General features: G+C 40.2%; 7 protein-coding genes across 9 annotated transcripts; 3 read left to right on the top strand and 4 right to left on the bottom strand.

The window, feature by feature from the left end:
• The first annotated feature begins 2,911 nt into the window (after positions 1–2,911).
• Positions 2,912–46,774, top strand: slc45a2 (solute carrier family 45 member 2). Of its 3 annotated transcripts, none has more exons than XM_085167021.1 (7): positions 2,912–3,634; positions 6,288–6,464; positions 23,800–24,161; positions 25,435–25,578; positions 28,661–28,784; positions 29,280–29,485; positions 44,581–46,774. In XM_085167021.1, the coding sequence occupies exons 1-7, from the start codon at positions 3,163–3,165 to the stop codon at positions 44,800–44,802; spliced, it is 1,707 nt and encodes a 568-aa protein (XP_085023147.1). In that variant the 5' UTR covers positions 2,912–3,162; the 3' UTR covers positions 44,803–46,774. The 3 variants fall into 3 exon arrangements, with proteins under 3 accessions (XP_085023147.1, XP_085023149.1, XP_085023148.1); XM_085167023.1 differs by lacking the exon at positions 44,581–46,774 and adding an exon at positions 28,888–28,943 and having other exon boundaries at positions 29,280–29,452; XM_085167022.1 differs by lacking the exon at positions 44,581–46,774 and having other exon boundaries at positions 28,888–29,396.
• Positions 46,775–53,310: 6,536 nt separating this feature from the next.
• Positions 53,311–56,521, bottom strand: rxfp3 (relaxin family peptide receptor 3). Its single transcript, XM_085167024.1, has one exon. It carries the CDS (start codon positions 55,595–55,597, stop codon positions 54,359–54,361), a length of 1,239 nt encoding a protein of 412 aa, XP_085023150.1. The 5' UTR covers positions 55,598–56,521; the 3' UTR covers positions 53,311–54,358.
• Positions 56,522–57,981: 1,460 nt separating this feature from the next.
• LOC146514124 (uncharacterized) lies at positions 57,982–62,037 on the bottom strand. Its single transcript, XM_085168706.1, has 8 exons — positions 61,549–62,037; positions 61,232–61,454; positions 60,882–61,047; positions 60,678–60,760; positions 60,403–60,579; positions 59,382–59,453; positions 58,992–59,288; positions 57,982–58,056 (listed from the first exon to the last, which is right to left on the bottom strand). Exons 1-8 carry the CDS (start codon positions 61,584–61,586, stop codon positions 57,982–57,984), a joined length of 1,131 nt encoding a protein of 376 aa, XP_085024832.1. The 5' UTR covers positions 61,587–62,037.
• Positions 62,038–70,468: 8,431 nt separating this feature from the next.
• Positions 70,469–80,725, bottom strand: btc (betacellulin, epidermal growth factor family member). The gene is made up of 5 exons (XM_085168362.1): positions 80,027–80,725; positions 79,294–79,401; positions 74,325–74,445; positions 73,882–74,028; positions 70,469–73,740 (listed from the first exon to the last, which is right to left on the bottom strand). The coding sequence occupies exons 1-5, from the start codon at positions 80,064–80,066 to the stop codon at positions 73,596–73,598; spliced, it is 561 nt and encodes a 186-aa protein (XP_085024488.1). The 5' UTR covers positions 80,067–80,725; the 3' UTR covers positions 70,469–73,595.
• Positions 80,726–83,347: 2,622 nt separating this feature from the next.
• gng10 (guanine nucleotide binding protein (G protein), gamma 10) lies at positions 83,348–84,985 on the bottom strand. Its single transcript, XM_085168364.1, has 3 exons — positions 84,553–84,985; positions 83,611–83,738; positions 83,348–83,513 (listed from the first exon to the last, which is right to left on the bottom strand). The coding sequence occupies exons 1-2, from the start codon at positions 84,631–84,633 to the stop codon at positions 83,613–83,615; spliced, it is 207 nt and encodes a 68-aa protein (XP_085024490.1). The 5' UTR covers positions 84,634–84,985; the 3' UTR covers positions 83,348–83,513; positions 83,611–83,612.
• A 726-nt stretch (positions 84,986–85,711) lies between these two features.
• nxnl2 (nucleoredoxin like 2) lies at positions 85,712–88,981 on the top strand. Its single transcript, XM_085168363.1, has 2 exons — positions 85,712–86,198; positions 88,005–88,981. Exons 1-2 carry the CDS (start codon positions 85,897–85,899, stop codon positions 88,171–88,173), a joined length of 471 nt encoding a protein of 156 aa, XP_085024489.1. The 5' UTR covers positions 85,712–85,896; the 3' UTR covers positions 88,174–88,981.
• A 15,843-nt stretch (positions 88,982–104,824) lies between these two features.
• On the top strand, positions 104,825–132,647 carry csgalnact1a (chondroitin sulfate N-acetylgalactosaminyltransferase 1a). The gene is made up of 7 exons (XM_085168342.1): positions 104,825–105,635; positions 110,326–110,542; positions 112,488–112,589; positions 125,626–125,804; positions 126,059–126,153; positions 126,375–126,456; positions 128,792–132,647. Exons 1-7 carry the CDS (start codon positions 104,825–104,827, stop codon positions 129,085–129,087), a joined length of 1,782 nt encoding a protein of 593 aa, XP_085024468.1. The 3' UTR covers positions 129,088–132,647.
• The last annotated feature ends 379 nt before the right edge of the window (positions 132,648–133,026 follow it).

Here is a 133,026-nt window from a genome sequence, read left to right as displayed (position 1 = left end):
GCCTGTGTCATCACTCATCTGCTGACCAAAATGAAACACAGACTTAGCCCTAATCAAGTTTAGGCAGTTTTTTTTTTCACTTCCTGTACTGTTGTTCGGGTAAATGTTTAGATCCAAAAGCATGAAAGAAGACCATGGCATCAGCTGCTAGTTTCTGAAGTCCTGGTTTAAAGCCTTTCAACCCTTCTTCTTTTTTCAGTTGCTCCCTCTTGGTTGCAAAAAAAAACCTGGATGTGATGAGAAAGGATTGGTCTGTCTTTGAAACTGCATACTTATTGGCTAATGACTTGTGATCGATAACTCATTAGTCAAAGAGCGTGCAGTCCCTAAAAGATGGACTGAGACCAAAAACCCAACAGGAAAGTGTTTGTGGAGGTCATGACAGAAAGCTGTTTTCCCATATACTTCCATAGGACTGGAAGTCTTTTTGCACTGGGTTAATTGTTCCAACCTCAACAATTAAACCATGTTTTATTATGTCTAGAGGGTAAATTAGAGAAAAAACAAAGTTCTCTTAACATGGCATCCTTGGGTAAACATAAATGTCAGCATGTTAGCTTATTTTACGCGTATTTTAACTGGCACTTGTCCTTTATATGAATCTTTTAAAGACTACCAATATGAGTTCAGTGCTTCCAAACTGCCTTTTTTTATTTGTGTGTTTTTAGGTTAAAAGAGTTGTGACTATTAAAGAAACAGGCGGTCAAAGTAAATTCTCCTGAGCCTGTTTTGATGTCATGGAGATTTGATTAAGACCACATGAAAGACTTTTTCCTGGAAATGCTAATAATTCACAGAAATCTGAATCAAGCGGTTTAGTTAATAAAATGCTTTGCTGTTGTTTTTTGTTTTTTTAATCACTCAAGATGTTTGGAAACCACTTAATCTTGATGATATAATATGTTGCAAGAGAAGTTCAGCTATGAGATAAGAGGCATGAAATACTATTTCAAATGAATTTAAACTCATAAAAAAGAAACAAGTACAAATAGCTCAGGATTTTCTAACTTCATTTAATGTAATTGTTAGCATTTTATTCTGGACTGGACCTCTGGGAAGTGGTACATCACTCCAGGGTGTCCTGTCACGCTGCTTAGCACTGATTTGTCCTAAAAGATTAATCCTGTGGCTTTATTATAGAGATGGGGACTTATACATACTGGGGACAACTGCTGGAAAATATACTTTCAGGATGAGGTCTGAATGGTTGAAGTACGAACAAAGGATGGTTTGTGTGTTACTTGCATGCAGACTGCGTGTCTCCTGGTTCATATCCTCTGATGATACACACAAGATGCTAATTTTGAGAAAGACACTTAAATTTGAGACTGCCCTTTCGAGGTAGCAGCCTTAGGTAACTGTAACTGCCAAGTATTTAGAGGTCACAGCATTCTAAGACACTCTACTGCTATATCTAATGTCGTCATCCACACTTGAAGAGCTTGACAATCAGCCTTTTTTCTTCTTTACTACAACACCAATAAAAACTTGGCTCCAATAAGCACATGATGAGATGGTGACAGTAAGAGAGACAGTGGATCCACACAACAAAGTAAAATTCCCAATTGTTATTTATAATGTTTACACAAGAAGTGATTTATATAACCTTAAATTAAAGCAGGGATGGAACTGAAACTAAATGGTAAAGAAAAAGGGAGATGTTCCTTAAAATAGTAGATATGAAAGCAACAGGGGTGATGAAAAATGTAACAATATCGTAACAAAATAAACTAACAAAAAAGAGAATTAACTTATTCTGACCTAACTATGATTAAACTGAGATTAAAACAAAATCAAGAGGTTTGGGGAGGGGGTCAAAATAATACAAATGCACCTGAGCCTTGAGGCGACATTTGTTGTGATTTGGCGCTATATAAATAAAATTGAATTGAATTGAAATTGAACTGAGCTGCCATTAGTGCTAAATTAATATTGATAATTATGGATTGCAGTTATAGGGATTTTTTTTATGGTATAGTAGTGAGGACAGTGTTTAATGATTGTAATGGTTATACAAAAAACCCTAATTGAAGATTTAAGAAATCAAATCTATTTATCACGGCTGCTATGTCTTAAGTAAAACAGCACATGATATCATAATAGGCCTTTTTCTCCAAGTGTTTCAAAACCACCCCCACGACTTGACATTTATTGATGTCAAGTCATACATTTTGTGTATATTTATTCTAAATTGATCTGTAGCTCAAAATTTGGCATACACATGAGGCAATAATACTGTGGAGGCATGAAATATAACCAAAATGCAAGAGTTAACTGGTAATGTTACAAAGGCAGGCTGCTTAAATGTACAATTACCACCCCTCTCCTTACCCTGCCTCCAACCAAAAACTGAATACCTGCACAAAATGACATTTATTCAGTTTTGAGTTGCATAAAAAAATCAGTCAACTAAACTAACCCCCTAAATTAGATTTGCAACAATTAGGTTTACATCATAGCTGCCATAAATTAACAGTATTTAATTTTTTAACAGTATTTCGAATGACCAAAATCATTCTGTAATCATTCATTCATCAGTATGCACAAGCTGTTTATTCAAATCTATTATTTTTAATGCCAAAATATAATTATTGTTGTTATCCACAAATGTTCAAATTAATTGCTTTACAAATATGCTGATAAAAAACAGTAAAGCACACTTTTGGATTAAGATCACACATTACAAATATTTACTTGCACTCCTAAACAGATAAATATTGTTTTAGCTGTTGTTTCAGTTGTACAGCACACTAGTGTGCCGGCTCACGTTTAGATAGAAAAACATGAATTTAGCTTTGTGAATTCAGTAATCTTTACTTGTTTTAAAGTAAACACTACTGGCCAGTCATTAGTGGCCAGTAGTGCCACCCATTGACAAATCACACTCAACCCCGTGAGCTGCCCGAGGCCTTTACTAGACAGAGTCTTGCTCAGACCTTCACATGCAAAATAAAGCTGCGTGGCGCTTGAACTCTTTACTCAGCTATGCAGTAGTGAAGAGGATTAACTCAAGCCAAGCGCCAGTTTTGGCATTTCATCCATCCCTGACGGAGAGAGACTACCCAAAGCAACTTCTTTGCCTCTCTTCATCTAAATCTCCTCTTTGCTCCCTTCCTGTTCTCTTTTTCTCCTTCTGTCCTTTACCCCCCCTCATTTTCAATTATGACTCTGTTATCAGAAGATCAGTCTGTGAGACCCCAACCCTGTCGGATCTCTGAGCCTGGCAAACACATCAGCACTTCTCTGCACCAGTACTCAACAGACTGCAATGGCAGCAATGTGGACTACGTAGACAGTGTGGAAGACTCTGTCTTTGGAGCTGTGGAGCCTCACAGGCGCTCTCGGGGGCGCCTTATTCTCCACGGCCTGGTCATGTTTGGAAGGGAATTCTGCTATGCCGTGGAGGCAGCTTTTGTCACGCCGGTGCTCCTGAGTGTGGGCCTGCCCCAGAGTCTGTACAGCTTGGTGTGGTTGATCAGCCCCATCCTGGGCTTCCTGCTCCAGCCCATCATCGGTTCAGCCAGCGACTATTGCCACTCGCCGTGGGGCCGGCGGAGGCCTTACATCCTGGCACTGGGCATCCTCATGCTTGTGGGAATCACCCTGTTCCTTAATGGAGACGCTGTCATCTCAGGTGAGGGATCAGTGAAGAAAACTTGAGGGTGAGGAATTCAGACAGAACAAGAGTGGAGGTAGTGTGCTATCTGTAATCTTGTTATGTCAGAAAATGCTTTGAGGCCATGCAAGCTTTGATTTAAAAGTATTCCAAAGATTTACTATCAGGCTCCACTCCTGTGGCTCCCAGTTTGGATTCGGGAAACAGGCACCCTCTCTACTTTGAAGAATAGGCTTAAAGCTTTCCTTTTTGATAAAGCTAGGGCTGAATCAGGTGACCCTAAGCACTCTCTTAGTTACACTGCAATAAGCTTAGACTGGTGGGAGGGGCTTCCTGTGATGCACTTAGCATTTTTTTCTTCATTCACCTTGTTTCACTCTCTGTGTTTATACACCACTCGGCATCTAATCATTAGCCATTATTAACCTATGGCTCTCTTCCACAATAAATGAATGTCTCTTTCCCCTCAAGCCCAACCAGCCAGGGCAGATGGTTGCCCCTCACTGAGCCTGGTGTGAGCCTCCTGTTAAAAGGGAGTTTTTCTTTCCCATTGTCACCAAATGCTCCTGTGATCATTGGGGTTTCTTTCGAATATTGTAGATTCTTTACCTTACATACCTTATATAAAACACATTGAGGTGATTGTTGTAGGAATTGGTTTGATATAAATAAATATGAACTGAACTGATTTAGGTTTTGCTGTCTTCTTTTACCTGCAGGACAAGGTTAAGGGCAAGTTTCAACCTCTTTGCAAGACTTTTAAAGACTCTGAATCCAAATTTCTACTTGTGCACAGATTTTGGGGGATAAAATGATACATTCATCATGAAAGGAAAAAGTAGGGCCCAGAGATGCTCCATTTGAATCCATTAGACTCCAAACAGCATTCCAAGAGCGTCTGCACACAAAAGAATCTGTTACCATAAAAAGCAATATTAGGATGGGTAAAAAGCCTTCTCTTAAAAAACAGAAACACTAACTGATTCACTGCTGGCAGTGACAGCGTGTGTGTGATAGTGTGGGTGGCTGTAGCTCAGGTGGCAGAGCGGATCAGCCACTAACCAGAAGGTCGGTGGTTCAATCCCAGGCTGCTCCAGTCTGCATGCCAAATATCCTTGGGCAAGATACTAACCCCATGTTGCTCTCCGATGCATCCATCGGAGTGTGAATGTGTATGAATGTTAGATACTTACTACTAGCACTTAAGCTTAGAAGTGAATGGGTGTGATTGGGTGAATGAATTAGCTGTATAAAGCGCTTTGAGTGCTCGGACAGAGTAGAAAAGCGCTATATAAGAACCAGTCCATTCAGCATCCTGTGGAATCATTCGGAGATTAAATACATATTTGGCCATAATTTAAGTCACTCTGATTTGAATCACATCATCCACTTAACCCAAATCATTGTTTTGATTGAAAAATCATGAAAGCAACACTCTGCAAAAATGTGACAAACTCAGATTCAGAGGTTTGCTTTGTGAGGAATAATGTGTGTATGGGCAGTTTTATTTGCAATTTGTAAGCTGTACACTTAAAATGCAGCAATCAGCTCAACAGTAACATTCATTAAGTGTCTTAATTGTGTGTAGTTTGAACCTTTTTCACTCTCGTGCTTCCTTTGCCTGGATATCAGCTGTCAAAACACAATTAAACTAGATGCAGTACTGTTGTGGTTAATTTCCTTTTCAATCAAACTTCAGCAGATGTTGAGAGTTTTTATACTGTGCTGAACATCACAATCACAAGTCACTGCTATGAGTTTGTTGGGTTTTTTACCTCTTCATTTATAATTTTGATGGTGCAAAAATACAAAAACCACTCTGTTCTGATATACACACAAAGAGAATTATTTTTCTTCAATATCATCCAAAGTGTTCAAGGTGGTTCAGTTTAGCCTGAAGCTGTTAGAGGATTTTTTGTGCGTGTTTTCAGGCAAAAATTACAAAAATAGACAAATAAACAACCAAGAAATTAAAGATAAATGCTCCTGGCTTTCTTATAGCACTCTTATGAACTATAAAGTATGTCTCCTGACGTAGGCTGGATAAGCTGATTATCTCTCCATATTCCCCGGGGCCGTAGTAAATGCCAAAGCGGTCATGTGACATAATGTTTTCTATCGTCGTGGCTGCCCTCTTCTTAAAGATGAAAAACCTAACGCTGGCCTGCACCTCCCAGAGTTGCTCTTTTGGTGTGTTAAATTGTTTTTTTACCACTTCAGACTTTTTTTTAAAGAAGTGACAAGTTAAAAATCCTTCCTTCACCTGTAGTTTTAATATAATGATAAACCTGTCTTTCAGCATTCACTTGTATCTCTTAATGAAATCGTAAAATTGTCTTTAATAACTTCTAATTACACGTTCTCTTGTGGTGTGATTTGACATCTTTCATATCTCTAAAAGAGCAGCTTAGTGTTCAAGCATTCAGGTTTTAAAATATAATTGCTATGGCGTCAGTTATAATAGGTTTTCTTTTTTTAATTATTGTATTGTTATTTTAAGTGCCTTCTGACGTGCTTGTCCTCTGAGGTTCTTGTGATGTGTATCAAACCTAATTAAACTTGTGAATGTGACAGATAAGGCTCCTTAGTGTACTGATGTAGTCAGTGTATTACTATTTTAATCTTTCTCTGTGGTACGTGCTGAGTGCTGATGTGTACTGTTGTTTTCCAGCACTCGTCAGAGATAGGTCGCTGAAGAGCATATGGGCCATCGTGGTGGTGATGTTTGGAGTCGTGCTGTTTGACTTTGCTGCAGACTTCATCGATGGACCCATTAAGGCCTACCTGTTTGATGTATGTTCACATAAAGACAAGGAAAGAGGCTTACACTACCATGCTCTCCTCACAGGTATGTAACACAAACACTGTTTGGTTCTTGCTTCAATACTCATAGCTTTTGTGTTTTGTTTAGACTTCTTTATGCCGGTTACGCTGGTGATTGTTTCCTTTTGATGGATTTGGACTTTAGTTAGGCAATAATTTTATGTTCATTCTGCATCTGAGCAACTCACAGTAACGCTTTATGGAAGTAAGCCTCCAAAACTTCTCCTGCTGTGACTGAGTGGGCGGAGTTGCACATATAGAGGGAGTGTGAAAGTTTCAGTGAACTGTGTCTGTTTGTCGGCGTGTTAAACTGTGGGTGGAAGCTATGTCTTTTTTATTTTATTTGTGAGTGCAAACAAGAGTTCACTTGGGAAATGTTCGATAATTTGAGATATATACATATATGCTTTTCTTAGTAAGTTTGTCTGTAACAATAAAAGTTAGGTCAGGCTAGGATGAAGCACGAATATAAGAGCACAACTGATATAACAGCTGGCTGATGATATTAGCCAATATAATGGTATAGATAAATAATTTTCATTTATCAACTAATGAATGAAAATTTTAAAAAGTAAAGAAGAGATGGGTATAAATGTCCTTCAACCATGTTATGAGTTTGGGCCTTTTTCCACTCTTTATGACACAGAAAGTAATTTTTTTTAGGTTATTTAATAGAAAACAAGAATGTTGTACTCATAAATATACATTGATTTGTGTGTAATTTTGTCTTTCAATTAAGTAATGCATACTCTGGAATTAATTCACTAAAAATACATGCGGTTTGCCATCATATTGCGCTGTCATCTTTAATTCCATCACTGTATGCTTCATGTATATTGCTAGAAACCAACCACATAAACAATACATCCATAAGTGACTTTCAATTTTAAAATCCTCTTTCTTCTTACCTCAAGCCTCATCTCCTGAACTGAAGTCAGGGCTGTGACAAACAGAACCATGCATGCACATGCTATTTTTTTTTTACTGATAATGTCATAATTGCTAGCAGATTAGATTTACCCTCCCATCTCCGGACAGCTGACAGCGAGCTGCTAAATAACAATAGTAACAGCTCGTTATAAGCTAACATTATGCGCACTGGTGTACAGTCATGTTGGAAGAGGAACAAAGCTGGGAGCATGAAATTGTCCAAAATGTATTGACATGGCGTTAGCAGTTCCTTTCACTGAAACTAAAGGGCCGAGCCGAACTTTTAAAAAACAGCCCAACACCGAAATCCCTGTTCTTTTACCTAGCCTACCTCTCTGTGGCTGATTTGCTGTTGTTCCAATTCACATGGGTGGAATGACTGTGGAATATGTAGCAAGGAAATTTCACGACTGGACTTCACTTAGCTCCTGAGAGCCATCCATTCTTTCATAACTGTTTCTAGAAGCAGTCTGCATGCATAACTGCTTGATCACCTGTAACCACGGTGACTGAAACACCTGAAATTCAATGATTTAAATGGGTGAATGAATACTTTTGGCAATATAATGCATCTAAAAGTAACAAAATAAAAAACCTGTAAAAGTCTCCAGCACATCTTGCTTTATTGTTTATATTCATTTGACGATATTTCCTTTTCAAATGAATGGCTTCTACAGGTATAGTGACTTATGTTAAGCATAACATCTGTGTTTAGTAGAGAGGATAATGCCCTTCACAGTTTAAATGCTCTGGTCAATTTAAAAATTGCAAACACGCCAATATAAACTGTTCATTACTACTATAAGAAAAGTGTAAGCATTAACAAAGGATGGTGATTGTGTGTATGCATATGGGATTGCTCAAATACTGTGAAAACTGTAGGGTTTTAGTGTTTTTGAGCTCAATTCTACAGTATGGTTTTACAGTTAAAAAGTCGAACACCAAACCAAAATGCAGGACAGGTGAATGAAAAATTGAGCACAACCTATCATTCAAAAGCCTGTAAAACCACTTTTAGGAGCAATAAATTGAGATGATCATTATTAGTCTCTCACATTATTATGGAGGGTTTTTGGCCCAGTCTTCTTTTTATAGTTGTTTCTGTTTATTGAGGTTTGCAGACCTTCATTTACACACATCTCTATTAAAGGTCCACTACATCATTTCTAATCAAATTGAGGTCTGGGCTGTTCAGCTATTTTGTTGTAGATTTGCTGTTGTGCTTGAAAACATTGCAGTGTCTCATGACCTAATTTTGATTAATCTTTCGCTGTTGGGCAGATGGCTTGACATTTGACGCTGGAATACTTTGGTATACAAAGGAGTTCACTATCAATTCAATGACGGAAAGGCCCTGTGGCTACAAAACAAGCCCAAATCATCAGCCTTCCACGACTTCTGCATGTTGCGATGTACACTATGACCAAACATCTTCACTTTGGACTGCTCTGTTCCAAAGGTCTTGTAGTTCACTCAGGTGCAACGTTGTAACCTGTGAGGTGCTCAGCGCAGGTTGTGGGATTTGTGAGTTTTGGCGCATAACCCTCTTGTCCAAGGCCAGAGCATGGAACTGCAGAGGAGCTTTTGTGTGAGTGCTTTCGTGCCTTTCATAACTTTGCTCACTCCATTAGCTTTTACTCAGCACTTCATGTTATGGCCAAATGGTTGAACTGATGAATAGATTTTCCCTTTTGCTGAGCAGGTTTGCACTACAAAAAGTTCTCAGGCACATATTGGATGTAACATGACATCAACCAGTACATCAGTTTCTCCTATCAGTTTTCATTTACGTCTGATCTTTACTTCTGATTAAATAATATGTCTAGGCACACAAAGCTGCTGCTGTGCTTTTGACAAGACTCTTTGGCAGGAGGGAGAGTTAAACGCTTTTCAGTGTGGTAAATTCATTTGCACTTCTTTGTCATCCAGTGGACCGTTTATCAAAGAAAAGGGGGAAAAGATTAATATTATCACTTTTTTATGTTACTGGAGGTATAAATTCAAATATCCTTTAAAAAGTTAGTATGTATACTAGCCTGCTTGAAGATTAAAGTTAAATATAAAGTTGAATATAGTTTGATGTGCAGACTTTAAGATCCCCCTGCTTCCCATAATTTCCATTTCCAACATTTCTGGAAGGCAGTGTAATTCTTTTTAATCATTTGAACTGAATATAATTTGAATATAATTTTCATGTCGATACCCATAATACTTTCACATTGGATGAGTTCACAATGAACAGATAAACCTGCAGCATACTGTAGTGCAGTAAATGTGATATTTTTGTATATTTTTGTTATTTCCGATGCACTAATGAAGCATTATAAACTTAAAGAATATTTCCCAAAGTAGCTCACAAAGAAAGACAGACAGGATCAAGCAAAGTTTCTTTCATGGACATGATGATGATGTTTTCGGTGTGAGCGTAGTGGTGTGCTCAGCTCAAATGTCAGCAGGCACTGGGTGGTGTGAGCATTTGAGTGAGGCAGTAATCCAGCCGTGAGCTAGTCATGTGTTACACAGTCATGGGTCTTAGCTGAGAGAGACCGGAGCCAGGCACATGACTGCCATGTCTGGTATGTGAAGTTTTAGTACTGTACTGAATACTTTTACATCTGAAAGTCATGTTTTTAAACCATGTTAATCAGTATAACATGCATATTATTACTGTACAACAGGATTTCTTAAATAAATAATTCCATCGATAGCAGGGTTGAGCTAAGTCAGAGATGGTCATATGAATCCAGTTTATCAGCAACATACTAATAACTGTTTGACGAGTCATTAGTCAAGCTGAAGGCTAAGATCTCTATGTGCATGTTAAGTATTAATCTATAAAGATTTGTTTTCTAATGTTTTCTGTGCCCTGAATCACCAGAACAGCGTGTTCTCTGTGGGTGTAGACCTCCTGATTTCCAAATGAACCTCTGGGTTTTCCTCTCCTACTTAACAAAACATAGACACAGTGGAGCTGTGACTCCCTCCATCGGAGACAGGGGAGGGTTAGGCAAGGACAAATTTGCATGTTAAGATATAATTTAGTGCAAATATATGAGTTTTAGGGTTGTAATTAATGTCAGGAGATGAACTTTATCTGTGGACTTTTGTTTGCAGCAGTGCTTTTTAAAGGTTGCTGTTTTGATCAGATGATGTTGTTGGTACCCCCAGGGGTACTTTGGAGAATTGGAAAAGGTGTGAAACTTGTTTTTATTTCTTATTTATAACAATGTTAGACCTGCATTATTCCTAAACTAATTAGGATTATTTTTTAAATGTAGATTTGATAAACTGCATTTGATATTCAGCATTCCTGTTTTCATTGCTATGGCAATGTGTGAGTAGGAACCCTTGTTTCCAATATTTAATGAAGGATTAAATGTTACAACAGTATTCAGAGTATAGTGAAAGAACGCAATTGTATGAGGCCTTTTTTGTGCAATGACAAAAGAAAGCAAAGACATAAAAGAGACTAAGAAAAAGAGCTAAGAAAGCATGTGATCATTGCAGAGAATGACAAAGACTTTTTAAACCCTGTTTTTTAGATTTGGTTCAATACAACCAAGATCTTCCAATTCTTTGTCTTAAATAAGGAGATGTTTGAACTATTGTATCTAAGTGATTTTTATAACAGGCTTGTTGTTTAAAGAAGCTCAATGGCTCAATCCTTTATTGTACTTTTTGTGTTGGCAAGGGGGTATTTGTCCTAATAAAATACTTCACGCTGGGATGCAGTATTTATGATGAAAGTTTGATAACCACGGTTTTAGATTTTTACAATAAATCTATGCGCTGTTTGCAGCACCATCACAACTGAAAACAATCACCCTTGAGTCTAACCACTTCAGCCTTTTTTTTTTTTACTTTTTACTTGAGTGAAACTGTTGGTGCAGACAATAAAAATCTCAACTATTACAGTGGTAGAAAAGACCAGAAAGAAAAGAAAGGCACTCTCTTGAAGCAGGAATTGATTCTGCATCAATCTTCAAGTCATGCAGACATAAGTGAAGCGTGACTCCTGAAGTGGTTATTACTGTACCTGTCAATGACTAAAATGTAGAAAAATAGCCTCTATTGAGGTGAGCAACTATAGAGGGCTGCAAAGGCAAGAGTTAATGGACAAAGTTAGTGATTCAACAAAAACAATCAAGTAGTTTTATAACCCCAATTCATAAAAAGTTTGGATGCTGTGTAAAAACAAAATGAAACAGTCTGCAAGTCTAATAAAGTTTATTCACAATAGAGCACAAAGAACATTTTTAACATTTTACTATAAGATATGAGCTCATTTTGAACACATCTCAAAATTTTCAAAGTAAGAGGTGCTAAGAAGAAAGAGCTGAATGAACATTTTACAATGAATTAGGTTATTTAGAACCATGTCAGTAATACAATTGGGTACAAAAAAAAGTGTCTGGAGAAATCTCTGTGGGCACAGGACAAGGCTGAAAATCAATACGTCTGGACCTCAGACTGCACTACACAAAAAACAGGCATGATGCGGTCATTGAAATCACTGCATGGGCTCAGAAACGCATAAAAAAGTCATATATGAACATGATCGAAGCTCATTTCAAACGGGCAAAGTAAAAATTAGAAAATCATGGGATTTTCTAATGTAGGATGGCCCCTACATCTTTATTTGTCCTCATTCTAAACATTTTACAAGTTTTCTGTGTGCTATTGTGAATAAAATAAAATTGATGAAATTTGTAAATCATTGAAATCTATTTTTTGATTGACATGTTACACAGTGATTGCCTGCATTTTTTTTTTTTTTGAATTGCTGTGTAATTCTGTCTTTTTAATTATGTTATTTGGTTATTTTGCTTATGGGATGTGGTCAGTTAAACACGTAATCACGTTAAAAAAGAAAACTCAGTCTCATCCTGCTATTTTAGAAATAGGCGCTTTATAAGAATAACGTCATCACATTATAAAAACTTTTAGTGGTGTATTTTTATGTGTTGCAAAAGCCACCAAGTTATAGAGAGGCAGTGATTCACTGAGGGTGCACTGAAGGTTCACTGAGCTATCTATCCATAGCTCAGCAAAATTATGACGCTGACATAAAGAGACAGCTGTCTCCACTAAGCAAAATGCTCGATAATGACGCGGTCCATCTCGAGTGTGGAGGCTGTGTCGTTAATCAAAGACTGGTGTGATATGTCTCTCCAGCGTTGTGTGCAGGTGATAATTCACTTCATAATAGTACGCTGCGACGGTGACATACAGGCTAAATCCAGATTCCTGATGAGACACATCCATTGCCTGGATGTTGATCTTAGCTTATGTCATCTAACCTTAACACTGACATTAAAGTGCAGACAATCTACATTTGAGCTTAAGCACAAACACTTGTGTTAGAAATACTCTGGTAAAAATGGAAGTATTGATTCAGGTTCTTCATGCAAATAAAAGGGAAACACTAAAAAGTAACTCTTTTCAACTCCACAAACAGCTTTTGTGCAAACCTCATTGAACCTCCACCTGCCAATTTCATTTAACAAGCAACACTGCAAGAGTGCAAACCTTCACCATGGCAGTTCACTCTCTGGGCAGTATTTGTATTTAAGAAAACAGTGTTGTATTTTTTATGAATTCATTTTGTTTTCATTGGGTTTTTGTAAACACACTTTCAGACATTTGTAGTGCAGTGAAAAAATTGCAAAGTTCAGGCTTTTGTTGTTCGTTTTGTTGAAACCTATTTTGATATACTTTTTGAATATTATTATTTTTATTATTATTATTTTTTTAAATTTTATTGTTATCGATATAGTACATGTGTAGAATTCATTTAGTATTTTTTTTTAATATGCCATAATAAATGCCAAGTGAAAGTTTTTGCTCACCAACTTATTTGGTTTTCTGAAAAAACAATACAATAAAATTAATTAAGAATGTATTCAGGAGCATTGTACTGTATTCTGTATAATGTATTTAAACAGTTAAAACCTGTAGTACACACCGCACTTGCAAGAATCATAGTTTCTAAGTTGTAAAGCTTTTTTGTCAATTTTTGACCAACAAATCATTAAGTTGACCTTGAAGACCTTTTATTTGTTAGCCTGACACCACTCTACACCTCTACACAGTTTTACCAGAAATCATTCAAAGCTTTTCAAGCTGTTGTGAAAAGCTATTGTGTTTACAGACAGCATGACTCATGCTACCAAAAACATAAACACTTTGGCAGAGGTAATAAAAAATATTAATTCGTGGGAATATTTTTTCAGTCTTGACTCTAATGAATGTACTCTGCTTAAAGAACGCAAGCAGAGGAAAACAAAGGAATTAAAAAAATAACTATATTTGCTGTTACCTACATTATAGATGGGCCACTTTGCCTAAACAGAAAAAGTTAGGAGTGGATTCAGAAGTTGTGGGAACACTAAGATCAATTTTCAGTTCAATTCAATTTTATTTATACAGCACCAAATCACAACAACAGTCACCTCAATGCACTTTATATTGTAAGGCAGACCCTACAATAATACATACAGAGAATAACCCAACAATTATATGACCTATGAGCAAGCACCTTGGCGACAGTGGGAAGGAAAAATTCCCTTTTAACAGGAAGAAACCTCCGGCAGAACCAGGCTCAGGGAGAGGCGGCAACCGGTTGGGGTGAGAGAAGAAAGACAGGATAAAAGACATGCTGGGAAGAGAGACAGAGATGAATAACAAGTATGATTCAATGCAGAGAGGTCAATTAACAAATAGAGGAAGAAACACTCGATGCATCATGGGAATCCCCCAGCAGCATACGGCTATTGCAGCATAACTAAGGGAGGATTCAGGGTCGCCTGATCCAGCCCTAACTATATGCTTTAGCAAAAATGAAAGTTTTAAGCTAATCTTAAAAGATCAATGTTAGTGGTACAGCCTGGAATAAAAACAAAACACTAGAAGTCACATTCATTTCTTTTGTGAGTCCCAGTGGAGTTTGTGTGCATGACGTGATCAGTTGAGCTGCGCTGCCTCAGGTCTGATTTAGCCCACCGAATTTAACAAGATATAACCACATGATCCACATGAGCCACAGTGGCTGATTTCCAGTCCCTAGACAGCATAAACCTTGTATAAAGGTGGGATTCAGTGCACTGTAAAACCTAATAAGTTCACAGAACTCAAAGGTTGTTGTGTAACAGATTACACATTTTTTTGTGATGTTTTTAAAAGTTTTAAGTTGAACTAAAATAGAAATTACATTTGCAGTTGCCTGAAATTATCTCAATGTTAACTTATAAATGTTGACATTCCTCAACTTATAATTAGGGAGTAATAAACTCAAAATGTTCAATATTTTTCAACTTAATTGAGGTGGGAAATACACTCAAAAATGTTTACATATTGCAACTCATACACTGTGGGAAATAAACTCAAACTTTTTGATATTTTTTAACCTATAATGTGGGAAATAACACTTAAAATGTATTAAAATTACAATCAGCTAAAATTTTAAAAATAAAAAACTTTTTTTATTCAACACAATGTGCTTTTAAAAAGGCACAAATAACGGAGCCCACTCATAACGAAGTGCTTCATAAATAAAACAAAAGAAAAAGACTCTAAGGGTCTCCATCTCAATTCAATAACATTTTCAGTATTAACAGCAATTACAGCTATTAGAACATTAATCAATCAATCAATCAATCTTTATTTATAAAGCACTTTTCATACAAAGATGTAGCACAAAGTGCTTTACATGGTTAAAAGCAGCCCACCCCACCCTCCAACTCACTCCCCACACTCTCATTAACATAAACGATCATGGATATATGCACCCCCCCAAACACACACACACACACACACACACACACACACACACACACACACACACACACACACACACACACACACACACACACACACTTAAAGAGTAAAATTGGGCTGGAAGGAGGCAGGAGGGAGGCAAAGAAGCGCCCCCAGCCAGGCTGAGAAGACCGACAGAGCCCCAGCAGCCACGGTCGATCACAGCCCCGGTGCAGAGCCCCCTCCAAGGAAACACTGGAGATATGACCCAATAAGAATATATACAGGATAAAAAGATAAAATAAATAAGAATGGGATACAATATAAATATAAATAGCGTAAGAAGTAAAAAAAAACGAATAAGAATAAAATCAATAAATATTAGGTAAAACCTAAATTAATAATGTAAATAGAATAACAGGATATAATAAATAAGCATAAAATAAATAAACGTTAGGTAAAAGCTAAATTAAAAAGGTGGGTCTTGAGCCAGTCCTTAAAAACATGTACGTTCTCTGCGGCCCTGAGCTCCTCCGGTAGGCTGTTCCACAGACGAGGACCATACCACTGAAAAGCTGCCTCTCCGTGAGTATGTGTCCTGACTTTAGGAACAATCAAAAGGCCAGTACCAGAGGACCTCAGGGTCTGCGACGGTTCATATGGTAAAAGCAAATCTGAGAGATAAGAAGGCCCAAGAGCATTAAGACATTTAAAAACCAATAAAAGAACTTTAAAATCGATCCTGAAACACACAGGGAGCCAGTGCAGCGATTCTAAAACCGGTGTAATATGAGCCCGCCCTCTGGTCTTTGTCAGCACACGGGCTGCAGAGTTTTGTAAAAGTCGTAAAGGTGAAATATTACTTTTGGAGAGACCAGAGAGCAGGGCATTACAGTAATTAATGCGACTGGTAATAAAAGCATGCATCAGCATCTCCGTGTTGGCCCGAGAGAGAATAGGGTGGACTCTGGCTATATTTTTTAGATGATAAAATCCAATTTTGGTTACATGTTTAATATGTGGGGTAAAACCAAGCTCAGAGTCAAAAATAACACCCAGGTTTTTCACTTGTAGCGAAGGACATAGTGAAAATGCCTGTAATTTAGACAAGAGTTTCTCTCTGAGCCTCAGGACCGACGATTAAAACTTCAGTTTTGTCCTGGTTAAGCTGTAAAAAGTTTTCTGCCATCCAAGATCTTATATCTAAAATACAGTTGAAAAGGGCATCCATTGGTCTGGTGTCATTGGGAGACACGGAGATGTACAGCTGAGTGTCATCAGCGTAACTGTGGAAGTTCACTCCATGCCTCCCGATGACACCGCCGAGAGGGAGCATATACAAATTAAAAAGTACAGGGCCTAAAACCGACCCTTGGGGCACACCACATGTCATTTTATGGATCTTAGAGGAGCATGTATCCATACTCACCATAAAAGTTCTGTCTGAGAGATAGGAAGTGAACGAGTTGTGTACAGCACCAGAGAGGCCCACCATGTGTTTCAGTCTGTTTAAAAGAATAGCGTGGTCTACTGTATCAAAGGCTGTGCTTAGATCCAGTAGCACCAGGACTGAGAGCTTTTGGGAGCCCCAGTTACATCTAAGATCATTTAAAACCTTTAGGAGAGCAGTCTCTGTGCTGTGGTTCACCCTAAATCCAGACTGGAATATCTCCAGGATCTGTCTATCATTCAAAAAGTCATTAATCTGAGTAAAAACAAGTTTTTAATAAAATAAAATATCACATCTGATGGCGCTGATTTTTCCCCTGAAGTGGTCTGCAAACTGCTCACAGAGTGAGTTTGTGGGGGTTCTTTGGGAGCTGTTAAAATCAGGGTTAAATAAATGATCTATGGTGGAAAAGAGGACCTGGGGATTATTTTTGTTATTACTGATTATTTTGGCGAAGTATGAATTTCTTGAATTTCTTAGTGTATTATTGTACATTTTAAGTTGCTCGCAAAGTATTTGATGGTTGATTGCATTTTTCTTTTCCCTCCATCTCCTTTTTGCTGCCCTGCAATTTCTTTTGAGTTTTTTGACTTCTTCGTTTCTCCACAGTGTTGCATGTTTTATGTTACTCTTTTTGGTGGTGAGTGGAGCAACGGAGTCAAGGCTTTTCTTCAGTTTGCTGTTAAAATGATTAAAAATAAAATCACAGGGTGCAGGTAGGCATTTAACACTTAGTGTACCTTGACAACTGCAGCTCACTTTCTTGTTTTAAATACATTAAAAAAAAGTACTGGTTTCCACTGCCATACTTCATAGGGAACAAACATCAAGGCAGTGCATCAGGGTATTAGGCAACAGAATATTAAACATGAATAGTGCATGAACTGAATAGTCATTCATCTTAAATGTGAGGTAAAAGAGGCAAATGGTAAAAATGGTTTAAAAAAAACAAAACAAACAAAAACAAACCCTTCAATACTCAGCTTAACGAGTTGTCCATTCCGAGTGATTTACTTGAACAAATTCTTCTGCATCAGTAAGCGACCTAACAGTGGTTTGTTGTATTCAAGGCACATCACAAACTTCTGGATACATGTGAATAAATGCTCGAGAGTCTTTGCGTATTGTAGGTCTAGTGCACAGAACTACCCAAAAAGCAGGAGAAATGAGGATCCAGAGTTGTACTGGTTTATACAGCTGTACATAACTGGGAACAAACATCAGGTAGTGCATTAAGGTGTCAGGCAACAGAACATTAAACATGAATAGTCCACGAAATGAGCAGTCATTCACCTTAAATTTGAAGTAGAAGAGCCAAAATGATTAGGGAAAAAAACAAAAACAACAACAACCCACACACACACAAAACAACTTCCTCAATACTCAGCTCAACAAGTAGTCCATCCTGAGTGATTCACTCATTAAACAAATCTTTTTTCAGCGTCAGTAGACTCTCTTTCAGTGGTTTGTTGTCCACAAGGCACATCACAACCTTCTGGATAAATGTGAATGTAAGCTCAATTTCCTTTGGGTATTGTAGGTCTAGTGCACAGATGTACCCAAAGAGCAGGAGAAATGAGTCAGCCAGATTTGTGGGACCATTCCAAAGTATTTCATCCTCAACGACAATGCAGATGCTTTCGGGACTGAAGAGGGCCGAATCAGTAGTGTCATCCGTGACAACTGTCAGCAGAGCCACAGGAGTGTCAGTGAGGTCTGGACCATCTGCTGACTGCAAAACACAAATAATACAAGAATGAGTTCAGCCCCTCAAGGACACAAATCATGCTATTGATTAGAGGTGTGAATCTTCAGGAGTCGCACATTTTTTTTAGGATTATAATGTTAACGATTTAATTTGATATTGCGATACATCATGACGCATTACAATATTCTTAATTTGGGTTTGGTCTCAATACATATGTTTATATAAATGTTTTCAATAATAAATATATGTCAAGATATTTGTTTTTGTTATTTACTAAACATTTGTCTGACCACAACATGGCACCAAAAAAAAACAAAAAACAAAAAAAAAAGAACACTTGAATTTTAAAAGGCAGTTTTTATCTGCAGATTTGTTTTTGTAAATAATTGTTTTCATGTTTTCTGGTTTATGCGTAACAATCTTCTTGCAATCTTATTCAACAATAGTTGATAGATGGGAGAAAACAAGTCAGATGAGGACTATGTTGAACCTCCTTCTTGATATACACCCTGGTTCTCCTTGAGTTCTGAGTGATGTCAAAAGATCAATCTTGGGAAGTGCACTGCAGTCGTGAGTTCTCAGAACCTGCTCTTTGAGCAAAAAGAATGACAACATCACGGAACGTAAGTTTGGATAACATCATAGAAAGCTCACGGCTCTCCAACGGGAGATTGAGAGACCAGTGTTGGACTGTTAGAACAGCTTTGAAATTCATATGAGTTGTTCGCACTAAAGTAAAAGCCATCATCCCTTCATGCGGAGACCCCTTCGGCGCCAGCTGCGGCCTCAAGGCTGGAGCTGAACAAAACACCCTGATAACGACTGTGTTTCGACTGTTCCCCCCATTCCATGCAAGGCCACCTGGGTTGGCTGGAAGACTGTTTACTTAGCCTGGCGGGGCGAAGGACACTGTCTCAGCTGAACTCTGGACACACACACACACACACACACACACACACACACACACACACACACACACACACACTGATATGCACACACTCATCCCCCTCCCTTTCCAAACGCCTTCGATGCTTGTGCCCTACCGGGGAAGATGGCAGCCGACTGGACCAGCGCAGACATGCTGCAGGACCGGATGCGCTGTCTACACCGGCTCTCTCTTACCCTTTACCTGCCCCTGTTGCTTGTCTTGTGTTTCTATGGTGTATTGATAGTCATGTGCTTTTTGTGCTGAGGTGTTTTTTCTGTTATCAAACTGTTCTCCCACTAGGAGCTCAGTCTGAGTGGAGTTTTTTTCTCTCCTCCTCTTACCTCATGTTATGTATTTTTGTTGTTTTTTTCCTATCAGCCTACCTTTCTGACATGTCTCCCCAATGTGATGTTTGTGTAAAGTTGGTCAGAAGGTTCCTTTGTAAGTGCGCATGCGCCACTAGCGTGCTGCCTGCTGTAACCCTAATTTCCTTCGGGATTAATAAAGTATTCTGATTCTGATTCTGATTATGTCATATATTCGACTGAACAGCTAGGCAAAGGGGTTGATGCAGAGGCCAGTACACTTACATCAAGTGTACTACAAGTCCTGAAGAACTTGGAGGCATCTTTACGCAGGTACACAGGAAGTGCACGAAGGACAAGGGCCCGTCTTATATTTACATCACGCTGTTCCTAGATGAACATACAATATCTATTAGAATAGTAGTTACACAAATGCAGAGTAAAAACAAAGTGTTGGATAGCCATATTCTGATTGTCATTGTTATAGATCACGGGTGTCCAAACTTTTTGTGTAACGGGCTAAATTTGTCAATCTAGAAGGGTAACCCTACCCTAGCCATAGATGGTAAATTCAGTATTTTGGATAACCATATTTTTAGTAATACACATTTTAAATTAATAAGTTTCCATTGTAAATACTTCAATAACTCACAAAGGAAACATTTCCAAATGTAAAACAATTTTTACAAAAACAGTATATATTAGGGGTGCAACGATACACATTGTTTGGTTCGATACTTTTGTGTCACGGTTCTAAATGACTCCGGTAAAGTTTGTAGCATGTGTGCTTGTTGTTTTTGTCTGCTTCCACTTGTCTTTGCACTAGGATGATGTCGGAGTACATGTGCAGTCATATTCATTGTGTTCCCACTGGTGCTGTCAGCGTTAATCTGAAATGACGTTAACGCCACAACACGGCAAATCTCCGTTAACGAGCTACCGCGGATCGCCCGTGCGTGGGGCTGGACAGCGTCAACACGTTAACGAGCAAACTGCGCTAACACACTAGTTCCCACCCATGTAATTGAGCATTGCGTGGCACATCCGACATACTGTTTTACTTTTGTCCATGACGCGCTTACCTTCAGGGTCATACTTCACATGAAGTCCAAAGCAGTTCCAAAGGCCAGATCTGAATGAGGGTGTCACTTTGTGGAATACCACTCTAAACTGTTAAAAGGATTTCGAGATTATCTCACAACCACATATTTGAGACTACAAAAAAATACAAACATGTGCCTACACATGTTTGTATTTTTTCATGTTGTTTAGCGTTGTTCGTTTCATGCTAGCACACATACACATAGCTCAACAGCGTGAACTACTGACTGTGTAACACGGACACTTATTGAAATAAGTATACAGCAGGGATAACAAGTTTTTGGCTTTTGGCAGAAAGTTCAAATGCATGGAGTTAGAACTGACACCGTCAACTTCCCGGGCAAGAATGTAATGCGTTATGGGAAATGTTGTCCCCCACGGAAAACCGCCAAAACATTACACCATTGTAATTTGAAGTAACATTAGGTATTTGTCACATTCGATAACTTCTAAAGTTACAATTACTTGGATTCGAATTTATTTATAACAAACATTCACTATGCACAAAGTACGAATATATTTCCAGTTAAAAATAAAAAAAGACTATTTATCGAAATAAATTTAAACAAAACCAAAAAAAAAAAACGTTAGACTTACCAAATTCAGGGCTGCTGATGAAAAAATTAAGGTGGTGGTTGTGGTGGTTTGAAGTTGGGGACCCTTAATTCACATGGGCTGGCCAAATCTTCCCCGCATCAAGGTAAATTCAAGATGGCTGACTCAGCATTCCTGAGGGAGCGACAAGACTCCACCCACCAGAACGTCACTAATACGTGCTTCTTAAACTTTTTGAGCGTTCTGAACAGCTGAAAAATATTGAGCCCTATTCAATTAAAGTTGCATAAAGGCCAACAGAGCTCAATACTTTATAGTTTGCTCAACTACAAAACGACATTTAAGTGTTATGAGCTTATTAGTTATGAGCTAAAACAACTGTTAGGGATTACAGTGTGAGTAAATCTAATAAGCATTATCATCTTAAATTTATATTGATGCCTGCTACCCTTGGTATAACCAAACTCTCTGCACCAGTCCAACAGTGCATCACTGTAAACTTCACCACAGCAATGAAAAGTAACCAGTGTACCTTGCACTAAATTGCCCAGTATTTTCATGTTATCTTTGAATGATATACTTAAAGTTGTTTTGCAGGATATTTCACAGTATGAAAATAAAAACTAATTTCATCAACACATCAGGTATAAAGCTGATATCGAAAGCTTATGAAATTGAGGACATTACCTTTAAGCTTTAAATTCTGAGTCTATCAAATGTCACTGAGCAGCACCTGCATTTAAAAACAATCTCTCCTCCTCCTCTCCTCTTTCCTCATCGTTGAGTAAACTTCGCTCTCATTCTTTTCTCACCCTGGGAAATACAGCAGCGATCATTCACACTGTCTGACAAACTGCACAGACTGTTGTGTTTGCTGACATTTGTTGAGCTCTTTAAAAGATGCATTTAAAATGACTTGCCACTTAAAAAATATTACTCCCTTTGTGCTCGCTCCTCTTCTGCAGCACTATTTCATCTCGTCATGTGTCATAAGAACCGATGTGGGATACACCAATAGGATTCTCTTTTATATGTTACTGTTTCTCCATTTACAGTGAAATCAGTTTTATGTCTGGAAGGTGAGTGAGGTCAAATAGCTCCCGTTTGAATAAACCTAAAGTAACAAGTGTTTAAATACTCAAATAAAGCACAGGTATCCAAAAACTCTATGTAAGTACAGTAACAATTACTTTTCCCACATCTGAAAATATTCAATATATTTCTGTTCTGTTATGAGTTTTGAAAGGTGCTTGTCCAGCGGTGTGTGCCAGTAAAAGTAATAAAATTACTTTTCTCTTCATTTATGGAACATACTGTATGTACAGTTACATTTGGTTCTTTTAAAGAGTGTCAACAGATAAATGCGGTTTGCTTGAATAATATCTCAGATAAAATTCACTTTTCAATCAGTTATTTGATCCAACTAATTTAATAATTTAATTTTCTTTTATGGAAAAGGTACGTTTATTCTTGGCACCAGAAGCTGTTTGCAAAAACTAGCTTTTGTAGCATGTTTGTTTTGACTATTTTTCAATGCATAATTCCCAGGGTTTCAGGGTTTTTTGGAGGGGACTGTCTTTCATGTGCTGCCTGTTTCAAATCCATCACCTTACACTTTCCTGCAGATGGCCTCTAATCATCTTCTTCTCTCCACTCTTTGATATGATGCAAAATTCATAGTCGTCTCAGGGATCGCAAACACACCAGCCCCTCAGGCACTGAAGCAAAAACAAACCAGAACATTTCTACCATTATAAAAAGATGTCAAGGCACTGAGTCACATAATTGTATGTTCAAAGACATGTTCACCAAATGTTTTCTTTTTCTTTGCACTCTTTCCATAGAGGTCAAATTTAACCAGTCTATTCCTGATGACATACAGATTTAAGAATTACCTGATGGATGATTTTGGGATGCTCAGAATCTTCTTATGGATGCTCTTGATTTGAATTTGAATAAACTGCTTTAATAATAAGCAGAAGCCCACTTTTTTTCTTAAGTTTTTAGCCTGGTTAAAAGATCAGATAGAGATTTTTAGATCTTGGTATGATGACATCACCAGAACAGTAGGCCCTGGATGTCAGAGGTTAAAAAAGATGGGCTCCACTGCCTACATAACAAAAGGCACTAGATAATAATGTGAAATAGGTTTATCAGAGGAGAAATTCAGAGTTACAGCTAGTTGAGTTAAGCTAGTTGGTTTACACCTTAACTGCTTTGGTTACTGTCAAAGGTTTCATGGAGTCATTTATCCACATTATGACAGCTTTAAGCAACTACAGAAAGCCCAATATAGACTAAAAACAGAGCTTAGATGCAAAAAGATGTTTGATTTGCATTCTCTAGTTGGTCTTAACACAACACACAATAAATGTCAGTGCAAATAACTGTTTTCTAGCTACTTCGCCATATCAGTTCAAAAGGAGGTTTCCCAACTCTTGATGCTGTCCCCAAGTCGTTGAAAATAGTAGTTATTTCATCAGTCGCCACTCTAGTCACCAAGTATATAACTAATAGAGAACAAGTGCATTTGGTTCCTCCCCTTTACCTTTCACTGCTCTCAGCCATGCTTCTAGAACAATTCTTGGATCTATGCATTGTTTTAATCTTTCATTCTGTGTGCACCAGGCCTGGGCGGAGCATGTGGTTACCTGGTGGGAGCTATGGACTGGGGTCACTCTGCGTTGGGCCGTCTCCTTGGATCCGAGTACCAGGTCATCTATTTCTTCTCAGCGCTCACCTGGGGCATCTTCCTCACTGTGCACCTCTTCAGTATTCCAGAGCAACCTCTGGGCAAGGCACCATCTCCGTCTGATTCACCATCCAGCCCTCTTCGCCTACTGAGCTCTCATAGCAATAGTTATGGAGCACTTAAGGAGCCTGTCTCTCCTGTAGTCTCCGCATCTGTCACAGATCTCAGGCCCAGATCTTTTTCAGCCCTGGGAGAAGCCAATTCAGTGACCTCAAGTGTCAAACAGCCAAACAAAGAGGTATGTAACATGCATAAAAAGTCTTTCAGGGAGTTTAGTGCATTACCATAAGTGAATTACACAATACAGAGAGCCAATAAAACTAGTCAAACCTTGAAGTTGCCACAGACTATATTGAGATTCACATGGTTAGTCAGGGTACGCTTGGCAGAGGAAACTATGGAAATAACACACTGAGTCTTATAGGAGTTTGAATACTTTCTCTACAGTAGTAAATGCTGATGTGAGATGCAGTATTCAGGGAGTTTCAAGACTATTGATACACCTGCCAGTTCATCTTACTATTCCTGCTTTGCTGAATGCTTTGCAGAATATCTTAGTATTTGATCTGTTCCCCCCCCCCCCCCCCCCCCCCCCTTTTACTTTTTTTTTTTGCTTTATTGACACCAGTCATGCAGCTGGCATGAACTCTCCAAGTTTGTATAAATCCTGAATATCCCAAAGGCCGCTGAGATGCAGGAATGCCTTGATATCAGAATCTTTCAAGAACCCCTATAAGTATAGAGTGAGGCTGGGGTCAGCGAGTGTTCAGGAAAGACCAATAGAACACATCTACCCGAGTGTCAGCTCAACGACTGCTTCATTGCAGACAATACTACTTCCAACTTTATAACTTCCTGCATTAAAAGTATATACAAACTTTCCAAAGATTTTCTAGACTTATATATTTGACTGATGTGATCTCAGTCTTTTACATTTCAGAGGGATTGATGTGATCACCTTCCTCAAAATCACCTTTACAGTTTTCATTTAAGTGTGTTTGATGAATTATCTCTACGATGTCAACCTTTTGCCTGAATATTCCTCCTCCTTCTTTTGTAGATTCAGCTTTCTATTGATGCTTCACATTTGTTTATTTTTTGCCTGTTATGTTAGAAAGGTTTAAGAAAAAAATATGCTAAAAGAATTGCTCTGTATATATCTGCTACACTAGAAAATTAATAAGGGATGATTGTTCCAAAGAGCGTATTTGTTTTTTTCTTTTTCAAGTCTTCCCTTTGCTTTAATCATCTCCTATCATTAATCCTAAAGCCAACTTCTTAGTAGTAGACCTTTATGTTGAATCCCTTCATTCAATCTAATTACAGCCTTTTATGGGGCATGCATGTTTTTTTAATTGTAGAGTCTTTTGAAGTGTTGTCACTCATAGGCTAAAAACACCAATAGCCGTGAAATACCAGCAGACTAATGAGCACTTTGAGAGGTTTTTTTTCCTCCTGTCAGTTTTTTAGCTGCTGGCACTGATGCCTGTGATGTTTTTGTGTATTTGCAGGACCAGAAGAAGATGACGTTCAGGCTGCTGATAAAAGCTATTGTCAATATGCCAAGTCACTACCGCTACCTGTGTGTCAGCCACCTGCTGGGATGGACAGCGTTCCTCTGCAATATGCTTTTCTTTACCGATTTCATGGGACAGGTATTGATTTGCATGTGTCTCCAGTGAGCTTTTTAGAATTTCAAATAGTAACCAATCAATAATCTTATTTAGAAAGCTGGGCCATTTGCGACCTCATAAAGGTTACAATTCTACTTGATATTTATCATCGCTGCGTCCTTTCTTTCACATGTTGCTGTCAGATTGTGTTTCTCGCCAAGGCCTCTGTCTGGTGGAATAGATGAGAAAAAAGTGTTTATTTTTGTAAAGCCTTGAGTTTAGAATTACAGCCAACTCACCACAATGTTTTTGACTGAGATTGTGGGCTGCTAAAATGCCAGCTGTTGCTAGACAGCTGCAACTATAAACTGTACCAATAAAACTTCAGAGCAGATGTCTTCAGCTAGATATTAGTCCAATTAACCACACTGCAAGTGTTATATTTGCACTAAAAATGCTACAAAAGGCACTAACAAAAACTTGAATGGATCCAGTTCAATTTCTCAAATTAACTGAGCTGATTTCTAAGGTCTACCAATCAACTAATTCTCAAAGCACTTAATGATGCATTACTTTAAGCAATTTACATACCAACAAGCAATTTAAGCAAGTTAAGAAAAACATTTTTTTAAAAAGGTCACGAATAGAGCCCAGGCAACATGCAATATTTGATGAATTAAAAATAAAATATTTTGATATATTGCTGTTTTTCTTCTTTTAGATACAGGAAACCTAAAAAAGATTCCCCTTACATTAATACTTATTTATTTACGATATTACACACCATTTGTTGTTTGTGGTGTTCTGAACACGTCTTCCCGACAGGAAATTGCAGAGTACCCGTTGGTGGATAAACTCAGCATCTATAATCATAATTAGGTTGTAGAGCATTTTGCTTTTTCACTTTTTCATCTATTAGCATTATAAAAGCCAATACCAGTAGATCAGCCTCCCAGTAAATCGACTGGGCTCTAGTGATGAGTTTAGGGATGGGTATCGAAAACCGGTTCTTGTTGAGAACCGGTTCCCAGTGTTTCAATTCCTTGGAATTGTTTGCCATTTTTGCAAACGATTCCCTTATCGATTCCAGTCGCCCCGAATGACGTCACCACGTTGCGGAGCGTCATTTACCTGGCAGGAAACACGGCGCCTAAGCGGCTCAAACGCTCAAAAGTTTGGTTTTGCTTTACGAGAATGGATGACAACAGGGCAACTTGCAATACTTGCAAAGTAGATATTTCATTTAAGGGAGGAAACACTACAAATATACAAAAGCATTTGCTCACAAAACACACGATGACCTTAAATGAATGTCGTGTTTTTAATTCCGCTCCGGACTCGTGAATCTCAACCCAGCAGCAGCGGTAACGTTTGCACGTCCTCTCCCGTTAATGCGGCAGGTAAATAATCAACTAACAGTGCATATTATGTTAGCGCGATCTGCCTTATTACAAAACCTGCCATTACTGTGCATTTAGATGACCATGATGAGAGAGACAGACAGAGGCTGGCTCAGATGCTGGCAGTTCTCACTGCAGTCTACTGTTAGCGTCTCCTTTCAGGCCAGGATAGACGAATGTCACCGAGCAGTGACTCAGTTTGTGGTCAAAGGTTTGCACCCATTTGCCACAGCAGATGATTTTCGGTAAGTGAATGTGTTTAATTGTAGGCAGGGACATTACTGGATATTCTTGTGTAATTGCTACAGAATAATTGATGTTATACTTTGTTATTGCTACAGAAGAATATTTATTTTATTATTTTACATTTACAATTTTTTTTTTCCTGGGGACCCTGTGACACTCCATTGAAGAGCCGTAGGCTGTGGATCTCTTAAGATCTCACTGTTGGGTTTGTAAGGCCATGTTACTCCTAAATTTCTATCTTGTTCAAAGAGAAGATATAAAACAAAGTTCTAAGCTATTAGACCTTAGTGTTCCCTTTTTTTAAAAAGAATCGATAAGAGAATCGATAAAGAATCGAATCGTTAAACAGAATCGAAAATGGAATCGGAATCGTGAAAATCTTATCAATACCCATCCCTAGATGAGTTAACTAGGTGTAGACATCATTGGTCATGAGGATTGTGTGTGTGTGTGTGTGTGTGTGTGTGTGTGTGTGTGTGTGTGTGTGTGTGCTGTGATCTAAATGTGTCAAGTAAAATATAAAGGTGCTGCTTTTATTCCAGTCTGTTACAGCTAGTGGTCCGTCTATAGGTGACCATTGCTTTTGGAAGACTCCTTCCTTCACACTCATTGGCTAACAACGTAGTCATTAGCAATGATTTTTGTGATGTCAGCCTGTGAGCAGCATTATTGCTTGTGAGCTTCTGATTGGCCATCAGATCTAAGAGTCAGGGTTTAATCACCACCTGTTCATTGGCCTTGGCGTGTTCTTGACGCTGATTTTTTTGAATTTTCATATGAACAGCGATAATTTTTTCAAATAAAAACAGAAAATCCTTGTACATGTGGAAACTGTCTCAATAATCCAAGCAAACAAAACAAAAACAATTAACATATAATTATCTAATTTACTCAGTTAGTTTGGTTTTCTTTGTTTGAATATGGCAATTTAGTCTTTGGCAGAAACAATTAACAAAAATCATATCAGACTTATCTGATATCCCTTAAAATGACTTACGTTCAAATGAGGTAAGGTTCAAAGCAATTCAAAGCAATAACATTAGAGAGGAAAAGCAACACACACAACACACAACATGTATCTGCGTTCAAGCTCAATTAAGCTGCCTGCTTGTGTGGGGGCAGATGGAGGGTGAAGGGAGGTGCAGCGTGTTGTTATTGTTGTGTGCAATCTTCTGTTGACATGTGCCATTATGATGAATGCTTTACAGTGTCACAGTGTGAATGCTGATCAAAGGATGCTCTTCACACCATGACTCTGCCCCGCTTCATTAAGCACAGATGCACCAACTTATCTAAAATTGCAGGCTTATTTCTTATCAGCAATGAGAAATGCATAGTCAGGCTCCCTGTTCTGCAACAGGGCTACAGATGTTTTGTTCATAAGGAAAATAAAAAATAAAAGCCTGATTTTAAAAAGAAGTTGGCCAGTATCTGATATACAAATCCTTCCTTTTTAAATGACCCTCCTCTCTTTTCAGATTGTGTATAAGGGGAATCCGTACGCCGATCACAACTCTACCGCCTATGCCACATATGAGAGGGGAGTAGAAGTTGGCTGCTGGGGATTGTGCATTAATGCAGTGTCCTCTGCTCTCTACTCATGTAAGTGGCAATAATGTGTGAGGGGAAGCTATGTGAGAGAGTAGGAGTGGCAGGTGGAAATGAATAACAAAGGGAAATTACTGCTTTTGCTTTGGGATTGCAGGGAACTCCCTTAGCATGCTTTTGCCAAGGCATCCTGACCTGCGTTATTCTGAACACGTAAGTCCACATGTATGCTTCAAACATCCCCTGTTAAACAGCACATGTGAACCTGAGAGAACTGTTGTGCTACATACAGGGTAAAGCTCAGCCAAATAATGAAGGCTTGGCATGAAATCAGCTTTTTTTAGTCTTTTGCTGTTGAGAAGGAGTCTTGGCTTCTAGGAAATGAAAAACAGCCTGTCTAATTATATGTACAGACGGTTTTGGTACATGTAATGTACGCTAATCTAATGTTCACATAATTATCTACCCTGACTCCACACGCCTCATGCGGGTTTGTTGATCCACCAGTAATTTTAACTTTCCGTGACGTACATGTCTGTGTGTTTTCAGATGTGCAGCGCTTCCTCCTCTCATACATCGGGCTGAAGGGATTATATTTTATGGGCTACCTTGTGTTTGGATTGGGCACCAGCCTGATTGGCCTTTTTCCCAACATCATAGCAACGCTCGTCCTCTGCAGTGTGTTTGGTGTTATGTCGAGCACACTCTACACCATCCCATTCAACCTGATAGCAGAGTATCAACGTGAAGAGGAGGTAATAAACTGGCAGTAGAAACACTCACTAGCTAAGGAATTGTTCAGGTTTCCTCAGTTTAAAAGGATCACATGGTTCTTAAATGAGCACATTTGTATATTGTACACGATACTGCATAACTATAGTATTGATTTTCCGTTTTTTCCACAGTGTAAAACATGTTTTGTTGTCAGTTTGCAGGTAAATAATAACCCCATACTCCAAAATAATTATCTTTTTCCTAGTATAACTTTTGGTTTTGGGAATGAATCTGATGTAGCCCTAATGTGTCTTTATGTGAAACTGTAACAGGCACAAATTGATTGACAAGCAATCAATCAAGAAAATAATATGCAGATTACAGTAAAAACATAAAAAGAAATCATTATTTCTGGTGTTTTTGTTTTGTTTTTTTAAAAAAAGCATACTTTAAGAATTAAGATGATCGAACATTTCTGAATGATGTGAATGAAAGCTTCGATTTAAAAGGGTATATAACGACTGGAACATTTAGCGTAGCTACTTCCTTTAATCATGATTTCCGATCAAAATTTGAGACTAAGATAAAGCATTGCAGTAATGTGCAAAATCTTAAGCCACACCTCAATCTTTATATTTTCGTTGAAAAATGTGCAAAAAAAATGTCAATATACATGGGAACACGGTATGTAAGGCAAAAACAGAGTGTGTCTGATTCTAATTAGTTTGAAAGTCAATGTTTGGTACGACCACTTTTGTGCTTCAATAGGGCCTGAGCTCTCTCAGGCGGCTTTCTTGTCATTTCTTTAAGTAGTCTTCAGGAAAGTTCTCCAGGCACCTTGAAGGACATTCAAAGCCCTTATTTGGATGTTGGCTGCCCTTTATTCCATGGTCTGTTGAGATGATCCCACACTGCTTCATTTATGTTGAGGTCTTGGCTTTAGGTGGGTCCTTGGTGGCTGATTTTATTTTGTGTTTTTCTCAAGGGCGTAGATTTGGCATGGACGGAAGGGACATGTCCCCACCAATATCCAGCGATTATTGAATTGTCCCCACCAATAATTTGATCTCTTCGAGTAAAGAAAAACTAACCCGATAGAAAGAAAAAAAAAGATCTGTCAGCGTCTCATTCACCCAGCGGTGCAGAAAGAGTTGAATTACGTTCTCTACTGGAGTCCTACGTCATGTGACAAATATGGCCAATGTGATTGGCTGTGCCTTTCAGGGAGCTCTGTTTAGTTTTAGCAGCGGCAAACCTGCGCTGCCAGGAGGAGAGGAGGATGGCAGCAAAAAGGAAGAACCTGGATATAAGAAAGTAATTTTCAAAGAAACCTGTAAGTCACTTAAAGCCAAGTTCACTCATAAAATGTGTCCGTCATAATAACGTTACAGGCTATGCTAGTGTTACAGGCATGACCCTTTAAGGGTGAAGCCTGATGGGAAATGTATTTTGGAATGTGTGTAGCGGGACTGCCGTGTGTGGGTGTGTGGAGAGAGAGAGCGGAGAAGAAGAAAAGTAACGGTTAGCTACAGAAGAGACGGATAGGAAATAAATAAAAGGAATATAATAACTCCCTTGACAGCCAGAGTTGTGTCGGCGATGCTCGCTGTGAGTAGACTGTTTCAGCCCACTGTACGCGGTGTTCGTGCCTTGGAGAAGAAATAATGTTCGGTGAAGCAGTTTCCTACGCCTCCTTCGATCTTTTTGCTAGCGGAGTTGACCTGTATAGTAAGCTGTTGCCGGCTACGAGTCAGTTACGGAACTTTCAAGTAACTGCCAGAGGTTTCCTTACTACGGTTCGGGACCGCGGATCTGGCGCGGTAACACTGGGGGCTCGTCCGGGATTAAACTCCGCAAAGTGCCGAGAGAGAGGGAGCGAACTTTTTTTTCTCTTTTCCCTCGGACGACAGAGAAAATGGCGGCGCCGGGAGATGCTGAAGGGGGTGACATGGTAATGTACTTCAGTAAGAGCAGCAACCCATTTTTGTCAGAATCCCCAGAGAGTGGCACAGCTAATGTGGACCGTGCCACTTATGTAAACAATAGAATCCATAGCAGCAACCCCTTCATCACAGACATAGAGTTAACGCCAGCGGCGAGCATAGCAGCAGCCAATATGACAGAGTTTGAGGCTGCATGGCATCTCACCCCGCCACCTTCAGCTCACACCAACCCTTTCTTAACACCAACAGCAAAGCAGAATGCAGTGTGCAGTGAGTTTAAGCAGTTTCAGTGCTCAGACTGCGAAGGCCCTGGTAATACTACATCTACACCGCTTACAGTGGGACGGCATGGCACACATGATCACCTATCTCGGATTGTTACATCTCTGCCATGCAGCCAGCCATTCACCGCCATCAGCTGTACCTGCAATGTCCCTACAAAAACACAGTTTACTGAGCCAGCGAAGCTACACATTATGCCAGGTACACCCCAACCTGCGCAATACAGCTATGAAATGCCAGCTCAGGGCTATTTTTCCCCAACACCTCGCATGGTAATACCAGCACCAGATGGGGGGTGTGGACTTTGTAAGCATGGCCAGGGTCACAGTTCAAAACAAGCCACGCCAGGGCCACGCGGCTGTTTTCCTTGTGCAGTGCAAGATGGTGGCTTTGCAGATTGTAGTGCTGATGAACAGACGAGGGGCAAGGAGAAAATTCCCACATTACAACCAGACCATTTCGATGGGTCAGGGTCGTGGAAAGACTTTCTCTATCAGTTCGAGACCTGTGCAAAGGCCAACTGCTGGACAGAGAAGACCATGGCTGTCCAACTCAGATTAAGCCTGAGGGGCGCAGCTGGAGCCATAATCCACAAAAACCCTAAATCTGCTCGCTGGAGTTACCAGAGGATTGTGGAGGAGGTGGAGGCTGCCTATGGGCCGTGTTCAGAGCATGCAGCAGCCATTGGCATTGAGCTACAGCAGAGAGTCAGAAAACCAGGTGAGGCCCTGCACACCCTCAGAGATGATATATATGAGAAGGTTTCCATTGTGTATGCCAACCGCTCCGAGCTGGAACAGGACTGTATTGCTGTAGAGATCTTCACTAATGCTTTGGCAGATGCTGAAATGGTCCAGAAATTATTGGAAGAACAACCACGCACCCTGGCAAGAGCCTATGAAATCGCCCACAGGTTCGAGACAACGAAAAGGGCCGCCAGGGCAGTCACGCAGCTTATGCAGCCAGGGGCACGAACAGCTGCATTACGGGAGAATGTTCATATGCTAAGTTATGAACCACCGGAGAGAGCTCAAAGACCTATCCAGCGTGGGCGCCAAAGCTGGAGCACATTTAACAAGTCAAGCAGGAGGGAGGCCGTTTGCCATAACTGCTCCGGCATTGGACATCTACAGAGGAACTGCCCCTCTCCTCACTCACCTGCCCAAAAGCCTGTAAAAGCTGCTAGAGGCCCAGCCCCTGACCCAGGCACAGTGCTCCACAACGGAGGCCAAGATGTGATGTGTGTCCAGATAGTAATACAGGGACGGGAAATACGGGCCTTACTGGATTCTGGTGCACGGCGGAATGTGCTGCCCCTCCACTATTTTAACACCATCCCCGCAGAGTCAAGACCCCAGGTGCAGGCATCCATTGCTCAGACTCTACAAGGCATTGGTCCAGAGGGATTGGCCGTCCTGGGTGAGGTCATCCTGCCTGTACATGTGGGGAGCGGTGTTCAAAATGTTGACTTTCTTTTGGCCGACATGGCTGAGGGCACTGAAGTTATCCTGGGGCACCCCTTCCTGCAACAATCGTGCGCTTGCTTAGACTACGGCCGCCAAGAGATAACCCTGTTTGATGAAAAGATACCATGCTTTGGCTTGTGCCCTCAACCCCAGGTGCTTGTTGTTAGGGTGGCACGCACTACGGTTTTGGAACCAGGCTGCGAGTATGTGGTCCCCGGGTTTTCCAGCTTCCATTGTGCCGCTCATAAAGACATGATGCTAAGCCCCACAAAGGGCTTTGTGGAGAAGCACCAAGTGCTGGTGGCTCACGCAGTTGTGCAACCTCGTAAACCCTTTAGCATCCCAATCAGAGTCTTTAACCCTGGGGCTGCAGCTGTTACCTTAAAGCGGGGTGCCGTGGCAGGGGTTCTTCAGCCGGTGCAGGTCCTGGAGGGGTTGGGGAGTCACCCACCAAGGGTCTTGGCAGCCCTCGAGCTTAATGGTACTCCCCCTGCTTCTGTGCCAAGCCATTTGCAGGCCCTTTATGCTGAGAGCAGCCCCGGTTTGACTCACGTTGCCCGCTGCGAACTGGCAGGCCTGCTGAGGTCCTATGGTGATGTCTTCTCCACTGGCCCAAATGACCTTGGTCGCACTGGTGTTGTCCAGCATGACATCCTGGCCACGCCAGGGCCACCAGTTAAGCACCCGCCGCGCAGGATGGCAGGGGACAAACAAATAGCGGCCGACCAGCAAGTACAGCAGAGCCTGGAGGCTGGGCTAGCTCAACCTAGCAATAGTGGCTGGGCTGCTCCAATTGTGATGGTAAAGAAGAAAGACCAGAGTCCCAGACTATGTATGGACTATAGACCACTAAATGAGCGAACCCTTAAAGACGCTTATCCCCTGCCATGCATCCAGGACACCCTTGACACGCTTTCCACTGCCAAGTTCTTCAGTACACTAGACCTGACATCAAGGTACTGGCAGGTAGAAATGACCCCCAGAGCCCGAAAAGCAGCTGCATTTTGTACCCGTAAGGGATTGTTCGAGTGGAATGTGATGCCGTTTGGACTGTGCAATGCACCGGCCACATTCCAAAGGCTTATGGACAGAGTCCTGGCTGGGCTGCAGTGGGAGACGTGCTTAGTGTACCTAGATGACATCATTGTCCTCGGTCAGGATAGCACCCAGATGTTGGAGCGGCTCGAGCAAGTGTTCATCAGATTGCGTGGAGCCAACCTAAAACTGAAGCCATCTAAATGCTGCCTGTTTCGGGAGCAGGTGGCCTATCTGGGCCATATCATCTCTGCTGGAGGTATTTCCACAGACCCCCAGAAAGTTCAGCAGGTGACAGACTGGCCTACACCGCGGACCGTCACAGAAGTGCGCCAGTTTGTTGGCTTAGCCTCATACTACCGCTGGTTCGTGGAGGACTTTGCCACAATAGCCAAACCCCTCCATGAACTCACTAAGAAGTATGCCTGTTTTAACTGGACTGTTGAGTGCCAGGAAGCATTCCAGGAATTAAAAAAACGGCTTACAGCAGCCCCTGTCCTGGGTTACCCACTGGACCAGGGTGACTTGTTCCTTGACACTGATGCCAGCGATTGTGGGATCGGAGCAACTCTCTCCCAAGTGCAAGGGGGCGAGGAGCGGGTCTTGGCTTATGGGAGCAGGCGGCTGTCAGCTACCGAACAAAACTATTGTACGACCAGGCGAGAGCTTCTGGCGGTTGTGGCGTTCACTTCCCACTTCAGACAGTACCTGCTGGGTAGGCCATTCACTGTCCGGACTGACCATAGCAACCTCCGCTGGCTGACCAGGCTAAGGGAGCCCGAGGGCCAGCTGGCCCGCTGGTTGGAGAAGCTGGCAGAATATAACTTCCAGGTGCTGCACCGACCTGGGAAAAACCACCAGAATGCGGATGCGCTTTCCAGGAGACCCTGCCATGCTTCATGCCCGTGCACACTTCCCGAGCCCACCACCAACAGCGGCCGGTTCGAGAATAAAGGTGTGCAGTGTAACTTAGAGGACTGTTGCACCAGCATAACCCCCCCAGGACAGCCCCCAGTGGGGGTAGTGGGGCCTGACGGTACCAGTGGGAAAAGCCGGGTAGCAGGACCAGAGTGTACACCCGTAGCAGCAGTGGACTGTTGTTCCGATAGTAGCCACGACACCCGCCCAAATATCCACCGGGTGGATGAGTCACATCACACTAGCTTGTTCAGTGGCTGGACCCCAGAACAGCTCGTGGCTAGCCAGAAGAACGACGTGGATATAGGCCCAGTTTGGGAATGGAAGGAAAAAGGGGGAGGTCGGCCAGTCTGGGCCGATGTAGCAGCATGCAGCCCCGCAACCAAAGCCTACTGGGCGCAGTGGAAAAGACTGTATCTAAAAGATGGAGTACTGGTGAGGAAATTCCACTGTACAGAAAGTAATGTGTTTTTCCCCCAAATCCTTCTGCCTCAAGCCTATCGTTACTCCGTAATGCAGCAGATGCACGATGGCCCAGTGGGCGGCCACTTTGGGGCAGAAAGGACCCTGGCACGCCTGAAGAACAGGTACTACTGGTACAACATGAAAGATGATGTGACCCTGTGGTGCCGCACTTGCACCAGTTGTGCTGAAAGGGCGCGGCCCCTAAAAACCCCCCAGGCAGCGATGGGCACGGTACGTGTTGGCGCCCCCATGGAGAGGATTGCAGTCGATCTGATGGGACCGTTGAACGAAACAGAGAGGCATAACCGGTTCATATTGGTGGTACAAGACTATTTCAGCAAGTGGGTGGAGGCTTATCCAGTCCCCGATGGACAAGCACCCACGGTGGCAGAAAAGGTTGCGGAGTGGGTGGCAGAAAAGGTTGTTGCGGAGTGGGTGTGTAGATATGGAGCCCCACAGTCTCTGCATAGTGACCAGGGCACCAACTTTGAGTCAGCTGTGTTCCAGGGGATGTGCGAACTGTTCGGAATCAAAAAGACGCGCACCACGCCGTTTCATCCACAGTCCGATGGCCAGGTAGAGCGTTTTAATGCTACCCTTCAGAAGGCCTTAGCCACCACCGCGGAGCGCTGCCACTGGGACTGGGATATAATGATCCCATATGATGCCATGGCTTATCGGGCAACTAAACACAGCTCCACAGGACTGACCCCAAACATGATGCTTCTGGGGCGAGAGATAACCGAGCCTATTGACCTGGTCGCGGGTCTGCCAGCCGACGACACCCCCAACTGCACTGCACCACAGTATGTGGTGTAACTCAGGGAAAGGCTGGAGCTCTCCCACCAACTGGCACGGGAGGCTCTTGGGAAATCTGTTGAGCGTGCTAAGAAACAGTACGATAAGAATGTCTGCCAAGTTCAGTATCAAGTCGGCGCTGCAGTGTGGCATCTGATCAAAGGGACCAAGAGAGTGCGGCATAAGGTTCGCAAGTTTTTGCCTTCCTATGAGGGCCCCTACTTCGTAGTGGGCCTGCTGGATGATTTGGTCTACTGCATTAAAAAGGGGCCCGAGCAAAGGCTAAAGTGGTTCATCACGACAGACTCAAGCCTTATCATTCAAGAACGCCGCTGGACAACAGCTGGGTCTTCCAAGACTCTGACCAGGCACCACCTATCGAGGTGCCTCCTCCAGCGCTCGACGAAAGCGATTCTGACATGGATTTCGGTCCCCTCGACTTGTGGGAGGCCCCATCTGGGGCAGATCAACCAGATACTGGTGCTTCCCTGAGAACTGGCTCTCCGCCACCCGCTCTAGGAGACGGTAGCGGGTTGCCAGCCAGCCCTGCTCAGCCTTACGTGGATGAGGCTGAAGGACCAGGACATCGCCCTTCCTTCAGGTCCACACCCTGTTCCAGACCACAGCGTGTGCGGCGGGCGCCGGACATGTTTGGTGACTGGGTCAGTCACTAGGCTAGTATGTCCAAACTGAGTCGGGGTGTAGGCGGATCGCTGCCCTGCTCAGTCGTTTGAGAAAAAAAAAAAGTAAAAAAAAAAAAAAATTTGTTCATGTTGCATATGCTAAGTGATATGACTGTTGTAGATTGAGTTGTTACAGGGGGCTATTCTTACGTGTACTGTTGGGCTTGTTTGTCTTGCTGTTTGCTGGTAATATGGTTGTCGACGGGCTGCAAGTTATTGTTTGAACTGTTTATACTAATGAAGCAAAGCTGGATATAGGGGCAAATGGTGTAAGACAGGGGCAAACATTCAGCTGTAGTGCCTTAATGTCGTAGCGCATCTTGAATAATATGGGCATCACCTCTGAACGCTCATGGGATTGATGTAAATGCTGTTGTGTGTTTTTTTTTTTTTTTTTTTTTTCTTTTTTTGTGAATACTGTTTATGTGAAGGACGGGATATGGACATTGACTTGCACCCTCCTCAAAGTGAACCTTGTACATTCTATGTTTTTTTTTTTGTGTGTGTGTGCAAGATATGGACAGTTGTCTACTTCAAGATTGTTCCCTCCTAAGGTTCGCCATTTATGGACTGGGGGCATGACTGCTGTCCCGCATAGAATGCTGTATGTTTCCTTGTTAATGGGGGGTTCATGTGCTGGAATGATGTTAAGGGTTTAATTATCATCCAGAGTGGGGGTAGTGTTACAGGCATGGCCCTTTAAGGGTGAAGCCTGATGGGAAATGTATTTTGGAATGTGTGTAGCGGGACTGCCGTGTGTGGGTGTGTGGAGAGAGAGAGCGGAGAAGAAGAAAAGTAACGGTTAGCTACAGAAGAGACGGATAGGAAATAAATAAAAGGAATATAATAACTCCCTTGACAGCCAGAGTTGTGTCAGCGATGCTCGCTGTGAGTAGACTGTTTCAGCCCACTGTATGCAGTGTTCGTGCCTTGGAGAAGAAATAAAGTTCGGTGAAGCAGTTTCCTACGCCTCCTTCGATCTTTTTGCTAGCGGAGTTGACCTGTATAGTAAGCTGTTGCCGGCTACGAGTCAGTTACGGAACTTTCAAGTAACTGCCAGAGGTTTCCTTACTACGGTTCGGGACCGCGGATCTGGCGCGGTAACACTAGGCTTTGGCCCACATCAGTCTAAAATTGTATGTACCCATTAATAACGTGTTTTGGAAACGAACTGCACAACATGCAGCACTATTAGTTATCTCAGTCTCCCACAGTAGCATTTCTAATTTGGTTGAAACTGTCAGAGAAAACGGCAGCCTCGAGTAAGCCTGGATATTAGTTTACAGAGGCTGTTAAAATTATATGTCTAACGTTAAATGTTGGTGACACAATAATTTCATCCTAATGGTACTGACATACTCATAGGGTTAATTTTTGAGACAAAATATCATGAGGTAGTCATGATTTTGCAAATATTCCAACCAACAATGGTGATACAAGATCACAGGTGAAATTTGATGATGACTTGATGGTTCATTACTGTATTTGAAGCACATGTGTGACTGCATGTATTTGGAATGTCTCACTGTTATTCATCAGGTGACAGAGGCAGCTCTGCCATGTTGTAGTTCAGACAGAGGTGAAGAGGTGAGGTCACAGGTGACTGACTGATAATTTGGTGCTATAGATTAACTAGTATTTATTATTCAATTCAATTCAATTTTATTTATATAGCGCCAAATCACAACAAATGTCGCCTCAAGGCGCTTCATAGATACAGAGAAAAGCCCAACAATCATATGACCCCCTATGAGCAAGCACTTTGGCGACAGTGGGAAGGAAAAACTCCCTTTTAACAGGAAGAAACCTCCGGCAGAACCAGGCTCAGGGAGGGGCGGCCATCTGCTGCGACCGGTTGGGGTGAGAGAAGGAAGACAGGATAAAGACATGCTGTGGAAGAGAGACAGAGATTAATAACAGATACGATTCAATACAGAGAGGTCTGTTAATACATAGTGAGTGAGAAAGGTGACTGGAAAGGAAAAACTCAATGCATCATGGGAATCCCCCGGCAGCCTACATCTATTGCAGCATAACTAAGGGAGGATTCAGGGTCACCTGGTCCAGCCCTAACTATATGCTTTAGCAAAAAGGAAAGTTTTAAGCCTAATCTTAAAAGTAGAGATAGTGTCTGTCTCCCGAATCCAAACTGGAAGCTGGTTCCACAGAAGAGGGGCCTGAAAACTGAAGGCTCTCCCTCCCATTCTACTTTTAAATACTCTACGAACAACAAGTAGGCCTGCAGAGCGAGAGCGAAGTGCTCTAATAGGGTGATATGGTACTACAAGGTCATTAAGATAAGATGGGGCCTGATTATTTAAGACCTTGTATGTGAGGAGCAGGATTTTGAATTCAATTCTGGATTTAACAGGAAGCCAATGAAGGGAAGCCAAAACAGGAGAAATATGCTCTCTCTTTCTAGTCCTGTCAGCACTCTTGCTGCAGCATTTTGGATTAACTGAAGGCTTTTCAGTGAGTTTTTTGGACATCCTGATAATAATGAATTGCAGTAGTCCAGCCTGGAAGTAATAAATGCATGAACTAGTTTTTCAGCGTCACTCTGAGACAGGATATTTCTAATTTTAGAGATGTTGCGCAAATGGATGAACGCAGTCTTACATATTTGTTTAATATGTGCGTGGAAGGACATATCCTGGTCAAAAATGACTCCAAGGTTCCTCACAGTGTTACTGGAGGCCAAGGTAATGCCATCCAGAGTAAGAATCTGGTTAGATACCAAATTTCTAAGCTTTTCAGCGCCGAGTACAATGACCTCAGTTTTATCTGAGTTGAGAAGCAGAAAGTTAGTGGCCATCCAAGTCTTTATGTCTTTAAGACATTCCTGCAGTTTAACTAATTGGTGTGTGTTATCTGGCTTCATGGACAGATAGAGCTGGGTGTCATCTGCATAGCAGTGAAAATGTATGCTATGTCTTCTAATGATGCTGCCTAGGGGAAGCATGTATAATGTAAACAGAATTGGTCCTAGCACTGAACCCTGTGGAACTCCATAATTAACCTCAGTGTGTGAAGAGGACTCTCCATTTACATGCACAAATTGGAGTCTATTAGATAGATATGATACAAACCACTGCAGTGCAATACCTGTAATACCTACAGCATGTTCTAATCGCTCTAATAGAATATTATGGTCAACAGTATCGAATGCTGCACTAAGGTCAAGAAGGACAAGCACAGAGATGAGTCCACTGTCAGAGGCCATAAGAAGATCATTTGTAACCTTCACTAAAGCTGTTTCTGTGCTGTGATGAGCTCTGAAACCTGACTGAAACTCTTCAAATAAACCATTCCTCTGCAGATGATCTGTTAGCTGTTTGACAACTACTCTTTCAAGGATTTTTGATATGAAAGGAAGGTTGGAGATTGGCCTATAATTAGCTAAGACTGCTGGGTCTAGAGATGGCTTTTTGAGTAAAGGTTTAACTGCAGCCACCTTGAAGGCCTGTGGTACATAGCCGATTATTAGAGATAGGTTGATCATATATAAGATCGAAGAATTAATCAATGGCAGAACTTCTTTGAGCAGTTTTGTAGGAATGGGGTCTAAAAGACACGTTGATGGTTTGGAGGAAGTAATTATTGACGTTAACTCAGAAAGATCGATTGGAAAAAAAGAGTCTAACTTAACATCAATGGAACTACAAGTAGCTGTAGATAATATTACATCTGTGGGATGATTATTGGTAATTTTTTCTCTAATGATAAAAATTTTATTTGTGAAGAAGTTCATGAAGTCATCACTAGTTAACGTTAAAGGGATGGTTGGCTCAAAAGAGCTCTGGCTTTTTGTCAGCCTGGCTACAGTGCTGAAGAGAAACCTGGGGTTGTTCTTATTTTCTTCAATCAGTGACGAATAGTAAGCTGTTCTGGCTTTGCGGAGGGCTTTCTTATAAAGCAACAAACTATTTCTCCAGGCTAAATGATGATCCTCTAAATTTGTGACACGCCATTTCCTCTCCAGATTACGAGTCGTCTGCTTGAGGGTACGTGTTTGAGAATTATACCACGGGGTCATGTACTTCTGATTAGAGACCTTAGTTTTCACTGGAGCTACAGTATCCAGAGTCGTACGTAGTGAGGAGGTGAAATTATTAACAAGATAATCGACCTCTGTTGGGGTAGCGTTCAGATAGCTGCTCTGCTCTGTGTTGGTACAGGGCATTGACGATGATAACAGTGGCTGGATTATATTCTTAAACTTAGTTACAGCGCTTTCAGAAAGACATCTACTTTGATAAAGTCCACTCTCCACTGCTGCGTAATCAATTATTGTAAATGTAAATGTTATCAGGAAATGATCAGACAGGAGAGGGTTTTCAGGAAACACTGTTAAATGTTCAGTTTCTATGCCATATGTTAAAACCAGATCTAGAGTGTGATTAAAGTGGTGGGTGGGTTCTTTTACATTTTGAGAGAAACCAATTGAGTCTAACAACAGATTAAATGCCATGTTGAGGCTGTCATTTTTAGCATCTACATGGATGTTAAAATCACCCACAATAATTATTTTATCTGAGCTCAGAACTAAATCAGATATAAAGTCTGAGAAATCAGACAGAAACTCTGTGTAAGGCCCAGGTGGACGATAGATGATAACAATTAAGACTGGTTTCTGAGTTACACAGCTGGGGTGGATAATGTTAAGCATCAGGCTTTCAAATGAATTAAAAGTCTGTCTTGGTCTTTCATTAATTAATAGACTGGTGTGAAAAATTGCTGCCACACCGCCCCCTCGACCTGTGCTTCGAGATTTCTGGTAGTTAGAATGACTCGGGGGTGTTGATTCATTTAAGCTAACATAATCATCCTGCTGCAACCAGGTTTCTGTAAGGCAGAGTAAATCAATTTGTTGATCATTTATTAAGTCATGTACTAACAGAGACTTGGAAGAGAGAGACCTAATATTTAATAATCCACATTTCACTGTTTTACTCTTTGGTTCAGATGTGGATACTGTATTGTTCTTTCTTTGTAAATGTTTAAGTTGTTTGTTGCTGGTTTTTAGTTTGTTTTTTGTCTTTTTGGAAGCAGACACAGTCTCTATGGAGATGGGTTTTTGGGGGGGTAGCAGGAGGAGAGAAGCTGCAGAGAGGCGTGTAAGACTGCAACTCTGCTTCCTGGTCCCAACTCTGGATAGTCATGTTTTGAGGGGTTTAATAAATTTGTCCATATTTCTAGAAATGAGAGCTGCTCCATCCAAAGTGGGATGGATGCCATCTCTCCTAACAAGACCAGGTTTCCTCCAGAAGGTTTGCCAATTATCTATTATCATGACAATTGTTAGGCTGCTGATGTAAATTGATTCATTAGTGTATATTTGACAAAGAATCTGAATTGACACGTCTCACTTTTTATATGGCACGAATCAATGTGTTATTTTATCAGATGGCAATATGTCCTAGTGCAGTCAGAGGGGAAGAGCCAGGGCCAAAGGTAAGGCACATCAAGCACAGAATAATAATAATTGTAATCTGAGGATAAAACACATGTACTGAGGCTAAAAGAAGCTTCACTGCTCTCAGAAGACTAAAAAGATGGGTAAGGTTAACAGTGACTCGAATGAGATTAAACAATGCTGCTGTATGCCATGTCCACCAGGAGAGACTGGACAGTATAGATGTAACCAATATGCCAGCAGTTTATCTCAGTTAACGAGAGGAGAAGGCATGTGTTTGGCTCCTTCACATAGTGGACATTGAGTTGGTGTGTGGGACACCAGTAGTCCATGTCTGTTGCTGTAACAATAGTTCATGTTTAGAATAAAAAATCCCAGCTCACTGATTTGATCGGGGCAATAGTGCCTAAACTGTTGCATAATTTTGCTGAGAGATCTTTTACTTTGTAGTAATCTTAGATGAGTAGTTTTATGGACAAAACCCACCAGGTCATTCAGTGTTCCATTAGTGCCGAAATATAACAGATGTTGGTGCACTATAACTGAAGTAATGTTGTTAAGTCCTTAAAGTCATATTCTTTTATTGTCATGACTGCATTTGAAGCTATTTTTATGTTTGTATGATACCTGATTTATATGAAATATGGCTGAAGTAAACTAAACTCTAAAATACTTAGTCAGTCATTTGTTTAATAGTAATGTAACATTATATAATTCAAATGTAAAACTATGAATTGTAATTTTAAATGGTTTAAAAGCATGTAGAATAGCATATGTAGGCAAGTATATTTCTCCCTTTTTATCAAGAAGCAAAGACAAAAAGGGGAGAAAAAGAAACAGGGCAGGGTTCGGTGGTTGAATCATCCGTCCCCACCAATGCCAAAACCAAATCTGGTTCTTTTTTAACTTGTCTGATATGTGTAGACACGACGCTGGTTCATCTCTTGAGTTAGGTCTCTTTGTATTCTTAAACAAGGTCAGTCAATCTTCTAAAAATGTGGACTGAGTGAAAAGGTAGCCAGCGTGCACAGACAAACTCTGAAAGATCTTCAGAAAGTCTAAAGAACTATTGCAGGAAAATCTGGCTCCTTGGAAGCAATAAAGAAGTGAGGTGTGGCTTAAGACTTGTGCACAGTCCCATATTTTACTTCCTTAAAGTTCAAGTATTTACAAAAGACAGATCAAGAATGAGACACTTTAAAGCCCCCGAAAAAACTATCCTAACTATTAATCCCATAATACAACTGACTCTACTCCTTCTGGCGGTTTTCTGTAGAAGTATTTAAAGTCCAAATGGAAAGCAGAGATATTCACGAGGCTCTCCAAAACCATAAAGCCAGATATGTCATTATTTATTCATCAATACCGTCCCAAGTAGAACGAAAGACTGAACTGACGTTTTTGTGTTAAATTGTTATAATGCTCCCTTTTATACCTGTTAAATGGGGAATTAATTGGTTTAAATATGTCAAACAGTAGAAATCATCTGTCAGTCAAGTACACAGGCATTCATATTTTATTGTGAATTTGAAATTGCATCATTCAGTGTTACATCATTGTTAGAGGCTGTTCTTCAGAACAAGATTTTTGGCAAGATTTTGCCACTTATTTAAGTTACATTTATGCATTTAAATACCAAAAAAAAAAAATAAAAGATCAGATTTTCATTTTAAAGGTTTGGAATAACACTAAACTTTTTTTCCCTTTTTTTAAGTGTCCACATAAATGTTTTAATACCGCTTATAGTATTGCTGCAACATTCTCAAACAAGTTTATATAGTTCATCTATAAAACATAAACTGCAATGTCATTCATAAGTGGTTGCCTCAAAAATCAATTGTTTATTTTTTTCTGTCACGGTCAATCAATACCTGATTAAACGAAATCAAGTGAGAGTTTGATGGAATTCAACTTGCAACAACTGAAGCGAGGCTGAAAAGAATCTTATCTTTTTAAGAAGTGGTTTCTTCATATTCTCAGAGCTGTCTGTTTATCCAGCTGTTTGTTTGTGTTTTTTGCCACAGCCTCTCTGATTAAACTGAAATTGATGTTTCCATATATTGCTCTCTTGTTTTCCCCTCCCCGCCATCCTCCTCTTCTCTAATAACCTACAACCTCCTGTGCTTCCAGCAACAACTGAAGCTGCACGGAAGCAATAAAAGTCCTCGAGGTTCGGGAATGGACTGTGCCGCCCTCACTTGCATGGTCCAGTTGGCTCAGATCATCGTGGGTGTGGGGCTCGGTGCTCTGGTCAACGCGGCAGGAAGTGTGATCGTGGTGGTCCTCTCGGCTTCGACCATGTCTCTGCTCGGCTGCATCTTCATTGTCCTCTTCATCAGATATGTGGAATGAATGATTCTGCTCAAATACAAATTTTAATGATATTGTTTTAAATAAACAATCATTGCTCATTATATCATCATAACGTCTGCAATTTTTAATCTTACCTCAGTGGCCAATTAACTGCCAATTATGACAATTTGTTTTAGGTTTATCTGGTCTGATAGATCCTAAAAATCGTCTTTTTTGGCTAAAACAGCAACTGATATCTTCTTCAGCTCTTGTCTCGTGGTGCTGCTGGACCAATAGTGGACAGGAACAGATCAATAAGATCAAAAAGATCAACAGCACAGCAGGAGAAGTACAGACAGTGGTTGCAGTGGATGACTTCATTACTTTTAAAACTCTGTTTCACTTAAGCTCTTTGTATTCTATAACTTCACTCATCTCTGCTCTGCCACGTCTGAGCCATAATATCATTCATTTCATTTCATTCAGTATTACGAAAAAGCCAGAGTAGCCTTGCAGGTCAAATTTTATCAGTCACACCTGTTAAAGCAGCTCCCCTCCCCTAGATCGTGGCACTTGTTAGTGTCGGTTGGTTTTACAGGCTTGTACAATAGGCCCCAATGGAAGATATTACTTGGAAAGGTTAGAACAACCAATTAGAGCTTTTTGGACAAAGGGTAAGACACCTGGACGTCAAGTCAGGCTCACCCACATCAGCTCCAGAACTCTGTATTATCTACAAGGTAAGACTCATAGATTAAGACTTTTTTTTTCTATCGGAGAGCCAAAATCAACATCCTGTATAGGAGTTTTGTGGGTGTACTGATCGACAGTATAAAGCATTGCCAATAAGAGCAGAGGATCCTGCAAACTGATGCACGACATGGTTGTAAATACTATCACTAGGATTTTTTACAGCAATAACGGATCTTGGAACTTCTCTCCTGGAAGTTAGCATACACTATCTATGTTAGCATACGCTAGCAAAGACATGGCAGCAAAGGTTAAGACCTTAGCAAGCAAGGCTTTATATTATCAGCACACATAAATTACAATAATTTGTGCCTGAAAACATGTTAGTTGATCAATCGCCAATGACGTACAATAGATCTGGGACTTACAGATGAATTGCAGTTAGCAATACTAAACAATACTACCCAGTAAAACTATCCAATAACATCTATTTAATTTTAATCTACCTACAAATACCTGTAATTCACCATAGTTGATTTTAATTAGAGATCCTGTCTTTATCCCTTTTTTCTAGTATTCATGTTCAGCTAAGCCGAACAACTTTAGCCCTTTTAGTGTTGTACGATTGAGAAAGAGAGTGTTAACAAGTTTCATGACAAACTATTCATTTACAGACTGCTGTTTTTTTCTTCTATTCAGGTTGCAAGGAGTGTTAAATTTGCAGCTGCATCATTAGAAATCGTGTAAAATTTTGACATATTTTCGATTTATTGTCCAAAGCTATGTCCCACTTTGGTAATTAAAATATTTCTCAAAGGCTCTCAGGTTAAGTTTTTGAATCTAACAGACATTTTTTTTTTGACTCAAGGATGAACTGATTGCAGTTAGTTAGTTATCAAGGTGACTCCCACACAAAACACAGTGAAAATTTTTAACAACAAATATGGACATTAGGAAAAAATATCACACCACTGTCTAAAATGATCAAATAAAGAAGTAACAGCATTTTGAATCAAACCAACTCGTGTTTATGTTATTGTTTTTATTATTTATTTAGTGCACACCCAACAAGGGTAGACACAAATGCCCTGTTATATTGTGGTTCACCAATTACATGAGAAATAAAACAGAAAATCTAAACTCAAGAGAATGCAATTTGACCAGCGTAAATTTGCCCATTTACAGTAAACATATTTCTAAAGGTGCTGCTGAGAATAAATTTTCACCAGATGTCGGTAACAACTCGATCAAAGCATGCAAAGAAATCAAACTATAAATGTCACTAAAATTGAACTCGTTAGATGCCATAATACACCATGTTTGGAGGTCAAGAGGAAAAATGAATCAAAGCACCCCAAAGATTTCTTACTTTTTTTTTTTTTTTTTTTTTTTACAATATTTGCTGTTTGTGGGACACACTACTAAAAATATAAAAAACATACAGTACTTAATTGAGATGGAACGTTTTAACAACAAAAGTATAGATAACCCCTCCCAAAATGGTTTGTTCCAGCTCTCCTCTCCCCTGCTCTGGCTCTAGCGCCGTTGCTGCCGGAGCGATGGTGGCTGAGATGCAGCAGAGCGGAGGTGTGGGCGCCTGGCTTAAAACAGGACATATTAGCTGCATTTAACCTTCAGTTACTCTTTATATAGTTAGATAGGAGTCAGACCATGTTTCTTTTTAGCTGAAAAACATTACCCCAGGTAACCTGCTGTGCTGAAAACGTGTTTCCCGACTATGTTTGCTACCCTACAATCCGTCCTGCTCTGTAGTAAAATCAGCGATATTTGACCGTCCTGTTGCTCCCATTGAAATGTATATAGCCTATTTAAAATCTAAAACAACATTGTCTGTAGCCTACTGTTGTTACCACTGTCCTGTTTGAAATCTAATGAGAGAAACTGGTTATTATGTTCATATGTGCATGTGCCGATATTAAACCCAAGGTACTAACTAGCTAACTGACTGGATGCCCATTAACCTTATAACTCTTGTTGTGTGTGTGTACAGAGAGACAACCAGGTTCATAATGCATATGAGGAGGTTTTTTCAAAAACAAAGGAGCCACATTCAGTTAGTGTAAAATCAAATGATCCATCAATAAAGGATAATGTTGGATCAGTGTTTCAATATTTATATCTTTTATTAGATGTGCATGTGGTTTGGTTATTTGCCTTTTGGTTGAAACTACACTGAGAGAGGACTTTTTTATTAGTGATCTTAGTAGTTTTTTTTTTTTTTTAATCTAATTAAATACAATCTATTTGTGTATGATTGTCAGTCCAAAGAGAGAGAGAGGAAAGAGGGGAACATGAGGAGAAAGTACAAGGTCAGGAAGAACCACGTAAGAAAACAGGCAGGGAATACTAACAGGCAAAACAGAAACCGTTAAACTGGCAAAGAAAATAAACAAAACGAATTTTACTCGTACAATCTGGAAGTTGTGTTCTCCCTATATTAAAGCTGCTATACAAAATCTGCAAAACAAACTGGGTTGTCAGCCCTGGCACTGCATTACCATATTGAGCTTCAGTCAGAGGAAGTCACGGTTGCCAAAAACTTTTTGAAGCTCAAGAGTGAGGCTGGTGCCATTCCAGATATGTTAACATTGTACAATCTTCTGGATAATCAGATCTTCCCCACACTGAAAACTGTTATTCGGGTTGCCCTAACAAACCCAGTTAGCAGCTGTAGCTGTGAAAGGTCTTTTAGTGTCTTGAGTCAGCTCCATACCTGGCTGAGAAGGACCATGGGTCAAAGCAGACTCCAGCACCTGGCTGTGATGTCAGTTGAGAAAGAGATGCTTGAGAGACTTGACCATCAAAATGTGATAGACAGATTTGCCAACCTCAAGGTGAGGCGACATAGGATAAAAGAAAAGAAAAAATCTGCAGAGCCATAGTAGCATCTGGAGTAAACATCTTTTCATACATTGTATACATTGTACCATAGGCCAAGGTGTCTCCATTTTTCAAAATTTTTAATAGTATTTTGTACATTTCTACATTTCAAGGACTCTTCTATTTTTGGATTGTATTTTTATGTATCTGTATTGCATTATACATACACTTTAAAAGTGAATCTCTGTCCAAAAAATGCACTCAGTTTACTTTTTACTCACTATGAGCATCATTCATTATTCTCCCCCAGTAATTATATGTATTTTTTTTCAAATTCCAATCCATTCTTCTTTAGCAGCATTTATATAACCTTTATCAGATTTGATGGTTTTGTTACAGACTTTTCAAAAAAAGTGTTTTGCTTTTCTTTCACAAATGTGGGGATTAAATTGTGTTAAAATGCACAAAACAATGATGTCATGTTTTGTGACGAGGACCCAGGCACAGAGAGACTTGATTATATAAATAAATCATAAGATTTAAGAATCTTATGATTTAATAAAGAAATTTTCAGACTTGCACAGAGATGGTAAAATTATGATGACTGATAATGGAGATGAAGACAACAGACGATGAGGACAGGGAGGAACAGGGGTTTAAATGTACCAAGGAGACAGTCACAGGGAACTCAGGACAACTGGAGACATTTAAGGATGCAGGGACTGACAGAGACGGGGAAGAAGTCTCATCGTGACGAGTAAAGTTTATCTTGCCTGGATGGGCAGCTCTCTGGGTGCTCAGCACCCCCAAAGCTCGGATTCTAGAATCGCCCCTGCCAACAGTGTAGTTTGGAGGTGGGAACATCACGGTGTGGGGCTGTTTTTCAGCATACGGCAAGCTGGACGAATGAACGGAAAACGCACTGAGACGTTCTTGATAAAAATCTGCTGCCATCTAGCAGGATGATGAAGATGAGGGTGGACGTCTCCCATTTCAAGACAATAATCCCAAAAACACAGCCAAGGAAACTCTCAAATGGTTTCCGAGAAAGAAAACTAAGTTGTCATCTAGAAAGTATTAAATACATTTCATCAAGCTTGCTCAGTACTTTTTCTCTGTGTCATTTCTCATTATCAAACATAATTTATCGACATCTATGGTTTAATTTCATTGCATGTGTGGATAGGATCGGTTGTCACCGACATCTGGGGAGAATCTTTAGAAATATATTTACTTGGCAAATTGGTGACATATTAAATACTTATTTTACCCACTTCCTATATGTATTTGGAGATTATGTATAGGAATTTCAGGAGCGGGGCCACGCCTCCAAACCCGCGCCTTCTGGTTGTCATGTATATAGGTTCCCCCCTTCGGGGCCTTCCCCAAACCGCAGCTCAATTCATGTCCAAGCGTTCACCTTTACCTACTAAAACGCGGTCAAACCTAAAATGAGGACGTGAGCCCAGCTAGTGAAATATAATAACTGGAAAGTTGCTACATCTGAAACCTACACAAACACAGTATTTCACAGATTTGAGGTAATTCCAAAAAAGTTGGGATGAATGTAAATAAAAAAGGATCTGCAAATCTCATAAATCCAGATTTTATTCACAATAGAACATAGAAAACATGTCAAGTGTTTGAACTGAGAAAACAGTCAAGCGAAACATTAGTTCATCTTGGGATTTGATGACAACAGCATGTCTCAAAAAAGCTGGGCAATAAAAATAAAACGCTTGAAAAACATTTGGTGCTAAAAAGAAACGGTTGGAGAAACATAATAAACTAACTAGGTTCATTTGCAACAGGTCTGTAGCCTGAGTGGGTATAAAATGAGCGTCTTGGGAAAAGTTCCACGTGGACAAAAACTGCAATTCGGGCCTCTAGACATCTTTTAAAAAACTGCTGTGCTGACATACTGGTGAAATTGCAGTTCTTTTTCTTATACTAAAATTTACTGGTTTCACTGGTCTGGCCGTATGTGGCCTTGGATGCAAAATGAGTTTGATGTTCCTGGTCTATAAAATCATCAAAAAGATTCATAAAATCAGAAAAGTTGATTTGAATTAGACTGAGGCAAAGTGGGAAAACTGTTCAGTGCTCGCATCAGTGCTCATTTAAAAAGTCTGCATCTCTGATGGAATTGAGATGACCTATAAAATTGGCGGATCTGAAAAGACACCATCATTGATGAAAGCTTTTAGAGCAGCACTTCCATCCACGTGACATCTTTTTCAGCGAGGTTCTCATGTATTTCAGCGAGACAGTGTAAAACCACATACTGCATGTATTACAACCAGTGTTGGGACTAACGCGTTATTAAGTAACGCGTTACAGTAACTACGTTATTATTATGGTAACGAGCACGGTAACTAGTTATTATGCCAAAATCAGGAACGCGTTAGTCGTTACTGGGATTTAGACAGGGTCGTTACTCGTTACTTCGTGTGGTGGCTATCGCGGAGCTTCCACAGATTCAATAACATTAGCAAGTAGTGGAGGCAGCAGGTGGAAGAGAAGGAAAAGAGACCCGAGGCGGCCGCCGGTCCAAGTGTGAACTGAACTAAAGGTAAGAAGTTATGACCTGCAGTCTATCTGGGTCAGATATAAACCAAGTTTAGGTGGAGTTTATTTTCGTTATTCTGACTTTTTCCGTACTGCGTACTAGCTAGCATGACGGAGTTTTAGCTGGGTGGGTGCTATGATGTTAAACTTTATTTTGTTCATAAGTTATTAGAGTTGCCAACCGTCCCGTCTGGTATTCAGAGAAAATATTACGCGTTTCTTATTGAGGTGAAAAGGAACAGTTTGTCCCGTAATTCGGCTACATTGAAAAAGACACAAAGCTGGAGTTATTCTGTGTCTTTGCTGCACAGCTGCCTCTTCTTCTCTCATTCTCCCCCCTCCCTCTCCCGTTTCTACTTCAATCATGAAACTGATCAATGATCAGCTGATCGGCTCTCTTGTTTGTTTATCGCCCACTTTGCGCCAGAAAGAGGAAACCAGCCGATGTCGCGTTAAACAACAGCAGCACGTTTAAGCTTGATCAGCTGTTGTTAGGATTTATTTAATATTAATTCCTAGTATCAGCTGATGTTTGCTGGAGCCACAGCTGCAAAAAAGCTGCTGGTCATGATGTCGGTTTGTTTATCTGGTGAGAGGGAAACATGAAGATGAAACCAGGAGATGTCCTTACTGAATCATCAGAGCTGAACAGGTGATGGAGAAACAGGTTTACCTTTTAGGTCACATGAATGAGTTGAAGGGAAGTTATGAACTGTTTCTGAGAGACAAATAACCCCAGGATCCTTTTTAGGTAGCTGACAGCTGGTAACTGTGCAGGAGCGGATCTAGCAAAGTTTTGCCAGGGGCGCCAGGTTGGGCATTAACAGGGAGAGGTGGGCACAAAGAAATACTTTTCTTTCTTATTCTCATTTAAAATGTCTAGCTTTTAAAAAATAATTATCTGAATCTTACAACAAACGATTGATGCATATATACCATCAAAACAGTGAACATCACTGTCACAACAGCGTTTGTTTTCATTCAAAGGCTTTATGATTTTTCCTATAATGGCCGGTCTCTAGTCAAAATGCCCGGGCCGATTTTTTGTCCCAGTCCAGCCCTGTATGCAGCTCATCTGCAGTCTGGTGTTACCTACATCTTCCTATTGAGAAGACAGAATTTCCGAGTTCTGAATACAATCAAAGCACCACGACTGCAGTTTTTTGTGTTGGATGTAAAAGGCACACATGACGCTGTGACGTAGGCTAGAATCATGGCAGCAGTCAATGATGGTCCAGGCGTGGGATTTCTCTCGTGGAAATATGCAGATTATCTTTTCCTTTCTATTGGTAGGTGGCACAGTGCACTTGTGGCAAGTAAGCAAGCTAGAAGACTGGCAAAGTAATGGAAGCAACACATTAACAAGAGAATTCTGAGTAAAACCAAAGTTACTTTCCCTAGTAACTAGTTACTTTGAAAGTAACGAGTAACTTGAAGTAACTGAGTTACTTTTGATAGAAGTAACTAGTAATGTAACTAAGTTACTATTTTAAAGTAACTTACCCAACACTGATTACAACAGAATTGATCACAGTAGAGTCCAGACACTGGACTGACCTGTCTGCAGTGAGACCTTTCACCGATTGAGAACATTTAATGCAACATGAAATGGAAAATATGACAAAGAAGAGCCAGGAGTGTTGAGCAGGATATATCAAGCAGGAATGGAGCAACATCCCTCTCCCAACTACTCTCCTCAGTTCCCAGCTGTTTATAGGCTGATGTGAAAAGAAGAGAGGATGCCACATAGTGGCAACTTTTTAGACATGTGTGGCAAGTTTTCCTCAGTTTATTATGTCTTCTGCGTTCTACTGCAAATAAAATATGGCTCTACAAATTACTGCATTCTGCTGTTATTTACATTTTGCACATTTATAGCCAATTGAGTGAATAAGATAACTAGAGTTCACAACAAAAAAGCCTTTGCAGATTATCTAATCATATTTGCATCAATGTCCTTTACATCCAGACCCATGTGAGGAGGAGATATTAGGTCGCCTTCTGAGCAATGAATATTACATTTAAATTTCTAATCATGATTTTAATTCAAGTCATTTTTTATTACTTCCATCAAAGGGGATTTTACTTACTTTCCACAGGTCCCATGATATGTGTGCGTGCACTGTGGGTTTCAGATTGAACACCCACATGAATCATTTCTCTGGTGTACTAATTTAAAACAAGGTCCTGGAGCTGTTTGGCATTCACTTGTAATTAGATTAGCCTGTTGCCATGTGTATATATATTCTCTTCATCCCATAATGTTGGTTATTTTTGTGGGTTTGCAAGACACCTGTTAGTATTTAGGTGTTTTTGTTTCTTTTTCCGTCACTGTTTTATGTCATGGGCTCACAGCTTGAACAGACGATGGACTGAAGGCTCTGCAGGCATATTAACCAAATGAGAGTCTTTAAATGGTCTTAAGCACTTAATTGACTGTATTATTATTTATTTTATTTTATTTTCTTTTGGGGGGGGGGGGGGTTCAATGTGGACACATGAATAGTTTTTCAGGGAGGATTTTATTCTGCTCACACTGCATCATTAACAGGAGAGAAAGGGAGGAGAGGGAGGAGACTGAAGCTGTCAGTGAAATGCCATTTTTGACTGCTTTTAAATTCGATTTATATTTACTGAGAACTTTGCTCTCTGTTTATTAAAAGTCATCGCTGCCCTCTCAGCGAATGGATGTGAGTAAATGAGATCTGATTATGTGCTCCCATCTAGCAGTCACGAGTGGTGGGGTTGAGTGGGGTGGTGTTTTTAAAGGAATTATTACTCATTCTGTGATTGGTTGTGGTCACTCTCATTTTGGCATGTAAAGGTATACGTTTGTATTTTGATTTCTAAATAATGGAGCTTGAAATGAAAACACTTTTAAAAGCACGTTTTTCTAAATTCATCAAATTGCAAAAAAGCAAAACATAAAACAGCTAAATAAAAACGAATCTCCCATTTAATTTATTTTTAAAATTCAGTAAATTCTCCAGTAGCAACAAATGTATGCAGTGTCCGTCATACTTAATTATAACACCTCTTCTCCATATGCGTCAATCAAACTTTTCCTCCCACAGTTCAAAACATCAGTCTATGCAGCCCTCCGTGGACCCCCCTCCCACCCAACACACACACAATCAGCACAGGTCTGTGAAACATTCTCTGTAACATTATAGTGGCATTTAACAACTAAATGTCATTCAAGATAAGGACGGGGCGAAGATGAGCAAATGTCTCACATTTTGTTGATGCACCTTACCTGCACATTTAATATATGTTTTGACACCTTATTAAAATATAATATTTTCTTATAGGTAAGAACGCCAGTAAGTTGGCTTTTTAAAATCTCAACCAGGGTGAAGCCAAAGTAGCATTTCTGTGGACAAACATGAGTCATAAGCGCTTCTGTTTGACATTTTTCCTCCTCCAACTTGGACAGCTGTGAGGAAAACAAAACTGACCTGATTGATGTAAATGTGTATGAATACAACATCACAGAGGATTTAAAACGTGCCTTAGATTAAGCGCTGTTCTGGGGTAGGTCTCGCCTGTCATTGTAAATCACTTCCCCTGGAGGATAAAACACCACTGCGGGCTCCTCGGGTGCGCACACGGGGACCAGGACCTGCCCTTGCTCGTCCGCCTCCGGCTTTGTGGTGGCTGTGATCGGTCTTAAGGTGGTCAGAGTCGGCGATGTCATCCGCCAGAAGAGTTTTTTCAGCGCTTTTCTGAACTCCCGCCTCATAAGACAGTACAGGATGGGATTCAGGCAGCTGTTGGAGTGCGCAAGGCACACGGACACGGGGAACACGTACACTTGCATGCTGTAGTACTCATAACTGAAGTGAACCACGTTGAGTTTCACGAGGATGCCCCAGGCTGTGAGAGCCTGGTTGGGCAGCCAGCAAAGAAAGAAGGACAAGACCACTATGGTGACGGACTTTGTGACTTTGGCGCGTCGCTTGGCGCTCGAGGTGTTGATGTTTTTGGAGGTGATGAAGCGCAAAAGGAGCAGGTAGCAGGCTGAGATGATGCCCAGAGGCACCACGAAGCCAAGCAACACTTTTTGAGAGTGATAGAGCGCGAGCCAAAACTGCGCCGATCCGTTGGTTTCCGGGAATTTGACGAGGCACAGGTCCTCGTTGGAAACTGTCACCGTCGTGGAGAAGACCGCGTGCGGCAGAGCGGCGGAGACGGCGGAAACCCAGATGATAACGGTGATGGACCGCGCGGAACAGCAGTGAGCCCGCCTCCGCCTGCCTTTCAGGGCAGACGCGAGTGACCAGTACCTCGCCACGCTCATGGCGGTCAGGAAAAAAACGCTGGCGTACATGTTCATTGCCGTCACATAGGACACTATCTTGCACATCGCTTTGCCGAAAAGCCAAGTGAAGTCCAAAGCGTTTTCCACAGCCCAGAAGGGCAGAGTCAGGACGAACTGGAAGTCAGTCACCGCCAAACTAGTCACGAAAAGGTTGATGGAGGATTTTTTCCACACATGTTTAGACTTCATTAAGTACAAGACCAACAAGTTTCCAACCAGACCCAGCGCGCAAACCAGAGAGTAAATGATCGAGATGATAATCCTTACAACAGCGGCTCCATCTCCCAAAGAGTCAGCTTTCTCAGAGTCTGACAGGTGGAGGTAGTCCTCGTACGAGCTGTTGGTCGTGTTGAAAACATAGCTCAAGTTAAAGGAAGCAGCAAAGACAATCCCTGGCGAGCCTTCATAAGCAGTGTCGCTAAATTCTCCAGACATTTTTTAAATTAACTTTTATCCACGAGAGTGTTTAAGTCATGATCAGATCCAAATGACTCGCACCATTGAAATAATCTTTGTATTTGGCTCTATGTGCGAGATTTCTGCGAAACAAAAACAAATAAAAATGTTTCTGTGCGCACAGGTGACACAGTTCTTCACGAGCTTGTTGTGTTGCTCTGAGATTTTGTGCGCCTCATCTCTCCAAGACGCTTCCTGACGCAGCTCACGTATAAACGTGGCGCTGTCTTTGGTTCTGGTCCTTGGTGCAGATACCACGAAGAGGGTGGGGGTGGAGGGGTGTTCCACGGACAAGAAAATTCAGAGCATGGAAATTAATTGTTAAAAAATGGAAGTGTCTTTATTTTAAGCATGAATGTATTTATTTCTTCAGATCGTCTGGAACATTTTCTTCCTCACATCGCTCTCTCTTATACTGATTCCACTTCAGAACAACCTTGTGCACAAGCATGTGACACGACAATGTCGTTCATCATACAGTCGCACAACCTTCAAAGACACACTGTGGAGTTTCGAGGACACGCGCTTGGCAACATAAACTTTAAATATCACTGGAACCTGCTATTATTGCTGCACTACATTAAGAGCCGCAAGAGTGGTCCTCACAGCTGTTCAACATGCAGCTGAACGAGAAAAAGAGTAGTTACGATATAATTGCCAGTTTTTTGGATCAACTTGTGTATCAAATGCACCTCTTCTTTTCCCGTTCATCAAAAAGTAGCCACTGAGGGGATAAACAACCAATTCTGTACCCGTTTCTACAAAATAGATTACTCAAAATGTGAGCTATTACTCCAAAAGACAAATGGGAAAAAAGGATCTTCTGTGAGTTCACCTTGCAGTCTCAACTATGTCTCATTTTTTGCAACATTTTTGAAGTTCCCACATCAGCTCATCTAAGCTTCAAAGCAGTAGCGGTTTTAGATACGGGCGACACGGACTGCGGTCAAGTGAGCCCTCACTTACGAAGTCACAGTCAAGCTAGCCGCACCGAAAATGTTGTTGCACTACTCTTACGCATATTACGGTATCGGTGCCGACTGGCTTAGAAACGCAGTCTTTTGTGTCCTGACACTATTTTGTTTCACAATCCACTCCCAGTTTTGGTTCATCTCCACTTTTCCCCCTGTGATCCACAGCCCAAATTACTGTATGATTCAGAGAAAATTAACAATAAAATTTACACAATTTACTCTACTGTACTTTTAATGTCCTCATCTTTGACCTCAGATTACACAAAAACTATAAGAGGTGACGCAGATATCTCACTGGATTCTGACTCTGGGTGACCCCCACTCTTCACCCTGTGATCCACAGCAAAAATTACTGTACGGTTTTCCTGAAAATTGATAGTAAACTTTGCACAATTTACTGTACTGGACTCTATATATTCTCATCTTTAACCTCAGATTACAGGAAAACTGTAAGAGGTGACGCAGATATTTCACTGGATTATGACTCTGGGTGACCCCCACTCTGCACCCTGTGATCCACAGCAAAAATTACTGTACGGTTTTCCAGAAAATTGATAGTAAAATCTTCCCATTTCGCTTTACTGTACTCTACATATTGACATCTTTGACCTCAGATTACAGGAAAACTGTAAGAGGTGACGCAGATATCTCACTGGATTCTGACTCTGGGTGACCCCCACTCTGCACCCTGTGATCCACAGCAAAAATTACTGTACGGTTTTCCTGAAAATTGATAGTAAACTTTGCACAATTTACCGTACTGTACTCTATATATTCTCATCTTTGACCTCAGATTACAGGAAAACTATAAGAGGTGACGCAGATATCTCACTGGATTCTGAATCTTGGCCATCTCCACTCTGCACCTTGTGATCCACAGCCAAAATTACTGTACGGTTTTCCTGAAAATTGATAGTAAACTTTGCACAATTTACTGTACTGTACTTTTAATATCCTCATCTTTGACCTCAGATTACAGGAAAACTATAAGAGGTGACGCAGATATTTCACTGGATTATGACTCTGGGTGACCCCCACTCTTCACCCTGTGATCCACAGCCAAAATTACTGTACGGTTTTCCTGAAAATTGATAGTAAACTTTGCACAATTTACTCTACTGTACTTTTAATATCCTCATCTTTGACCTCAGATTACAGGAAAACTGTAAGAGGATATTTTCACTGGATTCTGAATCTAGGCCATCTCCACTCTGCACCCTGTGATACTTCTTGCAGGCCTTTCAGACTGATCTGGTAAGAGCATTTGGTAATCGGGCCTACAACAGGCCTGTCATGTTCATGTGTGATGGATCCCTGGTACTCCTCCAATCCATTTCCATGACATTCTGCAGAACAAGTCTAGAGAATCTGCTGCATAAGTACTATGTCTTACTGAGTGGCCAGCAATTCAACATTCCCATTCTTCATCGATGTTTGAGCCATGTCATGAAAAATGCCAAGGACCTTTGTAAAAAAACATTTATATCAATAATTAAAAAAGAATACAAGATTTGTAATGTAAAGGTCCTACTAACAGTGATTTCATTCATTCATTTTCCCAGCATTCCAGAGAACTACAGGCTTGGAATGCATGTGTTTGGGCTCCTTGCATGCTGTGATAACTTAAAAGACATGGATGATGTTGTCCATAGTGCAGCAATAGTGTTTTGCAGTCCTTGTAGTGGAAGGAACGTAACAAAACACTACAACAACTTGAAAATCCTTATGCAAAAACGGGGGACCCTGGATTTGGATGAAAAGACTGTGATTGCTGAAGATTACAAGGTTAGCTAAGATTTATTTTTTAAGTAACCATATTAATAACTTTTTTACTTGTGTCTGTCGCAAATGAATTAATGAATTCACATTATTTTAAAAATATATATTTTAAACCATAATAACATTTTACATAATTAATTTTTCTTTGGTTTGATAACTTGCTGAATACAGATATATATCTGTTTTACAGACTGATGTTCAGAATGCCCCCTTGAAGACCTTACATTAAAATAAGTAAGCATTAAAAGTATGTACGTGTGGGTCCCAATCAGCCAGGGTTTGGGTTTTCTGATTGGGACCCACACCCAGTTTCACACCTTGGCTCAGGCGATTAGAGGATCATCAGGGGGTCCTTTTGTCCCTCTGTGGGGGGATACTCCCACTAGGTTTATATCTGGGACTCTCCACCATTTGACCTTAGAACTCAAGAAGCTTCTCGGATGAGAGGTGAAACGTCTTCAAGCAACTTAAAGAAGTCCAGACGCTTTTCTTTGCAAGCTCCTTTGACTACAATGACCTGGATGACTGAGAACCTTCACAGACAAAATACCTTTAGTTAAAATTTACTTTGCATGGGATATCATGTGCACTGTGGGGTTATTCTGCAGACACGGGCCTACCAAATGAATCAGCTTCATGCAAGGTAGTTTGCCTGCTGTGGTAACTGCAACTTGTCCAGCCTTTAATTTGCCATTTTTGGCAATGAAGAGATCACTCTCTGCTTGGATAGTATGTCCTCCACTAGCAGACAGTGCCTTTGCAAGTCCACCCATGTGAGAGAGACTTTCATTAGCTGCATTAACAATTGCATCCACTTTGAAGGCACATAAATCACTTTTCCATACTGTGACCGATGCCTTATTAGCCATGTATGTTGCTATTTTTGGGCAAACGGCTATTTGTTCCTGGCTCTCATCCTACAAATATAGACAATTGTCAATTTTCAGAGTCATTTATGACAATAACACAAAAAACATAAATGTAGACATTAAAAACATTTCTAAAAATACCTGGTTTTGACGAGCATCATATTGTTTGTGCTGTTCCTGTTTAAAGGTTTGAACAGTGGTCTTCCCTTTTATCTGTTAACAGATAACATTTTTGAATGACTTTATATAATAGAATATAATATACAAAAGAATATGGTCATGAATGAGACAAACATGTTCTGATTTGAGATGTATGTAACGAGTGAGCATCTGTCCTGCTGTTGGTGTACCATACAGGAACTGATATGACTGTGTATGAGTGCCTAGTCCCCTTAAAGGACTCTGTCCAACATTACGTCCCAAGTAAACAGAGGAACTATGAGATAAAAACATGGGCAGTATGTGATGCCCGGTCCAGCCGTACAGAGAACATGCTAGTGTATGATTGCAAACTTGCTTGCCTGCAGTCAGGGCACGCGAGCTGTGCTTAATACAGTAGGTCTCCAAAAGACAATAATCAGCCTTGAAAGCTTGTTTAATTCATATGCCCTTGGCCTACAACTGCTGAAAACAAAGCTGTACATGGTGTGACCAGCAAAAAGCAAAAAACCTGAGCTTCCTCCTCCACTTATGTCACCTATGGACATGCATTTTTTGGCATTAAAGTGGGGGTTCACTAAGGCCCATGGCTAGGTGTAATACAATGTCAAAACACATAAAGATTTCAAGTAATCAGTTGGAATACAGTTTGATAAAACATTGAAACATGGAGACGGATGATAATTTTTTTATAGTTTACCCCAGAGGACAAAAGGAGTATGGCAATCAGGAGGACATCACAAGGTTTAATTATTGAAAATAATGGGAACATGATGACTTACCTCAGTTTTCTTTTTCTTCAGTGGCAGTTCTGTCACTAACGGTGACATGTACACACCTTTTCATTTATTGCGTTCGTCTTTCCATTTCTCCATTTCCACGCAAAAAGACTTTTAAGATCATCTCTTAATTCTATAGTCATAGCCAAATGTTTTCACTTTTTCTTAGTTTCTTGTTCTTGTTGTATAAAACACAATTTTCATTATTAGGAAGTTATTCATACCTTTTGTCTTGATTTTTTCATGTCTGCATATTCAAGCAGGAGGGCATCGTGCATTTTTTGATAAATTTCCACAAAGTCATCAAGCCTTGTCAGTCTCCTTCTCTGGATACGGATTTTTTTCAAATCCCACTGGCTTTTCTCCATGATTCCTTGGGTTCTGTTGTCTTGTGTAAAATTCTTAAATGCAATAGTACATTGTTTAAGTCAGTATCTATGTATTGTACATTTATGTACAATTTATGTTTCTTTTTCACTTATTCTTCTCGCTATGATACCTGGTTCTTGGATTGCTGAATGTCACCATAGAGTTTACTGAGCTGCTGGTAAGCAGGACCAGTACCATGACGTCCAAGATCCCCTAATGAGAATACAAGCAATTCAAAAACATAATTAAAATAGATAATTCAACATTTAGCACATTTACATTAATGAATAACTGACAATTTAAGATAGTAATACAACAAATAAAAAAAACGTACCGAGCATCATTGATGACCACAAAGTTGCATGTGGTAGAAGGTGATTTACCAGACCGGCAATAAATTTGGGTGCATGAAAGATGTTTCTTTCGCCCTCACAGTCCAGTGTTGCATTGTCAACAATTGCCTGGAAATGGGTCTTCAAGGGGGCATTCTGAACATCAGTCTGTAAAACAGATATATATCTGTATTCAGCAAGTTATCAAACCAAAGAAAAATTAATTATGTAAAATGTTATTGTGGTTTAAAATATATATTTTTAAAATAATGTGAATTCATTAATTCATTTGCGACAGACACAAGTAAAAAATTTATTAATATGGTTACTTAAAAAATAAATCTTAGCTAACCTTGTAATCTTCAGCAATCACAGTCTTTTCATCCAAATCCAGGGTCCCCCGTTTTTGCATAAGGATTTTCAAGTTGTTGTAGTGTTTTGTTACGTTCCTTCCACTACAAGGACTGCAAAACACTATTGCTGCACTATGGACAACATCATCCATGTCTTTTAAGTTATCACAGCATGCAAGGAGCCCAAACACATGCATTCCAAGCCTGTAGTTCTCTGGAATGCTGGGAAAATGAATGAATGAAATCACTGTTAGTAGGACCTTTACATTACAAATCTTGTATTCTTTTTTAATTATTGATATAAATGTTTTTTTACAAAGGTCCTTGGCATTTTTCATGACATGGCTCAAACATCGATGAAGAATGGGAATGTTGAATTGCTGGCCACTCAGTAAGACATAGTACTTATGCAGCAGATTCTCTAGACTTGTTCTGCAGAATGTCATGGAAATGGATTGGAGGAGTACCAGGGATCCATCACACATGAACATGACAGGCCTGTTGTAGGCCCGATTACCAAATGCTCTTACCAGATCAGTCTGAAAGGCCTGCAAGAAGTATCACAGGGTGCAGAGTGGAGATGGCCTAGATTCAGAATCCAGTGAAAATATCCTCTTACAGTTTTCCTGTAATCTGAGGTCAAAGATGAGGATATTAAAAGTACAGTAGAGTAAATTGTGCAAAGTTTACTATCAATTTTCAGGAAAACCGTACAGTAATTTTGGCTGTGGATCACAGGGTGAAGAGTGGGGGTCACCCAGAGTCATAATCCAGTGAGATATCTGCGTCACCTCTTACAGTTTTCCTGTAATCTGAGGTCAAAGATGAGGATATTTAGAGTACAGTACAGTAAATTGTGTTAAGTTTACTATCAATTTTCAGGAAAACCGTACAGTAACTTTTGCTGTGGATCACAGGGTGCAGAGTGGGGGTCACTCAGAGTCATAATCCAGTAAAATATCTGCATCACCTCTTATAGTTTTCCTGTAATCTGAGGTCAAAGATGTCAATATGTAGAGTACAGTAAAGCAAAATGGGAAGATTTTACTATCAATATTGTAAAATATTGTCAGGACACAAAAGACTGCGTTTCTAAACCGGGCTTCACCCATACCGTAATATGCGTAAGAGTAGTGCAACCACATTTTCGGTGCGGCTGGCGGTGCGGCTAGCTTGACTGTGACTTCGTAAGTGAGGGCTCACTTGACCGCAGTCGACACGGGCGGTTGCCCGGGGCGGCATCGTGGTGGGGTGCGACATCACGGGCATCGGCAAAAAAAAAAAAAAAAATTGCTCGTACTCATGCTGCCCCGACGTCAGCCAGCGCATATTGGGAATGGCACAGGCACCGATCGGTTTTCTATCGCCCATTTGCTGGGAGTAAGGGCGCCCTCCGTTTGCGAGGTGCACCTGCTGCTTGCTGCGCAGAGAGGAGAGGGCGGAGCGGCGGGGGATTCTCTGACCGGCTGGAGCAGCATCTAATAACCACCTCGCAATAAAACAAAATAAAAACAAACCAACAAACACGAAAACACCAGACATTATAATACAGACTTATAATTTGCGCCGATGTTTTTTCGAAATTCTATAACCAAAAAGTGAGCGCGAGAGCCCTCGGTGCACCTGCTCGCTGCTGAAGTCAAAGTAAACTTTATTGTCATCTCCGCTACATACAGTCCAGTATATAGAGAGACGAGACGACGAGGCTCCAGTTACAGCAGTGCAAGTAAACAAACAAACAATAAATATATATAAGAAGAGTAGGAATATAAATATACACTTTAGGACTCAGGGTAAATGGATCAATAACAGTTTAAAATTTACAGTTTGATGATTTAAAGTCTCACACACAACCCGTCGAAAGGCGAGGAGGGCGGCTGCTTCCAAATAGAGCACATTTCATTTATAATGTTGTAAATCCAAGCCCATCATGTATTCATGATTTGAATCCTGGGTTGTGTGGAAGTGGAGTGTTCGCCCAGGGCACCAAACAGGCTAGGACCGCCACTGCTTCAAAGAAAACAAAAATTAACCTTCAGAAAGTTGCACAAAAATCTTTCAAAATGATTTTTTTCTATGAATGAAAAAGACAGTGTCACTTGCATACCACGTTCCCTCCGTTGTGTAATCCACAGTGGTAAAGGATCTTTAGATCTTTTGTCAGAACGCAGCAGACTCTTTCTTACTGCTGACAGTCTCGTCCTACGTGTTTTCACTAACAGTGAATTCCTGCTGTATCTCACTATTGTGTTTCAGAGTGGAAGTGACTGCTATTGTGCATCGGAGTGAGTACTCTTCAGATTTACTATTTATTTATTTATTTATTTATACATTCTAGTTTGCAAAGAAAAAGAGCTTGGATGTGAGGTGAAAATAGTTTTATTTCATCTCACCACAGATGAAAATAAATAAATAAATAAATAAATAAATTACATAGCACTGGACACAATCCAGGCACAGCAGAAAGAGCATTAATAAATGCCTAAGTATCCAAATGTTTAGTATATTATTTGGCGAACTTCATCAAACAAAGCAGCTGAGAAAAAATCTATATATACTTGAGAAGTTTCTACCAGCAAGTTTGCGTTTCAATACCAAGACTGTATATAAAAGATGGGCGTAGCTTCAGCGTCTCAAAAGAGAAGCTAAGCGAGTGTGAAAAGAAACCAAACAAAAAAAGTACAAGTTTACAAACTCATCAGATAATTCAGACTACAGTAAAACACCTGCAGGTTGCTAATCTGGTTTAGGGTTTATTTAACTTTTGTTTCATAAAGGTAAGATTTGAATTAACCAAACTAAGATCATTCCATGAATCAAATTCACTGCCAGCATTTTCCATTATGTTGGACACATTCCCATTTAGCTTGATGGGCACCACCTGATAAAATTGGTTTTAATGTGATCTAACAGCAACTTACCCGCTGCTAATGCAGAAAACCCAATGCAACCCAAGTTTAATTTCTTATTCCAAGAAAACAAAATCTGAAGCCAGATCAGCTTTTAGTTCTTAACTTCATGTGGAGTTTAGGAGCACCAGGACTGCTTGACATTAGTGCTCACACAACAATCTGTCGGCTCAAGGGAAGAAAAAAAAAAAATTTAATACATGGAAACTACATCACATTGTTACACAGTGTTTACTTTACATGGTGCCCTTTAGCCAACACTAATGTGGATATATAAATCAATACAGCTGTATCAAATGATAGCAAGAGGAAAAACAAAGACCATTATACAGACTTTCTGTTATACAGATTCTATTGGCCTGTTTTTGAGAACAATACATGCTCAAGGGGAGGTTGTAAACTCTCAAGAGCCTCAGGAGAAAGAAGGCAAGAGAAACTTTGATCAAGAGCGTCTCTGTAATGGTGTAGAAAATCTCAAAAGAGACAGACAGTCGGTGCATCAGGAATGTGGAGAATATGTGAGCGTCATGCCGTAAGCACTTAATAAAACAATGAAGTTTTCTGAGATTTGGTTCAAAAACATTTTGCTATTATTTTTTTTTGTGTGCTTTAATGTTATTGCCAGTGAGTAACTGACTACTTGAGGCACGTAGGCCAAGTCACAGTGTTCTGGCATCAAGTTCTTGATGCCAGAACATCAAGAACTCTCTTGAAAATGAAATTTAATATTTTTTTACCTGGATAAACTGAGGATAAAGTACAAATAAAAGCTGTGTGAGAGGGAAAATCTTTGCTGTTTCAATCACAACTGCCTGCCTTCTCACTAGATTTCAACTTGTTTTAGAAAATATCTTCACACAACAGCTAGAAAAAGTAACTTAGAGAATGACACCTGTACCAGTCTATGCCTAAATCAGGTGTTTCAAACACAAGGTCAACAGGCCAGAATCAGCCAGGCAAAGACCCCACAACCCAGGCCACTGGATGGCTTTGAAAAGTGGGAAGGAGGGCATAAATTTTGGACTTTCAACTGTATTTTGATAAGTTTCAATGTTTTTCTATTGATGAAGACCCCTCCCAAAGCCATGCGCAACACCAAAGTAAGTAACAGATATAAAATTAAATTATAATTATTATATATAATGTATAATTATATATGTGTATGTGTTGAATATGGAGCTACCAGGTAGGAGGAAAAAATAATAACTTAGAGAAGAATTATGGATGTGGCGAAGGATGACATTTGGAGGGTTGGTGTGACAGAGGAGGAGGCTAGGTACACAGTGAGATGAAAGCAGATGAGCTGCTGTAGCGACCACTAAAGGGAACAGCTGAAAGAAGAAGAAGAATTTAAAAGAATTCAAAGTTCTGATTTACCTACTGGCTCTACGTTAAGTATCACTGGTGAAAAACAAAAAGTAAAATATTTTCTTATATTTTCAGCGTTAAACTGGAATAAAGTTAAGGACATACAGGCCTAGTACTGTAAAAATCATGTATTTAATGTAAAGATTTAGAACTGCCTTCCAGATCACATACTTTTCTACTGCAGCCCTTGCAAAGTATGTATGCACACATTTAAAATAGTCACATCATTGCACCTTCAATTTTGAGTCTCTTGCTGAGTATGCAGAGGTTTCAGAGCATAATGATGACTTACTGAATTATGTTTATTAATTTAAATGTGGTTGTGCTCTGCTGACCTCCAGTGGCATTATTAGGACCTACAGCAGCTGAACACAAACTGGTTGGAAAAGAGGGAGGATCCAAAGCCCAGCAACTCTTCCTGGACAACTCCCCAAGCTTGCTTCCAATGCTGATTTAAGTGCCATCCAGTGTTTGGGAGTCACAGCACAGCTGTTGGAGCCCCTATAGCTGGCAGAAATACCAGAGAACAGATGGAGCTGATAGCAGTCACGGTGGAGAGTGAATCGAGATAGGCTTGTAGTTACATTTCATCAAAGGTCTAATGTCCACCGGAAATAAACAGGCGCAGTCATTTAAGGTGTTGTTTATGAAAGAGGTTTTTACTGCCTCTCTAACAAATTAAACATCTACAACAGTTTGGCAGGTTTCTGTCTCTCTTATCACATTCATTTCTAAGTACAGCAGACACACCCCTCATATAGAAACTCCAGCATACCCTGGCTCTCGCACTTTTGAAGTCAGCTGCGTGCTCTGGCCCAGTGAAATTAGGTCAAAGATCCTAAACTTTCACTGTCAACAAAGTCTAGCAGAGATTTACACAGACATTTTTTTTCACAGTGTGATTGGTGTTCAGAGTATTTTTAGTGCTTATTAATCAGTTGGTTTCATTTATGCGGATAAAAATGTGAGAATTAGCCCACTTTTGAGACATCCTAGGCAAAGCATTTCACTGTAGCAGAAGCCAAGAACAAGTCAGTCTCGTCTCCACCTGCAACCAAGACCATTTTTCACATGATCAAATTCAAACTGACTGTGACCAAAACAAATCACTGAAAACAGAGATTCAAGGGGCTTAATCATGGCATTGCATGAAGTCCAGCAAACTACAGCTGCTGAGAAGATTACACAACCAATCACACCTATACACCAACCAGTCACCTGAGGCTGGCTCCACAAAAGTGAGTCAGTCAATAAAAAGTCCCGTGTTAGCTTTACTTTTTACTGCACTAAAAAGTATGTTTACAGCCTGGTACGAAAAAACAAAAAACAAAGAATGTCTATGGAGAGCTGGAATGGGGTGGGCTTTTGGGTAATGGAGTTTGGTTCATGGCTGCTTTGATTGACAGGTGTCTAGACACAGCAGCTGAAGTCAATAAATGTCTCTAGGCTTCAGCTTTGCTACTTTGAGCCATTAAACTGTACCATATCATCGTTTGTTGGTACCTTGGAAAGTTATCAGGCTTTATTTCATTTTCTAAGTCAGACAGATGTTTTTGATAGGATTTAAGGGTTGTTTTCTTTCTTTCATTCCTTCTTTTAGATGATGTAGCAGTTTTACACATTTGCTTAACACGTGAAAGATCCCTGTTTTAAGCCTTGGAGTAGACAGAAATCCCTTGGGGCTAGTATAAAAATGTGCCAAATCTAATATGTGGAGCTACCTGATGCTTCAACTCCTTGTGAAAATGGCAGCAGCTTTTTTTGTTTTTGTTTTTTGAGCAACATTCTGGTCCACACTGCATTCTAACTGGTGGTACTAACGTACCATGAGGCACATCAGGGGACCGCACTGGGGTAGGGCAGCCCACTCCTCTAATGTAGGTATACTGTGGACATGCTGCACATTTATAATGGGTCCCTGTCTGCTTAGTGTGAGCAACCCACATTCAGCCCATGCCATGAGCTCCCCCACTGGGGCCAATCTGGACCTAGGCTCTACATTACACCGTGGGTTACCCACTGTGTAGTGTAGGCCTGTTCACAGTAGCTCCACATGGGCCCCAAGAGGACATCTTTGCTGGGATGGCTGCGTGCAATGTCTATGTAATACAGTGTATTACTGCAGTCTACCCTGACTTCACAGTCCAAATCGATACCATGCTATGAGTAGTATGTAAAACATTAGAGCTTGTAATCTGTACTGCCACCGTTGTTTACTTGTGATTTGCTAAAAAAAAAAAAAAAAAAAGCATCGACCAGGCTCTATCCATGAATGTACTGTTGTGGTGTTTTAAAGTACAAAGAGAAAAAAGGCATTGCATTGTACTCCAGGCAGTGGTAGTGATGAGCTAATAGCCTGTTTTGTTTTCAACTGCTATTCCTGCAACATGACTCAGTTGTGACATCCCTCCCATCTCTGATGAAGTGAAAGGAACGTGACTTATGCGCACAACACAGAGAAACAAAGCAAGTGCCAGCAGGTATGTTAACAGGAAGTACACAAAAAAGACAAATGTCATTGAGATTCTTTGTTTCAATATGACGTGTCAAGTATCGTTTAAGTTTGGTTAGACCAGTTTTTCTTCATACAGAAATGATCTTCCAGAGATGCAGATGTAAAGTAGTAGCACAACAGTATTTAGCGCGAGTTGTCAGCTGTTCACGGGGTTGGCAATTCCATCTCCCCTTTCTGACCCCAAAACACGACCTGATGCGTCCACCGGGATTTGCATGGATGCATCAGTGTGTGTAAAAATCTGCCTGTGGATGAGGCTGGTAGTATAAAAAGTGCTAGATACAGTAAATTACAGTTCATTTACCTTGGAATCAACTATGACAATAGTTACAATAGTTACATGAGTAAGCCGATATAACGCATAGCTGTACAATACAATTCTTCTTCACCCAACTCTTTTCAATCTGGGTTTATACATCACTTTGCATTTAATTATTAGTTATTATTATTATTATTAATCTCTGCCTCAGTTCAACTGTGTGTCTTTTGTCCTGTCTCCCTCCCAACCAGTTGCGGTGGATGGTTCGCCCCTCCCTGATCCCGGTTCCACCAGAGGTTTTGTAATGTTTCTTTCCACTGTTGCCAAATGCTTGCTCATAGGTTTTTTCTGACTGTTGGGGTTTTCTTTGTATTATTGTATGGTCTTTATCTTACACTTTAAAGCACCTTGAGGTGAATGTGGTTGTAATTTGGCACTATATAACTGAAACTGACCTGAACCTGTGCTTGTGTCAGATGCCTCACAGTATGAAGGCTCTAGGTTTTAACCTGTCCAAAGACTTGCTTGTCCGGTTAACTGGTGATTATGAAGTGGCTCCTTGTTGTGACAATACATGTTTGGGGTGACCTCTCATCCAGTGTCTGGTTTAAAGTCTGTAGAACTGGATAGAGTTTAGCCTAAGATAAAGAAGCCTTTATGCATCAAATACATGAAGTCTGTTGAAATAATGTGAATATGTTGGCAGCAGATGACTATCTGAACCTAACTGTATGCACCACAGTGCTGTCAGAGGCATAAACAGATCATCACCACACAGCGAAGCCGCAATTATTAGTGGACCACTGGAGCAACACATAACATATGTGTCATCTCAGTTATTTTGTTTTTTGTGAAACAGAGAAGCTCTGAAGAAGTTTTTGCATTATAAATTTTCCATTTCTAGTACATCCACTCTCCTCCTGCAGATAAGGGACCACAGTGAGTTTCTGCACACTTACCTTCCAATCTAGACAATAATCAGCAACATTGCCCTTGAGACCTTCACAGAAGCGAAACAGGAGGCACCACACAAAAGACTGTGGCTCATGATTTTCAAAAAGCGCTCCGCTGGGTAGGACACTATCAGACCTCAAAATGGTGAGAACTCACCAATAAGTACACTCTGCTAACACAAAGCTAACCAGACCAACTGCATTCATTTACATTCATATTCACCAGATGGACATGAGGGTAAATCTTCTTAATATAAAATAAATCTTCTTATTCATCTCTCTGCATTTTCAGACACCCAAATAATTAGTTTGAGTTGACCTCCTTGGTGTAACAGTATGATATCTCTGTCTGCCATATTGTAAACAACGCTTCTAAGAATAGCTTGGACATAATAGCTTAGCATGTCGATACCTACTAAGATGACAAAATTGTGAATTTTAAACTCTTAACATTCACAAATGTATCATGATTTCACAAATATTTGTCCGTTATTTGAAAGATTGAACTCAAATGTATTAAATTCAAACGTAATGCTATGGAAAAATATATAAAATGATTCTTATAAACTTTTTTTTACATCAAATTATTATTATTATTATTGTTATTTAGGGCGATTGTGGCTCAAGAGTTGGCAGTTCGCCTTGTGATCAGAAAGTTGCCGTTTCGAGCACTGACTCGGACACTCTCGGTCATTGTGTCCTTGGGCAAGACACTTCACCTACTGGTGATGGCCAGAGGGGAATTGTAAAGCGCTTTGAGGGTCTCAAAAAGCGCTATATGAATGCAATCCATTATTATTTAAACCAACTGTTAACTGCATATTTCTGTACATTTAAGTATTATTATTCATATTGCCGCATTCATTGACCTTGTTTATAGGTAATTTCATTGTTTAATCACATTAAAATGTTCGTAATTTAATGTTTAAAAGCACTTCAAGAAGGCAAAATCCCATGTGAAATTAGGGCAACAAACTGTATTGTCATTACTGAAAATAACTGTATTTTCATGGGAAAGTTATTTTCTGTTATTTTATGGTATTGTTTGGTGCCCCAGCTGCCACAATATTACTGTTTTTTTAGGATTTTCTTTCTTCTTTTTTTTTACGTTGTATGCAAAGCTGGGATGGCCAGTTACAGGATAATTCCCATTTGGGGATGTAATCCTGCAGGTTTGTGCCAGCAGGATTACATTCCTTTATGTATGTAGGATGATGGTGTGTTATGTTTGCTGCAGTGTTGGGTAAGTTACTTTAAAATAGTAACTTAGTTACATTACTAGTTACTTCTATCAAAAGTAACTCAGTTACTTCAAGTTACTCGTTACTTTCAAAGTAACTAGTTACTAGGGAAAGTAACTTTGGTTTTACTCAGAATTCTCTTGTTAATGTGTTGCTTCCATAACTTTGCCAGTCTTCTAGCTTGCTTACTTGCCACAAGTGCACTGTGCCACCTACCAATAGAAAGGAAAAGATAATACATATTTCCATGAGAGAAATCCCACGCCTGGACCGTCATTGACTGCTGCCATGATTCTAGCCTACGTCACAGCGTCATGTGCGCCTTTTACATCCAACACAAAAACTGCAGTCGTGGTGCTTTGATTGTACTCAGAACTCGGAAATTCTGCCTTCTGAAAAGGAAGACGCTGTTGTGACAGTGATGTTCACTGTTTTGATGGTATATATGCATCAATCGTTTGTTGTAAGATTCAGATAATTATTTTTTAAAAGCTAGACATTTTAAATGAGAATAAGAAAGAAAAGTATTTCTTTGTGCCCACCTCTCCCTGTTAATGCTCTACCTGGCCCCCTGGCAAAACTTTGCTAGCTCTGCTCCTGCACAGTTACCAGCTGTTAGCTACCTAAAAAGGATCCTGGGGTTATCTGTCTCTCAGAAACAGTTCATAACTTCCCTTCAACTCATTCATGTCACCTAAAAGGTAAACCTGTTTCTCCATCACCTGTTCAGCTCTGATGATTCAGTAAGGACATCTCCTGGTTTCATGTTTCCCTCTCACCAGATAAACAAACCGACATCATGACCAGCAGATTTTTTGCAGCTGTGGCTCCAGCAAACATCAGCTGATACTAGAAATTAATATTAAATAAATTCAAACAACAGCTGATCAAGCTTAAACGTGCTGCTGTTGTTTAACGCGACATCGGCTGGTTTCCTCTTTCTGGCGCAAAGTGTGCGATAAATAAACATGAGAGAAAAGCCGATCAGCTGATCATTGATCAGTTTCATGATTGAAGTAGAAACGGGAGAGGGAGGGGGGAGAATGAGAGAAGAAGAGGCAGCTGTGCAGCAAAGACACAGAATAACTCCAGCTTTGTGTCTTTTTCATTGTAGCTGAATTACGGGACAAACTGTTCCTTTTCACCTCAATAAGAAACGCGTAATATTTTCTCTGAATACCAGACGGGAAGGTTGGCAACTCTAATAACTTATGAACAAAATAAAGTTTAACATCATAGCACCCACCCAGCTGTATAGAAACTCCGTCATGCTAGCTAGTACGCAGTACGGAAAAAGTCAGAATAACGAAAATAAACTCCACCTAAACTTGGTTTATATCTGACACAGATAGACTGCAGGTCATAACTTCTTACCTGAAGTTCAGTTCACACTTGGACCGGCGGCCGCCTCGGGTCTCTTTTCCTTCTCTTCCACCTGCTGCCTCCACCACTTGCTAATGTTACTGAATCTGTGGAAGCTCCGCGATAGCCACCACACGAAGTAACGAGTAACGACCCTATCTAAATCCCAGTAACGACTAACGCGTTCCTGATTTTGGCATAATAACTAGTTACCATGCTCGTTACCACAATAATAACGTAGTTACTGTAACGCGTTACTTAATAACGCGTTAGTCCCAACACTGGTTTGCTGTCAGACTGGTATTTTTTGGCTCACACTGCTGACACAAGTTACAGCACCATAGCAACATAACAACCCCCTGCAATGAAGCATAATTCTGATTTAATATGACTGCAGTATGTCTTGCATGCTTGTTTATGTAGTCCAGAGTCTGTGTTGTGGAGGATGAAATAATAGTTTCATATGAAAGGATACAGAGATACAGTTATCTGCAGGAATTTGCACATCAGCAGCGATCGTGAACACTTATTAGCCTGCAGAGTAAAGGCATGTTCCATTTATTAGAGAGCACCACATAGTGTCAGTTTCATTTGAAAAGACAATTTAGAAAAAAATGGCTGAAGCAAATGCAAATGCACAGTGCACGTAGGAGGCACATTTACTGACAGGTGACAAATAAACATGAGAACAAGCTTCTCTGACTTTGTCCTTACTCTCTTCAGACTACATTTAGAGTTCATACACATACAGATACACATTAAAACCCCAAAGTGAAAGGCTAGCAAGTTTGGAAACTGTCTCATACAGTGGAGCGCTTTTAGTTAAGCCAAGCCTCCACACACAGGCTCAGCTGTTCAGCCTCTGTAGCTCAGAGGCTGCTCGGCTCCAAATATACAGATCAAAACAGCCTTCAGCACAAGTTCTCCTTGTCCTCCTCCAAACCAGGAGAATCCAGAACCTCATTTTATACATACTGTATATATATATAAATGTATATATATTTATACATGCTTTTCTTGCATTGCTAATGTTTCTGAGTAACAATATTCGGTGTTAATTCATTTCTGTGGATTGCTGAATAAGTGATAACTGTTGATTTTACTGGTGCCTGTACAATAAACACTCTGATCTTGTGACGTGACACTAAAGCAAAACCAGCCTTAAACAAATAGGAGCAATACAAAAATGACACAAAGCTACTAAAACAGCAGCTGGCAGTACTCCTGAGGATTTCTATACATCTAATGGTTTGTTCACATGACAGGAGTTTATGGAGTGCCGTATCTTCGTGCAGTCCTTTTTCTTCCATATCTTAGTGTCCATATGTCGCCCACGAAGGGCACTATCTGGTCAGCCGGATCAACTGCTATCATGGCCTGCCAAATGGTGTCACAGCCTTTTCCAGGATAGCAACAGTTTATTTAGTGCGGTGCAGCCCAGCAGCACTTAGTCAGAGGGTAGATGAGCCTGTTCCTCCACAGCAGTGGAAAAAACACCCGTGCCAGCACACCAGCAGCTAAACACAGCTCTCCGACTGATATTTATCATAAATCTTGGACGGCATCTTCTTTGCTCTCACACTTCTTTGAAGAGTGTTAAAAGGAACTGTATAAACTCCCATAAAGTGCACCGACAGATGTACTTTATCCATAAATGCCTCGGTGCCGTTCACAAACCTCCGACTGCTTAAGCGAAGGTGACAGCTATCATCTTTTATGTATAAAAGATTCCCAGACACGTTCCTCAGCTGGGTTCTCATACAGAATTTGTGAGGGCTTGCTCTGCTGAGTCGGGCTTTAAAGTTGAGCCTGTTGCATTGCTGTCCATCATCATGCCAAGCTTCTCCGTCCCATTCCTTGGCTCCTCCCTTTGTCTGTCCCTTTGCAATCTCCTCCTACGACTGAGAAAGAAACAATCATGGCCAACAATCAAGAGCCAAGAGCTAATCATCAGTATGCAGCAGGCATCCACTCTGATCCTTTACATGCATTCCATAAAATGGTGAAATTTCATTTAGCCCCTCACATGTACACAGACTTACCGTGAACAGATGCAGATGAAAACAACAAGAAGAATTAATAGCGCAAGCCCTGCGATGGCACAGGTAATTATGATTCCTTGTTTGCCTTGTGTCTGCACCTCCAGGTTTAGGTACTCACACCTGGAACCAATGTAACCGATCTGACACCTGCGACAAAGAACATAAAATGTGTTCATAACTTCATTTTCGTGTGCATTTTTCTTGCAAGGCATCTGTTCGTCTACTTCTTTAACATGCTCGGAAGGAACCCTGGAAACATTGTCGTGCAGGAACATAAATGACAGGGCTTTCTTTTGCACCCTGTTGTTTGTTTAAATAAACATCCTTGTTGTCAGTCTCTTGTCACTGTCTCTGCTCCACAGCTAAATGATTTTGCAGAATGAGTTTTGTTTAAATTACATTTTGCACAACTTGGAAACAGAGTTTGGAAATCTGCGCCTCACCTGCAGGACGGTGCATCCTGGTCCTTTATGTAACGACACTCCCCATGGATGCAGTAATGCTCAAGTTCCTCTGGGCATTTTGAGAAGTGCCCATTCGACTGTCCAGTATCTATTGTGTTTTCTGGAGGAGTAAAATGTGTAGAAAGGGGAGGAGTCTAATCATTGCTAGCAAGTACGTATAGAAGCTCATAAATAGAGAAATTAAACAGTGAAATTTGTCAGTTGTTCTATATAAAGCATAGTTTTAATCAGTTTTGTTAAATAGTCTATTCTATGATAATGTCTGTTACCATCAACAATGACCCTGTCACTATTACTAGGCATAAAATAGTCCCTTATGAAAGCCCTTGCAAAACTACAACTTGGGCTGGTAGCTGGAGTTTGTTAACCTGAGATAGATGAACTGTGTTCCCTTGTTACTTGTCTTTTTAAAGCTACTCAAATGCTTATATGTAGCTCCAACTGTACTTATGGGGAAAATGTGTATGTTGCATATCGAAGCTATTTTCTTGATCTTATGCCAAATCAAAAATATACTTTGTTTAGAAAAAACAAAAGGCCTTTTTTGTTTATGGTTTGAAAAAGTGAAGCACAACATTTTTTATTAATATTACTATTTATCAAATTCTAATGTCACTGATTGTATACAAAACAGATAGATGTATATGTCGAGCATATAGACACTGAGTGAAGTCAGTGTGTTAGTGCCTTAACCCTGCGTTCTTTCTAATGGTCAACAGGGGGAGACTATTGCGACTGCCAAAAGAAATCAGATTGTAGAGAAGTCTTTGAGTAAATTAACCTACGTTTGATTTTGGAAAACATTTTCTTAAAGGACTCAATGTTTTAAAGCCTTCTTCAATACAGCATAATGCTTATTTTGTAAATTATGGTTCCAATAAAATGGTTACCCCTGAGAAGTCCTAGCGCCATGTGCTGTTCTTGATTTCAGGTATCGGTTGCACTAAAACAACTTCTAAGAATAAGCTGTATCATTACCTAATCAGCTCATTTCTCAAAAGATAGCAAGACCAAGTTCAAGTTAGAGCCCCCGCTGCTTTTCAGATTTCTGTCTTTCATATTGCCTGCAGTGTATGGCTAACACAAAAAGACTTCATGTGCCTAGTATATAGGCCTAATGGACAAAATGAACAAATGTACCAAAAGCAAATGAGCTCATTTCTCCAAACGTCTTGTTAGATTTGTATTGTTTATTGTCATTTATGCTTAGAGGTATATGCTTAGAGGTGTATAGTCGATTGTGTAGTGATGGGATGTGTGATCCTTAATAGTCTGCAAAGGCTTGGTGTGCATTCTAGAGTGTTCTGGCATTCACACCCACATTCTGGGAGCATGGGAGAGGGCATACCTTCTCTTATTGTTTTATGGTAGGATAAACATGTCTATATCTGTTTTAGGCTAAGTGCCTTTTGTTTAGATGAACTGTTGGACTTCCAAACCAGCAGGGTTAGGGAAGTTGTTTATGGGGTCACACTCTGACCCCACACACACACACACACACACACACACACACACACACACACACACACTTACACAACGCACAGGCAAGGTACTCTTTGTTTGTATGTAGACGTCATATGTTAATGAACCTATGTATATTCATGTAACCTCAATAAAAGAGCAGTGTTACGGGGGAGCAGATGAGAGCAACTGGGGTCAAGCGAAGGAACGGCGTTTGTCCAGTTCTCTCCCGTGCACGAGAAACATGAAGAACTTTGCTTACTCTTGTCTTGCTTTGCTGTGTAATTAAAATGTTCTTAACGTTCCAGCGAATAGGTTTATGCTACAAACCTATCAGTCTATTTCTGTAACTGTGTCATGATCTTCTTTGATGTACACCCTCACCTTCTGGCATGGCATGATGTGTGTATATATAGACTGTTTGTAACACAATCCACTGAAGAACTGTGCAATGCATGCCAGGAAAGGCCTGGTGTCATCGAGATCTCATTAGACACGTGTCTCTACAACTTGAGCTCCAGAAGAGCTGGGATGCTGTGCAACATCTCAATAATAACTGAATATGATGATTTGCAAATCTCCTTATTCCATATTTTATTCATGATAGAACATAGAAAACATATCAAATATATGAACCAAAAATCCTTTAAGAAAAAGTTTGGCTCATGTTGAATTTGATGGAAGCAACATGTCTTTAAAAAGTTGGGACTGGGCCATGTTTAACACCAGTCTGTAAACAATTGCATGACTTTTGGGAAAGGAATGTTTTCCCATTCTTATCTGATATGAAATTATAGCTGCTCAACAGTCCTGACTCGTCTTATTTTCCATTTCATGATGCATCAAATGTATTCAACTGGTGAAAGATCTGGACTGCAAGCCAGTTTAGCCCCTGAGCTCTTCTACCATGATACTTATTGGACTTGGGGTTAGGGTTAGGCTGTGCTTTGGAGACTTTTGAGCTGAATGCTGATCATAACCAGATTGTCTTTGTTCTCCTTAATCCGCACACCGTGATCCTGTTTTACAAAAAGAATTTCAAATTTTAGTTTGTTCCAATGACAAAACAGTTTTCCACTTGCCCTCATTTTAAATGAACTTTGGCTCAGGCTGCATTTCCGGATCATGTTCATGGCTTTTTCTTTGCACGACAGAGCATTTGTAGTTGGCACGGTGAACTGTGTTCACAAACATTGATGTCTTGAAGTGCTCCTGAGTCGGTGCCAAAACGTTCCTGCCAGAATCATACCTGCTGTTAATGCAATACTGATTTTTAGCCTTCTCTCTTACCCACAGAGAATTCTCCAGATTCTCTGATTATTTTGATGATATGATAGTATTATTACCGTAGATGATGAGATATTAAAAGTGCTTTGAGAAATATCATTCTAAAATTGTTCCACATTTATTTTGCAGATTGGTGAACTTCTGCCCAACTTTACTTCAGAGAAACTCTGCTTCTCTCATAGGCTCTTTTTTAATACGTTATTGTGTTAGTGACCTATTGCCAGTTAACCCAATTAGTTAAAAAATGTTCCTCCAGCTGTTTTTTTTACCACTTACTTTTCCGGTCTTGTGTTGCCCTCATGACAACTTTTTTAAAACATGTTGTTGCCATTAAATTCAAAATGAGCTCATATTTTTTCACGTAGTGGTAAAATATTCCAGTTAAAAGACCTGACCTATTTTCGAAATCATCCTGTTTTTGTTCACATTTTTTGAAGCATCCCAGCTGTTTTGGAAATCAAGTCGTTTCATTAAAATTCTTTACAAAATGAAATGGGATTCTGTTTTCATCCCTTTTCTCTATCACAGACACACATGATAAAACACACCCTGACAGCTGCTGGTGAGCCATGGAGATGAACTTCTGACCACCGGTTTCACATAACACTTCTTCTGAATACCGCTATCTTTACAAGCGGCTCTCATGACATTATCTTTGAATATTGAGCTTGTAAAACAATAGTGCTGTGACATCAATGAGAGCGCTTCACTTGTTAGCTGAAACACGAGACCCAGTTTGCTGTCATGACCTCAGTGCTGAAAGGAAAAATCTCATGTTACGAAGTTTAAAGAGATAGTCTGGGAAGTAGCTTTATGTGCTGTCTTGCCAAGAATTAGCCGAGATGGGGCAACCGATACCCCTGTCACTTCGTGAGCTATAAAGCTAACACTAGCTGCTGGTTTGCTTAGCAGAACCAGTGGAAAAGAGGACATAGCTAACCCGAACAAGTCTTTAGACCCTATAAAGCTCACAAATTAAAATACTACGTCTTTAAAAAAAAAAAAATCACAAATCAAAGTGAAAAGCAGTGCTAAATAGTGTGTTTCAACCTGTTTCTGCGCTTTCTGCACACCTTAGCTAAACAACGATGATTGTTTTATAGATATACAAACATAAAGTCAGTGTTTTCGTTTCAAATCTTAAATAGAATCTATTAATTTCAATTCTTTTCAAACTTATTAATTAACTTATTACTATTAATTTGGACTGATTAGAGCTTTTCTATTATATAGTCAGATATTATTTTAATTTTAATTTTAATAATTAAAAAAATTAAAAATAATTTTAATTTTATTTTGTGTCTTTGTTTTGTATTCATTTTAGTTTCTAGAGTGAAAGTATAAGTTTTATTCTTTTTTAATCATATTGTATAGAGAGCATAATTCAGATGCGAGAATAAGGGAATCAGTAAAGGTATTACAATAACAACTTTATGGAAGAAGTTCACATACAGTCTTCTAGATATCCACAGTCTCAGTAAGCATGTCCATCAATGTCTAATCAGCAAAGTCGTAATAAAAATTTTCACCAACAGATACTAAAACTAAGCATAATTAATATTTTTATTTTATTTTAGTTAGCTTCCTAAGTTCAAAAAAGTATCTAAATTAATCTTCATTTTTCCAAAAGAACACACACACACACACACACACACACACACACACACACACACACACATATACATATATATATATATATATGTATATATTTTAGGTACCAAAAATGCTTTTTTCCCATGCAGTACTATGCATTATATTATTTAACATAAAGTTGTCACTACACCAGGAACAGTAGGAGTCTACCTTTGTTGTTGAGTAGTTACAGTAGTTAGTAGTACAAGATAAGAAAATATTGGTGGTTTGAATTTGTGCTGTTGTACTTAATCCCATATAAAATACAACACCCATGTTATGGGTCTTATCTAGTGGTTTATTTCCCCCAAAATCCATCTAACAATGATGAGATTGCAGTTAAAATTTGTTTAATTACAGAAATTACCCAGCAGAGGTTGTTGACAATACCTCTGTACTAAGGGTTGATACATTTTATATTGTGTATTGTATATTCTGACTCCTCAACAATATACTTATGTGTGTCTCATACCAACATCTGTCTTACTACTTCTACTACTGAAAAAGTCAAACCAAAGAAGCAGTTACCGTCACAGAAACGCCCCCTACACCACCTTTCCATATCTACCTGTGCAATTGTCTCTGTTGCCATGGAGATGACAGTCGGACACAGTTCCGGTGGGAGGCACGTCTGTGGCATTCCACTCTGCCAGGCAGTATTTGCATAAGGTCAGAGCTGCAGCCAGGAGCACAAACAAAAAGCCAATCACACACAACCAACGTACGTACACCTGCACATTTTAACCAGTGTTTAGCCGCATTGTACTTACAGGATCTGGATAAGAGATGACAGGACTTTTACTACTCTATAAACATCCTCTATTACTTTTCCTGGTGACTGTATTGGCAAATAATTGTTTTTTTAATATATAAACCTATAGAAAGGACAACGTCACAAACAGTTTCCAAAACTTATATTAAGGGAAGCCTGATTTGATGATGATTAATGATCACAGAAGATGCACATTCCTTGTGCATGAGCTCTTCATTTAATCATTAACCACAAGTGAAGCTTGTTGTACAAGTACAATTATTCCACAAATTGCTTAGCAGGGAATTGCCCGTAAACTTGTTTTGGCTCCATTATTTTGATAACACATGGTTTTAATATCAGTCAAAACAACATAGAGCTATTCAAATGACACTTTAAAAACTAGATATGAGAAGAAAACTGGAACAGTACAGGACATGCATTTAAAACAAGAACTATTTACATATCATTTTAATATTATCCTTTTGGGTTTTTAGCCTTCTGCTTATGGACAATGAGAAAGAAAGGTGAACAAGAGAAAAGATCTTACCGATTACTATTCCTACATAGAGTCTGTACACTTTGGCCATCTCCTCACTTGATAAAAGTTTTCATCCAGTATATTAAAGTTCAGTGTCATTAACAAACAAAAGTCAAACTGGTTCAGTCCTTTTTCAGGGGTCAGCGACCTTTGAAAAAGGTGTGGAAAGGCTGTGGAAGTTCCCCAGTGGCGTGTCGTATTGTGGTTCTTCATTGATGGTGGCTAATTTCATAATTTCTATAACCAAAGCACGTCCAGTCCAAAGCTCGCTGACTCTTCTGTGACTGGCCTGAGCTGCTGGGTGTGAGAACAGAAAAAGGAGGCGGCACTGAAACCGAACTCCAATCCCCGCCCATACCTTTAAAGCTTTAAAGGAGAAGACAACTCCATTCAAGCTATTCTGTTTATTTTCTCTTTAGAGAACAAGTTTTCCTTTATACCTGAGGTTTGCTTTCTTAAGAATGAAATGACAGGTGGAGCATTCATTGACAATACGTGGCACCGGTTTAGCTGAAAAGGACTTTAGATTCTATTTTTAATTTTCCATTCCACTGTCCTTCCCTCATTCCCTGGAACAGAAAGCAGATAAATGTAGGTGGATGGGTAGGAGATAAAATCTGATAAAATAGATGGCTGGAACAGCTGGATTCCTTGCAGGTCTGCACTGATTCCTGGAGAGTTTAAGAAAAGTGAAATAAATGGTAAATGGCCTGCATTTGTAAAGGACCCCAAAGCGCTTTACACTACATTCAGTCATTCACCCATTGGCAATGGCAAGCTACATTGTAGCCACAGCTGCCTGGGGTGCACTGACAGAGGCGAGGCTGCCGGACACAGGCGCCACCGGGCCCTCTGACCACCACCAGTAGGCAAACATGGGGTTAGTATCTTGCCCAAGGATATTTGGCATGCAGCCAGGAGGCAGCCTGGGATCGAACCACCAACCTTCTGATTAGTGGCTGACCTGCTCTGCCACCTGAGCTACAGCCACCCCATATAAATAAAGTTTAATGTGGAAGTTTAAATGGTTGTAGCAACCTTCTTTTACCTACACTTTAAACTTCAGTTACTTTATTTCATTTATTCATTTTACTACTTTTAGGTGAAAACTTTAGAAGAAAAAATAGAGTAAAGAGTTTAAAAAGAAAATAGGAGTGGTGGAGAACCACTCAGTGCGTCATGAGAAGTCCCTCGGCTTATCGAATAGCATAGCTTTAAGGTCACATGATCCAAGCCTAACTGTCAGCTTTATGAAAAGGGAAAGTTTTATTTCTAATTTTAAAAAGTGGAAAGGGTGTCTCAAAGCACAGCTGTTCACAGGAGAGAGGCCCAGTAGCTGAAGGCTCTGCCTTCCATTCTACTTTTGTAAACTCTAAACCTGACCAGAAGATGGTGTAATTTCACACTTTTCCACACATTAATAAGTGGAGTAGAGGTGGAGTTTTTAAAGACATAGCAACAGGTCTTTGAGAGCCAGAATTCTTGCTGATTGCCAGGTGTTCAAATACTTATGTGCAGCAGTGCTATACAAATAATGTCATAAAAATTATACAATGTGATTTCTTGAATTGTTGTTTAAATGCTGTGTGACACAGTGGGAATGCACCTACAGTGTGAATTTCAGACCCCTCCATGATTTCATGATCGCAGGGTGTTCAAATATGTTGCTCACTGTATATGTTTGAGTCTATATGCATAACTATGACCCTGTATGGATGAAAGAAAATCCAAAATCAATTCAAACTTGTGCACCCATTTCTTGTTTTTGTTAAAGTCATTAAAGATGTGTAATGCTGCACAATCATTCCACATTGGGGGAAAAAAAAGAATAGTTCAAAGAAATCATTAAAATCTCAACGTTATCATGATGCTCGTGCCATACTTTAACTCCTTTTATCACATACAGTTTAGAATCACCAATTAACCTAACAGGCATGTCTTTGGACATGAGAGGAAGGCGGAGTAGTGTATCCATGCAGGCACAAGGAGAGGATGCTAACTCCATACAGAAAAGCTCCAGCTAAGATTCAAACTAGGAGCCTTCATCCTGTGAAGGCATAGCACTTCACCACCTTGCCACCTTTAAATCAGTTTAAACTGGATGTTTAAGCTGGAGAGATGAACTTGCAGTCAGTAGTGGCTTGCAAAAGTATCCCCCCCCCCCCCCCTTGAACTTTTCCACATTTTGTCACATAACAGCCACAAACATGAATCAATTTTATTGGAATTCCACGTGAAAGACCAATACAAAGTGGTGTACACGTGAGAAGTGGAACGAAAATCATACATGATTCCAAACATTTTTTACAAATAAATTACTGAAAAGTGGGGTGTGCGTAATTATTCAGCCCACTGACTCTGACTTTGTAGAACCACCTTTTGCTGCAATTACAGCTGCCAGTCTTTTAGGGTATGTCTCTACCAGCTTTGCACATCTAGAGACTGAAATTCTTGCCCATAAAACAATTACCAGCACTTCTAAAGCTCAGAGCTTAACACCCATTTTATTTTTATTTTATTTTTTTATATAAACATATATCTACACACTGACTGTAAATACATGCTTACATATGACAATACTGTCTTAAATCCCTCTTCTCTGACACTCTGAAATCCAGACTCCTGCCTAAATAAACTGCAAAGATACACGAGAAATGAGAACTAGGAGTTTATTTAAAGCATCTGCAGAAACTGCTAAAGCCTTGTTTGCAGAGCAAAGGTTGCTAACAAAGGAGGCATCATGACAGGAGAGCTATTGAGACTCGCCCATGCAGCGACAGGAAAAGGAAGTGATAAGGCAGAGCTGTCTCGTGACTGGCTAGACTTGTTTTAGGGAGATTAAACAGTTTCTTGAACAATGTAGACATATAAAAAATACAAGTTCTGTTTTAAAATAAAATATACAAATGAACTGACTAAACAGACAACGACTTATGGAAACTGTCGCGCACAAATACAATGAACAACATGGTTTTTATATGGTTTGTAAAGCACCTTCTGCACAGAGTGCATTTATTTTATTTTATCTAAGCATTCTCTTGAGCTGGAGCATCCAAAAAGTTTTAAAAGGCTCAAAGGATAAATGAAAGTGGCATTTTGTCTTTGCAGTTTTGAACAGGAAGACCCAGTTTCCTCTCTCTGGCTGTGTTCCTGACTTAGACTGAACATCAGGAAGCGCAGACGCCACGAGATTCCAAGGCATAATTTAGAGCTCAGCAACAAACATCCGCTTTGAAAACTTTACAGATAATCACTGTAAGACTGTTTGGTGCAGAAATGGAGTTTTCACAGCACTTTGTAAAAGCAATTTAAAAGAAAAACTGAAAAGACTGTATGTTCACGGGATGTGCTTTAATGTGTTTCACCAAAAAATTGATGATTTACAAAACTTTTTTTAGAAAAACATGAAATTAAAATCTATTACACTATTAAAAAAACAAAGCAAAATTAATATCGTCTTTGAGTGGTGTGCCACTTGTATCCACTTTGTCTTCCACTGCAAAAGGTGCAAACCGTTTTATTCCACATTTGAAATCGAGACGTAATAACAGGCGTTACAAAGAAACAAAGCTGCACATTTTATGGACCCTGACCTTCACACTATGGCACAAGAGCGTGGTTCTCTGAAAGGGTTGCTGCCTGTGGGGACTCCAACCAGCAAGGCGTCTTTTCCTGCGTTCTGCAGACAATACTGCTGGAGCTCTGCAGCTGCCTGGGACACCTGGAAGCAGAAACAGAAAAATACACTCAGATGGTACAACTTTGTAACTCACATATACTTTAAAAGGATTAAAAACACACACACACACACACAAATCAAGTGCAGGCTTTTTGTTTTCTAGGTTGTGCAAAACCAAAAATGTATATGTGTAACTGACACCCAGAGTTTCTTAGCATTTACAAGAGCCGATGTGACAAATTAATCAATTCCTTCATTTAAAAAAACGAAAACATTCATAATATAATGTTTATAATACAGAATACAGTGATAGTAATACAATACATAATACAAAATTATAAATAGTTAAATACATTTATAGATTATTAGGGTTGTAGTTGAGGTGCCACTAACTATTTTATATTGAATATACTGATTACCCAGTTTATTTTTTAAATTAAGTAATACTTAGTAAATAACCCAAATCTTAAAATTATTCACAATAAATTGGAACTTGGTAGTAAAAAAGCTAATCCAGCTTATATTTATAAGCAGAAATCTTGAACTTTTTGGAGTTTTTGCATTAAAAATCATTTTTTGACTTAATGATTAATTAATGGTGTGTGTTATATTAATCTAAAGCATGTATGTATTCATTAAACTATACAGAGTGACTTTTCTGTAGTGTAATACTGTACACTAAGTGTTTTAAATAAAATAGATTAAACAATCTTATTCTAAATCTTATTCTAAAATTAATCTAGTTGCACTTTCCCAACATTCATAATGTACATATTAAACAAAATAGTTGCATCAATCAACAAAAGCTCGTTTGTAGAAAGCAAGCAGTCGTGTTCTGTAAAGATGCCAGCTTTACCTTGATTCTTTCCACACTGGCCTCAAGCTTCAGTTGTTCTACCAGCCGTCGCATGTTGGATAAATTGGAATTGGAGGTCATGTTGTTTGTAATTGTTTTGTGAGAGAAAAAGTCCTTGGGAAGGAAAAAGGGGGAAAAGATGTCTCTTTAGTCTTTTGCTCTCAGCAGTTGTCTTTACTAATGGGCAGCAAATGCTGGACAGGAACAGAGTGGCCGGGTTTCTTTCCAAATGACCTCAGTGCACTCAGCTGAAGAAATAAGGAGTGATACAAACACACTGACCTCCCTGTGTACTACTAGAGACTTCATAGAAAAGTGTTTTAGAGCTGTATTTCAAAAGGGAATTCAAGCTCCATTCACCCAGATTAAAAGTACTAGTATATTCAAAAAAGACTGTAGTCATTTTAATAGTGTGTTTCCTTAGAAATACAACTGACCCCCCCCCCCCCCCCCCCCCCCCCGAAGTAATAATATGGGTTTTATAAAATATAGCTTTTCTCAAATATAGCACAAATACATCTGGAATCTACCATTAAATATCTTTAATGATTTTCCCCAATGAGGCTTAGTATTAAGTAGTTTTACGTACATAAAGGTTTACATAAAATGTTATCCAGTACATCTCTGTTATAACAGATGATGTCATTAGTGACATTATTAATGAATCCTTTCATTTTTGTTTCGTTGTTTTCCTCTGTTGTGTTTCAAATTTCTCTCCCTTCTGTTGGTTTTGATACAGAAGCTCTTTTAATAAATTATTATTACTGTGAAAATGATTTATCCTTTTCTGTCAGCGTTGCCTGTATGCAATAGTACTGAGACTAAAATATACTCTATTTTCGTCTTTTGTTTCGAACATGTAAATAAAAGTAAAATTATTGAATAGCTTTCAAAACTATACTGAAGACACTGAGGAGTGAGATGAAGTATAAACCAATAATTAATAATCAAACAAGTTTATAATAATTTACTGATAAGTAATTATACCCCGTTTAATGCTATTTGATCATAATTAACCTCAACACACATACGCACATGTGATTTTTAAACTTCTTTAACGTTGTCTAGTTTATAGCTTTGCGCATGCGTACACCGATACCGGAAAGTGTCACGAGACGCGCGCGCGCGTGTGTTACCCACGTGGCTAATGAATTACGGCGGTTTCTGCGTCCTCATTGGTCCGCAGGTGATTATCGGGATTGGCTGTAAGCTACTTTTGCGGAAAGGTAAACGGAACCTTCCCCGGAGAGTCCACACTTCTGAGCGTTGTGTTCAAAACTCGGCAACAAGTATGAGCTAAACGAAACTGTCAACAAAACTCAAAGCAGCTGGACTTCAGCAGACATGGTGGAGGTATTTTCCGGACGCACACTCCTGAACAAGGACGGAGAGTTTGTGGATCCCGAAGAGGCTCTGCGGAACAAGGTGGTGGGGATCTACTTCTCCGCGGGATGGTGCCCGCCGTGTCGGGACTTTACCCCAATCCTGTGTGACTTCTACACGGAGCTGGTGGAGGAGAGGGATCCTCCGGCTCAGTTTGAAATAGTTTTCGTGTCTTCTGACAAGTCAACCGATGACATGGTTGAATATTACCACGACATGCACGGAGACTGGCTCGCTCTGCCTTGGACGGATGATTACAAAAAGTGAGTTTCATAATCTAATATTTCACATTTGAACTCAACGTAACACAATCAAGTGTTTTATTTATCTTATACCTACACAGTGCAGTCTGTACAGTCTACTAGGCAGTGATCCAGCTTATGTAAAACGCTGATGCGCGTCACTGTCGAGGATTAGGTTTAAGCGACAGCAAGTCCAGACTGTTCTCTTCAAAGTGTCCTTTATTTGTTTATTTTGATTTCCAGATCACGTGATTTGAGTTATTGAAGGGTTGCGTGACTAAATCAAAGTCAGATCTGTACACCTGAGAGTGCAAACGTTTCTCTCAAACATTTTTTCTTAAATAAAAGCAGTTAGTTATTTATTACATAGCTACTTTAAAGTCGAGTATCAAGTTGTTCAGTTTCTAATCTTGGATGGAGTTGCAGCTATTCTGTTCATTTTTTTTCTTCCCAAAGTTAAAACTGGACTCTTTGAATGTTCTGTTTAACCATACCAGTAGTGTGATTTAAATATATTCAGCAAAGCAGATGAGTATTGAAATAAAAACATCAAACATAAAAACATCCATGTGCCCTTAAGTCTGTGAAGGTTCTCAGTCATCCAGGTCATCGTAGTCAAAGGAGCTTGCAAAGAAAAGCGTCTGGACTTCTTTAAGTTACTTGAAGACGTTTCACCTCTCATCCGAGAGGCTTCTTCAGTTCTAAGGTCAAATGGTGGAGAGTCCCAGATATAACCCTAGTGGGAGTGTCCCCCCACAGAGGGACAAAAGGACCCCCTGATGATCCTCTAATCGCCTGAGCCAAGGTGTGGAACTGGGTGTGGGTCCCAATCAGCCAGAGTTTCGGGTGGGTTCATTGTGAAACCTGGCCCCACCTTATCATGCGAATTCCTGAGGTCAGATGGCCCAGGGTGTGAGTGGGCCTTAAGGCGTCTGGGAAGGGATCTCAAAACTGGATTATAGATGGCAGAGAGTTGGTGTCGTAAACCACCGCCTCTGTTCAAAGATGGTCGCTCACAGTGGACATAGATGGCTTCTTTCACTCCTCTTTCAAACCATCTGTCCTCTCTGTCCAAAATGTGAACATTGGCATCCTCGAAAGAGTGTCCTTTATCCTTAAGATGCAGATGGACAGCTGAATCTTGTCCTGTGGAGGTCGCTCTTCTGTGTTGTGCCATGCGCTTGTGAAGTGGCTGTTTGGTCTCTCCAATGTAGAGGTCTGGGCATTCCTCGCTGCACTGTACAGCATACACCACATTGTTAAGTCTGTGTTTTGGCGTTTTGTCTTTCGGGTGAACCAGTTTTTGTCTGAGCGTGTTGCTGGGTCTGAAATGCACCGGGATGTCATGCTTGGAGAAAACCCTCCTGAGTTTCTCTGATACACCGGCTACATAGGGGATGACAATGTTGTTGCGTCTGTCCTTCTTATCCTCCCTCGCTGGTGTCTGATCTTCTTTTCTGTGCCTCTTTGCTGACCCCTATGTAGCCGGTGTATCAGAGAAACTCAGGAGGGTTTTCTCCAAGCATGACATCCCGGTGTCATGTGCCCTTAAGTTAGCAGCATTTGAATGCTGTATCTAAGCACAGTGAAGCTGTTTTTCTTATATTGTGTTTAGGTGTGTTGATTAATTGCAGCCAGTAATCATGTTTTATTTGTAAAATTTGAATTTGTGAGATATCTGTAGCCGCAGTTGCCATCAAACTGCGTTATGTGCAAGAATCTCACATGTATTCATGGAAAACTATCAAGTGTATAATAGATTCTTTACAGTGGAAGAAGTGTCTTTTTCTGATAAGGGCGCTTCTTTGTCTTTTTGTCCTCTCGCAGTGAGTTGAAGCATCGCTACAAGATCACAGCAGTGCCCAAACTGGTGATCGTGAAGGAGAATGGCGACGTGATCACGGACAAGGGCAGGAAACAGATCCGAGACCGAGGCCTGGCCTGCTTCAGGTCCTGGTTGGACGCTGCTGAGATCTTTCAGAACTTCAAGGGTTAGGAAAATAGAGGGCCTAATGAAGCTAATAAAATCTTCCTGCTTTCCATTTCAGTGTAGCCGTCTGAGAAGTCGCCGGATCACCGGACAGCTTATGTTTCTGTTAGATGAAGATCTGCTTATTTTTAATTCATCTTCTGCCCATTTTCCCGTCAGAGGTCGAACACCAGTAGTTAAAAATGCAATTTCAATGAAACATTATGAGAAAGAATAATCGTATTTAGATTCCAGTAATTCTTAAGAGCTGGTCTAATGATGGTTTTGCAGTTATTACTTGGGCATAAGGAGTCAGTCTTGATTGCACAATGTAGTGGTCATATAGTTGGAATAATGACACCGTCAGTGATTAGACTGGGTTCATCCAGTTCTTTTTGCCACTGGATGTGAAATCTGCCTGTAATGTAAAGGCTTGACTGCAAAACCAAAACACGATGAGGGCAGCACTCTTATTTTTACTCCCAATACCTGAAATGGTAAGAAATGGTAGCTGATGAAACACCTCTTTATCTATGGTAAAGAAAAATTGTGAAGTAGTGGGAAAAAAACTTATCAACTTGCAGATTTTCTATCATCCTATGCATCAACGATAAACCCTCAGGCTCGTCTGATAGAGAAATTGACCATTTCATGTGACTAATTCCAGCCAGCTGCTGCCGTTAAAGTACATGTATACAGTTAATGCGCTCTTCAAACATTTAGCCAGACTTTGCCTCTGTTAAATATATATATTGTTTCTATATTACTTACCTTTGTACATAAATGTAGTTCTATCTCAAACTGCCTGTATATTTTTATATTCTGTTTTTAATGAGTTGTTAAGATGGGCTATTATTAAAAATTTAATAGAAAAAAACTATTCTGTTTTAATTATGATTATTATTACTTTTTTTTCAAGGTTTGATTATGTGTTGTAGTGCTGAAGAGCTGTTTGATGAACAAACAGAGCGATTCCCTTTTGCCTCATTAAACTGTGGAAAGCCCACAGGATCTGTTTCCATCGTGCTGGCACATCTACACGCATGGTCCTAATTACCTGTTTCCCTCGTGTGCACTGACACAGCTGTTATCACTTTGTGCACGAAGCATCCAACAGACCTGGTGAATAATGATGTGTGTGCGCAGGCCATCTTCTCCAGGTCTTGTCTGATTTTTAAAAAGCAGACAAGACCTGAAGCTCAATTCTGAGATGAATTGAGTCGAGCATCGAGCGTCTCTTCAAGGACCTTCGTCAAATCTCAGAGGACTGTGCAGACCAAAAGATCTGAGTTTATTGAAGCAACTCTTCAAGGTAACATAACTCAAACTGCCACGTTAGATGGATTATTTATTGATAAAATATACTGCAGTTTGCATCATTATTCCTCTGGGAAAAAGGATGAAGACGGTGCATTTCCACGGTGTGCCATGTGGTGTAGCTGCAACACCATTTATGAGCGGTTCAGTTTTGTCTTATTAAAAGGTGTTTTCACATTTATCTGCTTATCACGGTCAATTGATTTTTCATCCGAGTGGGAGAGGCCTGATTTGAGTATTTATTGATTGTGTTGGGGAGTTATTAAAAAGAGAGCCACCGGCATGGGACGCTATTTACCGCTGTTCGGTCAATGTATAAGGCAGTGCGGATGAATTTTATTCATTCATATAAAATCTTTATGTACTTTGCGTGTAAAGGCCACTCATTTTCTGGTCATCTAATGGCAATGGAAAGTAACTTTTCTTGTAGGCTACTCGTTAAAGCATTTTGCAAGTAGCCAAGGATATACATCTAATCCTAGTGTGTAATTCCTTCAAGTTCAGAGGCAAACGCTGGACTCTTCTGTTTATTAGATATCTCTAGTTTCTACTTACTTGCTCATCCAAAATCGAATAAATAACTTATATTAATGCAGCTTGTGTTTCTGAAGTGTATCTGAGTACTTTGCCACCGCTGTGTATCAGTACTCAACAAGAGAACTACATTTTTACTCCAAAGACAACAGTTTTTGCTCCGTGCCTGTCACGTGATTTGGGTCCTCAGAGAGCCCCTCGGGTCACTTGTAGATGAAGATGTGGGCTACACATTTGGACTTCTTGTTGGCCTTACAAATGAAAGGCAGTAGTGTTTCCTGCTGCTGTAACGGTGTCTTGAGTAACAAGGCTGTCTTTATGAGAGGACCTGGAGGGAGGGAGGCGGAGAGCTGGGCGGACCGGCGGACCTGCACGGAGAGAGCGCGTCGGGGTCAAGTTGATCACATTAGCTATCTGACTTCCGCTCATAACCTTCAAAGTAAAACGTGTTAAAAAAATGTATATAGTTCCCCCCCCCCCCCCCCCAAGGTTGTTGCTAGACTTAACCTGCTGTCATTCACATTAGTCATTAATCAGTAAAGTTGTCGGATTTAAAAACCTGAGGTAAGTCAGAAAGATTAATAATTTCATGATAGGGATAAAGCTTTCTGAAGAGTTATATAATAGGGTGGCCAGAAAGGTATACATGGAAAGATGAATGAAAATGTAGACAAAACATTTTTTTTTTTTTTGTATTATCAGAGCTCTTGAGTTTAAAAACAAAAAAACTACAGTAGTGCCAGGAATATACAGATTGTTTTCCTGTTTTGAGCAATATCATAAGAAAAACAAACAAAACAGCAATACAAACTCTTTTTGGTTTTCCAAACACACAGAGAGCGACTAACAATGTCTTTCTCACTGAATGAACAAAATAAAAATAGTAAGGGTAAAGTTAAACAAGTAGACATTGCATGTGGGGGTTAATGTACAGTGAGATTAGATAAATATTTCATAATTTTATCTTTGAAAAAACCTACAACCTTTCACTGTTAAACTGATTTTTACATGACTTAAGGCACAAAGAAGTAACTGGACGACTTCCAGAGGAGCATTATGAGACTTTTCGCAAACAGAACGCTAGCATTTTGTACTGCAAACCAGACAACTTGAGGGGAAGGAATGGGGAAAGTTACCCTATGTTAAATGTAATTTCCCCAATCGGCTGGGATACTTTTTTTTTTTTTTTAAATCACCATTCAATTAAAAAGCAGAAGTTTGCGACACAGTCTTCATTGCTAAGAGCTGAGCTTTTTTTGTTTTTGTTTTTTAAGTTGTTGCTGGTTTCCACTTTCCAATCATGATGGCAACAAGCCACATCATCTCTTAATTACTAGCGGATCAGTACTTTGTTTTTAACCCTTAAGTTAAGTATGTAGCCCACTGGACTGTATTAAATAAGTCGTTTTCTTGGAAATGAAAACAACAACAACATTACATTGATTTAGTGGTCATTATAACGTGTTCAAAAGTTGCAAAAATGATATCATATTCATTTCATAAATTATGACACACTGCTCTTCCAGAAGTTTCCTTTATGGGTTAAAAGTACCAGTATCGATCAGCATCGCCAATACTGGCCCTGTATTTACTTGGTATCACTTCTACTCTTAACCACGTTTCATTATCAGAAATTGTTGCTTTTAAGAATTTGTGGTTTAATTGAACAAAAATCGAATAACTAATATGAACTGGGGAGCTTTGAATAAGTGCAGGTAACTATACTATTTTCCATTTTTAGTGCTTTTATTTTTATTTCTCTTTTTAAGCTAATGTAACTGGCTTAGATGAAAAGCTTTAGCAAAGCTTGATACCTAATTAGTGCATTTTATTGTGAAGGCAGCAGGCTTCTCGTGTTCCGGTGCTGTTCTCGCTGCTCCGCGGTACAAACGCTCACACCCGCTCCTGGACAACCGAAGAGTCGTCTGTGGACCGGTGGAGGGCTGCAGGACGGTTCCGCAGCACCGGGACTAAACAAACCTCCGCTCACAGTGGACCGGACTGACGACTGCTGGGACAAGAGGTAAGTTGTCCGCATGAGAGGACACTGCTGATATACAGATGTAGCCTGTCGATAGCCGTACTGTAAAATAACAAAAGCCTAATATTTTAATAGGGAACATGTGCGGAGTTATTCTCACTTATTCTCTATCAGTGTAAATTGTTAGTTTATATTTGGATTGTCTGTAATTACAGGGTTTAGCGATCAACTTTTTGTGCGTAATTACGCCGAACTTATCAGGTCATTTCCCCCGACAATGCGCTTTATGCAGATATCAGGAAGAGTCAAGGAAACGTGCAAAAAAATTGTCCACAATTTTGAATTTAACTTGTGTTTGTTTTTGCAGCAGCGCCTTTTCTGACATTTAATTCATCCATCCCACACTAATATTTAATACCAATGCAGCACTACTCACTGACAGGGTCCAATCAGTGACTCATGTTTAAGACCAAAACCACATAGAGGATCCGAACAAAACATCACCCACAATAATTTCAGCTGAGCAGATCCAGGTAATAAAATTACATGCACTCAGTCAAAGTGTAGGTTTCTTTCTAACAGTATCCCACTGAATCTCACTCACTCTCTCTCTCCCGCTCTCTCTCTCTCTCACACACACACACATGCATTCATCCAGTACACACTGCTGGAGGTTTTTATCACAGAAAAGGCTCTAATCCTGCTTAGTGCGCTTACTAACAAGTACCTAGCACCCTGAAATATTTGGTTTGCATGCTGGCAGAGTAGATTGTTTTTTCCTCAGACTTGAAGAGTGAAACTCGAGGGATTACTCAGCGTGTGAGTTTGTTTGGCAGGCAGACCGTGTGTCTGTGTGTGTGTGCTACAGGTCTGTCATGGTGTGCACTTTTTAAAAGCTGATGTGACAATAACATCAGCTTTTATGTGTTAAGTGCACGTCTGTGAATGTTTACAGTTTCGCTTTCCCATGCTGCACCATCGTGTTTCACATTTCAGATAACAGTGTCATGTGGGGTAATTAGCCATTGACATTTCAAATGCTCTGATGTAACATCCCTGCAGCACAGTGACAAATGAGATCTGATGATATTACAGTCACCCTCTCTATGTGTCTTTTGATTCTTTCAGATGGTTCCAGTATTGAGAAAACTATTGAGTTAAATGCAGATTGCATAAATGGCACTGATTTATCGCCCTGCGTTGGTAGGGCCGGCTGACAGTTAACAGTATAAATTATCAACAGCAGATGGTGGAGCTGGTTTGGTAGCAGTTAAAGAAACCTGTTGTAACCCCTTAAAGCCAAACCACAAGCCTTCACCTTAGCCTTGCTGCGAGGTTAGAGTTGAGAAACGTCTGATGGTAATTTCTGTTCTGCGGTGTGCTGCTTCAGGCAGAACAGGGAAGTCGTGAGTTTGCCTCATAATTGTTTAGTTTTTTTCCCATTGCACAAGAAAAGCAACGGTGAATGCGCTGCAGGTGTTTCTGGTTGAGATGAGCAGGTGTAAAAAATGTTGATGCGCCGGATTTCTTCATTTTCTGTCAGCTTCAATTGTTTGCCATCTTGCCATAATCTGTTGTCATCTATTTATAACTGTCCACTTGCAACCGTCACCGTCAACAGCGGCAAGACCCGTGACACAGGGAGTGTCTCACTGTGCAAACCACGATTTATTATATTACATCGCGATTATGCAGAGGCTTACTGTGCCCTCTATGAATTGGATTGCGGTTTTCATTGTGCTTCTGTGGATGAGTTACTGCCGTCTCAGAAAGGGCAAATTAGCGGGCACTGTATATATGTGTATATAACCATCCATCCATTTCCTTAACTGCTTATCAGATCCAGTGTTGCACTGGCTGGAGCCTCTCCCAGCTGTAATAAGGTGAGAGGCTTGCTGCTGCTGCTGCTGGCCGGCAGGAAAGCTGGGGGGGAGAACAAGTGCATCAGATATCAGTGTGTTAGTCTGTACCATTAATTCCCCTATTATAAAAGGTCCACTTGCACTAATGTACATTTCACATTCATAAAAAGCAGGAAAAGGTTGAAATTTCTGACATTAGTGAAGGAGAATGTGGGAAGTAATTAGATTTTTTTTTTTTTTTTTTTTTTTTTTTAACTTAAGAAGTGTCTGCTTTATTATCAGAAGAGTTGCCACTCTTTATTCCCTGCTGCAATGACCCATTTTCCCCATGGGGACCATTAATGTTTAATCTGATACAATCTAACCTAACGGTGAAGAAATGGAGCACTTGAAGAGAGGGAAAGCAGGGGGCGGGGTTAGACGGTGCATGTTAACACAGACACTTGTAGTGAAGTAGAGGAGTGTAGGCTTTTTCGTTGTTTTCGTTTTTTTAAGGGCCTTCCAGATGGCACGCCAACTGGAAGGATCCGGAGAAACCGGCCCCTAATGAATGGGAGGGAGAATCACCTGAGGGGACAAGAAACATCAAAGAAACCTTTCTCTCACCTTCTTACCCTCCAACAGGCTCTTTTAATCCCAACTTTTTCCTCTCTCTGCTTCATTTTGTCCTTGCAGCATGTATCTCATCTACTCGCTTAATAGTTCCCCTCGAGTTATCTGAGGATATAGTTGTCAAACTCGCCACCCACTTTCTTTTCCCACTCGTTTTCAAATTTTATCTTAATTAATCTCTCCTCCTCTCCTCTCCTTTCCTTTCCTCTCCTCTGCTGTCCTTCCCTAGAGGATGTTCCCCAATTTTCCAGTAAGATAGCCATAGGGCAGGTTCAGACAGCACTGTGTGAAAAGAAGACACTCAGTGAGGCCAACAAGCACACAAACACATTAACATCCCTGCCCTGCACGGTAACAAGTACACCACTCGGCAGAGGCTGCAGAGCTAGGATGACGGAGAGACCGACAGTATGGAGCAGAGTTTAAGCATGTATGCTTCTGTGGTTTGTACGGTTGCTTGTAGAGATCTCAGGGGTCAGTTACTCACAGACAGTTTATGTGTATGGAAGGAAAGGGCCGAGGTAGGAGGAGAAGGTTGTTTTTAAAAGATTAATATTCTCTCATATGAGCGTGCTTTTCAGATGAGTATATGAAATGATGGGACTTAAAGGAAGATTTAAAGAATGCAACATAATTGTATATGGTCAGTAAAAAGCATAGCAATATACTGAATTTTATGATTTATTTATTTGCATACAGTAGATAAAGCTATTGCTCCTAGCTGGCCCTGGAAGCCTGCCTGTATTGTGAGATTCCTGTTTTTTGCCTTCAATATTTAGTTTTGCTCACTGCAGCGCCAAATGTGATTGGAGGAGTGGGCACGGCTGCATCTGGGTGGGTTTACTATGAAGGGAGTTGAACACAGCCAGGCTTTCTTTGTATTAGCTGGCTCGACAAATACCAGTCAGAGATAAAAGTGGCTGCTTTGCGGGTCATGTGGCTCTTCTTCTGCACAAAGTGATCCCTATGAGTGCACCCACTCCAATCGGAGATGACGATGATAATAAAATGGTGATAAAATTCTATGAAGAACATTAAAAACACAAAATTAAAATATGACACGTTTGCAAATAAGGCGAGAAAAAAAACTGTTAATTTGGAATTTAAAGCACAGAGCGGTAAACATTTTAATTAAGTTAATTTATCGCTGAGCGCCCTCTCAGTGCTGCTGTGTATTTCTGAGATGACGACTGCTCATTAGAGCCCTGAAACTTTAAACTGGATCCATTTAAACATTAATGGTTACTGTTCCGTATCCTGATAACAGAGGCGTTAGCTTCCCAGCACAATAAAGTGAGATAAATTTTATGACTTGATAGACGTGTTGTGTGTTCCGGTAGCTGCAACTCCAGCAGTGTGAAAGAAGCAGATTTTTTTTAAAAAAATATAAACATTTATACATTTTCCCAGTCACCAAATAATACAACACACAGTTTGCACTAGTGTAACTTTCCAGCTCGGTTTAATTTGTGATGTTAGTAAAAGCAGCTTAACAATTTGCACATGTAAATGTACTCGCCCATTAAGGAATCGATATTGGACTCAAAAAATGCTGTAAATAAAAGAATGAAATTAATGTGAAGTCTGACCATAGTTTGCTCCCTACCAGCTTATGTGTTCACCATAAGTTACCAGTTGGCGATTTAGGTAAAAAGAGAGCCACATGACACAGAAACTCTGATTTTAAGCTAAACCATTAATCTTAATTCTTAGTACACCCCTCTAGGATTCACATGGTATCGTGCTTGTAACTGTTTGTGTAGGTATTTGACTACACCCACTGAAAGATTCTGGGCATGCAACCTACACAAGCTTGCTTGTGTGCAGAGAAAGAAACCAACCGGATGTAGCTCGACATGGATTATATGACGTGAAGAAATGAAATCTATGATATGTTCAAGTTGAACGCTGATTATCTGAAAAGATTATTATTTTTTTATCATTTTATTTTGAAGACGTCAACTTGGATCCGCTCTTTGAAGCTTGGCTTTCTTTCTTATTGTGGTCTAGTAACAGTGCAAATAGATAACAAATGTGCTTTAAGTGATTCATTTAATGATTAATAGCTGATAAAAAAAAAAAAAAAAAAAAAGTCCACTAGGTTCACCAGTGTATGAATGTGTGTGTGAATGGGTGGATGACTGGATGTGTAAAGCGCTATACAAATACAGGCCATTTACCATTTTACCATTTTTACAAGAAACAGTCGATCAGTCACAATCCATACAGTTTTCTCCAGAGAAGTTGCCGGCTGGGTGGCCAAAAAAACAAAATAAAAAAAACAAGAAGAGCTCTGCTGGAGGACAGTTTATGCATCAGAAACTGTTCAGTAATCTAAATTTTTTTTATAGATTGTTTTGAGAGATTTTGCAGTCTGTTAAAATAACAAACCTCGGAAATATTGGAAAGTCTGGCGCTTGACTGTTTTTGTGTGGAGCCGGCGTTCTCTGTTTTCTCAGGCTACACTGTGCTCACCTTTGTTCTAGATTGTATTATTCTTAATTGTTCATTTAAAAACAAAACAACTTTGCTCACCTTTTCCCGTGCTGCAACACATATTTTGGACACTGCCCTCTAGTGACAATTAATAGCTGAAACATGTAGACAACAGTTGCGTGCAGGCTCTGTGTAGACAATCACATGGGTGTGATTGTAGAGGCAGAGCTGGACTTGACCAGAGGCTCTGCAGCCTCTCCTGATATGTCAAGTCATTACACTCAAGCTGTGACCTCTGAAGTCAACGGGAAGTGGCATAATTTGCAGTTCCCTAAAGGTGAGTCGGTTATAATCTTCCGTGTTAAAATGACCGGCGTGTTTGGAGCCTGTTACAAAACCAGTTTTGATATAAAAATAGGCATGAAAAAACATGCAAAGACAGAAACCCCCCAGCATTTGATTCAAACCCAGGACCTTTTTACTGTGAGGCAACAGTGGTAACGACTCCACCACTGTGCCTCCCTACGTCTAGCCCGCTTCTTTAAATTGTTTTAAGGTTTAAAATGAATGCATAACTAAGGGCGCGGCCACTTTGAATAATTCACGAGTGCCATTTTTCTTTGTTTAGGGTTTTGTTTTTGAGCTGCTTCCTATTTGCCAAAATTAGCATTCCACAGTGAAGGACAGATAAAGGAACTAAGCTAGAAAGCCAGTGCTGTCATGAGCTGAGAGCATGAAAATATGGTCACATCTACTTTCCAAACCCAACATGGCACTAGGCAAAACAGCTGGGCTTAAGATGGGAGTCCACAAACTGTGGGGTGACGTCACTTTGGCGGCATCTATCTTTCTCTCATAATCATGCAATCTGTGCTGGCATTCCTTTTATATCTTCAGTCTGGCGCTGCCACCATCCCCACTGATGTCTGTGGGGGAGTATAAACAAGCACATCTTGAAAACAGCTGAATGCGAAGTAGGGTGAGTATTGAAGTCTCTTTTTCAGAGACTAAGATTTATGAACAGTTTGCATGTTTGTTTGTTTAGTAAAATGTGGTTTTTCAGAGCGTGTTCTGGCATGAGCATGTTAAGATTTCCCCTCATGTGCACTGTGGATCTGAAAACGATCAAAACCCAAAATGCACAAAGTAATGGAAAACAGTGGCTGCCATGAACAGGAAAGAAAAAATCTACAACTTTGAAGTGCAACTATATAATAATTCAATAGGAGATGCAGATGTGAGAGATAAAAAGCTTAAATGTGCAAAAGTGCTGATAAAATCCTGAACAATATAAGTACAGTGTCTTCTGTGTGTTTCTGCTTTACAACCACCCCGCCTAATTTTCCAGGCCATTGCACTCTCTTTCACACAAACACTCACACCCTTTGAAAAGATACATATACTGTGAATTCCCAGTGCATACATTTTTATGAAAGAGCGGTCTGATAGAGACAACAAAGACAGTCTGCTCTTTAAAAATGACAGCGGGGATTAAGATGCTTCGTTTGTCGCGACGTTGCGGTCACGAGGTTGCTTCTCAAATGCCTCAGGCACTTAAAGGTTGGCCTGAAGCACAGAGAGGAGCACACAAACAGAAATATGCTGTCACCTGCGTGTGATTTCTGCTTCACCAGTGTGACTGAGACTCACAAAATGGGGCAACGGACAGAGAAGAAATTCATTCTTTCTCTTCCCCCCCCCTTTTTTTTTTTCTAAGTGCAAACTCCTGCAGCTTCAGCTACTCTCTCAATACTCGTTGCTACACTTTGCTCACACGTTATCTCCTCTCTGACTTATTTTCACAAAGATGAGCACAACATTTCTAACAGGTGTCAAGAGGAAGACAATATTTTTGATGCACAGATGCGCCGATTTCAGTAGAAACAAACAAAGTGAAACAAACAGGCATAAATTCCCTGGGGGCAGGAAACAGCAGCGGGAGGGGAGGAAGTGATTTTAGCGGCTGACCCAGATGCTGCTGCTGGGAATATCTCTGGTCACCAAATACTAAATCATTCTTTTTCTCGGTCCTTACTTTCTTTTCTTTGTGACAGGCAGATTATTTTTCCGCTCTCTACTGGATGTCTCTCTGCATCTGTTTCTATTTCCGGCATATCTAATAATGGGGACAGCACATTTATCAGCTGCGACATCTCAAAAAAGTGAAGAAATGTAATGTGTTGGTAAACAAACTAGCGTTCGTATTGCCTGTAGATGTATTCGATGCATTCTGCAAAAGAAAAGCGGGAAAAAGCTTTCTCAAACAGAGTAGCTCAGTGTACTATGAGGACTGAAACAACCATCAGGAAACTGTTATCAGGTGTCGGCCCTGCCAAGCACTGACTTAAAGGTGGAGGTTGAAGAGACACGGAGGCAGAGAGAAAACACAGGAACTATTGTGGTAAACTTCACGGCAGGTTTGTTTTGGGGGGGGCTTGCGCTGTTGAAATTGATTTATACTGAGAATCTGATGTTTACAAAAAGTCACGTGATCAGTTTATATAATTTCCTTTCTGAGAAACTGTATGTTTGGATTTACGGTAGATCCAGACATCTGTGGTTTTCAGATCTCTGAAGGATCTCCACAACAAAGTTTTCTGCTAGCACAGACGAAAACTAAATAAAGTTAGAAATGTTTTTTAATCTATAGCCACACCTGCACAGAGTACTTGAGACTTTACTTGGCTAAGGGATTTGAAGCTTGAAGTGCTAACACAAGAATCCTAACAGTATCAGTGGTGATATGCTCCTCTTAAACACATGCAGTCAATTCAATTCAGTTCAGTTTTATTTATGTACCGCCAAATCACGGCAACAGTCATCTCAAGGAATTTACATTGTAAGGTAAAGAAAACCCCAGCATTCAGATGACCACCTATTAGCGAGCACTGAGTGACAGTGGGAAGGAAAAACTCTCCTTTTAACTGGAAGAAACCTCCAGCAGAACCAGGCTCAAGGAGGGGCAGGCATCTGCCGCACCGGCTGAGGGTGAGGGGAGTAAAACGGGACAAAAGACATACTGTGGAAGAGAGGTGGAGATCATAATGACTAATGATAACTAATGGCAAAGTGAAGAAGAAAGTTTTTCAGAGGACTCTGTGCAGTCCTGTCAAACTTTTAATTTATCCTTAACTGCTTCCATAGAAATTAAGAGGATGAGTAGCAGCCAAGTGCTGCTACTACTTGATTAAATGAACATCATTAGATAGACTCACAGATACAGTGTGAGTCTATCTCTGCAAAAACATTTGGTGGTTTTTTGCTGGTGTGATATTGTGACATTGTTAACACAATATCACAGTGGACCTGACCCTGCAATACTGCAGAAAGTCCAAGAGCTGCTTGCCGAATTCTGCATGCCTCAGTTAGCATGTTAAATGTTTAAGTTCAGGACAGTACAATTAGAAAAAGACTGAACAAGTATGGCTTGTTTGGACGGATTACCAGAGGACAGTGTCTTTTGTCTAAAAAGAGGATCACAGCACAGCTTAGCTTTGCAAAGTTGCAAAAGAACAAACCACAAAACCTAAGAGATCTATGCATAAACGGATGTTCACAAACCTCAATGGACTGAAGCAACGCTTTAAAGAAGAGCAGGCTAAATTTCCTCCAGAGCCTTAAGAGAGACTGATAAAGTCGCACAGAAAATGATAAATGATTACATTAAGTAAAGGTGGTTCTACTTTCTTTTTCACAGGCCTGAATAATGTCTCTCACTATTTTACCATAGCTTGTTAGCACAGATGTAGCACATGTCAGACACATTGTGAGAATAAACATTTTATGAGCATGCGTTTACTTTAGTGCTAGATGGTAACAGGAAACTATATGCCTGTAATTATTTCTCTGCGGTGTTCTTGTGTTGAGGCCACGGCTATCCCCGTGGGGAGTCAAATAACCAGGGCTGAATCAATTCATTCATTCCGGTGGGACTCGGTGGTTTGACTGCGGGGCTCTGCTCATAAATCAAAGTTACACCAGCCTTCTTTGCAGTGATGAATCTTTCTCACATACCTGTATGACTTGGAATGACCACATTGCCATAGACAACATATACTTTTGTTCTGTTAGGGGTACATTTACAAAGGTTTCAAGAAGCTGAACCAAACTAAAATAGCGCAGGGAGAGAACAATCACCCCAGCCTTAGTCAGCTGATGGCTCAGTTGACGATAATCAAATAGAAGAACTTGACATTTCGCAAAAAGTTCTGCATGCTAACCTAATCACCTGCTGGCTGTAGCTTCATACTCTCCTCCCACCACGAGCTTGCATTTGACAATGGAAAGCAGCGCATTTGTTCCTCAGTAAAAACGGGAAATTGGCCATCACAATGCCAGACCCAGGCACACGCTTTAATTCGTGTGAATGGCTTGTGATCACATTTACTGCCATTAGTTCGAGCGCAACTGTGCTACAGGAAGTCAAAATCATCTGGAAAAACCAATGTAATTACTTAGAGGAGGTTCCCTGCATGCGGCCACAACTCTCAGCTAATGAGAAGCTTTTGTGAACGAGCCAAAATGAACTGATTAAACTGCCATTAATGTCATGCCACATTTTTGGAAGATCCATGGCTCCATATAATGATATCATGAGGACTTTTTCTGTAATTCAAAGGACGATACTCGATGTGAGGAGCCGCAGCACGCTCTCCAGCACTAACTCAGCCACTTTTCCCCGAGCGTCCTCTCCTCAAACATTTTTTAAGTCAGCAGCGGAGGTCCTGCTGGAGAGACGCTCTGTCTGTCCTGATTCAGCCATCTGTTAGAGCACAGTCCAGTATTCACTTCTGCCATATACTAATCCTTTCATTACGCTCAGCTTCAGGCTGTCCTGTCAAAGAGCTGACTGTGTGGGGAGTCAAGAGAGACCGTGACTGATACACAGAGATACATTTACAGATACATACAGGAACACTGAAACACCTTCCCACAAGAACATATATATGCATAGACACGCACACAAAACGTCTACTTATGCTCAAGACTTGCATTCAGACATCCAGATACACCATACTGCTGCTCACCTTTCCCACGCAGAAGACATAAAGTACAGAATTATCGCTTAAACGTTACAGCTTGTTGTTCACCACTTAGTTTTACTTTGTTTCAAGTGACGTTTTTGGATTACCACAAAACACAAAGCACGTCTGGTGCTGATCATGTCAGTAGTTGTATCTGCATTTGGCTGGTAGCGGTGAATGTTTGTCTGTTGTGTAAGATCAATTTTGTGCTGACTAAATGTTCTAACATGGCTAGATAATCTTTTTGGGATGACGGTTCCTTTTTTGGGACAAGTTATTTTACCATCTGTGCCAGACAAAAAGTCATAAGATCATCACTTTCATTACAGTTTTTCTTTCGTAACATAAATCGACGGGATATTCAAACCAAACCCACAAAATTTGTTATAATTCATCATCTGGGGACTAAAACGGTGGTCCAAACAACTAACGTTGCTATCCACAAAGCCATCCCAGTAAAAATGCTGCTCAAGAGCTTTTGTGAGTAAAGTTTAAATATAGTCCTCAAAAAAACAACAATGCATGACCCATCATTCAGAAGCATGTCGAGGCAATAACATGAACTAATGTCACGGTCCTGGGTCGGTGACCCAGCGCTTTGAGTTTGTGATTATTATTTTCTAGTTTATTCTGATTTTGTATTGGTTGTTGGGGTTTGGTTGTAGTTTATTTTCCCTACCTGTGTCTCCCCCTGTGCTCTGTACAGGTCCCCGAGTTTTGTGTTGTAAAACAGTCTGTGTGTTTCCTGTTTTACTTTGTAGGTCTGTGTCTCGTTATGCCCATTAGTTCCAGCTGTGTCCCCTCCTGTGTGCCATTTCCTGATTACCTGGTGTGTGTATTTATAGTTGGTGTCTGCCTGTGCTTCTCGTCGCGTCGTCTATGTTCATTCCCTGTGTTTCTCTGTGTATCTGCCGTGTATTTAATGTTCCGTGTTTCTCCGCGTCTCTCTGCTCCTCGCTCCATGTCCTCCTTTCGTATTAGCTTTTCCAGTTTAGGTTTATGTTCAGTTCTGCCCACACCTTGGTTTTGTGCACTGTAAATAAAACCCACTTGCACCTCCGCCATTGTCTGCTATTGAATCCTCCTTTCTCACCCTCCGCACGACTGCCGCCCCAGCCGTGACAACTAATGGTTTTCTATATGGCTCAGTCTCTCACATTGCTATAAAGGAAATTTGAACCACTTTTCTGTACAATGTTGCTTGTTGAGTTTTGCAAGCATTCATTAAATACATTTATTTGTCTTTGAAGGGCCTACTGCGGCACCTCAGTCCAGGTGAGGTCTGGACTTTGACTGTGTCATTGCAACACCTTGATTCTTTTCTTTTTCAGCCATTCTGTTTTAGATTTGCTGCTGTTCTTGAGATCTTTGTCCTATTGCATGACAATTTTGTGCCAGTTGACAAATTGTCACATGGATGGCCTCACATTTGTCTCCAGAAGACTCTACAGAGTTCATGGTTGACTCAATGACTGCAAGGTGACCAGGTCCCAAGTATGCAATCTAAGTCAACACTCCACTGTGCAGTGCTTGACATTCGGTATGAGGTGTTTGTGCCGATATGCTGTGTTTGGTTTTTGCCAAATGGTGGACAAACCAGACATCTTGTGGTTAACTTTAACATTAACATGTTAAATGAGGACTGCAGAGTCGGAGATGTAGCTTTTTTATCTTTTGCAGTTTGTCTGAGCATTGCATAATCTGAGCTTGGGGTGAATTTGCTGGAACATTAATTCCTGGGAAACTTGTGGTATTTTGGATGTTCCCAACCAGCAGAATGCCAACATTTACTTTTATACAGGTGGTCAGAAAATATGCCAATAAGTTCATCAATTGCATCAACATCACCTGGCTGATAATAACTCTCTTAATTCATATGGAGAAAGTAAGGGAGTATTTACTTTACTGTCTTTATTGCATGACTGTGGATACATAAAGAGCAATAATATGACACTACAGTCCACTTCATGTGCACATACCAATACACACACTGCAGGTACAAATAGCTGCATAGGTGTATACATATTTTCCTCTCTATTCCCTGATCTCTCTCTCTCTCACTCACTCACTCACTCACTCACACTCACACACACCTTAGCACATATGAACTATAACTTCTGGAGTTTCAAGCTCACGCTCCCTTACTTACTGCGTCATATCTTCAGTGACAACATTGTTTTCCAGGAGCTTTAGTCCTGAAGCAATGCTTGGTTTGGCAACTTCTTGCCACCCTAAAACTAACATGTCAGAGTAGCCTGGTCGGTTTCTGATTCAGTGCATATTTAAAGACACACCCTCCAGTGTTTAGAGAAAGCTGGTGCACGTCAAAATGTTAAAAAGAATTGTTTCCAATAACAGTCCTTTCTGTCTCTCTCCTTTCTGTTTCCTTTGTCAGGAAAACAGCTTTGGAAAAAAAACAAACAGATGACTACTGAGGATTAGAGTTCTATGAATTTTTTTTCTTCTTTCTTTCTGCATCAGTCACATTTGTATTGGAGACTATTTGGCTGAGCATTCGGATACTGGAAGGAGGACAGGAAGAGGACAACATGGACTTAGTGGGAGAGTCAGAGCAAACAGATGAGTCACTTATGAGTGACAGATGATGCAACAGTGTCTGAAACAGTTTCTTCTCACAGACCATGGAGCTAATTGGACCAAGAGAAAGGGAGAAAGTGTTTTTTCACAAGTGTCTGCCTTTTTTCTTTTTTTTCCATTATTTTGCCAGTGACACAACAGTCTCAGGCAGTTGGGAACCAATGACCTAATTCAAATTAAATGACCTCACACTGATATGTAGCCCGCCTGCTCACCGGGTGATGGAACATAAACACAAGTCAGACATCATTAAGGCCAGAGTGTGTGAGGTTACATGATACCTCTGTGGGTTTAACCAGGAGGAGTGAGTTTTGATGTTGCGTGCAGTGATGTTACGGCGCGGACTACTGTTGTGGGTGTCCCGTGTCGGGGGGCTTCTGGTGCTCCTCTGCTGCTCACTTTCACTCCTTTATGTGATGAGATGCAGCCCACCATACTCTAATGACCCTCCACTGAGTCATATATTACCCCACGCTGGATCTAATCATCCCAGCCTGGGAGGCACGAGGCCGGAGACCGGAGCGGGAGCCGCTGGGGTCGGAGGAGCTGGGCCTGCCCACAGCGGCGGTCCTCCGAGTGCCCACTCTTACCAGGTGCTCCTCCAAGAGCGTGAGGAGCAGCACCGCCTCCACATCTCCTCCTTGAAGAAACAGATAGCTCAGTTGAAAGAGGCATTGCAGGAGCGCAGTCAGCAGTTGAAAGGAGTACAGGAAAGCCTGAAAAAAGCCAATGGAGGCCCAGCAGAGGGGCAGGAAGGAGGCGCTCCCTCACAAGGAGGTGGTGTTGGAGAAGCTCAGGTAGCCAAGAGCCAGCCGGCGGACCTACAGGAGTTCCTGAAGGCCCAGTTGTCAAAAGCTGAGGTGACCTCTGGCATCAGGTTGCCCAGCGAGTACGCTGTAGTGCCATTTGAGAGCTTCACCCTGCAAAGAGTATACCAGCTGGAGATGGGGCTGACACGTCATCCGGAGGAGAAGCCTGTGAGAAAGGACAAACGAGAGGAGCTTGCGGAGGTCCTGGAGACGGCTCTGCATAGCCTGAATACGCCTTCATCTGAGCAGGACCGCAGGAGTGCAGCGGAAAAGGCTCAAGCTAGCAAAGTCTACACACCATCTGACTTCATAGAAGGTTAGAGCATGTTAAATCTCAACCCAATCTCCTGAAATATGTGTTTATCTGCAAATATTTTATCAAAGGTAAATGTGTATGGTATCAACAGAAGCATCAAAGTCTCAGCTTAAAGCTTAAAAGTTGCACCTTTTGAAATGTGTTGGTTGCAGCGGTATGGCACAACTTTTACTTGAAGGGTGAATGTTTCTAATTTGCGTTGCACTTCAAGTTTCACTACAGCTCAGAGTGTTGGCAGACAAGGCGGCGTCTTCCATGCAAGCTACGGAGCAGCCAAAGCAATCATAAGGAGGTTTTTGTTGTAGCACCTTCTTTGCACCCAGCAACCAACCAATACCAGTGGCAAATACCCACAGCGCATCGCTGTAAAGGATAGCGCCACACTGGATTTGTAATGCAAGATAATATGAGGGCCAGCAACAAAATAATCATCCTATTTTTTATTGTTATGTAATTGTATTTGAATGTGCTAAATTGCCCTGCTACTGTTGGCTACTGGGATATTGTATAACTAATGTATAATGGAAATCATTGAAATTCAAGTTCCTTAAGAGCTCCTTGGTTGTGTTCTACCGCTGATTTCACTCTTTGCCTTTGAATTTAACAAATTACACGTTAAATAATTAATAATAATAGAATTAAATGCATGTTTCTTTGTGACACTGTGTTAAATCTAAACTCCCCTAACCACATTTGTTTTACTGTCAACAGCTTTTCTCCTCAGAACACAATTACTCTAATATCTTCTGCTATCTTGCTTTACCTTTCTCTCCTTTTCTTTTGTCAACATGAATCCCTGGAAGGTCAGAAATATGTGTATTTGTGTAAAACCACAGCCATTATATCCTCCTAGTTTGTTCTTCTGCAACTATGATCATAACCTCAGGAAATGAGCACAGCTGCTGCTCAATCACAGCGCAGGATCTCTTCAAACACGGTGTTTTAGTGTGTGTGCCTGCTCTTTGAAGGTCACTATCTTCACTGTGTGAGTGGGTGGAGGTTTTAAAGAGAGTGATGGGGCACCTAGCTCTGTAGAAATGAGCTAAAGGTCACCATGTGGAGCTCCATGCATCCGTATTAGCTTGTGTGTGGTCCTGCGCAATCTAGGTCTGTGTTTATGTGGTTGTGGCTTTAAAGGATGTGCATGCATTTGTGCATCTGTTTGTGTTCACGCAAGCGGTCTCCACATTTCTTTAAGTCAGCAGCAGGGAAATGCTTTTTTTTTTTTTTTTTTTAATGAAATGGAGACGCTTGCTCACATCTCTTGTGCTTTTTTCCCTTTAATGAGCTTGGACATCGATTTTAAGTGATTCTTGAACAAACAACATTTTATCCAACCAGTCAGACAAGTGAAAGCCAGTCAAGATAGCCAGACTAACACAAGCATCTTTGGGGAGTTTGAGGGCTGCATTAGCAATCTAGTGAGCTGAAACTGTACACAAACACTAGAGGTAAGCAAAATGAACTTGCCAGCAACTATGTTGTGGCCTCAGAAAGAGAAAAAGAAGTGCAGTTAGACTAAAAAGACAGAGACAGGAAGTGGCGGCACTCAGTCTAAATAGTTTAACGTATTTACTAAATGAAAGATTATGGTGTCCCTTTGGGAAATGAGGCCTTGGCTCACAGGAAGCAGGCCAATTTAACAGGAAGGCCTTAATTCAAGCTGCTATTAGGCAAAATCTATGGCTGCAGATATCCCTCTGTTCTCTTCTTCTTTTTACATCAGTAGTCTTTTGACTCTCTTCCATCTGTCTGTCTGTCTTCTGTCTTTGAACACCAAATGCCTCCTTGCAGGAATGAGTTTTTTCGCATCCAATTTCCAATTTTTTGTTCCACTAGCCTCATGGGGTATGTTTGTAAGCAGTAATCTGTTAGTAATGTCAGAGTAATTGGAAAACAACCTCTCTATGGGGAAACAAGCTGACATACAGCGTCCATCAAGATAACTGACAGAGACCGTGGAGAATGTGTGTGGTTTACGTGGCCTCATTTGCCCTCTTATTTTTTTCCACACAAATTATATTAGTCCAGTAAAAAAAGTATTAATGACAGAGATGAAAATAGGATTCCATGAAAAAAATTTAAATATTTTACATTTAAAAACTAGAGATGGAAAAATATTTTACTTAGCACACAGAATTCTTATGGGGAGTCAAAAGAAAGATGCACTGTAGAGAAACCAGGAAAACAAAATTATTACAACAAAAGAAAACAAAGTGAACTCAAGCACAAAAATTAAAATCTGCCTTTGATTCTGGATTGTATTATATTGTATTATATATATATATTGTATTGTATTATATTGTCAGCAGTTACATTCGAAGTGTGATATCACTCTTTTACCTGAGGGATGAACACAGAGTTAGGCTTTCCTGTTAGCTAAACCTAGCTTAAACACTGCAAGCAGATGACAATGGCAAATCAGCAGAGAAACAAAAACAGCTTTTAAATAATTGAAAAACTGAAATGAAAATTATTTAAATGAGTCCCGCAAATTCTTAATGTGCAGGGTGGGCCATTTATATGGATATACAATGGGAATGGTTGGTGATATTAAAGTCCAAGCACACCATTGTTTTTCTTGTGACATTACCAATAAGTTTGATGTGTCACATGGCCCTCTTCCTATTGAAAAAAACAAAAGTTGTATCCAAGATGGCCGACTTCTAAATGGCCACCATGGTCACCACCCATCTTGAGGAGTTTGCCCCCTCACATATATACTAATGTGCCACAAACAGGACTTTAATTTCACCAACCATTCCCATGTTATTACGGTGTATCCATATAATGGCCCACCCTGTAGATCAATCCCTCCAGGATTTTAATGATCTAATCCCAGAATCTCTGCTACTGCTAGCTACTTGAATGGTTCTCTATTCTTTTAGTGGTGTTTACCCAGATCTAGACTCAGTGGACAATTTATATGTTACAACTTGCTAATACTGGACCTCTTTTGCCTTCAGAGTTGCTTTTATTCTTCCTGGATTCGATTTAGCAAGGTGCTGGAACCATTCCTCTGAAAATCTGGTCCATATTGACATGATAGCATCACACAGTTGCTGCAGATATGTTGGCCGCACATACACAGTGGTATTCTTGTATGTTGTATTGTATTGAGATCTGGTGAGTATGGACTATGAACGTATTGTCATGTTCAAAAAAACAGTTGGCTTTGATGCTCAAATAAATGACATGTTATCCTGCTGGAAGCAACCATCAGAAGATTGATACACCATGATCATAAAGGAATGTACATGGTCCAGTAAGATCATAATGTTGTGGCAAATCCACTTAGCCAAAAAAATGGATCGAACATCAATTGTAGAAACAATAGTCTTTATATAAGGCTTCAAAAAGGGGAATGTACAACAAATAAACTTCTCGACATCAGAGCAACATATAATGGTATCCCGAAACTTTCTTTGCTAGCTAAACCCAGAGTAACTTTCGTCTACCCTATGCTCCCTTTTGGCAGAAAATTAAATCTATAGTTAACAGCTCTCACTAAACATGTGGCTAACACTTAAATCACTTACAAAATAACCAAAATGCTGTTATCAAACAATAAACTGCAATAAAGTGACAACACATAAAGGAATGTACATGGTCCAGTAAGCTGGGGTGTTTACATGATATTCAACTGGTACTAAGATGCCCAAGGTGTGTCAAGAAACTAGGCCCCCAACCCAAATCTGCATGGACCCTTTTCTAGCTGTTTTTGGGCTTCCAGTCGACACTGGTCTAACCGACCCTACACACTTCAAAATAATAGCCTTTACATCACTTTTGGCTAGACGTTGCATCTTACTCCTTTGGAAATCTTCAAAGCCACCTTCAGTTTCTTTTTGGTTTAGAGAAGTGATGTCATTTCTTAAATTGCAAAAGATAGGCCTTGTGGCAAAGGGCAAATACAGAGAATTTTATCGTATCTGGGGCCCCTTCGTAAACTATTGCAAGTCATTAAACGCTCTACCAGCTGATTAATATCATATCCCCCCCCGCCCCCCCCCCCCCTTTTTTTTGTGTGTGTTTTGGGGTTTGTTGTTTGTGTTTTTTTTGGGTTTCTTCTTAGGTTTTGTTTTGTTTTGTTTGTTTGTTTTTTCAATTTTATTTAAGTGTGTGTGTGTGTGTGTGTGTGTGTGTGTATATTAACGTATCTGTTCATGTAAGAAAAACTAAAAAATATGTGAGGGGAACAGATTGTATTGTCATTGTAAACTAATGTACACTTGTCTCTCAATAAAAATATGAAAAAAAAAAAAGAAACTAGGCCCCAGGACCATTACCCACCATCTGTCTGAACCTTTGATAGAAGACAAAAACTTTCCAAATTCTTACCCTGCCATCTGAAAGTCTCAGCAGAAATCGAGGCACCACACTGGGTAGTCTTTTTCCAATCTTATTTGTCCAGTTTTGGTGAGCCTGTGCCAACTGCAGTCTCAGTTTACTTTTCTTACCTGAAAAAAGTGGTATGGATCATCTTTAACATGTTTACACATTTAAATTAATTGAGTTTAATTTGATTAGCTGATTAGATATTTGTAATAAGAAGCAGTTCAACAGGTGGATGAGTGAGTATATAGTGGAAAGAAATTACACCCCTACTGTTTTATAAGAAGAAACAATGATGTTGACTGTATTTAACTTATCTGCTCCTGATTTCATGCTCCAAATCTCCCCCCGCCAGGTATCACGCGTACAGAAAAGGACAAAGGTACGTTGTACGAGCTGACCTTCAGAGGGGAGTCAAGTAATGAATTCAGACGCCTGGTCCTCTTCCGGCCCTTCGGACCACTCCTGAAGGTGAAAAACGAGAGAGTGGACACAACCAATGTGCTCATCAACATCATCGTCCCGCTGTCCCGACGCACGGACAAGTTCAAGCAGTTCATGCACAACTTCAGGTGAGTTAGATGTTTTGACCTGCAAAGTCGGCAGACAGATGCGCCCCTATAAATTATTCATGGCGGCTCTTTCTATCGCATGTTACTAATTCAGAAAAATGCGATACTCAGTGTTATTCAAACCAAGTTTCAAACTTTAATTAAGGATCAACCAGTCAGAGACAGGGGCTGAGGAGATTAGAGGGAAGAAAATTAACATCAGAGAGATTTTATTTTTACTTTTTTTGGGAGGGGGGCATGTAATTAACATTTTTGAAACCGCATGCGTTGTCTTATCAGTTAATTTATTTTGCTGCTGGTAGGCATAATCTGAATGTAAACAAATCTGAGAGACTTAAAATGACTCAGACCAGAACATGAATAAAGATGTTCTCGGTGATCACAGCCATTTTTGTCACCTCATTACCATAGGGAATCTATTTTCATGCACACTTTTAACGCGTATGACTAACACCTTAAACACACCGCACTGTAGCTTCAACCACAAGTAGAGCCGAGCGGGTGCGCGCATGACACAAAATCACAACAGATTTTTTTCTTTAAGAAAAAGGGTCGGGGTTAATGGAATTTTCTAAGGTGAAAATAAAATGAGTCATTTCCGTAATTTTTGTAATAATTCACACTCACAGCTCTCAAATCTAATCACCTGAGAGCAAAACATGCTTGGTTCAGCCCTGCAGCCCGTCAAAGCTGAGGAAATGTCTTCCTTAATGTCTGTGATTTATTGTGCTGCTGCTGCTGCTGCTTATCACAGCTCTTTTTACATGGTAAATCCTACTTTAGTGGCAGTGTTGCAGCCCATTAAAATGCCCCCCTGGCAGACCAGCGGTACTTGATATACAGCACGGCAAGGAGTGTACTTACTTGAAAGACTTGGGGAGTCGCTGAGCAAACACTTCACCCTCATCTATTATAAAAGTGCACTGAGTAAGAGAAGAGTAAGTGTGTGTGTGTTCGAGATAACATTGGGTAAATCCATACTTATTATGAGTTCTTTGTCCACAGTTGGACTTGAAAATATGCTTAATATATTAAAAGGAAAGACTATGGAGATAAAAAGTCCTGCTTGTGAGATTTGTTTGTATGCAGGCAGATTTTTAAATTGATTTCTTGCTTTTTACACACTCAAATAATTAAGAGATGGGTTTTTGTCTGCTCCGTGGCCCCAGCACAGAATTAGACTGTCTCATCAGATCCCAACAAAAAATCAATTTATTCCAATTTACTTCTAGACCAACATTTATAGAGGGCTTTTTATGCGACATCAATAATTGCAGCAAAAATGTTGGCTCAATATTCCCCGCACATTTTTTTCCAAGCATTTTTGCCTCATGTTGTGTGCTATGAATGCTATGAATCGCCTGCCCTAACGTCCCTTTGGGGAAGATGTTGACAAACTGCGTGTGCACATCTGCGCATTTGCATGCGTACCTCGTGGGAGAGGTGAATTATCTGCAGCATGTGCTTGTGATATATTTGACACATCTCCATCAAAGAGCCTTCAGGCATCTCCACCTGGTGTCTGTTTTACTCACAATAAGAGCTTCCTCTGTGTGTTAACACGGGGTCAAAATGGGGGGAAAGCCTTGAATACAGATCCAAACGATGAATTTTATTTCCTTTTTTAGAATAAATCATCAGGAAATAGTGAATGTTTAGGTTCCAAGATCCAGTATTCAGTCTGCTGGCCAAAGCCCAAAGAAATTCAGCTTTATAAAGCAGAAATCAGAAAATACTTGGCTCTTATGATGAACTACTTAAGCAGCGATTCACTTCATTATGACAGTTGTTGTGTTTTGGCACTGCATGGATAGATCCTCCAACCAAAGCTGTATTTTTAAAACCCCTCGTGTCCTCTTCCTTCCTGCACACCCCCAAATCCCATTCTCCTCACACACTTTCATCCTTAATATCGCTTCCTTTGCATGTTTGTGTTTATGTACAGGGAAGTCTGCGTGCGTCAGGACGGCCGGGTTCATCTGACGGTGGTGTATTTTGGGAAAGAGCAGATGAGCGAAGTCCAGAGCACTCTGGAGAACACATCCAGGTGGGTTGGAAGTGGAGCCAAGAAGAGGTCTTTGAATTATAATTCCCAACACAAGAGTATGAAATGCAATTTACATAATGAAGTGAACGCAGCCCCAGCCGTGTAGCCGCTTTTGGAACGCGCTGTAGAAATGTTTCCACTGTTTCAACTCTTACCCTATAAACATTTCCTTGGTGCACAAAGCGCACACACCTCCTGGCTCGCCATTCTGCCACAGCCAGTCATCTGTCTGATAAATAATAGAGCAGTGTGCCACCCATGCCGGGTAGCTGAGAGCTACCAGCCAGCACAGATAAATTACAACAAGCCTGTGATCCTGCTGCCCTCTCGCACGGACACCCACATCTCTCGGAGAGGGATCGCTGTCGCCCAATCGGGAGTCAGATCCGCTGCGCCGCAGATTCCCTGAGGGGGTTGCTATGGTGACACTTGTCAATTCCCCAGCCTCGAAGGTTTTTGTGTGGCCTTGAATCAGTAGGACTATCACCGGGATCACACAGCGTGTCTTTGTCTCACCGTGCTGAGAGGAAACCGTGGAGATTTAAAAAAAAGATAGCATTGCACGGTCTTAGAGCAAAGTGTCAGATCAAGTGTAAAGAAGGCAAATTTAGAACCTGTGAATGTGGAAAGGCAGACACAAAAAACATACAGTTAACCCGAGGCCTCGTTGATTTTAGTGTGGGAGCCTTCTTAAATAGGTGACAGTGAAAGTTTGTACAAAACAGAAATTGAAAAGAGTTGGAGCTGAAGGTGCAGTCTGGGAACGGCATTAAATAAACTGGAATTTCCGGTAGTTTTTCTGCTTTGAACTTCCGTCTCTTTGTACTCTTCTCATTCTACTGTATTCCTGAGCTGTGTGGAAACATATCTGGGTGTGAATCACTGGCTGTAATCAAGCCTGCACTCCTCTTCCCTTTTATCTAACATTCAGGCTGTGGTTGAAATGACTGGGAATTATCATGGCTTGTTGTTCTCGTATCTGGGATCTGACACAGACAGACTAAGCACAGATACAATCAAATGTAACCTGCTCTTTAGCTTGCAAGGAGAGGTGCACGTCCGTATGTGTTGCTGCAGGTAATGATTTATTTTTAAGAGTTAAGCATTATTCTTTTTTTATAAGTGGACTGGAGTCTATAAATGCCAAGTATAGTGACAGAATTACATCCCAGCTCTAATCTGACACTTTAACTGTTGTCACCCATTTATAGCGTACATGAATGGACTGGTGTTGGAAATTAGCTTTAACTATATAATACCCTGCTCACTGCTTTTAAAACTGTCAGGGTTTTTTTTTTGTTGTTGTTGTTGTTGTACAGCTATAAAGATTAGATGAATTTACATAAACTAGTACATGGCCACGCAGCAGTATTGTTTGCTGTGTTTGTGCAGTTGTTAAGCTAATCACTATGAGAAAAGTCAAAAATAGCAGTGGTACTTCCTGTTTATATAAATAAATAGATAAATAGAGTCACTGTGTGCAAAATGGATTTACGTCTGTGTAATTAAGGGACCACATCAACGAGTCGTTGTCTGGTTGTCTAAAAAACAAGTGTACTTGTTGTACAGTCATCATCCAAACACTGCCCACCCCCATTAAGTGTGTAATAAATTATTGGTATAATAACTTTCATCATGATTGCATAGTATGATATCTATGGGTAAACCATAGATATCATACATCTAAAACATGCATCTTAAAAATGCAGGAAATGAAATGTTGGAAGGAAAGATGAGCTGGGCTAAATCACATGGCTTGAATTCTGTATAGCTATATTTTAGACTTTTCATATAGTCTATAAATACAGTGAATATAGTAAAATGATGTTTTACATAGGCAGACAACTATTCTCACTCACATACACACCTGTAGCCAATTTAGAAGCACACATTTACCCAACATGCAAATGCAAAGGTGAAGTGCAGAGAGAACCCAGGCACTGGGAGAGCGTGTAAACAGCACACAGTAAGGCCAGCCAAACACAACACCTTCTTGTTATGAGACCATGGTGCTAACCATCACGCCACTTTGTCATGAAATCAAAATGACACAATGCTTTTATAAAGTGTTATAGATGCATAATTGCTATAAATGCCCCATTTTAGCCCTTTGGTAAATGGTTGCATATATCAGATATAGAAATGAACCTTCGGGGGTTTAACATTTACCTTTTTGCCTATTTTGGTTGCTCAGAAATTGGCAGTGTAGAAGGATTTACCAGGTAACCAAACAGACAGGTTGATACCATGAGGTAAACATTAATGTTAGCATGCTAATGATGCTAGCATGCTTTTATGTTAACCAACATACTTTAACATTTTAGGGTTAACATCGCCTCACTAAACACAAAGCACAGCTAAGCCCTGATACATGCAGTTATACAATGATTTAATTAAAGAGCAAGGTGTCGCAAATCTTCTAAGCTTTTTTAAGCTAAATAACATCTCCCAAATGTGAGCTAATGCTTATTTTATTTATCCATTTTTTGTTTTTATAAATTTTTTTCCTTTATACATACATAGCTCCGACTTACAATAGTACTTTCTAAGTACATTATATTATATACCCTGCAACATTTTCTTATTTTCTTCAGTTTATCCAGATTCCACCCTAAAAACCAAGTCAAGGAGAGGACTGACCAGAGGGCTGTTTCTGTAAAACGAAACTGGTTCACACAGAGCACATGCCTTAATTGGCCAGCAAGTCAATATCTGTTTGCAGCATGTTGGCATCATTAGCGACTGATAAGATTCTGCACTTCCAGCAAATTCAATTTAACACTATAACTTGGTTTAGTTTGTCACATGTCACCTCTAGCTATTTGTCTTGGAGTTTTTTTGTTTTTTCTATTAAGTCACATTGCAGTCACACTCCCCACTTTTAAATAGCGCAGTGTCCCTACTCAGATTTGTTTGGGAAGCATTTACATGACTACCCACAGCCAATATAAACTACTTGAGGCCAATTTCCCAAGAGCCTAACAAGATCTAAATTGTCCTGGCTCTCAGGCAGCTTTTCAGCCCATATCAACCTCTCTACATGGTTTAAATTATTACCTTTTTTTTTTACTGCAGGTGATCATTATTTAAGAGTATACGTATTAAAATTCAGTATAAAAGTATTTGCTATTTAAAAGCAAGATTCCAGAAAGCAGGGCCTTACTCTCCAGCGATTCTGTCTTTTTTTAAACATACAGAAAATCAGTTGCAGCTTTCAAATGTGGTTCTTAACACATGCACACTTCAAAGCCTAAACTCAGACTCAAACCAACAGGGCCTTGTATGTTTTCGAGCCTTACATGCTAGAAAATAATGATTCAACACAACATGAGTGGAGCAGAAACCAATGGAGACGGAGACGGAGAGGGGGGCGGATTGTGTGTAAAGGATGGAAAAGAATGAGCGATCTGTTCTGTGGAGATACCAGTCGATACATATGAATAATTACTGTGTTTCAGATGCAGAGGGGAGCCAAAGGCTGAGGGAAAAACAGAGGGAGAGGAAGTAAGAGGAGAGGTGTAAAGATAAGATATAAGAGCTGAAAGAACTTGAACAAACCACAGATTTTTCCGGGGATGGAAAAAGGGTGTCACCAAGGATTATACATGAAAATCTCACAAAGATAAAAGGCCCAGAAATTTGGAGAGACAAAGCATCAAAGGATGAGATCACTTTGTCGTTCCTTTCTTTTTATCTTGTAGCAACTTGCCTTTTGCAATTTGTGCCATTACTTCATTGCACAGAAGGGTTAACGATCTCAGAAAAACCCACTGGGAGCTTTGAGTGAGCATGAAAATAAAGTTGAGCAGAAGTTGGAAGAAGATTATAAGTGTATGAAATAATATCCAAATCTCTCATGAGTTTGAAAGCTGTCCAATATTCATTATGAAGAGATCTGATGCCTTTAATACAGATCTATTTTGAAAAAGCGTTATTAACTTTGGTAGGTGTCTTGCCTAAGGGCGTCAGTCAGAGAGTGATCATGAGTCTACATTTTTTATAGTTTGTACTTAATCCTTTATTACATGCATGGACTGCTGATTCCCCTGCTCGCCATAAAGAACAAGCATCCAGAGAGGATATGCATGCCACCCCCTGCTCTGTAAACAGAAGACAGCCAAACATAAAGTATGAGTCGTTTAAAATTTATTGCACGTAAAAAATAATAAACAAAAAAAATAACGCAGCTACTGGCATTGTTGAATACAGAAAACACTTGAGAGATGTTGAGTAAGTGGAAGTTGACTTTTTTATTTATATTTTTATGTATGTATTAGGTGGAAACTACAGTTGTACCAGTGAGTCTGTGAGGCTGGCCTAAATGCTAAATGCTCACATATTAATATTTAGCAGGTGCAATTCCACATCTTTATTTTGCTAATATTAGTAAATCAGCACTAAAGACAATTTATAGCTAAGGCTGAGAGGAATGTTCTTATTTTCAACATTTCAGTTTTGATCAAACAAATATCTGTTATTACAGAAACTGGATTAGAGGGTGGCGAGGTTTTGCAGATTCATATGATGCTAACTTTTGGGACGTACAACAATCATGACAGTGTAGAGTGACTCGCCTGCAGCCAATTAGCAAACGTTGGAAAAAACGCACATTACTAAGAATATGTATTTCCTACAAATATGCACATATTCTTTTTTGCCTTTTATTAACTGGTTGACCAAGACTTCCTAGCAACTGCTTTGGTCGCTAGCAGATTGTGTCCCGTAGTTTGCATGAAAGGCGCCAACTTGTCCGGAAACACTTGGCTACTATCCAAGCTGGAGTGAAACTGTGAAAAGTGCGACTCAAACTGGAAACCCACAGGGTATGGAACGCCAGGACTGCCATAATGAATTAATTAAATACACCATTAAATAATTAATTAAATGTGGCAATAATTAATTAAAATGGGAAATAATTAATTAAATAAATAGTTATGACACATGTAATTAATTAATTATTGACACATTTAATTAATTATTTATGTATTTCACATTTTAATTAATTATTGACACATTTAATTAATTATTGACACATTTAATTCATTATTTATTGACACATTTAATTAATTATTTATGTATTTCACATTTTAATTAATTATTGACACATTTAATTAATTATTTAATGATATATTTATTTATTTCATTTTGGCAGTCCTGGCGCCTGGCTCTCATCATGAAATAATTTTATCTGTCAACCTCACCCATCAAACTCAGGGGGCGGGGTTAACGCTGCCCATGCTGCTTCTCTAACATTTGATTGGTTGCCGTGCAAAGTAAGTCAAAACAGGTCGATCCTAGATAATCGATTGCTTGTGTAGACTTGGGGCAGCCAGGTATCCCAGAATACATTTCAAATCACAGGCAGCAATGTTGGTGGTGTAGTTTTAAAATACCCCGTTTTTCTGTCACCAACTACACTTTTAACTGTGTTTTAGCTGCGAATGTCGCGCTGTAATCTTCACATGTCGGGTCAGGTTGTCAACATAGAACATGTTTGCAAAGGTGCTCAGATGTTTTCAGAGATTTCAGTAGCTCTGCTAACAGTCAGCATGCAGAGTGCACCGAGGGGGTTACGTTAACCGGTTTGTTTACATATTCCACTCTCCGTGTTCCACGTGTTGCATTCGCAGATTCTCATTTTCACCGAACGATCGTCTCTTTCCGCCTGGTCTTGTGTCTCTGTGCTTCTGTAACATAAAGAACGAGCTGACATTTTTCTCACGAAACCAGCGATCAGCTCAACAGGCCCTCAGTTTACCTGCATGCATCCTCCTCCTCACCTGTCAGCTGTTTAACACCTGCTGCTAATTCAAGAAACACGCCCGCGTTACTTGGTGATAGTCACAGTTTAACTGGGCAGCCGGTGCTCGATATTACGCAACGTCAGCACATTTTTCTGCACAAGATAAGTAAATATAGTTTTTCCCGAGCGCAGAGCTGCTGGAGCTTGTTTCCCAACAGAGCACTTTATAGGCGAACCCGCTTCATCAGCGGCTGATGTCCAATCACCGGCACACAGCTTTGAAACCTCACCTGAGTTTTAGCTCTCAGTGTTAAACGCTGGACTTAATTCACTCAGGTTCTGTCTGTCGGGTCACGTTTACTTCGCTGTTTTATTTACAACTGAGCAAATCGGTTTGGCTGAGGTTAAAGTTACGTTTCATAACTGCACAGTTTTACAGACGTTTAATGGTTCACTGGCACATGTGTTAGACTGAACCATTCGCTTTTCTTTATCTGGTGTGTTTTGGATTTAACAGTAAATTTTGAGATTAAACTGACTTTTAAAATGTTTTTATACAAAGAGGAAGGAGAAGGCGCATTTCCACCGAGAGGAGCAGAGTTTCCAACTACATGTTCATAATGCAGACTGCAACCTGGACAGAAATATTATATCATCTGTTTTTTAATAGGTTTTCTAAGCACAGGTTCACCTGTTCAACCAATCGCTTTCATTCCGCTTTGACAAACTGACGGTTCATCTCTGTTACAGTGTTGCGTTAGACTGCTATATTTTTGTGTTCTTTATGCTGTAGATTTTCACGTCTCTGGAATAGTTGGCAGTATTAAGGATGCTTTTCTGTAAAATCATATTGATATGACCCGTGAATTATTCGTAGATGACCGTTAGATTAGTCAGCTGGGAAACGCTGTGTTACCTCAGAGAGCTGAAGATATCGTGGATATGCTGATCTTGCTCCGTGGTGTACAGGTCCGTTTACCCTCATGATTAATATTCACAATAAAAATATTAGCTGAACATCATGAAGTCTGTATGTGTGTCATAGTTTCGAACAACCTTTGTACAGTTAAAGCCAGCAGTTACTACATGACAGAAACACCAACGTTATCTCTTTTATGCGTTTATACACAGGTCACGCTGATGACTGAACAAAAACCCAAAGATCAGCTGTTAATCAAATTTATTTGCTCTCTCTCCTCCTTAAACATGTTTTTAATGTTAGTTATAATTCAGAATTGGCGACTGAAACACGTAGGACACATAAGAACATCAGGAAATAAATCCCCGATAAATATAACCTCAGTAAAATAAGTCCGTGTCAGCGGGGTTATTACAGCTGTGTACCGGGGCCTGCGCTTTGTCGGTGGTAATAACAGCTCGATTGCTTGCGAGGCGAGCGGGTCTAAACACGCTTTGCCGCGAGACTGGGCAGACATCTCCGAAATCATCGAAGCACTTTTGCAAAGAGGCTGTATCTTGAGAAACCGACCAGACACATGAAGATTAAACCACTACATTCTCGGCTAAAAAATATTAAAACTGTATTTGGTGACACACAAACAGGGTTTTTCAAAGTTCAGTTCTGTTAGTTTCCACATGCTGGTTGTTGTGTGTGCTAAAAACAATGGCCACCAGGCCAAAGCAATGGTTTTGAGTCGATCAGCGTTAACCCCGCCCCCTGAGTTTGATGGGTGAGGTTGACAGATAAAATTATTTCATGATGAGAGCCAGGCGCCAGGACTGCCAAAATGAAATAAATAAATATATCATTAAATAATTAATTAAATGTGTCAATAATTAATTAAAATGTGAAATACATAAATAATTAATTAAATGTGTCAATAAATAATTAATTAAATGTGTCAATAATTAATTAAAATGTGAAATACATAAATAATTAATTAAATGTGTCAATAATTAATTAATTACATGTGTCATAACTATTTATTTAATTAATTATTTCCCATTTTAATTAATTATTGCCACATTTAATTAATTATTTAATGGTGTATTTAATTAATTCATTATGGCAGTCCTGGCGTTCCATAACAGGAGACCCTATTCCTTCATAGTAAAACTTGTGCCTCTTAAAACATGTTAGCACAGCTTTTGCTTTTAAGGATGTTTTCCATGTCCGGTTTGTGTCAAGTTTTGCCACTGCACGGCTAGTAGTTAGAATTTGTTTGCAGACAGGTCAACATCTTCTATGTAAACTACTATCGACTGAGGCTTTTAATGCGGGGGACAGATGTAATATAGCAGCATCCAACAATATGTCAAACAACTCTCTCATGGTATCACGCTAACAGCGTCACAGCTAACAGATTGACTAGCACTAGCTATTTATTTTGATTAGGCTGTTTATTTGTCAGCCTGATGTGATATTAAATAGGGTGCCAACTTTGGTTAGTCCTGGATTCTAATCCGGTCTGCGTATATTCTTTATGGATTCCTTCTGATTACTCTGGCTTCCTCCCATAGTCCAAAGAAATGGGGTTACACTTTGGCAAATCATTCAGACATACCGCATGACTAAATTGCAAGCTTGCTTCTGTGATATCTTCAAGAAGTGTTGAAAATGAAGAGAAATGTGTATATGGCCTCATATTAGATGCACCATATTTGCAGTCAGTCCTCCCCTCCCTGTCCTGACTGAGCAGAACTAACAGGATCAGACCTGCTGCTTAGACACAACAGGGAAGCTCTTTACAGACTCACTCAATCTGACACAATTTCAACAATTTCACTCCTACTAAGTACCATTAGGTACCATCACGCCTACAATAAACAAATTGACTATTTTAGATCATAAAAGTGTGTGTGTTGGGAGGAGGAGGCTGATGCCTGTGGGTAGGAAGGGAGAAAAAGAGCAGATATAAAAAGTAATTTAGAAAACAAGAATTTATTTCTGGATTAAGTTGACACACAAATGTGGGGTCTATGCTCATATTTCTGGACTTGCAGTCATGAGACACAAATACACATAAATGTGTGGAAGCATTATTCAGAGAGGAAAATCACTTGAAGCAAAGCTTAGATTCTGTATTAAGAGCGACGTAGCAGGCGGCGGCATCACCCACTGCTTTGCAAGCCTAGAAAACCGCTTTATAGTCAGCTTCATCTTTTCCTATTCGAGCCAGGAAGCATTTTAGCAGTGGTATGTTAAGTAATGGCACTCATTCAATATAGAAACTCTTGATGTCTAATATTAAATAAAATATGCATGACAAGATTTTTATAAAACACGCACACACACTTACTTAGCCAGTAAAAGTGTATCCCTGGATGAACTGTTATTAAAATGAACCAAAGAACAAGCCATATAATCACAACTGATTAAAACAAGATAATGAACAGCAAAATGCCTTGAAAATAAACCGCTTACTCCAGTATCAAATTACAAGACAATAACGTTGATTATATTACAAATAAATGAACTCAATTCCCTGTTGAAGGGCCCTCACAGGCTGCCTCATCCAAGCTTTTTGTCAGTCACTCCAGAAAAGGAAATGCAATCAAGTCAGTTATCCCCCCACCCACAAACATACCTCTACCATGTGCTTGATTGTGGAAATATTTTTAAAAGCACCACCCACTCGCGGACCAGAAGGAACACTTATGCCGCATGCTTATAGGATTGAGCAAGAGACAAACTCCTGGAAACAACTGGAGACGGTAGCATTTTGTTCCTGAATAATATTAGTAATCAGGATATTCTGACTAAGCTAAATGTCTCTGTAAATATTAAACACACTAAGCAGCTAGATTAGCATAAAGACTGGAAACAAGGGCGTGTTAGCCTGGCTCTGTCCAAAAGTAAAAGTTATTTTAGGCGTATTTTAAGCTGCTCCTTAATCTCCCAAGGGATGGATCCGCATGTTTGATTTGGCACAGATTTTCCAGATGCAGCACTCCCGTTTTCATCTGGGCTTGGGACCAGCAGTAGAAGTGAACTAGCTTGTGGCCCACTAATGCTGGGTTTGTGTCTCCTTCCAGTCTCTAACAAGGGACCTTTCACATGTACAACCAAAGTGTCAACCACTACACCAATGGACCAATCTGACATCTAAAATCAGTTTTAAAGAAATAGTCGGGCATCTGACATCTTCTTGGTAGCAGGTATATAGTTAGTGGTACCACTAACTTTACAAGTCCTCACAGTAGTTTAGCTTAGCTTGGCATAAATACTGGAAACTGGGGAAAACGTCTAGCTCCACGTCTCTGTCCAAACGTCCTTAAAAATGGTATCTATAATGTTCACGCCTTCTGTATTGTTTGTTCATTCTGAAATGATGATCCCAGTTTTTGTTTCATTCTTTTAAAATCTTCAATGCAAAAATGACTTTAGTTATTCTGAGTGGATTTCCTAGCAAACAGGGATAAACTACAGCTTTAAAACTAAAGACACAGAAACAAAGAGCAGAAGGACGTCCGGCAACTTCACATAAATTCTCGACGTTACTGTGCGTTCTGGTTTGTTTGCGAGAAATCATGATGTATTTGCTGACTGAGCCGATGGGAAGCTCGTCTCCCATTAAAGTAAAGCCTGAGTCAACATGTGAATAAAGCTCCTGTTGCGTTAACATTGTTTAAGACAAACAGAGCTATTGTTCTCCGTCTCTGCCATCTGTGGACGGTTTAGTGCCAGCGGGTGGGTCCGCGGGGACTCTTGTGTGTAGACAGTGAAACAGACTGACTCGGCTTGAGTTTATAGACTCGAGATGTAGATGTGGAGGCCAGGCTCCGTGCACTGACAGCACAGAGCGGGCAGGTTAGTGCAGACAGCCAGGTATTTCTACCTGTATATGAACATTTTCGCAGATTTTCAAAAGTTATGACAGTTCTGGGATGTAAAAGCTTTTTTTTTTTGTCTGTTTCTTTTAATGACAGGCAGAAGTGGTTTTTCAGACTATATAAAATAGTCTCATTACTGGTGTCATGTTTTTGTTTCTTTTGAATTTAGAGCCATTGGGGACCAGAGGGTTTCATAATGTCTTATTTATGGAGGAGGCTGAACGGAAGGGAACGAGACAAAAGCTTTACACAGCATTATACATGAATCAATTTCACACACTGAACATTGTTGCAAACGTGACACACTCGCACAGCTGGGATTTGGAAATGTGGGGAGTATGATTCAAACCACCTCAGGCCAAATGTTTCTTCTGGTCATCCAGATTTTCCTTGACAGAGCTGAGTGCGTCTGCCCCGGCGCGCTTTCTTTCTTTCCCGCGTGTTTCCCAGCATCGCATGGATGAAGGAGGGTGATGGATGCAGTTTGTTCTGCTTCACACTGAGATATGCGAACTGTTTTTTTTTTTCTTTCTTATTCATCCTTTATTCAAAGCCCATGCAGTTGTGTGTGTTTTTGTCTGAGTCTGTGAATGCGCATGCATGAGGAACGGATTAGTCACAAACAGTGTAAATTGTTATGCTTAAGGAAAAGCCACAGCTGTGTACATCTGGATCCAGCTGTTTCTCTTTACTCGTGCTTCAGCCTTGAACAACTCAGTGGCCAGTGACAGAACCAGCTGAGTTTCCCATGAAGCGGAGTAAAAAGAGTGGGAATTTGAGCTGATGTGCACTTTTGTGCGTCATCGTGTTTAATCTTTGGGTGGAACGTTCAAAAAGCAGAAATCAGAGGATTAGAAATTCTAAAGTTGGTTAAGCTGAATGGTGGCGCAGGACCCTTCAGCGAGATGAGCTTTCAAGATTTGTGAAAAATGTGGGAGCTGTGCTATATTTCAGTGTTAAAGTGGCTGCATATCAAACAGTCAAATCACCATTACCAAAGTTCATTACCACCAAGTAAGATTTAAACACAATTCAGCTAAGTAGAAATCATAAATTAGAAACACAGTTGCAGCGCAGTAATGTTTTGTGAGGGGAAATTAAAGTGTACTAGAAAAATTACTCAATCAACAGCAGAGCCCTACAGCTGAGATTACAGCTAGAATTTATTCAGCAGCATAAATACGGCAATTAATGCTTAATATGTGGTATGTAGATAAAACAGAGTCATATATGGAGCACAGAATCTGCAAACATAGGAAAGATCTGCCGTATGTTATATAATAATATATAGAAAATGTCTGACAACACTGCAGTGGTAGTAGTGCAGCCTCACCTCACAGCAAGTAGCTCCTGTCTCTGAATCCACTGGCCGGCTGTGGCCTTTCTGTTCTCCTGCACCTTTCACGGGTTTGCATTGGGTACTCCGGCTTCCCCTCATTGTTCAAAGACATGCATGTTGGGATAACTGGTGATTTTAAATTGGCTGCAGGTGTGAAAGATTTTATGTCTCTATATGTTAGCCTGCATCAGACTGGTGACCGGACCTGAACCAGAGAAGCAATTAAGAGAACGGATACAAAAGACGGCCTTCAAATTATGCCGCAAGAACAGTTTCATTTCGATATAAGGGGAGAGCATTTGGAAGAATTGAACATGACTTATTGAGATGTGGGATTTAATTAAGCTGTTTAGTGATTAGACTCCGATGACCCATCGTGGGAGAACGGCTTGTCGGAGGTGATAGGAATAATAACAGGACCCACCCGAATCTAGACACTACTGGTGAAGATGAAGATGGAGGCTTGGATGGAGCTCTGTTACCGGGGGTGAGGCAGTGATGGGGAGGAAGCTGGTTGCATGAATGATGCGATGATGTCAGCACTGAGTTTGATGGCGTGGGAAAGTGACTTGAAGAATAGACTCCGCAGCCCAACATCCAGGCAAGCAGGCAGATGAGTGATTACAGATGCTCATAAACTACATTTGTTCAGATGAAATCATTAAAAACTTTATTTATTTGAGTGCAATCAATAAGAGAAGTAAGTTCTGCTTCTGTAGTGGGTAAATGTGGCATGAGGATAACTGGGGACAAAATGTGAAGCGAGCAAAGTTGAGTGAATATGATTTTTGTAGACTCTTCTTCTTTGTGCCGGTGCCTCCGTCTACAGCAGGTCTCACTACCATCTTGTAAACCTTCCTTTTCACTCTTGCTGCTTTCCTTCTGTTGCAATTCACTCCTGACATTCATGCCTGCCCACTCCACCCTGCCTGCACTTTCTTCTTAACCTCTCTTATTGAGTCTGCTGCTTTAGATTGATATGATTTTTGTAGGCAAAATAAACAACAGTGCTTGCAGATAACACCATGCTGTTTGTTATTTCACTGGAATTCAACTTTTTTTCCTATTAATTCGTTAAATTGTGAGGCTTTTTTCTAGCTTCTAAAGTGCTTCTAAAGTTGGGTAAACTACCCAAACTACTTCTCTTCGCCTTTCTAAAGGGAAGCAAATTTTAAGAACTACACGCTGATGCAGCTGGACGAGGAGTTCTCTCGGGGGCGGGGTCTGGACATCGGCGCCCGAGCTTGGAAGGGAGGCAACGTGTTACTTTTCTTCTGCGACGTGGACATCTACTTCACCGCCGACTTCCTCAACACCTGCCGACTCAACGCACAGCCTGGTGAGATGACTGCTGTAAACTCCCATGAGGCATGCGGCGTGCAAAACACTTTAATGACAAGACAAAATGCCAACTCTGGGTATTTGTAACAACCCTGGTGACAGATTTTTAGAATTGGATTTTCAGTTATCTCAGCCTGAGTTGAGTGGGCCTGTTAAGTTTTCTTCTTATTTTCTATTGTGTAATAGTAATGCACACATTCCCATCAGATTACAGCTGATTCATCTAACAGTTCTTTTTTTTCTGCATCTCAGGTAAAAAGGTCTTCTACCCGGTGTTATTCAGCCAGTACAACCCCACTGTGATCTATGGAAGTCCTGATCGTATCCCAGCAGTAGAACAACAGCTGGTAACACACACACACAGACACACATGCACACACCTTCTTCTCGTCCCTTTTTCAAACCCTGCCACGCACTTGTGGAAAATACCACACTCAGCGTGGCGCTGCATTGCAGAACAGTTTAAAAACACTTCACCTCTCCAGTTGCTATAAGTGGACAAATCCTATGTGTTGGACCGGTATTTCTTTCCACAAACTGTTTAACACTCGCTTATTTCCTCCTGTAGGTGATCAAGAAAGACACGGGCTTCTGGAGGGATTTCGGTTTCGGCATGACCTGCCAGTACAGGTCCGACTTCCTCAACATCGGTAAATATCACGGTTATTTACAATCCTGACACAGGCATCGTGCCCATCGGCGCATCTTTGCAGCGAAGGAATTGGTAAACAGTTGCTCCTGGGGGCTGATTATCAGTGTGCAGGTGTTACGTAACGCAGGGCGAAATGGTCCTCCTGGACAGCTCTGAAAATGTGCACTTTGCCACTCTTAACGGCGCCACCGCTTAATGGATGTAAAAAAAAAAAAAAAAAAAAAAAAGCCCTCACGGCCCAAATGGTTCAGTATTGCATTACTTTTCTTAACAGGGAGGAGATTTTATTATATCACTCTGCGTGAAACAGCTCTGAGCTGCAGCAGCATATATTAGCATATCTCATCGCCCCGTGTCCTCTCCATCTGTATATCTGGCAAGGAATATTGGCTCTGTAGACAGATTTACATCAATTTAGTTTGCCTCCAAAGTGAAATCAATTAGAAGCTACTGTGGAACTCGGAGTGTTTTATTGTTTAGGGCCCACACACATGCACACACATTCATGCAAATGTCCTCACTTAACTATGCCAAATTGTAAAACACAGCTCCAAGGCCAGGAGTGTTGTAAAAGGATAGTTTGGCATTATGGGGAAATAGTAATGTTAACTCACTTTATGTTCCAAGTTGTATTCCACTTCATGTATTTATTTATGAGTGCATATCGATCCCAGAGCTGAAAACTAAATGGGATCTAAAGACAAAAACACAGAAGACATTAGAAACAGAATGAACAGCTAGCCTGGCTCTGCTGAGAGATGATTAACTAACACAATATAAAGATAAATATACAGTAAAAAAAAAAAAGTTTAATTGAGGTATGGCAAGTTGGCAGATTATTTTACATAAACAGAGGCCAGCTGTTTAATCATTCAGCGGTGGAGCCAGACAGTTTTTAGAGCAGGGGCAAGGATGAGACCTTTACTCACATTATGATGGTGCAGAAATCGATGTTTGTCGCATCATTATTGTCATTATAAGGATGTAAATACACTCGTTAGCCATGTTATTAGGCACTCCTTGTTAATATCAGGTTGGACACCCTTTTTTCCGTCTGAACTGCCTTTCTTCTTCCTGGCACAGATTCAAGAAGGTGCTGGAAACATTCCTCAGAGGTTTTGGTCCGTGTTGACATGATAGCATCACACATTTGGTGCAGACTTTTCAGCTGCACATCCATGATGGCAATCTCCCATTCCGTCACGTCCTGAAAGTAGTCGACTGGATGGAGATCAAGTGACTGTGGAGGCACCGAACTGAATGTCACGTTAATGAAACCAGTCCAACCACACGCATCAAGGCAAAGCGTGTAACAGACACGCTGGTCCGCCGTGTGCATTTCCCCCTTTGGATCTCTAAAACGTAAATGCACATGCATGCAGAAGTTGCAGTAATCTGCAGTAACAGCAGAGGGAGAACTACCGGTAAAAGGAATCTCTTAGGAAAAGTAGGAATGCGTGTAACGTCTTTGTAGACTGATAAAGTTTTATTTCCAATTTCATTCGTTTAAAACAAAACAGTTTTAATCCAAAGAGCATGAGATGGGGGGAAAGAGGATTTCCATCTGGGTAAACAACAACAACAAACTGAGAAAAACAATTACATCCTAATTATTTCCACTCAGCTGTAAAGTGGGTGAGAGAAACAAATAATGTGGTAAGTGGGTCTGCTTCTGTGTTTGTATCACAGATTTCTAAAGGAATCTTTAAAATGAGACGGGGAACAACGAAACACGTGCGAGAGCTAAACACGATTAGCGTCCGCAGTTTACTTTCTCACCGAACTCTTGATGTGAAATGAAATTATGTGTCTCCCCAAACGTATTCCTTTATAAAAGCATCATTTAGTGGTTCACGTTTGCACTCTTTGTTTCATCATAAGGATGTCCTTTTGTTTTTTTAGGCCACGAGTGCATATTCAGAAAGAAGCACAATGCATCCATTTGTGCAAATGTTGTGTCTTATCTGTGTTTGCCCCTGCAGCTTGAATTTAAAACAAAAAAATGCAAAATAACAAAATAAGGCAGACAGGGAGAGACGGCATAAACAAAATAAAACTGCAGGGAGGTACAAAGTGCAACTGAAAGCAGGCACGAGGAGTTCTGGCGTCTAATGTGACAGGTTTAAGCTCGCCTGGTCACAAAGTCCAAATGTCTTTTCTGTCCCCACAAGAAACAACAAAACAAGGCCGTGGTTATGATCACACACCACAAACTCTAATCAGATTTCATAATCAGCATCCAAAAACTCTGGAACTAAAAAAATGTTTAGAAATTTTTTTTTAAAAAAATGCAGAAAGTTTCCTATCGCACGCTCTCCTTCTGTTCTGCCTAGGAGGTTTTGACATCGACATCAAAGGCTGGGGCGGCGAAGATGTTCACCTCTACAGGAAGTACCTCCACAGCAACCTTCTGGTGGTTCGAGCACCGTCGCGAGGCTTGTTCCACCTGTGGCACGAGAAGCACTGCGCCGACGAGCTCCCGCCCGACCAGTACCGCATGTGCATGCAGTCCAAGGCCATGAACGAGGCCTCGCACGGCCAGCTGGGGATGCTCTTCTTCAGGCACGAGATTGAAGCTCACCTCCGCAAGCAGAAACTGCAGCAAAACTCGAACGCTAAGAAGACTTGAATGCTGGAGCTGAATTACGGTGGCTCTCTGTGCAATCGGAGCTGGTGAACCCAGCTGATCTGAACTTTATGCTTTAAGCAGTTTGCTGTGAAATGCTCTTGTTTGCTGTCTTGCTGAGAACTATTGAGATGGTTTACTTGGGAAATCTCTCCCTGTCTTGTTGGGTTATGCTGATCTGTAAAAAAAAAAAAAAAAACGTTGTTTTTTTTGTTCATCTTTTGGTTGGGTCCGTCTAGTTCTCTTTTACCTGCATTTCCAGTCTTTGCACTAGGCTAATGCAGGCTTAAGTCTGTCTTGCCATCTAACTCACACCTAGAAAACAAACACGTGGTTACCAAAATCTAAAGCTTCTCCTTTTAATGACAAGATGTGAGGACTTTATTGTTTTTAAGGACTCAACATAACAGAAACTGTTTTGGCTGTGCATCTTCACTGTTGAAGTGGAGAGTCGGACACTTCCTGCAGCATCCATCTGTACTGTAAGGTGCTTTTCAGCGCTCTCCAGAAGAAAACGTGGAGCCTAAAATTTTGAGCTTTAAGTTGACTGTGAACTGCGTGCCTTCTGTGAATAACTCCTGAACACTGTCTGCTCTGGATGGTCAGTAAAACTTAGTGAACCTTCCTGCAGGTTTTATATAAATTGGGGAACACTGCCACCCAGTGGGCGGGGGTTGAATAACGTGCTTGTGAACAATTAAGGACTATTATAAAGCCTTAAATGGCCTTGTAGGTTGTTTTTAATATATACATATAAATTATTGTTTATTGATCTTCTTTGTTTTATTAATATTTTTCATTTTTGTAAATGCTACAAGCTTCAGGCAGTGTTTGGTGTAGGCGTTATGTAGGCATATACAGATGGGTTAGAAATGACAGGAAAACCCAACACAAAGTTATGAATCTTAGTAAGTTAATTGACTGCCAGTTGTCAGGTGTCTGTCTGTCTCACACATTGGTCCAAAATATGTGTTTGAGCAGGCTGAGATTTGGAGACTTTGAACCCTCGTGTCCTGTGGACAGGGGGATTGTAATCACATCTGGATAGGCATGTTTCATTAAGCGATTGAAGGTGGTGCACTGGCTTGCAGCAAGATTTCCCTCTAAGTAGGGATGAGTGGACCATTAGCCGTGGGGTTGAAATGCCCGTCACAACATAAAATAACTAAATCCCCTCGCTGTGGGGTTCGCTGTACCGGTTTTTGATGCCAGACATGAGAATGGGATCAAGGATGACTCATCCGGCCACGGCACTTATTTCCACGTTTCTGACAAATAGTGCTTTAGTGGGTTTGTCCACAAAAAGTTCAGCTGTGCATTCATTTTGATACAAACCACAGCAGCATCCCTGTCTGTGTAGCTGACGATGGATTGTTATGCTGATGTCGTCAGATCGCTGACACTCTGTCACCTGAGGAAGAGTCGCTCCGTTTACACACATCAAATATGCGTATATCCATCAGTTGTTGTTTTTAAACCTACCCACTGATTTGTTTCCCTACTCGGCTAAATGCAGATGTCACTTTAGTCACTGTTCCCTGTGAAACACCAGCCAGTCGAGCAGTCTTGGCGACCAAAGCTTCCTTTCTTCTTCATGCAAAAGCGAAATCAACTTGACCTGCCCACCATCTTTTAATTTGTAACCCATCTATACATATTTATGCCCACAGTGTGACTAAAGATCACTTCCTTTTTAAATATTTAAATTAAGATAGACGTGAACATGTAGGCTACTTTGTTTTCATTTACTTAATTTGCGGTCACATAAATTAATGTGATAAAATGTAAATGTAAATTATTGACGATGACTCAGAAAGTCAGAACGGGACTTTTAATCTTAAGGTTTTTATTCCACATGACTCAAATGTGACAAAGATATGAAAACTTGCCAGTGCAATACTAAAGAAGAAATGTGACATTACACGTGTTTGAGTGTAGTCATAGAGATACACAGAGATACCTGACTTGTCTTTTGTGTTTCATTTTACACAAAATCACATTCTTCTGTGTGGAAGTCATTCAGATGATCCTTTTATATTTGATTCTTTTATGTTCAAGATATTTCTTTCACTCCATGTAAATGAGCTAAATAAACATTTGTTTATACTTTATGACTTTGCTTATGTCATATTCTGTAGTTATCAAATCCAGTGTAACTATAAGATGGTTTGCATTACAGAAAATATTCTTTTTTCTACTTTCAACAGTATTTTTTTTGACACGTGTAATAACACAGACATGTTCATCTTTGTTTAGTTCTTTCTTATGTGCTAAGTCTTGATCCAAAATGTCCAGTACAAATACATTTTTAAAAATTAAAAACAAAAATGTTAAACAGAATATGTTATTACAGGATAATACCAAATAATGCTATTTATGTTTTTTTTTTTTTTTTTTTTTTGTTTAGTTTGCTTATTTTAACAATAAATGTTATCTAAGTTTTTACGTTTTTTCTGTTACTTGATCATTTTTCCAGCGTCTGTTTTTCTTTCATTACACTGCTTTTTTTCTAAATGTTTTATGTCAATAAAGACCATCAAGGCAGAGCCAGTCCTATGTTCTTTAAATGTTAAATAAGGTCTTCTTCGCCATATTGATTAAAGCAGTGTTTCCCAATCAATGTGCAAGATTATCTGGTTTCATCATGCTAGGCCAACAAACCATTCTGGGTTTTTTTTTGTTTTGTTTTTTTTAAAGGGGGCATTTGCATCACAGAAGAGCCAATGATGGTTCTGATATCTGATATATATGTATATGTATATATTTATATATGTATGTGTGTGTGTGTGTATATATATGTATATACACACACATACTAGGATATTGAACCGTTTGATACAGTGCTTTCGGTTCGATATGCATATGTATCGAACAATACAAAAAAATTTATTTATTTTATCAACTTTTCTTCTGACGATGCTGTCTGTGTTGAGAGCTCAGTGGATCTGCGTTCGACTACTCCGCCCAGGCTGCACTGTCGAGCGCAGATCCACTGAGTGCAGCGCAAGCTAGCAAGACAGAAGCAAAGCTCGTTGCAACATGGCAAATTGAACCTCCCCCACCCTCATTCAGATCTGGCCTTTGGAACTGTTTTGGTCTTCATGTGAAGTATGACCCTGAAGGTAAGCGTGTCATGGACAAAAGTAAAACAGTATGTTGGATGTTCCACGCAATGCTCAATTACATGGGTGGGAACTAGTGCGTTAGCACAGTTTGCTCCTGTCCAGCCCCACGCACTGAGCAATCCTCGGTAGCTCGTTAACAGAGATTTGCCGTGTTGTGGCGTTAATGTCATTTCAGATTAACGCTGACAGCACTAGTGGGAACACAATGAATATGACTGCACATTTACTCTGACATCATCCTAGTGCAAAGACAAGTGGAAGCAGACAAAAACAACAAGCACGCATGCTACAAACTTTACCCGAGTCATTTAGACAGCCGTTAGCACATGATTCTCCTTATGGGGACCTGATATGTTTAATATGCTGCTGAGAGTATACCCCAGAAGAAGCGTATAGTATAGCTTTTATTTTGGAAAGAGCCATTTCTCTGTAATAAACTCTCTTTTCCAAAGATGAGTGATTTCTCGATCAGATAGATTTATTATTTTATCCCTTTGTTGTTTCAGCAACATTAAATTTAAAAACTGTACGTTTGAGTTAAAATATATATTCATAATTTTAATAAATGACAAATTAAAAAAGCATGAACATTTTTTTGAATCGAAATAATATCAAACCGTGACACCAAAGTATCGAACCGAACCGTGAATTTTGTGTATCGTTGCACCCCTAACACATACATATATATACATACATACACTGTGTGGGCACACACAGTACTGCAAAAACAGTTGCCCCTGCCTGATTCTTTTTTTAAATATTAACAATTTTAATATTAGAGAACGATAACCTGAGTAAACTGCACTGAAAGAAAAAT

Source organism: Neolamprologus multifasciatus, chromosome 7, assembly GCF_963576455.1.
Source record: "Neolamprologus multifasciatus chromosome 7, fNeoMul1.2, whole genome shotgun sequence".
In the NCBI taxonomy this organism is placed as follows: Eukaryota; Metazoa; Chordata; class Actinopteri; order Cichliformes; family Cichlidae; genus Neolamprologus; species Neolamprologus multifasciatus.
This window is presented reverse-complemented; position numbering and strand designations above follow the sequence as displayed.

What these genes read in the sequence shown, in the direction of transcription:
- slc45a2 (XM_085167021.1), top strand. Translation starts at nt 3,163, where the DNA reads ATGACTCTGTTATCAGAAGATCAGTCTGTGAGACCCCAACCCTGTCGG. An exon ending in CTACCATGCTCTCCTCACAG is followed by an intron (nt 6,465 to 23,799) that starts GTATGTAACACA and finishes TGTGTGCACCAG; the next exon opens with GCCTGGGCGGAGCATGTGGT. An exon ending in GTCCTCTGCTCTCTACTCAT is followed by an intron (nt 28,785 to 29,279) that starts GTAAGTGGCAAT and finishes GTGTGTTTTCAG; the next exon opens with ATGTGCAGCGCTTCCTCCTC.
- rxfp3 (XM_085167024.1), bottom strand. Translation starts at nt 55,597, where the DNA reads ATGTCTGGAGAATTTAGCGACACTGCTTATGAAGGCTCGCCAGGGATT.
- LOC146514124 (XM_085168706.1), bottom strand. Translation starts at nt 61,586, where the DNA reads ATGTTTGAGCCATGTCATGAAAAATGCCAAGGACCTTT. An exon ending in TGATTGCTGAAGATTACAAG is followed by an intron (nt 61,048 to 61,231) that starts GTTAGCTAAGAT and finishes TCTGTTTTACAG; the next exon opens with ACTGATGTTCAGAATGCCCC. An exon ending in TGAAAAAATCAAGACAAAAG is followed by an intron (nt 59,454 to 60,402) that starts GTATGAATAACT and finishes ATCTGTTAACAG; the next exon opens with ATAAAAGGGAAGACCACTGT.
- btc (XM_085168362.1), bottom strand. Translation starts at nt 80,066, where the DNA reads ATGGCCAAAGTGTACAGACTCTATGTAGGAATAGTAATCG. An exon ending in CTATGTAGGAATAGTAATCG is followed by an intron (nt 79,402 to 80,026) that starts GTAAGATCTTTT and finishes TCCTGGCTGCAG; the next exon opens with CTCTGACCTTATGCAAATAC. An exon ending in CAGGATGCACCGTCCTGCAG is followed by an intron (nt 74,029 to 74,324) that starts GTGAGGCGCAGA and finishes TCTTTGTCGCAG; the next exon opens with GTGTCAGATCGGTTACATTG.
- gng10 (XM_085168364.1), bottom strand. Translation starts at nt 84,633, where the DNA reads ATGACCTCCAATTCCAATTTATCCAACATGCGACGGCTGGTAGAACAA. An exon ending in CCAGTGTGGAAAGAATCAAG is followed by an intron (nt 83,739 to 84,552) that starts GTAAAGCTGGCA and finishes TTCTGCTTCCAG; the next exon opens with GTGTCCCAGGCAGCTGCAGA.
- nxnl2 (XM_085168363.1), top strand. Translation starts at nt 85,897, where the DNA reads ATGGTGGAGGTATTTTCCGGACGCACACTCCTGAACAAGGACGGAGAG. An exon ending in TGGACGGATGATTACAAAAA is followed by an intron (nt 86,199 to 88,004) that starts GTGAGTTTCATA and finishes GTCCTCTCGCAG; the next exon opens with TGAGTTGAAGCATCGCTACA.
- csgalnact1a (XM_085168342.1), top strand. Translation starts at nt 104,825, where the DNA reads ATGTTGCGTGCAGTGATGTTACGGCGCGGACTACTGTTGTGGGTGTCC. An exon ending in CCGACTCAACGCACAGCCTG is followed by an intron (nt 125,805 to 126,058) that starts GTGAGATGACTG and finishes TCTGCATCTCAG; the next exon opens with GTAAAAAGGTCTTCTACCCG. An exon ending in GTCCGACTTCCTCAACATCG is followed by an intron (nt 126,457 to 128,791) that starts GTAAATATCACG and finishes TGTTCTGCCTAG; the next exon opens with GAGGTTTTGACATCGACATC.